General features: G+C 30.2%; 2 protein-coding genes across 3 annotated transcripts; both read right to left on the bottom strand.

Moving 5' to 3' along the window:
• Positions 1-10,978: 10,978 nt before the first annotated feature.
• On the bottom strand, positions 10,979-100,036 carry LOC111029811 (scavenger receptor class B member 1-like). Of its 2 annotated transcripts, none has more exons than XM_022308993.1 (10): positions 99,059-100,036; positions 38,302-38,393; positions 32,895-33,058; positions 21,273-21,414; positions 19,661-19,861; positions 15,469-15,696; positions 14,746-14,911; positions 14,467-14,585; positions 14,174-14,299; positions 10,979-12,789 (listed from the first exon to the last, which is right to left on the bottom strand). In XM_022308993.1, the coding sequence occupies exons 1-10, from the start codon at positions 99,303-99,305 to the stop codon at positions 12,337-12,339; spliced, it is 1,938 nt and encodes a 645-aa protein (XP_022164685.1). In that variant the 5' UTR covers positions 99,306-100,036; the 3' UTR covers positions 10,979-12,336. The 2 variants fall into 2 exon arrangements, with proteins under 2 accessions (XP_022164685.1, XP_022164686.1); XM_022308994.1 differs by lacking the exon at positions 99,059-100,036 and adding an exon at positions 58,092-59,053.
• LOC111029812 lies at positions 78,987-80,066 on the bottom strand. Its single transcript, XM_022308995.1, has 2 exons — positions 79,723-80,066; positions 78,987-79,633 (listed from the first exon to the last, which is right to left on the bottom strand). Exons 1-2 carry the CDS (start codon positions 79,826-79,828, stop codon positions 79,386-79,388), a joined length of 354 nt encoding a protein of 117 aa, XP_022164687.1. The 5' UTR covers positions 79,829-80,066; the 3' UTR covers positions 78,987-79,385.
• Positions 100,037-144,179: the final 44,143 nt, after the last annotated feature.

Consider the following 144,179-nt stretch of genomic DNA (forward strand, 5'->3'; position numbering starts at 1 on the left):
AATTCTGCCCCGGACCCGAGGCGCATTGTTACTACTCTTATGATTCCGTACTTAGTCCTTACCAAGACCCACGTTAACTATACCCAGTCCAGCGAGAGAAGGCACCTCGTTCGCGCATCCAAATGATGGAGCTCCGCCGTCTCAGAACCGAATTTCTCTCACCACGTGGCGACCGGTGAGCACCAACACGCCGTCTCACGGTAGGCGTAGTTGGAGGTGACGACGATACCCGGGCGGGTTAGTGGTGGGAATGAGCGAAACTGGACGAGTTTTGGTCGCCGCTGAGGTGCGTTCTCTCGATGGAAGGATTATACTCTTTCCAATTTCCATTGTGTGGCTGGTGTGTTTTCATCTTTTTTAATGGAAATATCACCAATTTTCAAGGGAGTCTTATTACTGGTTCATTTTCCTCTAATTTATAAGTGAGGTAGATATTAGCTAAACCATCTTCGCTAGAAAAGCTGCATTAAAGACTGCACGTACTTTCATCGTCTAAGACTACTCCATGACGCCAATATCAAGTTGACATGAGTGTACTGTATGTTGATTTTTAAAAAAAGCTTATGACTTTACTCACAGATCAAACTTAATTAATATTCTTAGGGAATAAGTTTCCAAAAAATCAAGTGTTCTTGTATAGAGGAAAATTTAAATGGAACATAGATTCAAGTAAAATTAGACATTTTGGTGTCACAAGCAGTAACGATACGCTTGAGACATAAGGGTTCTCTTTCCCCGATACTATTTAACTTGGTGCAGGAGAAGATAGTGAAAGAAATCAATTTATGTTAATTGATTGAGTTAGGTTGATAGACAGTTAATATTCTGTCATACGTGGATGATATTGTTTATAGGAAAATAATAAAAAATGATAATAAAAATAGGAAAGTCACTTATAAAGGCTTCTGAGAAAGTAATACTTACGACTCAAAAAGAAAAACCGGAGTACATAGTAGTTAGGTGGAAAAATGGGAATCAGGTACAAGAAGAAGCTATTGAAGTACAGAAAAACAGATTTAAAAGAGCGGATCGATTCAAATATCCAGGGAATATTATAACCCTAGATAATGACATAAAAGCAGAAATATCAATGGGATTGCAAACAGCAAATAAAGGTTTCAATGGACTAAGTAACATTTTCTGTTTAAGAGAGGTTAAATCTCAAAGAATTTAAAAGTTAGGGTTTACTTATCTTTGTTAAGACCAATTGATCTTTATTGCAGAATCATGGTCTTTAATAAAAACTGATGAGCAGAGGGTGGCAGTGTTTGAGAGAAAAGTAGTCAAGAAAATGTATTGGGCACACTCTGATGATCAGACAAATTAATGGTGGAAACTAGACGTTATATAGAACATGGAATTGTTTTGATTTAGTTGGAAATAATATGCCCTGAACCAATAACTTAATAGAGGGCTGGCACAATTTATTTACTTAAATTTTAAACCCAGTACATCCCTCCATATCGAATAACACTCATGCCCAAAGTTCCTCGGAGTAAAATATAATTTTTGAAATCAGAATACTAGAACAAGGTGAAATTACCTGTTTTGACTCAACTGCCAGGTCAATGGATCGAATGATCAATTCATTGTATTCATTTCTGCATTTAAATACAATCCAATCAAAACAATTCCTGTCGAATACACAAAAATATAACTTATGCTTTCAGATGACGTCATTTGGAGGCAAAGTTGTTGATCAAACAGGTAACAATCCGAGTAATAATGTAATAAAGGCTAACTATAATAATAAAAATAATAATAATAACAATAACTTTTTTACCATAAAAACATTCAGATCTAAGGACAAATTCACCATCGAGTGTTTGCTATGCTAAGACCACCAAACGAAGATCATAAGTTAATTGAGATCTATTTTGTTGATGATTTGGAGATTGAACTAGAGCAACGTTGTTCAATTTTCCTGTTACTAAAGGTGAAATTATTATACAATTGTAAAATCTTCTGCACGAAGATAAAGAATTGATCATATTGTTTAAAACCGCATTGAAAACAATGCATTCTAATGATCATGACATCATTATTAGAAAAGAATAAAGCCCGCTGGGGGCTATGCTGGATACCAAAATTTGGTTTAGTTTTGACATTTTCTTCTCTTCTAATCTAGAAAAATATTTTACGCCCAATGAAGTCAAACAGGCTATTTAAAATATACCCAAAAAAAGGTTCAGGCGTATGGCCTAACTACTGCTGAAGTATTCAGATGGCTTCCCAAAAAAGTTGTAGTATCTTTAACATATAAATGTCATGTGATTTTTAGGCTCTCTTATTTCAAAATCTTTAAGAAATTCTCAAAAATAGTTATGACAAACCCCTGGACTTCCCATCTTCCTAAATACCTATAAGTTTCTAGCCTTTCCTATCCAAACTGCTTGAAAGAATAATTCTCAAACGAATGATTCCATATATTATAACACTCAATTCGGATTCCGGTTATCACATTCACATAGTATCATACATTAAGCCCATGGAATTGTCGATGTAATCTCGCTGTCTCTGATAAAAACTCTACTTCTACTTTGTCTTTGTCGATATATCTCAAGTGCTTGACAGAGTTTGAAACAACGAGCTATTGTTTGAACTTAAAATGTTTCATCCCCATTCAGTTTTCTTCTTAATTTAGTCTTACTTAACTGGCTGACATTTCCAAGTATACTGCGCATTATACTCAGCAATAGCCGAAATCGTAGAGGGTGTTCTTCAGGGGAACATGATGGTATCCCCGACACTGTTCAATATATAATATGTCACCGATCGAAACACTATGCATCAAAATTCAAAGCACATTTGCTGATTATAAAGGCGATTAAGTCATTATGTCAATTAGTGATAATCCTTTAACCACCTCATCAAACATACAACTCTATCTTAACCTAATATCCAAATTTTACGACTAATAACTCATAAAAATACCCCAAAACAAATCAATTCACACTACGTTTACTCTCAAGAATGGGACTACATTAAAGAACATCCCAATTCAAAGTCAATACGTTTGTTACAGTCAACTGGCATTCAAATCTCAATAAACGACTAATATGGAACAACTATTTACGAATCAAAAGACTGACTATCAACGCCTATATTCATATACTTAGACTTCTAAAATCCAAAAATAATCATACCCATCTAAAAGTAAAACTGCTAACAGATCTTTGTCTCTGCAAAAAAATTCAACACAAATAAAATCCAAATGTTCCAATACTTAGACGACTTTCGACGACTTTCCAATGCACCACCTAAGACTTAAACCTTTTTTTTAATTTTCAATGATTTGCCCCCACTACCTAATGTACTTTACACTGAATTTACTTCGGAGGTAGGAGAAGTGCTGGCATCTTTTATTATTAAAAAATATACACCAAATTTAGACGGTGAAAAGGACAATCCTCTATTCACCCACCCTTATAAACATTAATCGTAAAACAATGCATTGAAAGGACCTACTCTATTGAATTTATCAATGGGTCCACAAAATAAAATTTTCTACTACAATAATAATATTTTCCAACAAACTCCTGTTGCGGACCACCGTATGGCTTGCTTTACCGCCGTTATTGTGAATGTCGTTGACTCTGCCACTCCTTCAACTCCCTCTTGAATTTAATCCTCGTTATTACGCTATGAGTTACAATCGTGTATGGAAAGACGTCATCAGCTGGATATTATTTTCCACCCGAAACTCATTTACTCTTATTTCAACGCAGTTTGGTTTATCTAATGTACCAAATCATCGCATTTAAATGTGGCGTGTTCGGTGGCCTCAGGTGAATGGCTGCACTGCTTGCACTGCATTCATCCGAGTTCTGCAGATGAAGACGATATGGGTACGACGCAAAGCATCCGTGCTCCGACCATTAATGTGATTGGTTTTTCCTTCAAATTACCGTGAAAACCATTTTATCAGTTGCCTGGTATGTCTATATGTCCATTTGTCTTTGTGGCTCTTCTCCCATTGTTCTTGCCATTACTTCATCAAGTCTCTCCTAAAATCCCTCTTTTTGATACCTTGGTAAATGTTGACTCGTTGTGGCCTTCTATTTCACTAATTTTGGGTGCTCAGCGAATCTCAGATTCTGATCCACTTAGAATTCCAGGTATTGAGGTATCTAAGATTCTATTTCAGCTCTATCGCACATCCCGCGCACTGAATTTTTATTTAATTGTTCATTCTTTTCCTGGTTATCACCAATGCCTCTGTTTTGTCCACTGGAGCTACAGATCGTGGTTTGATAACCACTATTCGATGACGTTGTACGCTTCCTCTAGTCTTTTCTCCAAGACAAAAGGAACCGAATAAGCTGACACAACTGCAACATTGTTATTGAAAACTAGAAGATTTACTCTTCCTGGTATCTAAAGCCATCAAAAAACCTAGAGCAGATTCCAAAAGCTAATGCCGAGCACTGACCCCTGATGGACCCCACATGACATAACCCATGTAAAACAAGCGCGGTCCAAAGGGCTGGACACCCGCACTGACCCATCTGATAGATATGACTCGTGGATGCCCAGAAGTCTGTAGGGAACATTCTTTGCACTAGCCGCTTCCAGGATCGCTTTCCAAGGCGCAGAATTGAACTCTTGTGAGCATGTGGACCAGGTTATGGTTTATAGAAGCGTTTCTCAAACCATGGGTCTCGAAATCTTTTTGATGGTTTGCACTCGTGGTTACAATTACTGTTATTTTTAGCCATAAATTGATACCTCTACATTGTATAATAATAATGTGAAGTCCAACTAGTATTATAGAATATATGACATATTTTATTTTTAGTTGTCTTTATATTATTTTATTACGATTATGAAATATTTGTTATCTTAAAGGTGAGAATGATAAAATTGATTATACTAAAAATAGTATTAAATTTGGCATACTCGCATACCTGATTTATTTTTAGTAGTTGGTCGCGTACCCAATAAAGATTAAATTTATGGATTGCAATTGCAAAAAGTTTGGGAAACACTTTGGCTTATAGGATGTCCCTCAGTCACTGTCTGGACATGCCCTTTCAAGCATTCTTGAATATTCATTTTAAATCTGCCGTTTTTGAAGACATACTGGTAGTCGCTGATTGCGTTATCGACAAATAGATGCTTCCTCAGATTCACCACTTTAAGTGAGCAGGCGAGTGGCTCCCCTGGTTTTGGATGATGAGAACAAGGTTGCCAGAATTCCAGCTCGATAAGAATCAGCCTTCAGTGAAACGTATGTGAACGATTGCTCAAAACTCGTTTTGTTTATAGAGACTGCTACCTTGATTACTCGTATCTCGTTGTTATTCCTGTTAATACCATCTGGCCCTGAGGCTTTGCGATTTGCTAAACTTTTGGTATTGGAGGCTTCGCATTAGCATTCCTTCGTGGAGTTCTCTAAGGGAACAGTTTTCTAACGTTTTGTTCCAGTATGCCAAGAAGTTCGATGCCCGTTTATGCCTCAGTTTGTTATATCTCATCATGACTATTTTATAAGGTTCCCCTAGACGTCGTTATCTACCATAGCAATCATGTTACACCAGCACTTCTCTTTGACAGTCTTCATAACTGTAGTAAATTACCTCCTGGGTTCTTTTTCTTCCAGGTACATGCAACTGTTGTTATCGCCGACTCTCTTTCTCTCTCTTTGGTGGAGTCTTCTCGTCTCTTTGTACTTTCTTTGAAGTTGTATGATGTCTCAACTCCATCAAGCCATTGGCCAGACCATCTCTATCTGTGTGGCTGTTGTGCTATGCTGTTCTTGCGATCTATGGTGGTCAACTGCACGACTCACGTATGTCAGGCAAGTACCAGATGAACCAATATGTACTGATATAAACAAATATATCACAAACAGAATAAGTAATAAGACGATTTAATAAAATCGAAAATAATTCATAATATTTTTAAGGGCACTCAACTAGAGTACAACAATTTTAATTAACAGTTCTTTTGCATCTAAAAAAAAACTAACTCACGTCGAGGTGAAAGCTTATGATGATAAAACTATTTCTATGACTACAGTTATAATACACGTTATATGCGTTGGATGATCGCTGTCAGTGGTCAATACCTTGGACCACTGATATACCCAATGAACGTGGATATACAATAAGGAAGCAACGACATGACTGGTTTGAACGTCTCTCGTCCCTGTCATTGTCCTGACTAGGAAGTGGTAGCTCAATTGTCCTTGGCAGTAGGGCGGCTGCCTTTACTATTTGCGCAGCGTTTCTGAAGCAATTACACGTACAGTACCGAAAGAAAGCTCAAATTGGTACACTTGAGGACGACGGGGAACGGAAACAAGGCGGCAAGGTTAGGTAACCTAACCTAACCACCCGCCAGGTTCAACCGTTGCGAAAACACAACGCGGTCGGCGTTAACCTGCGACCGACGGTGGTTCGGATTAGAACAGCTAATCATCTTCCGGAGACCTGGAAGTGGAGAGAAGCTCCTCTGACGCTTCGTCGTCTACTACGTGGTGATGCAGACATAATATAAAAACATCGCATGGCATGAGCTAACTTCGTATTTGAACAATGGCATCACCGCAGACTTGTTTGAGGAGATCTCCGCTGCTTGACTAGTACATGCCCACTACTCTATTTTCGGTGACCTATTGGTTATGCCACTACCGAATCTTTATGGGCAGCACTTGGAAATCTTCCTTGTTGACGTCTATGAGTATCGCTGATGGTCTATTCATGTCGCTGGGCCTTTCGTCATTTCATCTGCTTTGTGCTTCTGTTAGCGCCGGCTGAAGAGTCGCTTTTTTTGGTCTCTTTCTAGCGACTTCTGACCACAATGTGCTGTCTCTTCCATCGTCGGAGTCCACTGCGGACCTGGTTTCCATCCTGGACTTTTGGGGAGTGACTTCCTTGAGGTTGCTGACATCCTGTCGGAGTGGCTTTGTGGTTCGAGTTGTTTGAGCACAGCTGGCATTGTACCTTGCTCGTCCGTGCTATGGTCACGGGCCATTTTCCCGAATTTGACGTCTCTTATTTCACTCTGCCTTGAAGTGTTATAAGACCTAATTACCTCTCGGCTATTTTCAAGGATTTTGCCACATTTTTTGCCACTTTTAAATATTCAAGCATGGTTTTCAGCTTCCTGCTGATGCGTTCGAAGACGTATCAAACCTAACCTCACATAAATATTGTTTTATGAAAACCATCAATGAAGATGCACAATTCTTTTATTCGTACTTTCACAAGCGACTTCTGAACCCCATCTGAACCCTCTGATCAAAAACCTTTTTATTCATACACCACTTTTAGGAAGTCTTAGGAGCAGCCTAAAAAGTAAATGGTGGCGTAACCATCTGCAATTAACAATTATAACTAATATAAATACAACTCGAACCTCTCAAATATGAAAATAAAATAAATTCGAAACATAAAAAAAAATATTAAAAAAGTATAATTTATGAAGCTAAGTGTCGTCAATGGGTGGCTTCTTACTCAATATGTAACGTCTGTATTATTACTCTTCCCTCATAAACTTATTGTTTATTTCTAATGTAAAGTTTAAAAAAATGTATACAAAATTACAACAAAATAACTTTACTCAGTTCACAATAAGTACGCAACTCGTTCGCACATCTAACACCATGCGGATAGAACCTTTAGCGCTGGAATAGTGGTGGGAATGCTCAAGAATTGTTCGCTAGTTTTGATTGCGTTCTAGTCGTGAACAGAGTATAGAATCTTTGTTCTTTATTCTTGTTATCAGTTCATCCAAATTAGAACTAAAATAACAATCAAAATTATGTTTATGTATTTTTAGACATTCTGGATTCATAAATAACTACTTGCTACAACCTTGTTTTAATTTTTCAATTCTTTCCTATACATTTTGAACATTTAATTAATTTTTTAACTATTTAGTGATTTATTATTTTTATATATTATTATTATTATACCCCACAGTCTACGTTGTCGGCATACGTCAACCGACGATCCGTCCCGACCGCTGCGATAACGGAGATCGATTATTTTATTATTATCTTGTTTTTGTTAATTTTTAATTGTTCAATAGTTAGCTGTTGCTGCCCGTCCAGTTTGGCACGTGCACTGTGCAGTATAAAAATGAAGATACCTTACATTTAATTATGGTCATTGTTTTTTTCGTTCTAACCTCCTGACAAAAAGAATGACGAATGTCACCACCCTCAAAATTACAACAAAATAAAGAAATCTCTATTCGAGAAATCTAGTGAATAAAAAAGATATGCTATAAAAAATGTACCGTAGATTCTCACTTAACTTTTTTCTAATTTCCTCTAATAAGTAATAACAACTTACGAAGAACCTTTTATTACTTTTTAAAGTTTTTTTGACAGTGGAAACATTTTTTTATCGAAGTAAATTTAAAAAAAAAAAAAATAATAATCGAAAATATCATATGATTATAACTAACTTCATGTGAGTCAAAATATTGAGAACCTCGTTGTGTATAGGAAATAATAGTATGAACATTCACTTCATGTGTCTACAGTAATTTTTTTTAGAGTTGCATAAACAACCAAAATCAACATTTAGATGCATGTACTTACAATATAAGCAAAGTTTTTTCACAAGATAATGATGAATAGTTTGTGCAATAAAATGTTTAAAATTTGAATTGCCTTTGCAATTCCCTCTTCCAAATAAAGCCTGTTTCAATTAAAAATAGTGTTATAATGAAAAAATACAAATATTTTAAAATTTTTAAAAATTGAGCAAAAATCTTTTTGTTTCAACTATTTTTTGCTTTAAATTAGCTATTTTTTGAGATATTTGAAAAATGTATATCTGAAAGTTTCTGCAAAAAATTGGTGTATCCGAATTTGGTGTTGAAAACACATGTTTCTGTTTAAAAAAATTAAAGTTGTATTGCATATGATTAAACTGAGAGCTAGAAATTTGAAAATTATCAAAAAATGTGTATTTTGGAATTCCCTGTCTCTCCCCAAACCCCATTTCGATCCGAGATCAATGAACAGAAATATTTCATGTTACCATTTGAGCGGAACCCAAAATATAATACAAATATAATATGTACATAAATAATTTATGCAATTATTGCAAACTCTGTTGTATAAAAAAAAAGTTCAAATTGCACTAATTCTGATCATCCGAACCTCTAAATATTAATTTTAGCTTACATAATTCGTTTAACTTTATAATATAATAATATTTTTTTCTTCAAACTATTGCATATCAGTACATTTATGTCAGCTGGTTTTATCCTATCGTGTAATTTAATAATCCCTATATTAATAAATTGTCAATGTAACAGTATTATCTAGTTTAAAAAAAATAACCTAATAATTAAATTTTTTATAAACCATGATTACTGAATAATCTACACATTTTTTTTCAAACAAGTATTATATCAATTTTTTATGAACTGTAATGTACATTAGAACTATTCTTAATATTATTTAACTTATGTATCTTCGATTTGTTTTGAAGCCATAAATTAAGTTTTGAGACTTGTTTAAGGTGCCAGCTGGTGCGTCTTAATTAGGCTACCATATTTAGGTAATATGAGATTTCGTTGCTGTCGCCTATGGCATTAGTGATGGTCGTCAATGATAATATTATTAGTGGAAGTATGGTTCACCACTGCACGCATACCCATGTCAACAGCACCGCAAAATAAGCATTACAGGAAATCTCTTACACATCGTAGAGTGGTCAGATTTGATTAATTTTTTTCGTTAGTTAGAGGATATTTTTCTACAGGCGCCATTGAACTTTGATTTTCAATTTTATTACTTAAATCAAACATAATAAAAATAACAAAAGCTTGTGAAAATCTATTCAAAATCCTATCATATTGTTTAAATATATAATTTCGAAAATCCAAGTCCAATGGGTCTTGTAAGAAGTGTTTCTCTTTCAAAAAAAAAAAATAATAATAATAATAGTCAAAATCGGATAGTCTACGAGGTGTGAGAGCTTTTCCTGTAAATAAACAGGTCCCGCGCAGACCTCTTAACAAAAAATTATGTTAAGGTTTCGACTTTTGGGAATAAATACTATTTTGTCCATCTAGTTACTATTGTCCAGTTTTACTACTGCTCATGGATATCGACTGCCTTATTATTATTTAAAAAAAAAAATACAATAAATTATAGATAATAAAAAAAAAAATTATTCTTTTCAGTATAGGGTTGTGTGTATGTAGGTACTATGTAATATTTCACATGACATTTTAGCTTTGAAATATTTTACAATCGAAATTTTTCAAATTATACTTGTTAATATTAAATTTTGTATTTGTTTATACTTATTATAATATGATAGTTTTTTTATAAACGATAATACCTATAACACTTAAATTAATCCGTTTTATGAACTATAACTTTGACATATCTTATTTCATAGGTACTTAAATGTTTTTATACGGGTATATATATATTATAGTGATAATAACGACAGCATAGGCCGTATCTTAATTGAATGAGTTTCTTAGAAGAAACGTGTAAATATCTATTAAAATATTTTATTACATATCATGATTCGCCCAAATAGGCAAGACAACTTTGTAATTATGACACGTGTCAGCAACGGGTATTCTGCTAACAACGACGGAAAGAAGACTATAGGTAACGTTTATTAATTTATTATTATAATAAAATGGATAAAATAATAGTCGCGTCTTTTGCCTCTATTACTCCATCTGAATTCTGGTTTCTTTCATTTTTGTTTTAACGCATGCTGTCTTGTATAGGCGCAACATCCATCAGATACTCCGACTTTGTTTAATCGGTTAGCTTGGTATATAAGGAAATAGCTTATGGACATAGATAGTGATCGTAAAAACATGTTTGGTTCGCGGGACATGTTAAAATTTAATGCATTTTTACTTACGAGTTTCCAAGTCATTAATCCAAATAAATCAATGATTTAGTGCCAACTGTGCACGTTTATGTACATATTACATATTGGTTAGACATTATAGGCAAATTATAATATTTAAATCGGCAGAATATTCTTTTCTCCATTTAGGTATATTTATTTTAGATAAATACAAGTAAATCTAATATACAACACTTAGGTACTAATGACAGCCTTAAAGATACATTTCAATATGGCTTGGCCAGTATATAGGTATACTATAATATTAAACTAAACGGTAAAATAAAATTAGTACTAGAATATTTTTATTTGACTCTTCAGCCAAAAAAAAAAAAAAATTATAATATAATATAATTGTTCCATATTTGAGTACACAAAACAAATGTCAAATATATAACTATTCATACATTATACAAAAAAAAATTGTGGTTTTTTGGGCAAATGCAATCGATAAGTATATTTTTAGTTTGCTTTGTGGTCGATTAATTAAGTATTACCGGAATATTAAATCAGTAGTGCTACTCGTATTTGAGATTGATTCCAATGATGATAAAATAATTTTCGATCAATGGATACTATTACGGTAAACCCATCACTGTGGTATTGGTACAAGTTTACAACTGTTGTTTGGGTATAATATTATATTAATTTAAGGTAGGCGTTAGTTATTTCCACGTTAATAGGTAAGTCGATGGCCACTACCTATAAAAAAAAAAAAAAAAAATATATCCATATAAAATTAATTTCCTAGGAACGCCAAGGGGTTTGCAGGTTCGACGGAGCGATAATAAAAAAAAACACAAAAAAACAACGGTCGTATAATTTTTTATCCGGGCGATTCTAAGAAATTTACGATCAACCACAAACGCACACGTATTTATCAAAAATTATAATAATATATTGTACCGATTGCATAGGGGCCGACACCGAAGAGTTCGTAAACAGTGTATAATTTAAAGTAAAATATAATATAAAATCACATTTTAATAACTTAAGTCTAGGTTATCACATTTTCGCATCGATATAATATTATATAATAATATATTACCATATTATATTGTATCATACTTTTATATGAGTATAAACATGTACGTATATAATAATATATAATATTATTACGGTTTAAAAACGAGGAATGGCAATCGTCGAAACGTGATGGAACAAAAGTCGAATCGAATTTTCTGATTTGTCTCTCCGAATGGCATTGAGATTAAATGTTATATATACACAAATATGCATGGGTACATAGTATAATATATATAAACATATATATATATATACACACATATACATATATACATATATACATATATATATATATATGTACATATCGTACAGGTCGACGATGACGATAACATATAATATAATAACTGTAAAGCATAATATTATTGTACATAATATTGTGTGCCGAGGCAACGTTTTTTTGATGTCGTCGCGTCACCGGGTCGTATTTTATTTATAGATGACAAAATCGTTGGCGTCCGGTCGGTCAGACGATTCGGTCGTCTTCGTCGGCGCCGTCGTCGTCCTCGTACTCCGATCCGGTGCAGCTGCTCCTCAGCGACCTCACCTCGTGCACCACGTCCAGCCTGTCGCACAGGTCGTCGTTGAGCCGGGCCGCGGCCGCGCCGTCGCCGTCCAACAGCGAGTTGTAGTACGTGTTCATCTCCTTGCCGGCCACGGCGGCCGCGGGTATCGGCACGCGTATCGTGGGCGTCGAGTCCCTGGACGTGAGCGTCTGGCTCTCCCGGCGCCACGCCGACGAGTTCCGGTACCTCAGTTCGTCGTCGACGGGTATGAACAGCGACGCGAACACGGTGAGCGCGACGAACGCCACGCCGCCGACCAGCAGCGCGTACTTGAGCCCGACGAGCACGACCGGGCCGACCCGAAGGTACACGAAGAACTTGTTCAGCATGTGGTCGGGCAGCTTTTCGAATCCCTGAAACAACTGTTGTTTTAGAAATATTCGTATATGCATATAAATATATATATATATGTATATATATTTTTTAGAAAGGTTGTATGTTAGCTGTTTGGACGATTTTTTTTTTAAACGTTTCACTACGATTTCACATCAGGTATATTATCTTTTATCTAATATCATCTTTTTATCATTCGCGTTGTTAAAATAATATTATGTTTATATTTTTGCCATTTATTTTATACCTACATAAATTACTTATTATCTATTGAACGTGTTCTATACAACCAAAACCCAAATTTTTTACAACATTTGTATCATTCACATTGTCAATAAACCTGATTTTAATTTTTATTGTTTCACCAATTTCGAAGGTTTTATTTCTTAACACAAAAGATTATTCCAAAAAATGGTTACTAATTATTAGAGACTATAGTAAATTAATTTAGAATTTTGAGAAAAAGTTTTGTAAAATATAATTCAGCAGGCATGTTCACCACTTTATAAATTGTATCCTTTAATCAACACATCACGCATTTACTACCAATGCATAATATTAATAACTCAAAAACTTCTAGTTTGATGTTTAATACATCAATATTTTCAACAAAAATATCAGCTGTTTAATAATGTAAGGGTGAGTTTTATTTGGGAAAAATTATGTTTATTTCTCAACAGGACACCCTATTATACATAATCTAAATAATTGAAAATATGGTATTAAGTAAACTTTAAAACTTCAAAAATCAGATTTTAAATAAATGCATAATTGAGTTAGAAATATTAATTTGTATGAATACTGCTTGTAAATCACTCATCTATGATTTTTATATTATATTATAGTAGTCTGTACGACTGTACAGCGTACAAGGGATTATTTAACTGAAGTCATAAAGACCGACTTTCCAATTAGATTCCAAACTGAGTAAATTAATTTGAACCTATAACTTGTTCGTACTTATATCGACCTATTTTCAGTGTCATGTTATTCAAACTTTTCCTTTATTAGGACTGAGGGAAAATCATACTAGCTAACCTCATTAGCGTCATCGAGATATCCTTAACCAATCATCTATGCTTGTTATTCTAATAACAATTTAAATATGACTTCGTAGCTGTGTACCAATTAAAAGTAATAGTTTATTTCAATTTTCAACAGATTAAATCAAAATGTAATATATTTTATATCGTTCTTCTTATATATTGTAATATTATTTTTATTGTGAAACGTCCGTATGAATTATTTCTGTTAATTATTTAGTACTTAACGAAAATTATATATTCGTTTTGTTTACTATGTTGTGTATTATTATTACATTTTATGTTGTCTCATTATTATGCGTGGTCATAATAAATAGTGACAGAATGGTATTGTAAGCTAAATAAATTGTCAGGTACTTACAATCTCTGTCCAAACTAATGGAATAACCAAGTTGCTACAATGTTCCGTGTTTGCCATGTCCGATATGTCACCTAGAGCAATGTTAATTTGCATTCTGACGTACAGTTGTGTGGGCATACCCGTTTCCTATATAAACACAAACAATGGATAGTAAATAATACAATCAATTGAAATAACGCTTTTTGATTTTCGATCTCTGGAAAACCCACAATTATGTGAAATGTAATCATCGTTATATTATAATATATTATTATAGGTTGGTACTTGTGTATTGATAATAATTATCGTCTTACCGGGTTGATGAGAAAATAGGTTTCGTGCTGCTCTTGATCAGGAGTCATTCCTTCGATGGCGTCTAATATCGATTGGTCGGACTTGTAAAAGTGAGGGTAAGATAATGCGATAGGAAAACCTAAAAACAAAACCAAAATAGATTTAAACTTTAAAAGGCTGCTCATAACCAACTTATTGCCCGTAAAATACGTTTATACATCACTGCCGTATCATGATAATATTATGCAGTCAAATATATGGACATAATATTAGTATTGTACGATAGTTAATAATCTTACCATAATAACAGTCAGTGACATCGATCAGTCCCGGTTTCAAACATTTATTTTTACGACAAAAACACTTATTAGCCGGGTTGTCGGCACCGTTGTCCAGTGATCCGTTTTCGAAAATATACTTGTTTACTGGCAAGCCGTCGTGCAAAAACAGTTCACTCGTTTTTACCTAAAACGATCATAAAAAATAAACTTGATTACCTATTATTCGTTTTGTATGACAAAACATTTTATCGATTCGTCGAACTAAACGAAAACTCCACAACTTTGAATTCACAATATACCAGTGCAAATGGAATGGTTTTATTTAGACGACGACAAATAGCAGCTTCTTAAGCGGTTGGTAAATTTTATTGGAAATATTTAATAAGAAAAATTTGAATACTTATTCAAAACAACTTAGAAATGGGACCACGCAGGTAACATATATATTTGTTGGTTATTGCGTAATTACAAAGCAAAACAATTTTAAAACCCTAACCACAATTCCGACGAAGAGATGACTGCGTTGTAAAAAAAATAAAACATGGAGAAAATAATATTGTCAAAGTTCTCGTCTTTTTTATGATGGACATTTAGTTTCTCGGCTTGAACTATTCTCGATTTCTTGAAACCCGCGAAACGGGTTTCATCAAACGATTTATATCTTAAAAAAATAATAATGACTTTTGCGGCCCCGGGAGATCAAACGCTTCGTGTGGTTTGTACTTTTGTAGTTACACGTACCATCGGAATTGCCCTGCAGAGAGACTTCCTGAAGAACATCATTTGTGTACCATTTTCCGACGCTGATGGAAACTTCGTACCATCCGAAGCACCCGACACTTTGTTGCAAGGGGCAGCTGGCCATTGCGGCAGATATGGCCTTCTGTTGTAGTTCTCTATGGTCCCGGACTTGGACACGTCGCCTGTGCCTGTGTATATCGTTGCGCTGTCTCCGGTGAAGTCGTACATCTGCAACGACACAAAATAAGAACAACGGTCACTCAAAATAATATGTCCTTGTACAACAGAATGTTATATTATAGACGACAGCGCTAATGCAGTACTTTGGAATATTGACCATGTACTTTTACGTATAAAGTTGAAACCGATTACGGCCGTATGGATATTAAGTCAAGAAAAACACACTCTTCGAGTTTTCAGCAGTTTTTTTAGAGTTCCGAGTTTCTATTCGTAATGCCGTAATGGAAGAAAATATTATGGTATGATCGGGTACCTACATGTGAGTAGTAATTTAAAATCGAAATGCGTATAATATTACAATAATAGTATATATAGTGAATAGTTCTTCGTAATATAATATATTAACGACATTTAAACATTAAAACAATATTATTTAAATTCAATTTTCCCATACATTTAATCACTGTAAGTGTAGGTATTTACTATTTTCAGTCAGTATTTCAATATTCATGAAAAAAGCAACTACTCTTTATCTAACAACTACATGACCATTAAATAATACAGGAAATAATACAATAAATCACAAGAACGTGTATGTCCAATATGCAAAATTGTTCTAACCTGAACGGTTAGGACTGGTAAGTACGTACAGACGGACAAACGCGCGGGGACATAATAATTTAATATACTTCATATAGTTATCTAAAAAGCAATCGAGTGAACAAATCGTATCGCGACGCATTAAAACGAAATATTTCGTATACGTCACATGTTACAAGCAACAGTCGTCCTAATTTCCTGTTAAATACAGCCGTATAAAGAAACAACATTTTATTTTTGTTCAAGTAAAATAAATATTGACGTAATATACTAACAATTTTGCTCTTATTTTATTGTGAAAAAAAAAAAACGAAATTTATTACGAGTCGTATCTACATAAAACCGACGATATATTATAATACACCCATTATTCAATCGCATTTCCCACGACACTACTGATTCGAAATAAAAACGAATATGATGATATCGTTAAGTGTTAACCCTCCACAATGCCGAACAACTTAAATAACTTTAAATCATTGATTTGCTGACCTGAAAACTTGCCAAATACGTACTTAAATACTTTATAAGTATACTGTATGTATTCTTTTACGATTTGTGTTTATAATGTATCGCCACCAACAAAGTACAATAATACACACATAATATTATCATAATGAACTAACTAGTTGAACTGCGTACATTATAATGTAGCTCACCGTGCACATGTGTAATACCGTAGCCTGTGGTTAATTACGGATTTGATTTTTTATCTGTCGAGACGCGCCCCGGGTGCCTACTGTAGTGTGTAGTCGTTATTGTCATTATTTATTTTTGCAACTAGGAAGTATTGAAATTGAAAATTATTCAAAATGCATAAGTAGGTAGGTGCAGCGACTCGCGTATATCAGATGACAGAGTTAGATTAGTTTGAGATTTTATTGGTAACACAGGACAAAGCTGACAACTTCATAAAATATTATTATTTTCCAGCACAATAATAGTTGTATATGAAGTGTTGAAATATTGTTTATAATGTGGGCATGCATTTAATTATGCTCATCTCGTGGGTAGGTATATTGTAATTGTACGAATGCTTGGGGATATTTTTTGTCTTACCAGGGAACTAATAGATTTTCTAAACTGTTAATTAATGATGAAACTCCCGATAATAAAATACTAAAATGTATTAAACATAGGTAATAATTTCAAACTTCTCTAAACTTTTGAATTTCCTACGATGACGACGGAAAGATATATATAGGTAAACTGTACCTACTTTACCATTTAGATCCGTACACGAGAGGACAGAGGTATAATTTATGTAAATAACAGAGCCATATAAAATATTTATTTTTTACTTAAATGTATATATTGTTCTGTATACTTATCTTATTAAAATTCAATTAAGTTTATTTATAGTTGTAGGAAATCTTACGAACTCGTCAAAATATAATTGCCTGTTTTGTTTACGAGCAACACATTAATAAACACTTACCCATTTTGTTTACTGTCTGTCCAATACCGTATTTTTATTCACAAAAAATATCCATTATTTGAATAATTAATTTTCAAGAGTGAAATATTATATTATATATACATCATAGGTAGTTAATTATTATGTATAATATTGAATGCGAAATTCGGTGTGCAAGTAGGTATAATAATAATAATATATACCTACTATTATATTAACGCTATTAACGCTGCGTACACGAGCGTGTGTATTTTTTTCCTTTAACACACAATTAAATTAAAAATAATGCTTTTGGTACGACCAGGAGATTTGTTACGAATTATGATTAATAATCATGTTTTAACAAATCGAGGCCAACTGTGCGGCGAACAATAACCAGGATTCTTTGTGAGATCTAATCACAGTTCATTATATTCTGGGTGTACTAACTCGAGTATTATTACACATGCATTATAATTCATGATTTATATATAAACCACACAGTTTTGCTAATTCGAACTTCGGATAAAATTGTCTGTGTGGTATCTACTACACGGGCATGCCGATTAGACAACACATAGGTACCCTAAAGTGCACGTGCATACGAGTTATAATATACACGTAGGTATGCCGTACGTTTATAATTATTCGGAAGAGGCGAAGAACGTCCGACCACACACTTGAAAAAACATAAAAACAAATAATTATGCAATTTTCATCTACGCGTAACGGGTTTCGTTTTAAGCACTCCTAGAATTTGAACATCGATTATACAGAGTGATCCATTTCAGTGTATCTACTCGTAATTTCGGAAACAAATTTATTGCATATACGGTTACACTATTTTTTATTGTAATAGGTATTATATTATTTTTCAAAAAAATTATATTTATTATCGTAGTCATTGTCAAACATTTCATTTATTTGAAAGAATGCAGCGTTCATTTTTAATTTCATATTCCAAAATAGGACTTTCTTGAGTATTTCGATAATGTGTATAATTTTAATTTCAAAAAAGTATAGGTGGTTAAATGATTAGTCACATCCATAAGTATCTAAAGTTTAAATGTCGATCCATTACTCCTTCGTAAGCGGAGTGTTTGTCTAATACTTAAAAGTTAGAAATAACTCAACACTTATACTTCGAAACAAAATGTGTATACTTACATAACAATTTCTAGACAAATATTCTGCTTTATAATATGAAAAAAAAATTATTTTGCTTTAAAATAAGTAATCTAATAATATTGATTATTGATGCCAAATAGTAAAATATGTTTTTTTTAAAACATTGCTCGGTAAAGAATTCCAATTCAAATTTGAAATTATATGAAAAGAAATATTTTAAAAAGCCTTAATAATCTTCAAGATGTACGTTTTCGGCTAACTACTCACTCTGTATAATAACTATGTTATTATTTTAATCTTAAAGCCAAAATTAAATGTTAATGAATATATTTTATGGTTTTGTATCGTAGAAATGGAAAACTGCCTAAATGCAACAGTTAATTTATGTATTTATGCAGTTTAATAAATAAACTGTCGAAGTATGGTCGTATAGACATAAATTGTGCCAGTATAAGGAATAGATATTTTTAAATAATCATCCAACATTTTACAATATACCTAACCAATAACTAATAAGTAATAACATTAATAAAGACTCGCCTACGATCCCAAAAAGGACGCTTTGGTAAGTACGTCGCAAAGTGTTGACATGTAAGAACAGGTTATGCAGATGCTCACTTAAAATGTTTGATTTATTTATTAATATGATATTATTCATTAAAATATTATGAATTTAACTAATTTCAGGCAAAATGTTAAGCAAGAAAAAAATTATTTTTCTTTATTAATATATATATATACACAATCTGTACCTCTGGCACAACAAGAGTATGAGCTACAATAAATATAAAATTGAAAAATTTGATTGAAGAAGCTACCCATCGATGACACTTTCGTCTTGTAAAGCAAAAATATAAAATATATATGTTACATTATATTAAAACTTACTCTGTCTATAAGGCCCAGCTTGTCAAATGCGATCCAAGACGGCAAGAACTTGTTGCCAATAGTCACTAATGGACTTTCGTAGCCAAACATGAACTCCTTAGCCGTTTGTCTGACAAAAGGTTTGGATTTCGTTTGGCGAATAAGTAGATTGACACCCATCCTGGTGATCAAAGAGGCTTCTGACATGACACTGGCAAAACTCTATAAAAACACAGCGAGAAAAATAATTGTATAAACATTCTTCTGAAATTGGAAACGTGATTTTACGCAAGACAATAATTATTAATTATTATAAAACTATTCGTCTTTCAAAATCCAAATCTCTAAGTTAGGGGTTCACGGTCTTCATAGCAATTTCGAGTGACCCGGCATTAAAAATAATAGTTTGTATAAAAACCACTAACTAAGCTAGTGTGGGATGGAAACGATGAATTAAAAAGTTGTTTGTCTGTAGATAACATATTAAATTAATTTATTTAACAGTTAAAAATTAATTAAACAACATTTTATATGTTTAAAAAAAATATTATAGTTGTATTCGAAGTGTGGACAGTGAAAAATGTATATTTTGTTTTTGGTCCTTTATACAATAATGTACGATTTGATGTAGTCGTAAGATATTTTGGTTGAAACTTTATATATTCAAAAAATAAAAATGTAAATGTAAATGTACCCACCACAAAATTTTAAATTCGATACCAATAGGCAGGTGACATTAAAAAAATATTTAAATATCTAATTGTTATTCATTCTGGAAAACCTGCAATAGTCGATTAAAGGTCAATTGTGTTGACAAGAATATTATTTGGAATACATAATAATATTTTAGTCGAGGTTTGAATATATCGATACGAAAATCTTTGTTTTATTGCTATACACATTACAGGTACTATTACTACTATTAGGTATAATATGTTCACATCGTCCACTGTGTGTCAACTGCGTGTCTGTGAAATAATTAAAACATCGTTGTGAATATTGTAACCGAATATTCTCCAATCGCTTCGATATATTTTTCTCCGTTATACTTATGAGAATGTGACAGAGATAAGTCACTGAAAAAAGAGTGTGGACGCAGTGAGTACCCATACTATATATGCACACACGTCATGACTTCATGGTTGATATGGACGCTTTACAATGCACACCAAGATGGTGCCATCGGCTCTAAATATTCACCAATATTTTTGCGAGTTAATTGCGAGAATTTGCGAGTTCACTTGGTCGTTTATCAAATTTGTATCGACATTAAAGAAGGACATGGGTGCAGAGTTAAGCGAAGTTACGTCCACCCATTATTATTTTGTCTGTATAGCTATTGAAAACGGCTAAATCGCAAATTCTCGTCATTAACTCTTTTTCGACATAGCTCACAAAATATTGGCGAAGATTTCGAATTGCTACGCCCAAGTGGGAGGGCCAACTTTGAGTATAGGTGCGTCACTTAATCATGCTTTAAAATAATTACTCATTAGTGTCGATCACCGAACATATTTTGACCGGTATATATCTATGTCCGCATTTGAGTTTAATTTATTATCTCTACAACAGTTGTACCATAGCTGATGGATCAGTGTCTTTAAACAACGTTTTATTATAATTGATAACTTACCAGGAGGGCAATATTTGGTAGTACCAACACGTCGTCTTCTTTTCCAGCATTCAGTTCCGGCACCCATGTCAACGGAAATACAGGCGTCATTGTCAGCGTATCGTTACTATTAAACGTTACGTTTTTGTGTGCAGAATTTTCCCTGGAAATAATTTAATCTTACTATTAAAATATAAATTAGGCAGGTATATACATGTATTATAAAATTAATTCTTTAAAATAAAATCGAATAAGGCAGATACAGTAGTACAGTAGAGCTGAGTATGTAATATAATTTGTAACTGGTACGCCTAATATGATACCTAATATAGGCACTAAGCAATGTTAGTAAATAAATACCGGCTTAAGATTATGTATTCTATTACTATAGATAATTAGGGGGTTCTAAATCATTTCAATTTTTAATCACACACTCACAAAAAAACAATCCACTTTTAATCATACCTATGGAATTCACAGACAGTCCCAAATTTATCAAAATTAGAGGAAAATGGATTGATAAAATACAACATACCAGGATATTAATAAAGTTGCCCAAGCAGATTATACAATGTTGTAAAATCACTCAGCCAAACGCATCATGCTAAATTTCCCAACCACATTGCAATTTTTAAAAATTCACCAAAACGCCCAGATAATTAGTATACTGTATATTAAGGTATGTTGTTAATTATTTTAACAATTAAATTAAACTGGTACTGCCGTACTGGGAAACAAAATGTAATTCAATTTATTATAATTCACATCATGCTAAAGACATGATTTAATATTTAATATTGTTGTGTAAAATAGTGTTATGTGAGACATTAAAATAATGTCTGAAATTAATTTCTTTAGCTTCTTAAAATCTTAAACATATCATCACAGTATATATCACTAATACCAGTAAAAAAATAAAACACTAAAAGCAGTTATAGGGAATTTTCTTTTTTTAAATTATTGTTTCACGAAATTTTTAACTTAAAATGGGTGTAGATACTTGTGTACATAGTATATTATTAATTGTCATATACTGATAGATATTTAAATTTTAAACGTATAAGATTGCATTCTAGAAGATAATATAGTCATATAGATACCAAATGCAATAATCTCGCCTCATCACAAGCTTTGTTTAAAAATTTTAAATTTTTTTAGCAGTGATGAATATCAATACGTTAAAATTGTGCTAAACGGAAACCCAGTTAACAAGAAAACGTTCAAGTTTTTGTTACGATGCATAGCAAAAATAATCAACAATTCTGTGTTCTATTGTCCCTACATAAGTACCGTCTTAAACAGTGTTTATTTAGACATAAAGAGGACGGTAATCGTTCTTGAGATATAAAAAAAATCTGTTACAACCAAATCACAATTTTTCGTAACAATTTTTTTTTACAGTGGGGATAGGTGCTTATGTGTAAAATGTCTAATAATTTGTAAAAACTCTTCAACAACCACATTTTCGAAAGATCGAATAAATATTTATCTGTGTGGTCGATTTATCAACAATTATTTTTACTCAAATCAAATTATAGTGTACATTAGCTATGCAGATATCTATGTTCTCTCAAGTATATAACTTAAGTTTTATACTGAGCTATATATGCTTAATTACGTTGATGTATGGATATGTTACATTGGAAACTATTTATCTTCGGACAAAGATTGAACACGCCCACAGTGTACCGTACCCATACGTATGTCAGTGCTTTAAATGCCTTATTGCTATGACTAAAAAATAAAATTATTCATGGGCCATGATAAAATCGCGTCTAATGTGTATTGTCGTCCTCGCGCGAACCCGCTCACCTGCCTATACTTAAATATATTATAATATTGTTTAACCCGCCTCTCCCTTGAACCAAAATTACATACCGATTTGATTAATTGATGGAAGTATAAATCTAAAACGCTCAAAAATTATTTACATAAATTACCGTATCGAATTCTCGAGAAACAAAAATAACTACCTGCCATTATAATTTATTGTTTGGGTACCTAAGTCCTAAACCAAAAAATATACTACTTATATTAAATACCAACTATTATAAAATAAGTTAAAATCATGAAAATGTGCAAATTATATAAAGTAAAAAATTCTTGAAATTTTAAAAGACTTAAATTTTGTCTAGAATAGTTTGGACAAAATGAAATTTTTACTACACGCATGTGGCCGGGTAGTACATAATATTTGGCTGTGCATAAAATTTATAAAAATGTCGTGCCATCCTAAATAATAATATATGATTATATGAAGATAAAATTCAAAACGAAATTATTCACAATCTGTTGAAACAAAAAATAATATCTTTCACTTTTTTTAATTTAACACTAACCTAACTGTCATAATATCACTGATTTACTCCAAAAATAAAACTACCAAATTACGTATGTGCACGAGGGTGATGTATAGAATTATTAGGATCACGTTAATCACAAATCAATAATATCGTACGATTTCAGTTAGCTTTATTGGTACTGAGAAAATCGTATAGACGATAACAAGTAACAAATTAACTTATCTAAACAACCACTACAAGTTTGAGTATGAAAAACTCAACGATCCTACACAGTACACCTATAACCAATCGCTGCCGCAGCATGATAAAATCTCACCAAGAACAAAATAAAAATTCAAAGGCCAAATTAGCATATTTGGCTTAATTATTATGGTATAGATACCTTAAGTACCCATCTATTTCTAATAATACATCATATATACTACACATAAATAAAAATATTTTTATTCCGGAAATGTTTTATATTAAACTTTAATATTATATGCCAAGTGCATGATATTAAATCGCTGTTAAGAAATGCAATATCATATTTTGTGTCTAAACTCAGTCTAAACTCATTCTTCTAATCGAATCGAATTCCGAAATGTTTATGGTGAATACTATTTATTTTGAATTATTTATATAGAAAAATACATACATTTAAAATTATTAATTAATTTTAATGTTTGCTTCGAATTTATGTTACGAGAAAAAATGGAACTAATACATATAAAGAGGAATTATACATTAATATTAATAACTAAGGAGAATTTAAAAAATATATCAAAGTTCTTGTGCTCAATACTCAATATATCATATTTCTTATTCTGTAAATTCATGATTTTTCAAACATTCTTGAATATAATTAATAAACTATCTACTTAGCATAACCTAAAAGCACAGTTATAATTTTCTGTAATGGAATTTCACTATATTATTATTCCCAATATGTGGTAATTACCTACCATCCAACCTAGATAAACGAAGTTGTACACAGAAATAAGAGTATAAAGCCTCTCCGTAGAACGAAGGGGGAGGGTCTAAGGGGGCTATAACCCCCCCGGAATTCTGTTAAGCTCCCGTATAAAAATGTAAAATTGTACACGTCCATGCATGAGAAGTAATTGAGAACTGAAACATGTTTACATGATAATATTAATTTTATATTTTGTTTCTACAAATTTTTCTTTAGTTACATTCTTAGAACATATGTTGTGTACTCGAATAATCATATAGACTGTATCCCCTTTGCCGAAGTAATTCGCAAGAAGTCCCGGCAGCGTCGCCGATACCATACAAGGGAAGAAGGCTATTCGCCCCCCCCTACCTCCCCTTCCGTATAAATTCATCACTCGACGCCACTGAACGTTCTCTTAATTGACATTTTATTGCAAAAGGGAAAACGTATAATAATATAATATTGATCAAAATAATAATATCAATAATATAATATAAAGATCAGTTTTTTCTAAAATGCGTTTAATTTATTCCGACCGACTTGCTCGAGTATACATTATAATATTCTTCATACGTAGACAATATGAACTTATTAGTTTCATACACCGTGAAACGTCCCTGAATTCGATTTCTGCCCAAGGTAGTTTCTGCTGCCTCGGGATCGACCCCACCAATCAACGCCGCAGCGTCCGAGTGTTACATAACTACAACTGCGGAGACGGTATTGTAGCTTGTTAATCGTCTCATTACCTACCTAGGTATTAATCTGTAATTAGTGAAGTAGAACTACGTTATTGATTTATTTTTTTTCGTACGTTACCATATACACCTCGTATAAATTATATAGTAATTAAAATTTGCATAATGCCCGCTATACTACAGTGCAAAAATCGATCTTTGTATAATACCGTAGGTATTACGTAACGTATAAATTATAGGTATGAACATTTTATACGGTATAAAATTCAAATTTTTTTTATTTTAAAATATACATAAAAAAAATGGAAGAAACAAATAATAAAAAAAAATACGATTGAATTTTTAACACGTTATATAGTTTCCAAATCACTTCGCACAAAAAAACGTTTAAAATTATTTTTTATACAAATTTTAGTGTATAAGTTCCCCGTGCGACAATAATCAATAATACAATATGGTCAATATGCAGTCGTGCGCTGCCAATATGGGCAATATGAATTATAATGGTTAAAAATAATTAACAAAATACTGATTACGTGTGCACAGTGTGCACTCCCCGCTCGTATTGCTGTTGTTATACACAGTTTTTGTCTATTAGTGTATCTGTATGAAGGCACTTGATTATTTTCCACAATACTTAAAACAAAGTGCAATAATAAAGAAACATCTAATATTCTTATCGATTCATACGAATAATCTCCGACAAAACACAACATAGTTTCATCAAATAAAAGGTTTTCCTTTTTTTTGTCTACAATAATGATTATTAATGTACACAACATTTTGTTTAAAACACTTTTCAACCCTGAATTGTACACTGTTCTATAAAATAATTCTATAAAGCTTGTATGGTATGATGTATAATATACGATATTATCAATAGACATTTACAAATTCATATCACTACCTAGTATCTATAATCTATAATATAGTATAATATGGATATTCGTGATCGGTTGGATGAAATGAACTTCCGTTTTGGCTTTCCATCCATTGTGGTTTGCCTTCGCTTGAAACCTTTAAATACATATCACGTTGTGTTACGTCGAAGTATAGTATAGAAAAATATTATATTACGTTATGTTATACTTATTGTAATGGTTTTTTTTTCTTAACATTTTAGGTACCTAGGTATTCATTTTTAATGTTTACGGGATAAGGTGGTACTCATATTTATTATATTTGCACTGTGATGTGATTTTACGCACCAGTATTCAGATGAGACGAATTCATAAGTTTTTTTTTACTATGTAGCTATATTGAGAAGACATGAAAAATCACCACACAATGCAGCTAAGTAATTATATCAAATTCAAATTTAAAATCTTGAAATGTGAATTATTAATCATTACATAGCACACTTACAAATGGTTACCTACTTATGATAAATACGTTCTATAAATTATCTTACTTACACTGTGTAGGTGTCTTTAAAATAAAATCTTTGATTATTAGACTTGGTCGGTTTGCCTTAGGTATGAACTTTTTCTTAATTACTATCATTGTGAAGACGTCCTACAGACATAATTTCATTCAAACACATTAATTTAATTGGTATTTGAAATATTCAACACTATGGAAAATAAAATGTTTTTATTCAGTTTCGATATTTATAAATTACTAGCTGATCCTGTGCACATTGTTGACCGTTAAAAATGCCAAATCTATATGATACTCTATGGCGATAATGCGAGCAGCATATTATGCCTACCTGCTGTGGATTGAGGACCCCGATTGATGAGTACTTTATATAAATACTCGTAATATGTTTTATTTTTATTTTTATTGCGGACACGCCGATGAGCGGCTATAAATGCAACTCAGCTACCTTGGTAGGCAATGTGTGAGAATTCAATTGCATGCACGCTTATACCTGATCTGCCTGATGTCAACTGCATAAATGATGATCTACCAATTTTTACTAAATTTTTTTTTATTTCTCATATTTCTCCTATTAACAACCTAATAAGAGAAATATGAGAAATAGAAACCTAAAATATTAATATTTTTTCCGTAAATCTTAAAAACCCTGTTTGAGCAACTCCTCGGGTCGGACCTATCGGGTACAATTGTAAATCTAAACCACCCAGGACGTCACCCAACCACATACAAAAAAAATCATTCAAATCGGTTCAGCTGTTTAGGAGAAGTTCAGTGACATACACACTTACAGTAGAATTATATATATAAAGAAGATAACCCAAAAGTATTAATGTTTTATGTATTATGTTAAAAGTATTCTTGCAAAGTATTCAACTTGGACATTTTCTACAATGCTATTATTTTTTTTTTTTTTTTGAAGTAAGTAAACTAATTAAAAATGTAATACATTTTTGAAAATTTCTTGACACAAGAAAATTTCTTAAATTATTTATTGTCTATATAATTTTTACAATTTTTGTCATACGTTTAACTAGCATCTATTTACTATATTTTTTTTTTGTCAGATCCTTCTGTTAAACCCTACATATTGTTATAAGTTATATTATCTGTATAAATCCTCGTGTATAAATATAGTATTAGATTGTTCTTATAATCAGATTTACAAATTGACTATTTTTAAATAAAACCAAAAAAATGTTGAATACATTTTTAAGTGTTTATTTTCACATTTCTTTTATATGTTGTACATATTTTGTACCTTGTACACTTATTTCAAATATTGTGTTTGATGTCGATAGAAATAAAATCCCCAACCTTCGGTAATAACAGATAGATTATTAATAGAGTACATAAACATACGAGCGCCCTGAAACGACATACTCTTGTATCGTAACTTGCAGCTTTTGGATTGGTGAACACAATTTTTAAAATTTACCAACAACCTTTTTACGGATAGGCGATTTGGAAAAAAAAATGATTGTCTTAAATTCTGAACTCAACTCTCAACTATACTTAAATAACATTATAATCTATGTAAAGACGTGATTCTAAACAGTAAATATATATTTTTAGTAACGAAAGTCGATATAATTCATAGGTTATATTATTGTCTTATTTGTTTTCCCTAAGTATATATTTAACACCTTTGTGTCAAAATAGACATAAAGCGAGTATCAGTATTAACATATTATATACGCCGCGTTTCTGATATCCGAATAGATTAAATCACATGCAATAGGTAATGATTCGTTAAACATGCGATCACAGTGCAGTTATAAAATTAGCGATAATTAATTTAATTTAAATTTTAAATTACTTTGTAGGTATTGGACTTAATCAGTTCATTGTTCTTTTTTCATAATATGATAGCGTCGTTCTTTTTTGTATATTTTAATTAAATAGTTATCCTAATACCGTATTATGTAATAAACCATACATTATGAATATTTATTTAATGAAAAAAAGTTAATTCGAAAAACGTTTGAGACTATGAGACTATAATAGTAGACGCAGCAGTGTATTGTGAATAGATAAATGAAACGTTCGATTTGTTAATTTTGAGAAGAGTTTCTACAAATCGAATACCTAACACAAAATAGAGACATTTTTGAAGAAAGTATGAGTTAAATATAAATTATTTGAAAATCGTTTGTACGTATAACTATTAAAGGTAAAGGTGGTTTTTGTAGGTCTATATTATTGACGATCTGTATACATCAAAATTACACATGTTTTGACCACCGTAATGAAAGTTATTCCACAAATTTTGATAAAAATTTTGAAAACCTATTTTATTTATCTACAATTTCACTTTACAATGACTTTTTTGCTTATCTATTTAAGACTTAAGTAAACATAAAATGATGTAATATATTTATTTCTTCATATGTGATTACTGATTTGAGATATGTTTGTAATATGTCTTTAATGAAATATGTGCCCAAATAAAATTATGCTCTATTGATAGACTTCTAGGGCTTCAATTGATCAATAATTTGCTTTTTTCAAACGAACATTAGAAATCTAAAAACGTAAGAAAATTGTGGGACTAAATAATACAACGAATCCTACATAAGAAAAATCATCTGTTTTTCGTAATAGAGCTATTCAGTTTGATTATGAATGATTCTGTTGAGCAATGTATATATTTTCATATGATACTATTTATGTAATATGATGGTATAAATTTAAATTTATAATTATTTACAGTCAAAAATAATAAAATTAGACGTTTAAGTCATGATCGTAATTTAATATAAAAAAAATTGCGGTATAATGCGAGACTAGTTCACATTTATCATATTGCTGAGAATACTACAAAAATCCATCCATAAATATTTCGTTAAAAGTCATATAACATCTAAAATATTTTATTTCTCTGTACTTATTAAATAATAATAAAATTAAAATAAAGTAATGCAAAATGATTATAGAAGACACACAAAATTTGAATTTGACCTCGGTACCGAATACTGAATTAGTTTTACTCGGCCGATTTGCTAAAACTTAAAAGTCGTTTCCGGAAAGCTATTTAAATTACACGCGCATTATTTTTATTTAGATTATTTATGCTTATACATATTATTAATACGTGAGAATAGATTTTGAACGCATACAATCATTTGCGGTGATATTCGATAGCTATTTCAAACAGTTTTACAAATATTGCTTTAATCATTTTGAGAAATCCAAAGTTCAAATGTATAATGTACCTAAATTTTTCTCATCCATATATGAAGTGTAAGAATCTCATTAATATTGTTTTTAAACAGTTTCGATTCTATCGGCCATCTGGACGCAACTAATCGGTCTCAACCGATAAATATTATCGATATATCTACTGCGTATTCTCGTGTATTTTAATTCACCACCATATTTATGAATTTGGATGTCTAACGATTACAATATTATAATTGATTATGTATATTAAGATGTATATTACGATGTTTATGTGCGTATTTTTTTTTAACACCACTTCAGCGATGAATCAATTCTTCTATCACCTGTGTATGGTAATTAGTAATATAGAATACACTCAATGATAAAAATTGTTAAAAAAGTACCGAAACTAAGCACAAATTGTTGAGTTAAATATGTGTGATGGTGGCCCTATTTAATCGCACACTTATCACGTGTAGGTACAAGTTATTAATATTTACTAATATCACCTATTTTAAATACAGAGTGATCCACCAAGAGTGGCCAGCCGTTTTTTCTTCTTCAATAATGCAGTTATTCAAAATCTGATTTTTTCATTTTTAAAAATACTTTAAGACCATATTTTTAAATTCTTGAGATCTTTTGTACTACTTACAACATTTCAATAATCGAGCAACGAGACTCATTCGAATTTTGAATGTGGTACATCAAAATTTTCAAACACAATTATCCACTAATTAATTGACAGCAAAATAGCGGGTTCTCATTTGAAAAACAGAAGTTTGTATCACCACTGGATACTCCAAGTAGTACGAAAAAGTTTAAAAATTTTGAAAATATGGTCTTTGAGTATATTTAAAGATTCCAAAATCAGAATTTGAACAAATTCATTACCATAGAAAAACTTGGGGGTGTGCATGCTCAGTGAATCACCCTGTATATTATCCACATAAAATGTGATATTGTACAGTGTCTATCTGTATAAAAGGTGCATATATTTAAATACGTTCGTTTTAATTACATTTCGAGAAGGTTATGAGGTATGAAGGTATTGAAATATGAATACTATTTTAGCAGCAGATATTGGATAGCTCCGGGTACTCATATATTTCCATTCACCGATCACTAAGTAAATATACACTAGGACGAATGTTATACCTATACTGAAAACTGTTTTGGGACTAAAATAATATATTTTCAACAAATTTAGTGAATAATTAAGACAGGTTTTTACATTATGATAATTAGGTATAGTGTTTAATGCCGGAGCTTGAAATGAGTAAAAAAATATCCGCTATGTGTTTTTTTACATGTTTTCATTTTCTATCTATGTTTTTATTATTTTAATCGTTATTTTTTATTTTGAGTTATATAATTGCGCGATAGTGACGTAGGAATCCATTTGTATGTTAATTAGTAGGATTACTTAATTTTTATTTTTCTTCAAACAATTATGCAATATTGTAAGCTGCGAGAAGAAAATGTAATTATATTTGAGTAACATATTATATTTAATTTTTCTAATTGATTAAATTAATTACCTATACTGTAAAACAAAGTATTTCAAAGTATAAAATAACAATATTATGTAATGTCTATCTTTGAACCATATACAGATATAGGTAATAGATATCGCATAATGTCGATCGTGCTCTCGCAGTTTTTATATTGATCGTGTGTTGCATGTATAATCGATTTCAATCAATTTTTTCTGTTGGAAATAAAATTAGTGATGAAAAGTGTACACATAAAAAGGTGTATTGAATAACATTGTCGTTTTTATGCCCATTCACGCCCAGTCATGAAACACTGCGTCAGTGCGACTTAGGTACAATTAAGCTAATTAATACTGACTAAAACGATTTTTCTATCGAAACCATGTCGGTAATAATAAATATAAAAATAAAGTAAATAAAGCTTACATATACATTTGCGAAAGCAACTAAATTCTCAAATAAAAAAATAAATATGATAGATGAAATTATACAGATATTGTAATGAAGTGTACCCATATCATAAAAAATAAAACACAAATATATTTTTCATTCTTTGTACAATGATCTGATTAGACCCAGCATTTCGAATCAAACACATTTGACAATTTGAAAGACTTAGTTTCGTTCATTTTTCTTAGTAGGATTCCGTCAATTTTTCATTAAAACAATTAGTAATTCGAAATGTATTACAAGTTTAGGTACTATTAGTCCGTAGATTAGTTTTAAGGTTTATACCTATACTTATATTAAAGCTTTGCAATAAAACGTAATAAACCAAACATTGCACAAATTCTACCTACAAGAAATGGGTGTTTGAATAATCTATTAATGTTTCAAATTTTCAATAAGCCATAGGTAATAAAAATATGGTGGGATTGTCGGCGGTAATATATGAATAATATTATATCGGTAATAATTTATTGCGGTTAAACTTAAAACCATTGGCTCGGGGGCTCCTACGTCACTGCGGATGGCTAAGTTTGAATTAGTTCTTCGTATTTTATGTGACAGAAACATTGGTTTCCGTATTTTTGTATTCGTTAATCGTTATCATTTTTAATTCGTATATTTTATTGAAATTATAAAATATTATTAAAATTTATGAAAATCGAATAGGGTGCACAGTCATAATTATTTTTAACTAAATGTGAAAAACAATAGATGAAAAACAACATTTATATAATATTAATAGGTAATACAGATGTTAATCAAAAGTAGAAAAGTCGCTTTGTTGTACAGCTGGTTTCGAGCGCATATATCATGTCAGTATTCTTAGAGATTTGCCACGTGTAATTGATGACTTTATGTTAACTTATTGAATTCAATGATTAATCATCGCATACAAAAAGCGATTCTGTGCGGAAATGGTGTGTTAGTGGTCAGTAGGTACTCAAAACTTAGATTGATATTCTATGATTTATTTGTAATATTATTAGTAATTATTTTTTTCATGCGTAAAATATGGTATGTTGAATTAATTTTAAATTATATTATGTAGCATATATAATTGTTATTCGTTTGTGGGTGTAAGTCAAGCATATTATTATTTTAATTTAATTATTCTGTTTTTGTAAGATCCAGTACATATTTTTATAATATGCTACTCTAGCAATACATACGTCTAAGATTATATTTTTTAAAATATAAATTTAACATTCAATACACACCTGTAAACATATGGCCCGACTTCTTGAAACCGTAGTTTTTCGTCTCTCCCAGACAAGAAATCTTCACGGTTTGTTACGTTGAATATGTATACCTTTAGGTAAACGGCTGCTTCTGGTGTTTTCCACATCTCGAACGTCTCGTCACCTTCGACCATTACGAGTTTCTGAAAATGATAATTTCAAAATAACATACAATTTTCCAAAGTTCTTTACTAAATAATCATTTTATAATGACAGTTAATTAGCAATCGGATTGTAACAAATTGATGAATTTGTCAAAAGTCGATTTTACTCTTGATTCCTACAGAGAAAAAAGGTTAGGTACTATGCGGTCCGGATAGTTAATGGAATGCTCGTCGCCGGAAAGAAAACAATATTCAGATTTCATGGTTAACATTATCGAAGGTCGAAAAATATTACATACGTAACGAAACGATATTATGTACTATCCTAACGAATAATCGAAGAAGTCGATGATTCAGACGAGTAAATACCTATTTATATATGTATATATATTTTGTATTTCCGTTAAGACATTCCAATTTTTCGTAATCGGTAATTAAATTATTATTTATGAAATTAAAATATGTACATTTTAATGGCGCATTATTAAAGGGTGCAATTATCAAATGTTATCTTTTTCCTATTGGCTAAGATGAAATATCGTACCGCAACGAACGTCATGTTACATAATAAATTCAATTCCGGAAAACCTCAACTTCTTTGTCACCATAATAGTATATTTTGAACTAAGAACGGATTCATTATATTTAGCGTTTAATTTACTATGTGATCAAAATACACTATCTAAAATATGTATGTTAATTTAAAGTAATAATTATTCCGTGTATACTTTACACTTTTTTCGTATATTTAATCATACAATCTGTAATTATAGTAGTACAAAGTAGAGCTGGAAATTGATTTTAAATATCGATAAAAATCGTTAAACACCATCAAAGAAATCAAAAGTGGTATAAAAATCAAATATATTTTTTTAATGATATTCAAAATTTATATTGAAATTGAAAAAAAATTAATTCATTAACATATATTAAAATAATAATCGTTATATAATAAAATGAAAATCGATATAAAATTAAAAATTATTTAAATATAAAATTCAACCATATCTAATAGGGTTATAATGTTGTTCATATGTAGGTATAATGATAAATAACTAATATTTCGTTTTCTCGGGCATGTTACACAGTCTCGAGAACAATGAAAAAACCATAAATAACTATATCAAACTCATGCAAATATTGTAAAATATAAAAATCATAAAATTATAGTATTCATATGTTATTTTAAATTTCAATCAGAAAAAAAACAAATATCGATATATGAAATTGAAATTGAAGTCAAAAATATTAATTTTGATTTCAGGCCCTGACAATAAATACTAATAATAATAAAAGGACATGGTCATTTGTTGACAAAACCATCCAGTGACAGCACATTGGTCGATATTCTACTGTAAAAATTAAAAGGCAAACGTTTGGTTGTTTATAAATGTAATAACTCTTTTCAGGTCATCAGAGTAGGCACTCTACACTAGGAAATGTAATATTTTAGGTTTATAACAACACAAAATGTTCAGTATACAATAGTGTAAAGTTATAAATGTGTAATAGACAATTATGAATATTTTAATCACGCGGAAACAAGACAATCATTATTATTTTTATTATTTTTATTACTGTACTGATAGAAAAAAAATCAATTATATGCACATCTAGGTGCGATGGTGAAATGATCAATCTATTCTCTCTCGACGTAAATTATGTAAATATAAGACGTTTCAGGTTTACGGTCTGCAGTAGATTTACCTACGTCATAGGCTCATAGTAATTAAATTGTATAACTGAAAACGGGTTACTACTTACTAATGGTATGTAGGTTTACTTCAAACCACTATACAGTGGCGGAATAGTGTTATTATATTTTATTATTATAGGACGGCACATTTATACTGCTGGGTTTATGATATTTTTACTATATGACCCGAATCGTTTCCTGTAGTCATCAGAACAAATTGCCGAATAATAAGTACCTATCTCCTCATGTAATTTGCAAAATCTCAACAACAACTACCTTAAAAAAAATAAAAAGGTTATCATTATTTTATTTTTATTCACTTCGTACCACTTGAGATAAATTGCTTTATATACCTATATTATGATGCGATTCACCGGACAACGCATCGGGATAACCCCGGCGAATAAGTGACTGGAGAACTGGTATTGCCTACACAATTCGCGGTCGCGGTCATCGCGGTTATCCTCGCGGGTACCGCAAGAAATATTTTAAGAAAAAAAAAACACGTTTGACTCAACGCGACCGCAGAGGTATCTATTTATTATTTAACTATTTCAACGGCGGCTGAGGTAATAAGTGGTTTTTTTTTAACTATTCATACGGCTAGCTGCATATAGATGGATTTCAGATTGGCCGAATGAAATGCATTCTTTGAACCTGAATATTACCTATAATCTATACGCCTCTATATATAAATATATGCCTCACGTGCACCCACGGGGATCATTAAACTATGTATAATTTAATATATTGGATTTGGAGAATTAGTAATGACCTTAGCAAATCGCCAAGACGCGTTTGACTCCAGCTGGCGATTGTGTCTGAAATTCTGAACAAGTTTGCTGCAGTTTGGGTACGTCTGATTATTTGATACAACGTCGAAAATGTTTGGAATGTTCGGATATCAATGTAACAATATATTAGATCACATACCACAAGTGTATAACACAAGTGGGCACCATAAAGACGATAGTCACAAAAAAATATATTAATCCACAGTGTTCAAGAATGATCCATTCTAGTTTGTCCTTTAATGCCTGATACAATTCATTAAGAAATACAAATTTTTGGACTATTGTTTGTATACATAAGCACCATGTTAAATCATTTATATTTTGTACACCATTTAAAGAGTAGGTATCCAATTTTGATATAAACTTTTTTTTTTTTATAGGAGAACCAACCTTTTTTACTGTAAATAGGTAGTAAACAGATAATTTTTAAAGAGTATTTACCTAGTTTTTGAGTTATTATAATCTGCAGTATATCTACTAAAGATAATGTCCTTAAAAATGGGTTTACAAAAATATATTAAATCGGTGTATGTAATATTGGGTACTGGGATCGTACCAATAATACTAAAACAATTTTTATGGACTATAAATTAATGTTGATTGGTAAATTATTATTGCTCACTAAAATTCTCAAATCGTCATTGCCCTCGTATCTTTCATCGTGAATATTATCCTTGGTACACAAAGTTAAGTAACTCAAAATCTACTTGTTCAAATTTTGATTTAAATATATTAAATATTTACATAAAAAAAATAAAAAATCTATCTGATTAACAATTTATTGAGGGGAAAGGATAACTCTCATTTGAATAGAAGAAAACGATAACTCTACTCCTTAAACAGACGATATTTGAAATCAGAATTTAAATAAATTCATTAGGTATTAATAGATGAAATTAGACACAGTATGTTAAAGTTTTGGTCATCAGGGCTCGCGGAGTGATGTAACACTAAAAAACCGTTAAAATGTTTAAATGGCCCCAAAAATATGAATAGGTAAAATATTTAATATTACTCAAATCAATACACTTTTTTTAGAAAAAATGTTCTAATCCTCCACAAATTCAAAATAAAGTACTCAAATGTATAGTAAATAATTTATTAAAAATTAATATGGAAGAAAATATTCCAAAGAAAAAATTTTTTTTTTAAATTTTAATATTTTTATTTGTACCTTGTACACTGACAGTGAAAATATTACTACTACCAAAGTTCGAAACATAATATCCACTCACTGAAGTCGCATACATACACAGATTTAAACACATTTTATGTAATTAATCATTGGTAGGTCATTGTGCATCGGGCAAATTAAATAACATTTTTTTTTTCATACTGGGATGAATGATTTAGTATGTTTGATAGATGTAAATGAGTATTAAAATGTGTGACAATACTGTAATCGTTTTTCTTAAAATTGTACAATCCTAAAATACATAAAACAATAATATCATATTATACTAGCTGATCCCGTGCACTTCGTTGCCCGTTAAAAATGTCATCTCTGCATAAGAGACTTGATTGTGATAATGCGAGCAGTATATTATCAGGTAGGCAATCGTTGTTTAGCCATATAAATTATTTTGAATGAATATTTTTTGTAAAACAACTTAAAAATCCAAAATTATTGTGAGTGTTTGGGGATGTTGTATACTGGCACATAATTGAAAGAGATATATGGAGCACTGAGAACGACTACGGCCTATAAAAATAACAAAATAACCAAATATTCATTTTTTTCCTATTCCTCGCCACCTATAAAGTATATATGTAAAAATGTTTGTGTTTCATTTGGCATCGATTAGGCTGCCCTCAAATCCACTTTGTGTTAAACTTGGACTTTAATTTTGACTGTTGAATTAAATTGTTGATCATTTGTTTAAATGATGACACCTTAACTAATTCGGCCACCGCTGGTGTTAGAATTATGGGAGCGTAATAACATTGTTAAGCACATGTAGTAAATCCACGTTGAAATTTTAATTATAATAATATTATTTTTAATTTTTATGTCAGTATTATTATACATAGATGGATAATTTTTAATTTGTTTTTTTACTATGGCAACAAAAAATTTAAACAATATTGGCATTTACTTTTTCTAATAATAATTAGATTAATTAAACATTCATGTTATAAGAAATGCAGGTATTAAATAAATGATTGCTAATTAGTAAAATAAAATAAAATTGTACACACGCAGTTTTTCTGGTAACGCCAACAACGGAAAATTTCATATAGTAAAAACCTAAATTTTATCTCTACTATTCACTATTGCGTTCTATGTAAAGAGAGTATTTAGAGAGGATATTTACGACTATAAATAAAATCGAACTGAATAAAAACGATACGAAAATTATCAATTTACAAAATTAAAACTTTACTTTATATAGTGAAACATAATATTATTATTACCTAATATTCAATACATGACATACTTCTCCATGTTAATTAATTTTTTTGGTGTTGGCTGGGCCGCTGGGGGCCTCATTTTAACGATTAATTATGTCGTATGGACAATTTTATAAGCTAAAGCTTGCTGTAGCTTTTTCAATTCGAAAAAACATTCCGGAATACAAAAAATAAATCATCAAAAAAATTTTTGAAAAAAAGAAATTTTTCCAAATTCTTTTTTTCGTAAAAACCTTCTGACAATTACGAAAAATTAAAAAAAATTTGAGCCAAATCGGCCCAGTCGTTCTCAATTGATGAATTGTTATACATTTTTGGCTCTATTTATATATATATATATAGATTATAACGACTGTCACCAAATGATTTCCTTTACTTACCCATTTGAGTATTAATTGAAATGGATCAAACACGGCGATTAGTGTACCCAGAACGAGCGCGGAAAAGCCAATTAGCATCAACGATATCAAACCTGGAAACAAATTAAACGAATTTATTATTAATGTAATTCTGTGACATAATATTATAATAATATAAGTGGTATTACCTATAATATTATGTATATTTCATACTAGGTACTTGTAACACATGCAAATTTTAAATAGCTATAAGTTAAAACTATGACGACAACACAATATTCAAATCAACGTTGAAAGCAATACTACCGATATTATTATGGCTGTTGAAAATAAAAATATTAATATTGAAAATTACTGATCAGGTAACAGGTGTTATTCGTCCCTAAAATTGATGCATAAGCCGACTTTGTAGTCTGACTTAAATATTAAACATTTATTTACAAGCGACCATAGATTGAGTACGTTTACTAAATCAACTTACAACTTATTTTGCCACATTTGTAAAACTAGTTACAGATTATGAAAATACATTTTTCGTTCTTAAAATGTCTATGGAAAACTACAACTCCGTTCGTTGTCCCTAGTTGTTTATCATTTGGTTTTCCAGCCCACAGGGATGGGTTGAAATTTTAGTTATATCAAAATATATATTATGCAAAAACATAATCAGAGAAGTCATGTGGAGCAATGGCTATTCAATTTTTAAAATAACATGTTATTCCTATTTCTTCTGGTCGCAAATAAGGCAAACCATATATTATAAATCGTATTATTAAGTCCACCTTGAGTAAAATGGGATTGACCGTTTAATACATAGGTGTGTATAGTAATTATATGGAATTATTATGATATTGATTAGATTTATTTAAACATAACTAGGACTGTCACAATAGTAGTTATAAAAATACGGTGTATCGGTGTACCTTATATACTTTATAGGTAAAACAAGAAAAAGCCTTTTCAACCGCATTATTTTTTAATAATAACGAATAATGGTAAAATATAATATATACATAGGAATAGCCAAATAGGTAACACGGGGTCCGCTCATCTCTCTGAAATGGCATTTTCCTGTACCTACTACAGAGCGGCCAACCATGTGAGAGACCAATGAGATGTCAATTTTATATCATTATTAAAACCAACGATCTGCAGTTGGCTGGGTGGAAGCAATGCGAAAGCAATACCCAAGAGGTCTCACGGTTGAATAGAAGAAAAAAAAGTAAGTCGTAAGCAGTAATTACTATGAATTCGATAACATTTACTAAGATATAACTATATAGAACCGTTATGGTAGGTAGTAGTTATAACGGTTATACTGTGTATCGGTGTATACTGTGCAGGTACAACAAGAAAAAGCCAGCTTTTTCAACAGCATTATTTTTTAACAACAACAAATTATTGTGAAACGATTATAGGTACTTGTGCCTGTAGTTATCTAGGCTAGGTACACACCTATAATATTAGTACCTAATAGTGAACATAGCTATAATCAAAAATTGATTTATTTAAGTCTTTGGAATATATAATAACTATATTAAAACATCTATACACATAAAATATTTTAGTACCTACGTATACCTATTACCTAGTACCTAAAACTATAGTATTTCGGATCATAATCGTCATAATATTATACTGTTATATGACGCTGACAGTCGTTATTGTAGGACTTGTTGGATACCGTATACAATAATAATATTTTATTTGCCTCGGTATCTATAATAGTATAAGTCGACACTCGACTGTAAAATTGTGTAAATTTTTTCCCCAAATGGACATCGGAGAATTTAACGAGCGTAAAAAATAATTCCCACTTACAACAAAATCGCATTCGAATGACCAACGGATCGGTAGATACCTGCATCCATCAGCGCGTGTCATTACATAGGTAGGTTAAACGTTGTGGCGCAAGTGGCGAACACACAATATAAAAATACAGTCGTCATCGTACATCAAAATTTATACAAAACGGCAGAGAAACAATGTTAAATATTGTGTTTATAGGTACTTGCACAGTCTTACATCCATAATGACAAAGCCGGACACAGACGCGCCTGCGGACTTGCAGCTGATCAGATTTGAGAAAATGTTCCACATGATAATATATTGTAAATTTATAAAAAGTTTTAAATTTCCGAACGGCTTTTAATTTTAAGAACAATTATTCAGGTGATATAGATGACAACATTATTAACAGAGAAAATAAAAACCATAAGTTTATCCTAACCTACTGATGAAACTGCATTGCTGTCTGACATAGCTTTTTGTAAAAGCAACATTTTTCAAACATTTGATTTACCCAAGAGCCCAGAGATGAATAAAAAGTACCCGGATGCTGAGTCATAATATTCTAAAAGACGAGGGGCACCTATAAGGCTATCTCAACAGTCCGAATATTGAGAAAAAGTCAATAAAGTTCTAACTACCTCATTGCTTTAAAGAAACTCGCAGTGTACCGGGTTCGTGGTCATGATGATGGCAGGCGATATTTAGGATAATCCCACGGTAAACCCGCAAAGCCGGCGAGGAATCTTTTCTGGACGACTGAATTACAATATAATATTATCACCCAAATATGGCGGTCACTGTGCGTAGGGAGACCAAATGGTCGTCCCATATCCTCATATAGAACGAACTTGCGCGTTGATACGGTCGGTGAGGTATGAATCAGCATGGACATTTTCCGCATAAAATAGTGATGTATGTGATGCGAGTTGTGTCGCAGAAAAATTACGCAATCAGAAATAAAATAATATAGACGTATGTGTAGTTACTGTACAGGTACATAATATACTGTTAGCCTGTGGAGTATACCTACCTTTGTGGGGTTCGTTGTTCCGTTGACTTTACAAGCCGACTGAACCTATCATTAACGGTATCTATACGATTTTATACACGCGTATATAATGCTATTATAATGTCCCAGACATGAGCATCGAAATTTAGTGTTTTCGAGTCGCACGAGAATTATGTGGGAGGGCGTTGGACTTTTTATCTCTTCGTACGTCGTTGGTGTATAATGATAATAATATGGCAGGAGGTTCGTGAATATTCGTAAAAGCGCGATTTATGTCGACTGACTGATCCATATATGACCTCATATTGTACACACGACCCATCGGCGGCTATCCTGTACATACGAGTATATATATATAATTTATCGTTGTACGCGGCTGTCGTCTGTACTCATTTATATTTTGTCTATAGATTACTGTGGTATATTCAGAAAATAATTAAAACTACTCATTCGATAAATCTTAAATTTGACGTGATTTTGAAAATAAACCGACTGTGGTGGACCTCGTTTACCTAATGCGGAGGCAACTGAACTATAGACTACTAGAGCCCACATATTGTATGCTCATTTTTAATAGGCTCATCATATTTTATGTCCAGTTCCTCTATTTTAATCATAGAACAAACCTAGTTGGCATTAGGCAAGTGCCATTGGATTTTTATATACTTTCAAACTATTTTAAAGTACCTAGGTATACTATCAACAGTCCACACACATGGACTTTTAGTTACTTTTACCAGTGTCCCGCAGTTGTTGTAAAATAATTTTATTTGCGTAGGTACGCTTACGTAGGTATGATTTAGCGATTCTAATATTTAAATACCACAACGACCGAAATTGTTATTAATACTATTGTCCATTACGTATTATGACGATATCGCTTGACAGATCACGCAGTGTCTCAGGTCATGGAGATCGAATAACGTACGTAATTTAAAAAATACTCGAATATTTTGTTTATTTATTCATATATTTTGAATTAATGTGATCGAATATATAGCAGACCAGCTGACATCATTCTTATTATTTCATCCGGTTACCTGTACTAACCGATTGACTGGGTACCTACATACTTAGAAAAGTAGATTCTACCTAATCATAATGAGACTTTAAAAACCATTATCATAAAAAAATCGTAAATATACCACTTTTATGCTTGTACACATAGTTAAATTATATTGTATACATAATATTATTTTTAATATTCCGAATTCTTCATTATTATTTTTATTATTATCATGGGTCTTTTGTGTGTATACAACAAGGTCGTATAAAACTCGTATGCACAGGACAAGCGATGAGAAGAGATATTGAAAACTCGCGTCGCAATACCGCGGGGTCCTATAATAATAATAACCAATAAATTGGAATCAGCTATCTTCGAAAAGAAAAAAAATTATTGATTAGTTATAATACTGTACATAGCCTGCAAATTGCAATCACGACTGTCAGTAGTCACTGTATAATATACAATATTTTGTGTCCAAATGTAATTAATCTCCACTGGTCCGCAGCAGCGCACTCGATTTTGATATTTATTATTCTATAGGGTGATAAGTGATTGTGTTTGCTGATTCCCGAGATTGGGCGATATTGTGCAATTTTTAGTGTTTTTGGACAATTTTTTTTATTCGTTTTCAATTACAATCCTACTAAACACACTTACAGTTTAATTTTTAGATTGTGCCGTGTCGTATCTTGTATGTGTTGATATGTAAATAATTGTGAGCCCGCAATCGTTACCTATCAATTACCTATCAAGTTATCGTAACGTGAGTTATCTGTATTCTCAGTCATCAGTCATTGGAGGCCTCTGGCTATACAGTCCGAAGTTAGAATCTAACTTGCACGTGATTCGAAACATCAGTTTCGTACGTATTTATTATTGATAATTTATGCACTGTGTTGTTCACTGTTTTATTTTGCTTGGTATGGATCAGTATAAAGTATTAGCATCAATGGCTCGTGGTAAAAAAAAAGGAGAAATATGAATTAATGATAAATTGCTCAAGACACACAACAACACGCCAAACAGTATAAGTAGTAAATATTTAATAACTACAAACACAAATGTGAATATTTCATTTGAAAAATCAGCGCAAACTTCAATCATCATAAGTCGAAGTCGATGTAAAAATGTAGAAAAAATGTTGTATAAATCAGCGTCACTGGGCGGTATTCAATATATTAGGTAGGTAAAAATATTTTATAAATAAAACAATATTGAATTTCATATAAAAAATAGTTAAGTATATTATAGTTATTAATAATTATAAATGTACCTATCGTTGAATCGACAAACAATCAATTAAATACGTATATAAACTAACCACAAGTATAGTCTCAAATAAATAATTATTCTTGTAGTAATTAAAGATAGATAAAAATAAGAAAAAAAATAACCAGGCAATGAAAATGTCGATATAAAAACATAGTTTAGTTAAGGGCGTTAATAAACTACAAATATGTTTTTATGAATAAATAATAGTTAATAATTATGATAAATTACGAAAATTATACGGTTAAGCTACTAAATAATTACTTATAGTCGGAGTAATTATTAGATGATAGCCTAATGTTTATTATAGGCGATGTTGTTTAGTTGTAGGTACTGCATGTTTTGTGTTTATTATGTTTAGATACGTAGACACGCAATTATACTTATTGTAATGATCTGTGGTGCATGCATATTTCCTATTTTTTTTTACCAAAGTAATTATTATGAAAACGGATATTACACTATTTGAACCATATTTTAAATTGTCTTAGATTCAAATAAGAACATTTTTTTTTTCAAAATGACCCTTTGATTTTTAGGCCAAAGTGAAATAATAATATGACTCTTAATTTTTATATATTTATATTATTATATTTTTTAGACCTCTTGAATTAAGGATGTATATAACATTATTTATGAAGGTCCTACAGTGTCTACAGTCCGTCTAATTGTATATTATTATTAATGTCGTAACAATTCACCGCAACAGCGGCTGGAGACCTGTTGCAAGTGTTTGATAAGTACGCAATTATTGACGCATTCGAAAAACGGTTTTTAAGCCCTGCATATTATTATGACTAGGATTTACACGGTTTCAAAATATTGTCGACTGTGAAAAATAGCTTTGGAAAATTATAACAGCATCCAATAATTGGTAAGAATTTGCTACTCCCCGTACAGTAATAATTTGGAAATCATTATGAATATTCCAGAAGCGTTTTAAAAAATATTTTTAATGACGATTATATTTTGAAATCTTTATCATCATTGCTCGAATTCTAAAGGGATGAAATTCCCGAAATTATTGCGAATTGGATCTCACCGTTCCGACAACAATGTTTTGGCGTTCGGAGTGCCGCAGAGCCGACGGATCCGATTTTCAAAGTCATTGACGGAGGAGTATAATTCAAAATGGACATAATACCGATACACTCCGATAAATCACTATAGCGAGCTTTGTTCATTTCAACCACGCCTAGGTTTGGATCACGGCCATTAAAGCACAGCGACTGCGGCCACTGCGGCATTATGGGTATATAATAGTAGGTGCATTAAAATGTATATAATTGGAATGTCTGCGGTTGTGGTGCGCCGATAATCATACGACGTAGTATTTTTGTACATACATAATAATATATTATAATACGCGTATAGGTGAATTGTGTGTATCGTGTGTTATTGGTCAAACCATTCGCGTCCCGGAAGGCCGCCGCCGGTTTTTTTTTTTACGGTGACTAATAAATAATAGTAATATATATATATATATATATATATATATATATATAAATCAAATAATTAAACCTCCGACGAGTGGACAAGTATAATATGAGTGTTTCTAAATACGCGGAAAAAAATAGTCGTTGGGGCTCGTTTTATTTATTATAAATTTATAACATCACATTATTACCTTTATGTTATTTGAATGTGTACACGAGCTGTTTCCGTATAGACGAGTTATTATGTTACTTACGACGCTCGACCGGTGCTATACATTTGAGATGCAATGGCTTTGCAATTTTTTGTAATTATGGCGAGTTGGGGGAAAGGGATGAGTGGTCAGTTATTTAATATTATTATTGCTGAAACCTGTTAGACAAAAACCATGTACACCGTGTTCACATATGTTGATTACTATCATTATTAGTTATTGTTAAGACTTTTAGACTGTGGCTGCCCAACGTGTTATGGTTTTAGGGATCTCAAGTGCTCAACGGTTGTGCTGTACCTAACCATATTGTGTCGCTAGATATTTATAGGAATTCTAAAAGATATTTATAGTTAAATAAATATGGTTCTGATTTGGATGGGTACTCAAAAATATTTTGTTAAATGAAAGTTCGTTGTGTAGAAGTATTTTATACATAACTAATACATTTTAACGACTAGCGATTTATGTGTAGGCACTAGGCACCTACAAGACTATAATTTATTTCATTGGTGTGATGGGGAGAGGGGCACGATCTAACATGACATACCTCTCTGTGGGCACCCTAGGAGTTTCGAAAATGTAATGAGGAATCGCCGAAAGTTTCATAAAATTAACGATTTTTCACGTGGGTAAATAAATAAATTAAATAAAATAATATTTTGGAGGGTGAAGGGCCTGTGTTGAGATGCAATGATCTCTATCCAGCCATTACTTCTTATATAGTCTATCTATCCCATACAATTCCCGTGGACTGACTTAAAATTTTTCAAAATAATTAAACTCCTTCGTGCACAACAATAATATTTTATTCCACTGTGTCCTCTCCGTCGTTTGAAAAAACCTTTTACGTCACCTGAACAATATGATTTTAAGTGTTTATAAGTAGACGCGAGCTGGGTACAAGTGGCCGACTAAATATTAGTGAATCTCGAGAACAAGCTGATGGATCGCTCACGCGCATATTATTTTTGTGTCGATCGGCTGTTCAATAATATTTTTTCATTACGGATCCGTGTGCGCGATTACGACGCGTGCGTGAACTTGAACTCGAAACCGGTGGCCGCGGCAAAATTAAGAATAAGCAACTCGAAAAACTGCTTTTGCATATATATATATATATATATATACATCTCGTCTGTTATAATTATATACAGAGGTACCTGGTACATCCAACCATGTCACTACGCCGTCTCAACCTAACAGGCGTACGAAACAACCAGGATGTCAGGGGATAAGAAAAAAAACTTGCTATAGCGTCCTAGTAGCAGTCCCGGAGACGTATACCTACGTATTGTATCTTGACCATTAGATGATTTTAATACAATTTGATGCAAGTCTCGTTGTTGGTTTATTGCTTCATACGACGGAACGAGACACGACATGTAAGTGCATAATAATTGCGGTACAGAGTGGTGCACATGGCACGCTGGAAATCAGCTATATACTTGATTAAGAGAAAAATCAGTGGAGGTTTTACCCGTAAAGGGTGGCCTCTCTCTTGGCATGCGGTGTTAATCTGTATATTCGAATAAGTATAACTCTAATACAGTCGACGAAACGAAACGATGTTTATTATTTATAAAAATGATTCAATATACGGGTACGTATAATGTGTATATTATATAATGTATAAATAATGAACGTAAAATAAATATCCCCCTCCTCTTGAGACTGGACGAGAACTCTGATGGGAAATTTGGTGTTTTAGAAATGATTGAATATGTTTATTATTAAACTATAAATACCTAGATATTATATTGTAGTAGGGACTGGCCAATTTTTTTAGGATTTTTACGATAGTAGGGTGTACCTATATAGTTGCTTAGTCGTAATTATTTTTCTTTTATGAGTAGAAATCGACGAAAATTGACAGCGAAAACGAATTCACTCTGTATACGACGTAGTTGGCAAACTGCTACAACAGCATACAATTAGACACTGCCAAACTAGTTTTTCCTCTTATATATACACGTGTCATGTAGTTATATATATATATATACACACACGCATACTACAGGTTACGTAATATGCTTTATCCATACCATGTTACCTTAAGTCCGCTGCACGATTTTTTTTAAACGGCTAGTGTTCCTAGACCAGGGGTTCTGAAAATTTTCTGCATTATGGATAACTTTTACGTTATTATCCAGCTCCAAAGAAAAAAAACATTTTTGATTTTGGTTATTATATAATATTTTAATTTTAATTATAAAAATTCAAATATACTCAATGGAACCCCTGAAGTAACCATCTATGCGCCCCAGTTCTGGATTTTCGCCATACAGATATTCTAAAACACGTGCTATGACAAACTTCACTAAGTCGGTGCACGAAATCACGATAATATTATCATAATGTATGGGTGCATCGCACAGCATGTGCGCGCGATGGATAATAGTTTGCCGTGTGGGCGTGAGCCAGTATTTGACATTTTTTCCAGCTATTGGACATTTTGGGCGTCATAAGTGTTTTAAAACTTACATTAGACATCAGTGTATTATTAGAATGAAAAGGTCTTTCAATATAAAAAGTTGTTAAGACTTTATATAAAAAGATTTAGGGATGCTAGTTGTTGACGGTCGATTACTTTTCATGACAAAAAAAGTATTCACCGCCAACCAGAAAATTATTAAGCAGTCGCAAAAAATATGATATTTGTGTACTTTTATTAGAGTATAATCATTCTACAATGTACACTATTCGCACACAGACGTACTCACGTCGATTATCGCTACACACGAGTGCACTACGTCGCCGTCGTCATATGTATTTGTTATTATTATAATTTATAAACCATGACATAATATTATTATTTATTCTTATAGACCGATCAAGATCAAACGGCGTTTCAATGTCACCACGTGTCAGAATGCCATGTGTACAGTGTACACATTGTAATATAATATACCGTCGACTATAGGTACTGCGGTCGCGGTTACAGCTACCGAGCGCCGCACCATAATAAACTGTTTGCCCTTCGGACCGCGAGTAAATATCTCTTATAAAGTTATGACTAGAGACCGGATTTGTATGCGCTTAAAAAAACCTTAAAAATTAGATGTTTCTATGCTCTATAATTTCATCGAAATAATTTTTAATATGCAAAAATATTGCAAAGACAAATAAAAATAGCAGTTTTTAAAAATCATAAGACAATTTATTGAACTAACCTAATTTTTAAAAAATATTCGAATAGTCATATATTTTAATCTATATTTTGGCGATAATCAATTTTCTTATCAATGTTATGCTCTTAATTTCTTATACATATTGCTTTGAGTCATTTCGTCATGATAAATATGACATTGTAATGAACATTTATATGCGTTTTTTATAAACTATTAGATTTTTTATAAAATATTCAAAATTAAATACTAACATGGCAATATAGAAGACATGTTTTTTACACAAAATGTTCTTTTGTGCTTTTAACAATTTTGAATATCAGTTCATAGGTAAATGAATCGTCAAGAAATCTTATCCAATTTGAGCTGCATACTCTCAGTAAAAAGATGTAAAAACATTAAAATCCGGTCTCTTGTTATAACTTATAACTACCATCTATTTTGGACGCTTTTCGCCTCAATAATGGTAATTTTAAACTATTGAAATTAGCTATTATTGTCATACGAATAAAGGGTGTTTAGTTTAGGTACCTATCTTCGAGGATACGAGTACTACAATTTACAAAATAAATAAAAAAAAAAAACAGTGGCCAAAATTTCAGGTTAAACCACATATCCAGTAACTGGTTACATTTACAAATATTCATTCGTTAGTGGGGCTTATCAAGTTTTCGTTTACTTTTCCGTGTTTCTTACTCAGGAGTGTATATACCGTGCAGCGACTATTTCCGCAAGTAGGTACCAAAAGTGTTTTCGAAACATTGAGTTGTATAATATAATCATTTCAAAACAAAGAGCTGAAAACTCAGCTGCACTAAAGCAAAGTTGCAAAAATCTATGTTATGACTAAGCGTGGATTTTTATGGAATTGCATATTTTTCTTTTTCACCTTTTTAGGATTCTTGTCAGTAATCTTTAAGAATTATAATAGTATGAAGCTAATTGCTATTTTTTTTTTTGTACATTGCTGAATAATTAATGATTATTGCATATTTCTGTTTATTTTGAAAAAATTCAAAATGTATTGCATATTGAAAAGAAAATTTTAAAAAAATGTATAAAACAATATTTTGGCAAGCATACAATTTAATAAAATATTTTGTTAGCACTAAGCGATCTCTAATTATAATAATATTAAATTATAAGTTTTTTTTATTATATATTAGTATATTACACAATTTAAAGTTTTTTTCTTGCATATTTGTTTCGTATTTTCACGAATTTAACTGTATATTAGGTATGTGGCATATTTTAACACTTCAAGCCCCTCTAGTTATGAATTAGGTATGTAGAAATTGTATGTATGTAAAAAAATATTATCCATTGGAATTCCTGTACAAGAAGCGTAAACCGAAAGTCAACAGAAACAAACGTTATTGAACTATTTGGAATTGAAATTATTGATATATAATCAAGTAATATTATCGATTGAAAAAGGTAAAATATTAACGTCAGTTTTGGTCATTCAAACCACGCAATAATATAGTCCTTATAGTCTTGATTAAACGGTATGTGCCTACTCTACAAGTATTATTCATTTTGGCCAACGATACTAAAAAAATTCCATTTATATTATCCGAGACGATATGATGCACCATAAACAAACAATAATTTAAATATGACGATTCTACACCCATTATTATTAACTATAAATACATTGCAGCTAAAATGTTAACCATTTTTGAAAATATTATTTTTATAAGTATAGGTTCTTATACTAAAAATGCAACATCAAATTTTCATTTGCCAAATTTCGTAAGCTATAATAACAGGATAAAGTTTTTTTAAATAATTGTTTAAAGAATCTATGAGGTCGTTCGCCTATTGGATATAAATATCGCACCTAACCCTTCACTACCACTAAAAAATAAGTATAGAATATCTAAAAAAATATCTGAAAAAGTCGGGGTACTCTGTCCAAGTCAAGCACTTGTAAAAAAACCTCTCATTGGTAAGTTTTTCCCGATCAAATACGTTCGATCTTGTTATTGTTTGACTAAATTTTGCGGGTGTTTGTGAAACGTGCTTATTATATGAAGTGGGTAACACGAATGCGCACACGTATGAACGACGTTCGGGATTTTTCTGACTGTCGTAGGTACTATAGTACTTCGTTTCCAAAAATGGTTTTGAGGAGGACGTGATTAACCTACACACTACACGATACTATATCAAATTCTTCGGCGCTGGACAGCATGGACAATAATAAGAATATAAATCACTGCAGTGGCGGCAGCGGTGCGTTTTCGGAGCGGCGGTGCGGGGGACCCGGGGAGAGGGTAGTGGGAGACGGCGTGTACACGAGAGCATCATGCGAAGCATATTGTGGTGCAAACAAAAAAAATTTACGAAATAATAACAATAAACAATTTTTAATTTTTGTATTTATAAGCAGCGCAACAACCGCTGGACGCCGTGCGATAAAATAACGATAAGGTCGTGGGCGAGACGGCTTAGAATCCATATTATATCGTTTCTGCAATCGCCTGCGCTCAGATCACGAACATAACATATAATACATTTACATACTCTGTGAGGACTCCGGAAGGCTCGAGGGCACTCGACAACGGGTTATTTTGTAGTGGTGAAGCCTGCTATTTGCGTACACCAGTACAATGTAACATGGAGACTCCTCTCTCATATAAATTTTAATTTTCGGCCAACGTCCGAAACCGTTAATTAAATGTTTGTTATTTTTTGTGTACAACAAAGTCAAAACAGTCATTAATGTATAAACACGTCTACTTCGATTTTTCTATCGTATCGACGTATCGTGGTCAAGTAAGAGTTATAATATTATATTATATGTATTTATATTATGCAGATATACAACGACAATATTATTAATTATTATTATTGTTATTATTATACTATTCGGGAATCATTATCGACAATATTTTTTTAACGATCTAAAACTCTTTCATCTTCAATGTGATAAACATAACTCACCGCGATAAAATTAAATCGATCATGTGAATCAATGAAGTATTTGGAGAAATGAACGCTCGTCAATTACCCCGGACTTCTGTAGTTCTTTCGTTTCTCATATCATTATGGCTTACAAGAACATTAAAAACCATATTATAGTGTTAGGGCAGATTTAGGAAATCGTGAGGAAATACTTAAACTCTTAGGTCATTACATATTGTATATTGTACTAAATAGTTGACATTTTACTGAAAAGCTTTGAGTAATAATGCATGAAACTGTTCGTGCCTACTTTTTAATAATAATATTATTAAATTTGTATATACTATTATACATATTATTATCAACGCATTGCAATTTCGTACATCGAAATTAAAGTGACCGACCGAAATTAAATATAATATAATATTGTCTTGTCGGGATTGAAAACGACGATAAGGTAAATAGGCCGCGTACAAAGTTCACAGACATATTATATAGGTATGTAATATACCAAATGTCGTAATTGTATATTATAACATTATTAGTATATACCTAACGATGATAACCGATAAGCAACAGCTTTTGTCGAACAGTTCAACGACAGCCAGCGGGTACTAGTGCGCATACAAACCTATGTATAGGTATATAATATTAGATATATAATACGCATACCAACGAGACTAATATTATAATGATTACAGTACACGGAAACATGCCTTGCGCGTGTGAGGTTTTCGCGTGCGATCGTTGTACTGCAATACCAATACACACATGTATGATATAGAGATCGAGCTTTGATCCCGGGCGCATCGTTATTACAACTATTACACACGTCTGATCTCAATCGTTTTTATGTAGCGCCGGTCATCGGTAGTACGAGCGAGACAATATACGTACCTGCTTACATGTCGACGGCCCACAGAGGTCTTAGGTGCCCCCTTATTACCCTCGAGTTTTTGACTGCCCACATTCATTATTCCACGCCTTGTTCGCAGTATAACGTTTTGTCGACAACATACTACCGTAAAGTTTTTTTTTTTTTAGAAAAAATAGCATTTACGACACCGCTTTATTTTTGTAATAACAATTTAAAACGTAATTATAACGTCGATGTAATGATATAGGCGATGTTACACACGGAGGTTTTACAAAATATTTTAAGATCAAATGATTTGATATTTTCAATTTTCATATATTATTAAATTATACCGGGTATTATAGTGGGTGCGCCGTGTTATGGAAAATTATATCGTACTTCTCATTCTACCCTCCCATCAACAATAAGACGTATTCTTGTTTACGATTCATGAGTATACGTGTTCTCGTTATTTGACCTATTAATTATATTCATGAGTTACGTCTCAATCAAAAAATCGCACATAGTATACGGAATACCGATAAACAGGAGCGTGTATATAATTTTAGCATTTCGATAAGATCGCAGACTGGTATCACTATAATATGGCGAAAATGTACGTTGACCCATTCGACCTTCGGCACTTATAATATATTGTACATTACAAAGAAGAAAACAAAACTATAAGAACGTATATCGCATACTATGTATCATTTTAAAATTTAAATGTATCACGTACAAATTAGCGTTAAATCGAACCCAAAGATTTTCAATGAAAACTATTCGTTACAGCCGTATAATCATACTAATCATCATCACAGGCGTTCACGCGGATATATGGTTGGTGCAAAATAATATTACACATGCACAACCTCTTGCTTTTATCTTGGTAAATATAATTTTACAGTTGGGTGAGTCGGAGTACACGTTTTACCTCAGTCCAAACACTAAACAATAAATAATTGTTTATTAAAATTATTTTTTACCCGCCAATCATGATTTTTCAGAAACCTAACTAGACATCCACCTAATACCAACAATATTATCACGTTTTAATGAAAAAAGAATGCAAGTTTGTTAAATATCTATACTTGTAGTATAAGTACTTTATTCAGTTATTGTTTTGTTGGAGAAGACCATACGTTTTTAAAGGATTGTTGACGCGCGGTTTGGTAAAAGGTTGGGAAGAAAAACTGCCCTTGTAGCGCACGCTTACCGGTCGTAATAATCTAGTATAATATTTTATGCTATTTGAATCAGTCTAGTGCCAATAAGTGCTGATAATTAAACGATAAAAAAAAATGTCTTTAGTGTCAATTCATTGTCTATACGGATACGCATCAAACGCACAAGGATTCCTTCGGTTTTCCTACACTATTATATATAATATTACGTCTTATTAGGTATGCTTAATAGCCACTCACTTCGATAATATCAATAACGATATTAAATAACGATTAAATGTGTTTCACGCATATTTTCACCTCCAACAACACGCGTCCTTAAAACAAAATAATAATAGGTCTGCTGCTTTCGGCACATCTTTCGGTATCGTTTTAGTTATAACTATACCTAAATGGCTAAATATGTATATTATATACACAGAATCGAAGTACCTATTTTCTTCCTTCACACAGATATAAAATGTATACATAATTGTACATTATTATTTATCTACATAATATTATATTTGCCTGTAATTATTATGAATTATGATCGTATATATTTTCGTTTCGTATAATATGAGCAATCACTATTTTATTTAAATACTCCAACAAAAATATGGGAAGTAGTTTTTTTTTTTTTAACAATTATAATTATACTCTTTGAAGGACAATGATATCATGGCTAATCCGTAGTTGCGAAGAAAACATGAAAGGTTTATAAAATTGTGTATGCATATACCTAGCGTATATCTATGTTGCTCTCGAGTGATAAATTAAAACATTAGTATACAGTTTTATTTTTCATTTTCCATGCCAATCCGTGTTAAAAATGAATATTGTTAGTATGCTGTAATTATTTTCGAATTTAGCATAGTCTACTATGATATTCATAGTGAGCGTAAACCTGTTTGTTGTAGTGTTAATATATTTAGAGGGACTCCTGGGACAGTGACAAAATTACGTTTACCGGTTAGGTTATTTTACAGTTAGGCTCATAGCATACAAATTACAACACCATAGTTCAAATATTGAAATATATAACGAAAAAAAAAACGTGCCTTTGAAAAGAAAAAAACAATTAATTCAAAGGTACACATACAACACGGGGGTTTATATTCTATGGGTGTATTAAACATATATTTATATTAGTTATACTAATAGTAAACCAATATCGATGATCACTGTATAGTGTAGCAGTATAACAGTAGCTGTATAATCACTAGATTTTATAATATCCAAAGTAGTATAGGTCATGAAATACGCATAAAATGTATAGATAACAAAAATTAAACACTGTAGTTATTATTATTTGCCTATTTTTAACTCGTCTCAATTCGCTCGCCTCATCGATGAATTTTATGTAGTATGTTTATGTTTTTTTTTTTTTTTAAATATTACACAGCGTGTACTACAGAATGGTTCATCTTAATGTTGGTACCTAAAATGTTTGAAAAATGATTCCGGACGGATCTCATGGCCGGTTTGCCGATAAAAGGTCAACCGATTAGTTAGATTAGATTCTAATTTCACGATCCGGAAGGATGCAATTTTTAAGATTTTTTATTCTTTATAATGTAACTAGTGTAATTTTCGGTTCAAAAAAATACATCACTATGAAACTAATAATATATGGTTCAGTGACCGATATAAAATTGTTACGTTTAACGAATAAGCTGATAAACATATTGCCTTCTATAGTATATACCTATACTACATCATTATCATTATAATAGTGTACATATAATCATTTTTTATTTAAACAATTCTTTAGAGTTTCTCGAGACATGTTTTCTCGGCTCCAGTTACTTAGGTCATTTACTTGTACATATAGCCATATAGGTTTGAATATTAGAATTCAATATTATTAAATTCTCATATTTACCTTTTTAGGTATAATGTATATTCTACAGGTACACGATGGTTTAAAATAAACAAATATATTACCTATAATATTATTATTATTATTGATGTACAAATTAATATTTAATATTTGTAAAATATTAGCTACCTATTGAATTTTAAATAACTATAACATTAATTATTGTTTGCACAAATTTATTGTAATTTTGAAAATTTTAATAAATAATAACCAATTTTTACATCTAACATGGGATGCTTAAACATCAAAATAATTTTTAATTTTTTCAACAATATTCAAATTTAAAATTGATTATTTATTTTTATTTTATCAAAATTTGACTCCATAAAATATCGTGGTTAAAAAACTTAAAATCGTACATTTATTCATTTATTATGAAGACGCTGTGAATTTGTATGCTCGTAGTCACACCTTCTGCTACCAGAATGTACTTTAAAATGATAATTTATTTTAAAAATTGAATCAGCTTTAAGTTATAAAATAATGTTTTTATTTGTCACTATATATTAAAACAATGATTGTTACTTATTTTTTAGATTTTAATGTTAGGTATTTATGTAACAATTTCATAATGTCAACTTCACATTTTATAGATAGGTGCCATTGTACATTTAAAATGCCATAAAAGAAACTCATTAAAACATCGCAATTTTTTTTCCTATTTAAATATTTTGATAACAGGTCAAGTAATAAATTATATGGGTCAAGAGCAAAGTAGACCCCCGGAAGTTTGTTCCAAGCATCTACATTTTGTGATTCTTATAGTATATATAATGTATATTATAATATCATTTTGCTATACTATATTATATTATGTAATAGAATAATTCAATAATAATATATAATATTTGGTTTCCGTCGCATAAAACATGATATTTTTGGTGAATTATTTTTATATCTATACACGCGATCGTATCCGCGAGCGTACGGCGTATGCGCAAGAAGAAATAGTTGAAAAAAATAACAAGTATTTATTGAAAACGAACCCTGTAACCTTTAATATTACTGTATTGTTGTACATAAAATATTAATTTAATTAATTCACGGGGGAAATTATTTATGTTAAATTGAATCAGACTTGCCGATTATTAAATAATAACTAAAAGTAGATATAAGTGTATAACATAATATTATATGCGTTTGAATAGATACACTTTTACATATCGTTAAATATGGTTACAATGTCATTCATTTAAAACAAATAATATTAAACTAGTTGAAAATAACAAAAAAATAAATATGTCTATACGTTTTAAGTTAAATTATGATTATATTTATATTTTCTTTCATTCAGATTGTTCTAAATTAACTTTGGTTTTTTTGTGTTTTGTAAGGATAATTTTATAAGAAATAGGAAACTCCAGGTAATTTAAAGTTTTTTGTTGATTATTTTTTTAATAATTAAAGTAAACAATACCATGTTTTTCAATTGTTTTATTAGTTGATATTAGGTACTCGTCTAACTTGAAAATGCATTCAAGTTCAATAGTATTATGACGTGGCGGTCAATAACAAGACTCCGTGTTCGTTACCGCTCTAACTGCAAGGTTGAAGAAGTATACCTACCTACCTACCTTTATAATGGTTTAATATGACGTTACTACGAAGTTACCACTGTGAGTGTCAAACTCAAGTTTATTTCACATAAATATATATATATATTATGTATAAGTATATAGACCAGGTTATATGTAGTTGAGAATTATTTCCTTATAGCAAAATAATTTTAAAAAACATGTATCAAACTACTAAAAAAGGATTTTATGTGTAGCTGTTCGAATAACATAATACTAGTGAATATATAAGTATAATATAATATCATAAGTGGATTGGTAGGTTTTGGGTTAGGTACCTAATACGTTTGTTTTTGGTATGGATAGTATAAATATAATATGTTTGATATCAATTTATTTGCTGTTTGTACTATACCAGTGAACACGGTATAGTTTCGTGGCAATATTATTATGCTCAGCTCTGACATTCAATTTTTAAAACAATAGAAAAAGCTCCCGAACAATGTCCATTGTCGCCTGATCTGAAACCTAGTTTTGTTGTGAACTTAATGATCGCAAGTTGCGTCTTTCATTGTCCGTCTAATTGTTTTTTTTAGAATTTTTTTCCACACAAAAAATTAAAACTATAAATGAAAATGCTATGGTCACAAAGAAAACAACATAATATACCTAGTGTTTATTTTAAGAAAATTGTGGAATATTAACATTACATTACTATATTTAATATAGGAAATTGATAAGTATATCAGATATTTTTTACTCAAAATAATTGTAAATATGTCGATAACTATAGATAGTACATTAGATATTAATACATTATTAATTATTATACAATATTTTACACACTAAATTATGTAAATACAAAAGAACAATGGCTAAGATAAAACACAATATGGTTTAAACATAAATATTTTCATTGTTCATACAGAAATTGATACAGTAATTCATTATTTTCTTAAAATATAAAATGTATTATCAAACATTTTAAGCATCAAAATTACATAATATGTATATTAAATTAGTAAGATTGGTAAATAATTTAGGCACTTATAAATTAACTTTTATTTTTTGAATTGATTTGAATGTTTGGTACATTTCAACAATCGCAAATATTTGTGATGTAATGTTTACTGTATAGTGATATTGTAGACATAGTTATTTGGAATATATCTATGTCTAATGATTATCATGTTATTGTACACGTTTAAATAAAATGCGATGAATGGAAAAAATAATCGCAAAATATTTCGTGTCTCACGTCGTCTATGTTGATAAATTTTTTGTTCAAATATCTGAACATGTACGAGTTTGTTCGTACGGATTAAATTTGAATAGGTAAACAGATTGGCCCGTATAGCATCTACATTTACTCTTTCGTCGTAAACCGTCAAAAGCACCGGTTCGTCTTTGATAAAATGTATATACTGTTTTAAATTTGCAGATTCAGAATAGCGACAGTACAAATAATACACCTACACGTTAATCATTGAGTATAGAAATCTTTAAACGTGTACAACGATACACACGCGAATTATAATACGCACAGATAGGTCACGTATAGTCATAATGTATGTACATATTATTTTGATTGCTATTGTTGTAAAATGATTGAATATTGTGTCGTCGGGCACTTACCGTGTCGGAATTGTTTCAAAAGAATCGTTACGATTTTCATGATGACCATCGTGCGTTGTACAATACGATCAGTATTGGGTCGATCGTCTATAATATGCGCGCGATGCCGAGGTGTATCTTTGCGAACGCTCGACTCGCAGTTATTCGGCGGCTTCGGCGGCGGCGTCGTCGTTGTCTTTATGATATAATAGAGCGACAATTAATTCAATAATTAATATTCGAGTGTATCGCGGTATACCCCTGCGGTAAGTCACGCGGACGGCAAAAAAATTCTATTCCGTTTGGCGAAAAAAAATATCCTCCGTCTCGGCGTGCGTTACACGTGCCCGGGCCACGCTCCGATATATTATAATAATTGTTATAGCGGTGCAGCCTATACGTAGGTCAGGCGCCCAGTAGAAAACCGTGCTAAAACAGTAATATTATATCGAACTCGCGGCGAATGAATGAAAAAAAAAAAAAAATTAAACGAAAAAATTTTCTTTCAAAAAACAATCGTCCGGGCGGTCGGGGGGGTGCGCGAAGCTTAGAAAAAATTTCGGAGACGAAAAAAGTTGTCAATAGACCCGCGCGCGTCTATCGGCTAGTTAACTGGTCCCGGGATCATCTAAACGTCGACTGACGCGTGCGCGTGCACACACTGCAGCAGCTGCCGGACGCCGTGTATCGCGTGCGTCGTGTTCGCGGTGGTGCGCGGCGCGATGACGACGAGACGTCGGTCCGTCGGTGCGTCTCTCGAATCGGTCGGGGCCGACGCGAATCGGACCGACTGCCGATACTGCCTATGGCCCGATAACGTTCAAATCTGTTCGGTACGATTATTTTCGGTACGCGCGCGGGTATAGGCTCAGGTCGGATCGGCCGATCATTCCCCGCCAACGCGGTATTTCCGCTCCGTCATTTTCGGCGGTGGGTATATTATGATGACGATGATGACGATGATGACGATGATGCCGCCGCCGACCAACGGCCGTCCGTCGCGAATTGTCGAGTGTATAATAATATAGTACATATAGGCAGTGCGGCATTCGTCACCACCACCACCACCACCACCACCACTACCACCACCAACATCACCGGCACAATCACCACCGCTCGGACAATGCGGCGATCATGTGTGTGTGTGTGTGTGTGTGTGTGTGTAGAATACCACCACCACACGGTCACCGCAACCTCGGTATACGCGCCGTTCGGCCAATCTCTCGGTCGGTTCCACCTCCTTTGCAATCGGCCAAACCGACGTATTTATGCACATATAATAATATATGCCTGCCTATAGAGACGCATATATATAATATATAAGACGATCGAAACGGCTGTGGAGTTTTATAATATATTAGGAATAGGTAGGCTATTGCATACATACACGCATACCGTGTAGCGTGTGCCCATACATATTATTATTATTATTATTACTAATAGGTAGGTTATATTCTATGCAGAACAACAAAGTTGAATTATTATGCATTTGTCGTAGTTTGCGCCGTGTAATATGTACACCGTGCGAGATATTTTTTGTCTATGCGACATCCACGCCGCCCGAGTATTTATTACCGACAGCAAGATTTTTACGGCGATGGTACCCGTATCCTTACATAATGTAAAAAATACGCTATACCTACTGATTATTATAGTAGGAACTAACCAGTTCAAACCGGAGTGAAAAAAAATGCACTGGGAAGTTCACTGAGATCGCATCGAGATAATAATGTAACATGGAGATCGTTTTACAACGGTTCCTGCAGACCGCAGTATATACCCTTATAAGGGCGGAGCAACTGGTCCAAAGTATGGCCGCTGGTCGGTTCCGGACATTCGTCATGAGCTTTTTGAACCGGTCGGTCTGCAATAGTGACCAATTTTTTAATCTCAACTTCAAGATCAATAGCTATATATTATATACTATGTTATACCAGAGTTGTCATTAAGGGGAAAAATCAGCAGAGTCCCGAAAATGATAAAATTATTTTATTCCTTTATTTGTACAATATTAGGGTAAATTGTTTTCTCTTTTGAATACCAATAATACTCTTTGAAAAAAAAAAATCGTAAGTAGCATATCATTTATTTAGGCGCAAACATTTAAGAACTTACCGAATTCATCACGGGATACTAGAGTATCTCATAATATATTTTCCTAAAGTATAAACTGTGATTTTTAGGTTTTCATATTAAATCAATCCAAAAACAGAGATAGAGCTTTTTGAGAGTACCTATATACCTCAGTTAGGGTAGAGCGTTCAAGAAACTCGGCCAAGAATTTGATTTTTAAGTAAAATTCACTCAAATATAATAATCATTGTTAACGTTAATATATTACTAAATTATTAGAAATAAAGAATTACTAAGCCTTCGAAAACCACGGTAGACACAATACAAAATAATAAACTTAGACACGTTTTCTCTAACTTGTTGTGCTATAACAAATATATAGGTAATTTAAGTCATCTAAAAAAAAATTAATTAAATCCACTAAAACTCTGTACTTCAGCCGTTAAACACGTATAATATAAATGAGGTCCTAGATGGATCGACAACCATCATGATCACAATTTTTATTATTATTTAATTTTTCAAGAAAAACTGGCTAAATCGGATTGATTGTAACTCGTAGCTATTATTCCTTAGGTATTTAAAATTCTAAAACGCTGGAGAGTAGTAGATGAACCGAAAGCTAAGATTATGTGGTTCCCCTGTCGTCGTTTGGCGATTAAATTACTGTCAAAGTGTCAACCCAACCACTGCCCCTCCCCCCAAACGCATGATACTCTGTAACCATACCATTATTTAAATGGACACTTGACATTTTTTATATGCATATGCAGTGCGTTCCAATTGGCAACGACAAATATTCGTAGGCCGTATTGCGTTCGTATCATAGGTGACCCCCCCGTAGAGTGGCGCCGTAGACACAGCACCAGCCGGGCAACTGATAGGTATTCGTACGATTAAGACTAGTCACTATTCTGGTATATAATAAAACGTTTTCATGCATAGTTCGTAGGTACCATAGACACGATGTGACACACACACACGTGGACAACAGGCAGACACGTATTTTCGTTTTAGTTGTATAGAGAATTTGTTTTACAGTTTTGCTCGTTAAGCATTCGGAAAGGATGTTTGAATTTATTTAGCGTACATCTCTTGTATACGAGTAGGTGCCTATACAGGTATAATATACTACGTTTTGGCATCTGCACACGCCTCGCTGTCAACGTATGATTTCGTGTTCAACCTACAACTATAATACCTAATAAGTAATAACTATTACGATACTGTATATGTGTGCAAGTGTGTTTATAGGAACGAGTATAATTATTATTATTATTATTAATATTATTATTGTTGTTGTTGTTGTTGTTGTTGTTGTTGTTGCTGCTTACATCATAAAATAACAATTTCTTAATACCTACATGTAAGGTGTTTACGGGTAAACGACGCTACGGATTATATTATACCTACACAGCAGTACACACGGAAGTCAAAACTAGTCGTAGATAAATAGCGTTAAGATATATTGATAAGAGGTGCAACAGGTGATGTGATGCCTCTCTCTCGAGCGGCGAACTCGAACGCCCACGCTTAGCAAAACCGTCAAGTTCATTGTGACGGCGAGTACTATTGAATTTTTCGAGATGACGACCAACGAGTTTTTCCTTTCGTGTAGTCGTGATATACTACATTACTACATGCTATTCTACTATAGTACTATACCATACATTTTTTTGTTTATCTTCAGCAAATCTTTCAAATGACACCCAAAGCAGTTTTTGTTTATGCCTACCCATTTTATCGGATACAAGAAGTGCTGAAGTGCTTTAAAAGTTGCATGTAAAGCTGGTACCTAGCCCTATAAATAAATGTATCGTAAGGGATAAAATAAATGTAAAATACTACACTTATAAAGCTGTGGGTGAGTTGCGGCCCTACTTGTCGTTTCCGGTGTTGGAGGCCGGTGCATTCCGGCCCCAGTAATTATCATTATCTACGTACCTTACCTATATAATATATATATATATACATATTACCAAGGGTGGTCAAGCTAACAATTTTTTTTAACTCGATAAGTTAAATTATTTTAAAATAATAAAGTTAAGTTAAGTTAAAAGCTACTCATATTTTTTTTTCGTTAACTCGTTAAGATAAACGTTAATTTAAAAAAAATAAGTTTTAAGTTTTTGCCAAAACAATAGTCAAATTTTTATTTATATAACACAGCATTTTTTTTATTAATACAGTGGATTCCGCTTAATGTGTGCACTTTAGGATCAGTCCTGTTTGCCCACATTAAGTGGTTGCCCATAAAAACCGAAATTAGTTTTAAAAAAAAATGATAGTAAAAAAAGTTTTTATTTGTATTATCATATACCTATGTAATTGAAAAAAATGTTAAACAATTACTAGGTATAAGTACAAATAAAACTAAATACATATAATATACAAAATTAAATTAATCTTTGAATGTCATAGGCGGACATTTGGTTAAATTTTTAGGGGGGCTTTAACAATCAAATGTAAAGTGACTCGCGTGACATCCTCACGGAATGTTTTGACTACCTCGATGCAAGGAAACGCAACATTTATCCGGTGACTTATATGACATACTTGGACCAGTCCTGCCATCATCCTAACATATTCGTGTTCCTCCGGGTGACAGGATTGAACAAACTCATTTAACCTTCTGAACAACACAACTTTAAAATTGAAACTTTAATAATAAGTTTTTATATTATTATGTCACACTTATTTGTAAAAAAAATCTCATAGATACGACGAAACCCGATTCAACTAGTTCTTTTAAAATACATATGTGTATATTCTAACGCTATGATAAAATAAAACTGCCCACATACACCGAATCGAGTGTCCATATTACTCGGTTTTATTTAACATTGTTAATATACATTTGTATTGGGACCAGACATGTTTGTCCACAATAAGCGGATGCCCATATTAACCGGTGGCCACATTGAGCGGAATCCACTGTATATGAATACTTTTATTTTTTATTATTTATTTTTTTTAAGACAAATATTAATATAAGTACGACAATTTATACTAGAAAATACGTAATATTGTGATGTTTATATACTATATATGGACATATAGTATATTATATATACTTTATTGAATGGTCGCAATTCGTACGTACCTCTCTTAAAACCCGGGCCGCAACTCGTATGCTATTTAGGGATTGGGCCGCAACTCACCAACACTGACTTATAAATACAACTATTTAAAATACAGTAAATAATAAATATATAAAATACTCAATAGAGAGATCAATTTAGATTTTTTAATCATTTTTGAAGAAATCATAAAAATATAAAACACAATTTACAAACTAACAGCGCCAACACGATGGTTACACCCCCTTTTTAACTATAGGTAAGTTCAAATAATAATACATAACTGAAGTTTATGGTTTATGTTGGCGATGCACGTTTATCTTTATTTTAGATTTATGATATGGTCTCACATAAAAATTAATACCTAATGGGTTTTCAGGCTTTAATTTTCTATCATGTTTTAACTTATCAAAAAATAACTAACACTCACTAAATTAGGGATTATTCGTGCAATATTATTTTTATAGCTAGGTGCCTAAGTACCTATACATGACATAATAAATAACGCCGCACGATTCATAAATGCGTGGTTATGTATAATTCTACAAGCGAGATTTACAGTATAAGAAAACGACTATCATACCAAAATAAAATATTTTATTAATTTTTTATTGTTTATTGAACTAAAAAACATCAACGACCAAGGTTTTTTTAGTTTTTGATTATCATACAATCAGACAATCATTATAGTGGGTACATAATAAAATAGTTGTTGGGTATATAAAGTTAACAATCGTAATAATATAATAATCACGAATTCGTACTAACGATAGTTGAATACAAAAAATATATCTAGTAATATTATAGTACAGCTAAGTTTGCTAAATTTTGTTATATAAGTCAGTTTTTCTTATGAAGGTTATCATATTTGTGATGTTTTCTGTGTTTAGTCATTTTTAAAAATACAAAGTTTTTCAATTAATGGAAAAAAAATATAAAATCGTGTAATTAGGTAGTAATTACCAGAATTGTTTTCAACTAAGGCTATACTATCATCATCTTTTGGTTTGGTATTTTATTAATATATGTAATTAATCAATGTTTATGTGCAATACCTATAATATTTATACAACTGATACGTCTTGTCTAATTTATCTATCATCGTTATAGCAGTGATGCATTCATGATGGGACATTATTCGCAATGGAAAACAAAGAAACGAGAAAGAAAATTAATGGTATAATATGTTTACTACGGGTAGGTACGTCATCACTGGTGAAAAAGTAAAATAATTAAATCGTTTACCAAAATTAAGCACAGCCGTACGGATACCACCTTCCTGCGTAATTACCGCTAACAACAATTCATATTTGTAAATCACAGCAAAATTACCAAAACAGTATTTTGTTGCGGCCATAATTACCGCGGAAAACACGTTTTGGAATTACACGGTTAAGTATAATATGTATATAATAGTTCTCGGTGAAAATAAATTATAATAGGCACATAGATAATAGTACGTACTTACTATACTTATGTACAATTGAGACGATAATAATATGTATGACAAATAAGTAGAAACCTGTTTATCAAACATCTAACCTAATTATCAATTATTGGTCGGCGAGAAGGGCAAGCTTAACAATTTTTTAAAAAAAGAAACGGTATGTCACTGTGGAGCACCTACGTACACAGATAACAGCGATAAAAATCAAAATCATGTTACGCAAAAAAATGCAATATTTAACAATGGTGGTGAACAAAAAACTCACACACAGTTCGGTATGGTTGCCTCATATTGAAGTAAGATTATAATTTATAATTAATTTAGACTTTGATTGGTGGCGACAAAAAAAAATCGCTTCTTCAGAATCAATCGTCGTCGGAATGATAGGACTATGTTATTAAGTATTAGAACAATTTATTACGCGTGGACTAATTCTGGACTTTACTATAATAAAGACTCGTCGACAAGATACAGGGTTGTTAACCTGGGCATAGGAACCTCCCATATCGTATTATACGTCATGTTTAATAGGCAAAAGCCTAAGTACACAAGGTGATTCATCGCCATTTTTTTACTTTAAAAATAAATGTATTACTTCAGTAATTTTTGGAATTTTTAAGCAATTTTACCTATACTTAAATGTTGAAGACTACATTATTATTATCAAATATTGGGATTTTGATGAATTGTATGGAGTTTCTTGTGGCTATAAAAACTATCATTTTTTTATTATATTTTTAATAAAATAAATATATACATGCCTATACTATAAAATTTAAAATATTTAATATTTATAAATTGGATTTTATTTAAAATTATTTTAGGAGAAATATAAAATTTGGCCCAATTGGTCTTATCTTGGAACTAAAAGTTTTTTGTCCTAAGTTAAATACATTACCGGTTTTTTGATGTACATAATAGAAATATTATTTTTGATTATTTTTAACTGTAATTTATTTCAGGTATGTTCAATATTTTTTATTTTTTTGTTACACATTTGACATTTGCACAATTTGTAATATATATATAATTAAGTGTAGGAACATTCGAACATCTGTTTAAGGTCCTCTTTATCTGGTTAGAGAAACTTTAATAGAATAACAAATATATTATCACCGTATTCAGATGATGATGCCTCTTAGATGAGAACTCAGGTCTATAAACAAATAAAATGCTAAATGCACCAAACTATTGCATGGATTTTTTGCAGCTCAAAATCATTTCGTGGAAAAAAATTTTAGCTTTTTTTTGAATATCTAAAAAAAATTGTCATTACGGTTTCGTATATAAATTAAAAATAATAATAAATTAAATTATAATATTGAAATGCGATACACTATGCAAAACACGACCATAAAAAGAATTTTTTTTCTACTAGGTGGTCGTGCTGATTTTATACACTTACACACTATACACACTTATCAGCAATCATTCCACTCAGTTTCCATATTATAATAAGCGCCACCGCCGCCGGTCGTATAATATCGTTATTACACTGTATATAAACTGTGTGCATATGATAATATATTATTATTCGCGTTTATGACTCATGAACTCATAATGTAGTAATAAGTAAATTTTCCAAAACATGAATGGGATACTTAGATACTTACGTCACGAATAAAAAATCTATAATATTTTATTTACGTGTTAATAGTAATTCCTATACTTAAATGTGACAACCGACAACGAATAAAATCAAAACGATTCAAGATTTCATCATTTATAAAACACCTCAGTCCTAATTAGTGCTACGTATATAATTACGTTATTTATTTCTGTTAATTTTTGAAGTAATAAAAACAACCATAAATATGTAAAAAAAAGTAAATTTACACATAAAACCACGGATGTAGATAATAATATAACCACAGTTTCTATAGTATTATAGATACTCGAGATTCAGAGATAACTTATTGGTCGTTCAAAGTAAAGTTAATTCCTTTATAATAAATAACAAAATGTTTGACTTGATAATATGATTTTTGAGGTTTTATATACTATATATTTTATATTATTTACAACTATCATCCCAGAATTCCTCCATCAATCACTATTCACTAGGGCAAGACCTACAAGCAAATACTAAAACTCGGGTATGTAAGTAAAAAATTGATGGCCAATGGCTCAGACGCTCGGATGTCAAAGGCCCAAAGCTCATCCTAACTTACCTATAATAGCTATATTGCTTTATATGCGGTAAATCCCAACGAGGGTTTCCCTACGATTACTGATCCTTAGGGTCCACTTATTACTTTAACAACAAATTCATTAAGCGACCATTAACACGTTATCAATAAGATGAGTACGAATAATATTTACCTAAGACGTAAATTACTACATTTTTGAAAAATTTAATTTACCCCAAATAGTGGCCACAGTTAATGCATAAAACTATTAGAATAACAAAAAAAATTACCAAACGTGTTTTGTTTGCTCTGAATCTAGACAAATAAAATGAATAGGTATTTTAAAATACAAAAAAAATTCGATTATCACGATAATTCTGTGAGTATAGACTCTAGTGTAGTTTACATACATCAACTTGTACCCACAATTAATTTATTTTTCAATTTGAATAAATACTTAAATATACTTGATTTTCAATCTTTAAACAAAACATAAGCATTACAATGTGATACATATAGTTTGATGGCAGAGGGAGTGGGTGGGGAAACTGTTCAACAACAGCACCTCATGCCTATAGCAACTCCATTGGCTCAAGTGGGGAAATCGTAATTTTTTTTTTAAAGTCAAGAACGTCTCTTGGCCATTTTCTTTTCAGTCTTCCCGGTGAATTATTAGGACTGGTGGTTAATGACGAGACGGATTCATCACCCGATAATTAGAAAATGTTGGTATGAATGGATTTTTCCGTAATGCTCAAGTAAGTATAATAGTTCGATTAAAAATATAAAAAAAAAACAATAAGGACATGTAATTTTGTAAATTACCGTACATCTTCAGGCCACGATATTTTTTAATTCTCAAAATCGTCGTGTAGGTAAATATTTTATTTCATTTTATCATAGATGAATATTATTAAATATATAGGTACTAAATATATGACAGGGTGGGAAACCTTGTTTTTTGTTTTCCTGTTTCACAACGTTAACTAGCTATTTGGAAAACACGGTGGCCCACTCTGTACACAGCCACAAACGACGCTAATGTAGACATCGATCACTAATATTATTAGCAATAGTATTTTGTTGGTTGGTCTGACGTCGTCTATATTTGGATCCAATATAATTTAAGTGGTATTACGAAACCCGGATTACAGATATTGCCTACCAGCTATAAAGTATGCCTAAAAAGTATTTTATATAGTTTAGTATAAACGTTAGCGCACTGGAAATTGTAATTCCTACAATATTATAATAGTTTTCGTGTCAATGTCGATTTTAAATTCAATTTTTACAAGATTGCAAAGGGCGAGTTCCAAACTACAACTGGTTACAAGAATATGTGGACAAACGACTCATTATAATATTATGCCTAGCGAAGTCTTGATAAAAACACACGAACACACAGTTTAATCGACTGAAAACCTGCAACAAAACTCATTATGTGCCGTCTGGTATGGCAGTTAAAAACAGTATAATATACCTAGCTAGGATAATAATTGAACGAATTCTAGCTAGACTGCCGGAGCATAGTTCTTAGTGACGTATACGTTATTTTTGGAAGTGAGTTATCAGTCGAAAAATTTAAATCTAAACTATATATATAAATATAACCGTTTTAAGAAATATTCATATGTTCTAAAGATAAAAAATAAACTGTCAACAGTATATGAAATAATAATTTTTAATGAAAATCCCAAACCTCACAAATTCAAAATCCTACCTTAATGCAGTGTTATTGAATACAAATTATTACCTAAATATGGGTCTTTCGACAATGGATTGTAATAAAACCACATATTTAATACACTTTGTATCAACATTTTATACTTAACTTTATTTTATTTTTGGTCAATTTATTCGTCTGTTACTCCTTTAGTCCTTTAGCCATGATAATATTATTTTGTACTATCATCGCCGTGGCTTAGCAAGTGGTGGTTAGTAAGTTGGACAATGGTCATGTGAAATCGGTGGTTAAATCTGTTGTTTACCGTACTATGGGTATGTGGAGTAAGTATAGTAAGTTGTGCTACATCCAATTCTTATATTGCAGCCTCAATAAGCCATATATACTATAATGTGCCAAGCATCTACTAAGTATTATATCCAATGAAACTATTACTTTCATTATTAAATTTAAATCTTTTTCTAAAAAATAAAATTTTATACATTTCTTTTTTAATAAAAAGTAAAAAAGGTAAGTGATTATCTAACCTTCGCTTCACACCATCAAACACACCCCTGACCATTCTCAAAAATAATCATGATGATTTATTATGTAAATACTTCAGGTACTTCTTCATCTTCGTTTTGATAACAAATATGATAAATATGATATTATATTGTTGTCTTGCATAGAAAACATAATCATAATCATCACTCAGTTTACACTTATCAGTTACCGTTCAGATTAATCAGTTGTCAGTTGTCACTATAACAGATATTTCGTGGGTAGGTATGTTACACTCCAACACGTTATTATATCTAACATTAAGATATCCCGACGATTTATCTAGTCAAAATGCCCGATAAAAATCGGATTAAGTGTTAGATTGCCTGGGTACTTGGAAACAACCGGTATTTGTTTCAATAAATTTGTCAAACTATTTTCATCTCCGGCATACATTTTATCGTTTAATTTCGTGTAATTTATGCGTCATAAATCACAATCGTTTGTATACCCTAATAAATAACCAAATAGTCTGTCGTGGGTTTTTGCTTTTCGCCCAAACGATACTTCTGATTTTTGGTTTTTGCTATCCAGCTGACGATTAACGGGACAATGTAATCAAAGCATATTCTTGTTATTAACGTGCAGTTATATCAGTTGTCATGGCGAAATAGTCTCTGATGTACGTCGAAAATTTGGAATAATAGTTTTCAGCACTTAACGAAACATCGTTCGTTTTTAATATTTTACCCGTCCTACAAGTTTATTTTCCGTGGCATTGACCTTCATGTAGAACATATTATAATATAATTATTATTATTGTCTTTTATGTAATTATTTTTATGATAATAAAATATTATGATGCAGTGTGCAGATTTATGTTGAAATATGTAATAAACATGTACAGAGTGATCAAATTTGAATATTTTGCCTATACTCAAAGGCTATAGTCTTTATTTTTGGTGTACTTTGGTGATCAATATAATGACTAGGCAATGAGGCATTAACAACTTTTGACTTTTTTTATTTTTAATGACAATTTATGTTTTTAATTTCACTATCTTTTTATTGAATATTCAATAATATATAAGCATTTTAAGTATATAAGAGGAGTGAAGTATCAAGATTATTTAAATTTTTGATTACCTACTTATAATTAATTAATCCAAAAATCTAATTTCGACATTAGTAAAAAAGAATTTTGCTTCATATTATACTAAACTCGACAACGACGGTTGCAGTTTAAATATTTAAATTAAATTTATCGATTGAACCTCAACAACAGCCATATTATGTAGGTATTAAAGGTGAACAAAAAAGACTTCTGTCATACGATCGCGAGCAACTAAAATCGTTTTAAGAAATAAAAATCTCGTACAAGTTACTATAAGACGTGTTGTAGATAAGTAGGTATGTCTATGAACTACGAAATATTGAGTATCGCCGCAATATACCAGTATCGTTAATCACCCTGTACAATTTATAATACTTCGCTGGAACTGTAATCGTACACAACATAATATTATATTATACGACTCTCGAAGGATTAAATATTTTTATATCTGCGAAATAATGAGGCATAGCGTTTATTATTATAGCATATAATATGACTATACATTATTATATTGTACCTACATATTATTATGATACCTTATAACTTATACCTATAGTCTTTCCAAGTCATGCCTCGTACAAAAAAGAAACGAGTTTCGGTCGGTATTTTGCATATTATATTTTATTAGTAGTACCTATTTATATACACACTTATAGCTGCAAGTCGTTTATTGGGAAAAACGCTTTATTATAAAAATCCTAGCGGTCCAGGCCCTGTGCCTGGGCAGCTAGCATCGTGCGACAATAACAAATGGTCGATGCGCCTAATAATGTTCAACGCATACAAGTAATATTATTATTTATTTTCCTAAGCCGACTCGAAGTATAATGCACTCACGACTTTTTTTCATTATAACGGTGAAGGCGTGGACTTGCAAATGGGATGGGCCGTCGTACAACAGACATCGTGCCCAATATATATATATATATATATATAATATATATATGACACATGTATATGCTATAGAATAGTAATTTATAATACGCATTCGACTCGTCCGCCTCTAAGCATAATATATCTCCACTACAGTGATATTTTAATAATGCAGTTGTACCTATTTAGTTTCGTACAGGACGTCAATCGATAGAAGACTGTCCGAAATGAGACAAGCATGATAGTTGTATAAATAATTTATTCATAGTTCTCTGCAGCAACACCGGCGACGATCGAATTTGTATACACATTTGTATTTAAACATATATGCATATTGGTCCCGCGGGCCAGTGGAGCACTTCGAATTTCCCAGAGGTGCAATAAGTGCAGCTGTTAATGGAAAAAAAGATGTAATTATCGGTCCATAAAGAGAACCTTTAACAATAATCTAATAATGTTAACAATTGTTTGGCGTATACTAGAAATTAGAATAGCATAATAATAGTACACCGAAAGTCGTATGATTGCGCGCAATATACACTAAGGAACTACGGTACAGATTGAAAATATTTCAATAGTAGATACTTTCAAGTATGATAATGGTATATACGTACCTACTGCAAATTGTTGACTTATATTGTGTCCGACAAACATATTGGGCACAGGATAAATAAGTAATAATATGTAAGGGACCGATAAGAAAAGAGTTGAACAATACAGTGACGAGAAGAATAGGTAGTAAGCTAATAATACTATATGCAGTGTGTTCAACTACAAAGGAATATATAGGATATATTTCAAACGATTTTCAAATTTGGGTTAAATTTTTTTTACTAACTTAAAATATTATACATACATATTTTCGAAAAAAAAAATTTTGCACACGCGAACCAAGACAAATTCCTCCTGCCCCCACTTTTTGAATTCAAATTTTAAGTACTTAAATTTTTTTCAAGCAAATTTGGTTTATAAATTTAGTGAGTGGAATTTAGGTGAAAGAATTTTTTGGTAATTTAGCACCTTTACTGTAAAATTTGTAAATTTTTATTTAAGTTCAATTTATGGTGTGCCCGTTGAATTTGTTCACAATATAATGTAAAGAAGGCAAGATAAATATAAAATAAAGTGTTAGTATTTAATCGCTTTATTAAAAATAACAATTAATAATATTTCTTAATTTGTTGAGGCTTAATGGCTTATTATTTATTAATAAGTAATTATAAAATAAAATAAAATTGAACATACAAGAATTGTACCTAAGTCCAATTATAACATTTATAATCACAAATATATTAAAAATTATTATTATTTATTATGGTCATGCTATTTATAACTTATAATAATATTGTATTCAAAATAAATGTGATGAGATAAAGATAAGAGATAACGTATCGTATTAAACAAACAGTTGTACCAGTAACCACATCCATCATATCACAATAATTCGTATCACGTAACTATTATTATCATTTGAAAAAAATCCTGATTTGTATTATAATCCTAATATCTTGACAAAAAATACAAAAACATATAAACAAAGTGGTCACTCAACTGTTTGAGTGGTAAATTATTTTTTTTTTTTGTAAATTTACTTTATCGATAAAATTTACAAGACTCACGCATCACTATATAAATTCTTCTTCTATCTTATCTATCTTAAAAGTTGACTTATTAAAGGTGTGATGGAGTTTCGATTTATGCTCGTGGTATTTATGGTATTTTTTAACAGTTCACTTACAATATTCCACAATAGTACAACGTTCAACATTACTAAGTATATATATATTTTTTTTAAAGACTCAGGTGTAAGTTGTTAAGCACATTTACATTGTTTTTGCATACAAAATCACGAGGCGCATTAAAGAATTGTAGATAAATGATTAAAAATACGAAAAAATATAACATGTTTAAATTGAAAGTTTAACTCGCTCTCGATGAATAAATTTTTAAGATAAAAAAAAGAACTTTACAAGTCAAAGTGCAGACAAACAGCGCGATAGCCTAGCCATTCACACGTGACCTGTATATAAATTGTTTGTAAAATATGTTATACGCTTGTGGCATTCACTTAGACTATAATTAACTATGATCGTAATGAAGAAACTAAATTTTCACTACCAAAAGTGACGGTACAATACAGTTTTTATTTTTTGGACATCCCTCATAAGAGTAAATAGATATTGTTGTTTTAAAATCCATGATTTTTTTGTTTTCCAAGTTGAATAATTATTACTTTTCAGTTTTAAAGTGACAAGACAAACTAAACAATATTTCACATATTTCGTACGGTTAAGATTCTCTTCTATTTGTGATAATTTTTTGGTGGCTTAACCGTTCTGAGTAAATTTCATTATTGGCTGATATCTGCATATTCAGCTTAATCAAGAAGTTAAATATTTATTTTATCTTGTACATGTAGAAAGGTATTAGATATTTAATGATGCATACTATTAACATTATTTTTAAGTTAGTATTAGATACAAAACCCGATATACCTACCTACATGGTAGTTGCCTTGCGCCAATCAAACTCGGGGACCACGGATCAGATAAAGAATGACAAAAATGTTTTTTTATATTACATAATTTTTATATAACTTATATTTTTAATACTTTTCTATATGTGTAACATCAAGTAAACATCAAGCGTTTTGTTTTGGATGTATGAATTTTGTTTAAAAAAGGCCTAACCTGATTTTATTACCTTTTTGATTATTTTCTGAAAGATAACATTTTCCTATGATACTTTTATTTTTTCTTATAAATTATAACTATTAAAACTTCGTATTAAATTGCGCATTAACAATCAAGGATACGGATATAGATAATTTCTGAACACGTCATTAAAATTGCCTATACAAAACCCCTTAAAAACCATGTTTTTAGTATCACATGAATTGTAATTGTGTATAATAATATAGTGTTTTGAAATTATTTCGTTTTGATTTTAATGGTAATACGATTATTCAACAACTTCTGTGGATGTTCATAATTTTTTATTTCATTTGTATGACAATCGTATAATATAGGTTACCTAACAAAGTGTTATTTTAATCGGAAAAATCAAAAATTTTGATAATACCTAGCACGGTTCAGGACATCTAGATTCAAGGTCTAAAAAATTTGATTATGTGAGGAATTAGTAAAATCATTTCAATCAATAACATGAGTAGATCTAGTAAAAAATTAAATGATTTATTAGATTTATATCTAACAGATAGAAAATTATAAATAATATTAAAATCAATCAATATTACACGCTGTTGTTACCTTGTACCTCATCTGAATTCAGTTAAATATAATAAGTTAATTAATTCGTTTTAAGTCTATTGCACTATGCTTACAGCTTAGCCACTAATAACATATTTTGATTTTTTTTTAAATCCAAGGTTTATAGAGCTTGTTACAATAAAAATGCGGGTAAAAATATATTATTATAATACTATAATATTATGCTATAAATGATCTACTATGTATGTTTATTGGTACAATAGTACATAAATAAATAAATCATGAATCTGATATATCACCTTTAAATACATAATACATAATACTTATTAAATCTTTGTGAACAAAATCCGTATATTTTTTTTTAATGACAAAATCACACATTTATTTACTAAACTCCACACTATATTATATCCACTCCTATATTTAATAAACACAATTTATCCATATTTTATCAGCTATGCATTTGATTTACCATGGCCTTAAAAAAATATCATACATTTATCTGTATATTACCTATATGTGTATCGATAACCATCGATTAAAAGCTGATCTTATAATAAAGTGACATGACATGAAGGTATGAAGTACGATTTCGTTTCATTTCAGTACCTAATTCGGTTATCGGTGTGTTGACTTTCATGTTATATCTCGCTTGAGTTATTTCTCACGAATTAAGTGTTTTGGTATTCATATAATATTATTAGATAGATTATAACTTCAATTTGAACTTTTTCATCTAAAATTGATGTTCAAATTATAGCTAATGATAAAAGCGTTAAATGTGAAGTCGTTGGCTATTTTAAATAAGAGTAGGTATAATATTAAAATCATTAGTGGGCCCACTAGACACTTAACCAGTGATTATGAATATTGTTATTTTTTGTAGGTTGAACATGACCATGTAAAAAATGATAATATTGTTTTCCCGGATTTTTTGTTTTATCTATACATTTATATTCAATTAATTCTTCTTGAAAGTCAAAATACATTTTAATAAAAGGTATCTAATTTGAAAAACTGAGTACTTGACTGTTTTTTATATCAAAAATCTATACAATTTTGAAAATTGATTAAAAAGCATGATTTTAGCAACATTATAAACTATCGACGTATACACTATACAGGGTGACTCATCATTCAAGCCATCATGCCTTGCTATTATGTTTATATAGATATTACTCGTAGTATTTGATTATATAGATTTTCAATGCTAGTTTATCTTTTAAAAAAAATACTCCGAAAAATAGTCTCATATTTGCATGTAAATGAATATGCATATTTTATTGTGCACTATAATATTATTTATGAAAAACTATAAAAAAAACTATTGTAAATTAATTATTTTATAGAATATTTTCTTATGAATAGAAAATATTTTTTAAAAACAATGACGATTATATTATGGTATGATCACAAAATACATTCTAGGTAATATAATACTCTATTCTACTTTGATAAATCTTAATTCGGTTAGGTCAACTAAATTATTTTAAATATATGGTTGATGTCGTCTGCTAAAGATACAGTTAGTTACGTTTAAAGTAGTTCTAGAAAACGTCAGTAAAAACTATTAAAAATTAAGGAAAAATCGAGAATCTTGGAAATTTGGAAATTATTTGGTTGTTAGAAATTAATAACAATTTTTCTTTTCATATAAAAGCTTCAAGAATTTGATACAAGGTTCCTTATAAGTTTTTAACCCAAAAATAAAAATAATTTTACCAGAAAGTAGGATTAATTTGTTATGATCTTTTGAAGTTCAAATTTTACTACATTGGATTCACTAGTAAAAAAACTATTTCTATTCAAATTATGTATGATAGTTTTATGTAATTCAAAAACAAAACACCATACTATATGTGATACCGGCAAAGTATTGAATCCGGCATTATATAGAAATCTTAGAATGGCAAAGATGAGCAGGAAAAGTTAAAAATATATACAATAACTAGGTATTCAATAGATTACCTAATATCAAACAGGAAAAGTATTTAATAATTTATATAAAACTTCACATTAGTACCTTAGTGCACCTTTGAAGTCAACGATTAATGATTATCTTGACGATTATCTTATCACATAATATACAACACGTGTGCGATGCATTATCGTCATTATTGAGTAATGATGTTATTATTTAGTCCGTGTAAACTTGAAAATTCAAAATACGCCTTTAAAAGTATTTTTTTTTTCATTCTTAGAATGTTTGTCGTGTTGAGATATATAACATTTTCTGAACGTTTCTATACAGAATTAAGTAAATGTCAGAAATATTCCAAAAATACAGTTTATTTATCCAATGAAAAATATCAACAAATATTACATGAATAAATTACTGCTGCTTAAAGATGTTAATAATAAAAAAAAAAGATCTTTAAGCTTCAAAAGTATTTAATTTTTTTTAAAGTTGTATAAGGTACATATACAAAAAAATATTATGTTATGTCTATAGGTTTTTTTACAAAAGATTAATAATTTATTTTATATTTTTATAATATAAATATTAATTACAAAATATGAGAAGTAAATTGTTGTAAAAATTTGGCTTGTGGAAATAAACGGGTATTTGATAACGGACATGCATTCTCATATAGCAAAGTTCCTAACTTAAAAGATATATGACCTGAACTTAAAATTATTCACTGTAAGCCAAGGCACAGCCAAAGTCAGGGCAGTGTTGAAAGAGCAAATCAAGACGTCGAGAATATGCTCAAAACGTGGACGCAAACAGAAAAAAATTCTCACTGAAGTCAAGGATTGAGATTCGTCCAATCAATGAAAAAGATGACAAGGTTATAAAATGCACACGCAAGACAAAATGTCAATCTAAAAAATGTTTGTAGGTAAAAAATAATATTTTATGCAGTTCAAAATGCTATACATCAACTATATGCTGAAATGAATAAATAATAATAAACATATTTTGATTTAACCTAACATAATTTTGGCATTCTATAAAAATTTTGGGAATTCTATAGATATTAGATTGCCTAGGCATAGTATAAAATAACATTAAAATTTAATACACTACCAAATAGTTCAAGGAATTCTATAGAATGCCTAGGACATTTATAGAATGTCTATATTCAACACTTTTCCGGTAACATAAACTTGAAATTATATATCAACAATTCTTAAAATTATATTCACACAATATCTTATAATAGATATTTTAAGTTTAAATTTTGAAAAAATTAGATACTTTAACAAAAAACTATAATTTTAGTTATTTTTTGTGGTTTAAAAATAATGAGTTCAATTTTTTTCAAAATTCATCATAACCACGAAAATATATGCAAGTTAAAAATGTATACAGTGATTAAAAATTGTTTGCAGGGTTTCTAATAAGTGGTTTATTCAGAAACCAAAAATTTTCAAAAATATACATGCACAGTTTTTCTTATTAGACAATTAAAGTTAACATTTTGCCCAAATTTAATAGTTTTAAACAAAGAATAACAATTATAGTTATTTTGTTGTAATTCAAAAATAATGTTTGTTGGGACTTGAACGTTTAAACTTTATATTATATAACTGTATAATATTATATTTTGTAGGGTGAGGTTGGCAATACCGCCAATAAAAATAATGTACACATTTATACATGTCGGTATATAGGTGACGAGTGTCCCCAAAAACTTTGTACACTCTATAAATAAGTTACCTACATTACTCAGTAAATTACACATAGACATAGTCTAGTTTCATGTCTCACAAATAAAAAAATAATTAAAAAATATTTATAGGATACTGAGTATTGAGTAATATGAGTAATTTAATTATACAGTGTACCTTGTTTTCGTTGACACAATATGGTATAATATGATATTTTCAAAACATATTTTAGTTTAATTAAAAGGTACTGGCAGTCTATACCATCAACCTGTTTACACACACGATAAGGCAGTATAGTCGTCTAAGCTCAAATAGCAATACAAAAGAACAATAATATAACAGGATACAGTCAATGATATAAGCTAATATTATAATAATTAAAATTGAATATTAAATTTATAATAAATGCAATGTTTTTGGAAAAAATGAAATCAACCTACGGCGACATAATATGCCTACCTACTAATAGTAAACAAAATGAATGCTTCTATACTGTAATAGTAATATCTAAAAACTTTTCATGATATGTATTTGATAAAGGCCCACGGACCGCTCAGAATCGTTTTCGGATGTATCATATTGAATCAAATTTAACACATCCATTACAGTGACTAATTCGACACCTACTAAACATCAGAGAGATTCCCCACTTACCACCATTTTCACCTTTTTATAAAATAAGAATAATAGAAAAATAATCTATGAAACCAATAAAATATATTTATGACTAGGTATCGTAGACGTGTCATATTATAGTATTAATATTTTACATATTGGGTTTAGTGAATGTATTTACCTATTATAGCTGTATACAATTTGTTATACCTGTTTAATTTCTTTCACATATGTAGTTATGCATGATATTGTAAACAATAACATTTGAGAAAATGCCTAAATATTATAGTTACCCAATTTTTTAATTTGTAAAATAGGTATTCCTAGAGTTGATAAAAACATAGATACTCCCTAAAATTCGTCGTCTATAGGCAATTCTTGCTAAGTAGTACGCACTCTTGTGGCAGAAAGTAGTACTTCTCAAAGAAGTACTCTGTACTCTTTAGTAGTGTAGTCAGACAGTGATAATGTGTTTTGATTACTCAGCAAATCATTATAATTAATATTTAAACAATAATTTAAACTTTTCTTATTAAATTACTTAATATACTAATTTAAGTAATATAATTAATAGTTATGTCTGACCAAACCACGAATAGAACTAATTGTTGTGTATATGGCTGTTATATCTATTTCAGATACTGTTGATGGCATATTTAAGTCATGTGCTTTAATGCAATTTGTATCTATTAAAGGCCTAGGTTTGTAATTTTGTACTGACGTTTCTTTTCTAGCAGACCAAACACATTTTATATCTGTAGATGATATTTTCTCAAATTCCGATATATTTTCCCTAATAAAGTAAATATTTAGGTGAGTATTGTAAATAAGTTGAATATAAACTATATTTTAACATGTGTATAACAAAGATACATACTAGTTAATAATAAAATATGTTTATAATAAAAATAATATAATACCTATTTTAATCAACATTTCTAAATTAAATATCATTAGTTGTAATGTGTTTAATTAATACCTTGTGCATTGAATAAGTATTGCTGATACATGCTTACAACGGCCGCTTGCTCCAGCCTTACACGAGCAAAGAAATTCAACCAACTTTATTTTGTAATTATTATCATTTTTTAGTTTTTCCATTTCAATTGAACCATTTATTTCATGAGGATGACTAGATAATGCACTAGTTTGTAAACACAATGCATATAAACATATCTTACTTTCTATTATACTTTTTATTCCACACAATATTATATGACCTACATGACAAAATATTGTATAATTAACAATAATTGTTAAATTATGAATATATTATTATTTAAGTTGGAAGTTTAAGCAATACACAAACCTGCATTTAAAACTTCCTCCCCTTCTGAAACACATCTTGCTCCTGGAGTACACTGAAGATAATTAAACATTTCATTAATGCTTAAAAATGCCTTTTGCTTATCCATTTTATTATTAAAAACAATGAGAGAAATATTTAAAAATTATAAATTGTTATCTCAACAAGAACTTTATTAATTTAAATTATACAATAAGTGTTTACTATTTAGTCATTCATAAAAATTCATGATTCTATTAATAAAAATTAAGATTATAAAGCCTAATACGTATATTAGTAATGTATAGAGTACTTCTTTGAACCACCATTTTGTAAATTATTTTGGCGGGAACTCTTAATTTGAATCACCAATACATTTTGGCGATAAAAATGATGTTTTTGAAGAAAATATAAAAAAAAACCCCTTAAAAAATGTTCGGGTTTTTGTAACCCGAGTTGTCATAATATGAGAGTCAGAACCCTTATTTTATGTACCTAATATTTACTTAGCAAAACTCTAACATTGCGCGTACCTAATAATGAGCAAGGTATAGAGCGTGGAAAGACTTTTTTGGGAGCTCATAGATCACTTCAATTACGCCGTACGTGAGTTAACCCCACCACGTCTAAATTATGAAAACAATTTGAAGTTGATATGGCTATGTGGTACGTAAGGCACCTGAATACTGGTCCCACCAATTTTGGAATATAGATTGAAGCAAAATTGAGGAAAAAATTAAACCTTTAAGGTGTGCTATAATTTTGTTATAGTTGCAAGAAGTTGCAAAATATTGCTACACGTTTGGTATAGCTATCAATTTATCATGACATGGTCGGACCAACTTCACTCACGTTCAAACATGGACATCCGTATTGATCGGTGGCACACTTGTTATCTCTTTCGAAGAAAATAAAAATTATGTTTGGTACTTGGGTGTATTTACTTCTGAAATGTATAAGTATTCGTCATTACCGGAAAAAAAATACCATCTAACCCTGTACCACAAGCGTGACCTTGCAAGTCGATATTATAATTATATAGGTACCTAATGCCAAAGTAGCACGAATATTATATAACATAAATAATTAGGTACGCATATTTTATCGTAGGTATACGATGATTTGATCGTCAAGTGACGATCAAATATAACGAACAGCATCATAATATAATGCTGGTGCGCTGCAAAACACTCTAACACTTGTGTGGTTACGTTTAATTACGAATGACGTCAATTCGGGAAACACCCACATCTGGCGCGTCGTGCCCCCGATAACATGTCATACCAAATTTAGGGGAAGGCAGTCTATATTATATTTTGATGTTATAGGAACTTTAGATACATAATTTAAATATCCTGACCCCTGCTTATTAATATTGCACATTTTATAACCAATTTAAATTTCATTTTACAATACATTACCGTTGTATAATATATTATCCTAGTACAAAGAAAAACATAATATATGTGAAAACAAAATTTTTTAAGTAAAAAATTAGAAAACATGAATTCAAATAAATGTGAAATAAATATTTAACAATACTACGTTTGTTATTCGTGTTATTTGTATTGTTGTATATATTGTTCTGTGCTTAAAAATGGCGGTAAGAATCTGCAGTATTTTATATCAGTAGGTATAAATGAGGGGCTATAAAAAATAATAATAATAATTCACAGTTCCGGACTCACATCTGTCTTACAAGTAGAATTTAGTTCAACAAAAACCAGTTCTTGAAGATCTAAAATAATAATATTATAATATTTGTTGATGCGACGGTGAGGTGTGAATCTGTTAAAAAAAATCCTGTGTATAATACTAACTATCGAGAAAAATGATTTTTTCCTAAACAATTGTGATTAAAAAAAGTTTTTAGTACTTGGATTTAATAAAGCTATTATTTGCTATTACGCTTATAACAATATATAATGAATTATACAATTACGTTACATTGTGTGAAATTCTTTAATAATATGCTTGGTTTTATCATAAAATCAACTTATATTAAAATACATTATAGGATGGCACAATAATTAAACACAATTTCAGATTATTAAATCAACCGCTCTTAACGGGAAACAAACAAGAGTTGACTTTGATAATTAATATCAAAATATCATGTTTTAAATTTTAAAAAAAGGGGCAGAGAATAGGCAGCCTATCTGCTGCAATTCAGTAGATATTTAAAGTGGACAGCTGGTCATTGAGTGAATCGCTATAATGATGTGTTCACTTTGAAATCCATGATAAAACATAGCATAGAAAAATGATTCCAAAGGCGGTTTCAACTCTTATATTTATATTGATGCACTATTATAGTACTTTATTAATTATTTTGCTATTAATAAGAAAGCAAAATACAATTTTTTTCCAAAAACATTCCATTCATTATTTTATAATACCTACTTACCTATAATATTTATACTATACTAATATTAATAACAGTTCAGTCAATACCTGCTTATCGTAGAATGGTAAGAATAAAGTGCGTGTTACCTATAAATGGACAATAGCATAAAACTATTCTAAATATTCTGAAAAAGTGATTGTTTACTCTATAAAAAAAATGTGGTCTATATACTTTTTAAATATTTTGTTGGTTCCGATATTAAATGCCTATGAGGAATTTTGTATTAAAACATAGCTATAAATATTTAATAATGAATACGTTTTTAGTAAAAAAATTATTTAAAAAATTTTCAATCTTTTCTGAGGATAGACAGTTTTAGATTCTGAGTAAAGCGATAAATGTTATTGATTTTACAATAAGATATGTGTTTTTTTTTGTTCTGTGTCCGTTATCTGTATGCACAATATTATAAGTTGTCAAAATAATCTTTCGATTTTCAACTTCTGTATCTATTTTGGTGGGAAGGTGAAACTAATTGTTGTAGGTTCTTATGAAAGTTCAAAATTGAAAACTCACAGTAGCTTTCGAAAGCATTGGGAAAAACAAAAAAAACTAATTATTGAAAAACTAAACTTTTACGTAAAAACAGTTTTTAATAAAATCAATTTTTTTTTTTTGGCGTTATTCAAAAATGAATAACCGTAGGTGCATGACATTTTTACCAAGTGTTTGAATTAGCATATTTTTCTAAACTTGATTTAATTAGTTTTTGAGACATTTGTAGGTACACAAAATATTGCCAATTATTATTATTTTTTTAAAATTATTGTTAATAAAATATTTTGCTTTCGGTAACAAACTCAAAAACAGCAGAACTTCAAACACTAGAAATGTTTTTGACATTGGTTTTTGTTTTATTTTGTTATATTGTTGTAATTCAAAAACGACTAACCATAGATAATAGTTGCATTAAATATTCCCGGAATGTTTAAATTTGTATTTTCGTACCCAATACACAATTTTTATCAATACATTTTGTCACTTTTTATGCTATTTATAGGAGATTGCATTGGCATAAGAAATTTTAGATTATTTTTTTACAAATATCAATACAAAATTGTGAGAAGTACAGCTTGAAAAATGTTCAAAATTGTTAAACGTTTTCTGTATATTTTGCTACGAAATAGTTTGTAAAGTTTTAGTTATGTTGAAATTCCAACCCTCATAAAAGTTATTATGATATTACGCTTATCGTTTTTTTAAATTTTCAACAACAATAGGTATTAATGAGAAATTTAATTTAAGGATTAATTTTCAATTATTTGGACAGAGTGAAACCTTTTTTCATTATATTATAATGAAATAACAAAAAAAAAAATCATAACATTTTGAAAATTATGTATGATGTATATAACATATATCTATAGAAAATGATAATGTAATCATTAAGTGAAAGTTTCAAAGTATTTATAGCTATACGTATTTGAATTACAACAAAATAACAAAAACGATTTTGTCAAAATCTAGTTTTACGTAAAATTTTTTGTTTTTCTCTAATTTTATTATTTTTTTTTTAGTTATTTTTTTCATAATTTTAAAAATAATTGAATTTTTACAATTTTTCAATTTTTCTACTATAAATTGTATACAAATACATAACAAATTAAATAAACACAAACCTAATGGTAAAGTCAATACATTTATCACCTCACTTTCTAAAATAAACTGAATTTAATAAGAAACTAATTTTTTTTTCACAAATAAAATAAATAAAACCAAATAATCCTAGGTTAAAAAATATTAAAAATACTGTTTTTCTTAAAAACTAAAAAACAAAACTAAAATTGTTAGATTATGCCTACTTAAGTAGGTATAGCCGTATAGGAACTAAATAAAATGTTTAAAACAATTTTAAATATTTATATTTTTTTAACATTAATTGTTTCTATCTCTTTTATAAAATAAAGAATCGTATTACATGTTTATCAGGATATTTCTTCAGATAAATGGTGAGATAATTAATGTAAATATTTTTATTAGCGTATTGTTGCGTTTCTAGTAACTATTTAGTGATTTTAAACTACTGTCTATATTTTATAACACCAGTCACCTCCACGACAATCTGCCACAGCGTATGCCATATATATTGTTTGCATTGTATTATGGGCTTCCAGTTAAAACGTAGATTGAAATTCAAAATGAATTGAAATATTATTTAAAATGTGTTTAAAAATCATAAGTAAATCGTTGTGCATTGTATAAAATTTTACACCGATTTTTATTAAACACTTTTTTTATTAGAAATAATTATTGTTTACTTACTAGTTTTGAATCCAAAGTATGTAACCGTCATGTAAGTATTATTATGTCTTTAAAATTAATTAATCTATTAAAATATTTTAAAATAATATTATTAATAAAAATACTCTGTAAAGGTTAGGTCAACCTAATATAGGTTAACATATATGGTACTTATATGGCTATAATATTATTAGCATTATTAGTGGTTAGTGCACATGGCAATTATTATGGAATTAGTTATCTTTTGGCCCTTACTAATAGTTTCGCATAAAATTGTAGTACAACACCTATTTTAATACGCATTTAAAAACGTTCTTACACTTCAGGAAACGGCTTGTTACATGATACAATAATTTATTGTTGTAATCGTCCAAGCGTTAAAATGTGTAGCAAAGACAATCTTCCATTACTATTAACCATTTCGAGTTAACGTAATGTAATAATGATTAATAACATTTGGTTTTTCGACAAAGAACGAGACAATACGACATGTCGACATACTTTGGTAAATACCTTTGACGAAACTTTGACCTTGTTGGTAAATACCGCTGAAGTCGGTGAGCAATATACGTCGGTGCAGATATAGGTAGTTTTAGATCGACTTGACGATTTATTGTTGACATTAATACATTATCAAAGAAACCGGATTCGAATAGAATCATTTTTCGAAAAATTAAATGAAACGCATAATAATTATAATTGCAATATTTACGCCATTATTTGATTGGACAAATATATTATAAAAAATTGTGTTTTTGTTGTGTTACCTATTAAAACACGACGGTTCACTATGACGACATAATAGGTAAATTATCTAAATTCATAAAAAAACACATTTTCTTATCAATAACACACCAAGATGTTTGGTTTCTTTCGCGTTCAGTTAAGGTTACGAACCTACCTACGACTGTAAACCTACGATTGATTTCATGTTATATAAAACGATTCGGGCCCAGAATTAGTTGTCATCGTTTGACAATTTCACGAGACAAACTCCTGTGACCAGCCTGTGACCCCTGTGACAAGATAGGTCAAGGATTGCTCTCGCAATCGTACATGTTTATCGCTTATTTATTCAATAATCTTCAAATAAAATTTATTTTTCCGGGAAGACGGCGCGTTTTACTTTTATATCTTTCGCAATTCGTGTTCTGATTGATATTTTTGCTTAATTTCATTTCGTTAATATCTTTTACTTACATAAACTGATATCAGAATTTCTGAGCTGTTGTATCGATTTGTCTCTAAGTCATACGAATAAATAAATAATTGTACCACCGCGGGATCGTCCGACTAAAATTACCACACAGTGTCGCATGTATTAACAGCAGGGACAAAATACTATACATTTGTATGCAAATCGGTAATAATATAATGTTCCCGTGACCTTTGAACATTTTTTTTCTTGGTCAGACGTACGAATGAACCTCATCACAGATCTGCGTTTAGTGACTATAGTAAAACAAAACCTGTAGGTACCTATACGCCTACTGTCGGTACAAACAAACCTTGATAAACACCTCGTTTTCAGTAAACATCTGAATCACATGAATTGCATCATACAACGCTCGCAAAAAATTTGATTTATCACATTTGGAAATTAGTAATTATTATATTGGTAGGTACCTCATTTAATTCAATATGACGTAAATCGCGTAGTTTTTCCAATATGGTAAAAATTATTTCCGAGGGCAAGTACACATGTGAAAACATTGTTAAAAAAAACAACTATAATGGCGCTTATAGGTAGGTATAATATTCTTTCATTGTGACATTTTATTTTGATTACCTTAATATTTATGTTCTCAGGAAATTAACACTTGTTTAACCGTCCAAAAAGCATTGTTAGACATTACCTTAATAATACTATTATCAAGATTCAAGATAGGAATCGGGTTTCTTTCAAATGACGTTGTTGTCACCGGTTTGTCCATCAAAACTTGTTTCGTTTGATGACATCAATGTAATATAATAACAATATAATTGTCTACGGTTTGTAATGTTTGTACAGGCACAATTTATTTAATTACAAATGTTTGTGGCGCTGTGCGGTTTCTTCTCATTTGTATCTCCGACAGTGCATACTATAATAACATATTTCTTAAATCCATTCAAAAAAATAATATGGATGTGAACAAGACGATATAACTCCATAACCTATTCATAATATTATATACCTATATGGTGGCATTATCTGTAATCCTATAAGGAGGCTTTAACATCCCGAATTTGGGTGTAATTACTAGATGTACACAAGACTTTTTTAGAACAGATACTTTAAAACCCTGTAAGTATAGATCCTGAATGGCTTTATGCCTATGTATATGATATATATATATTATGAAAAAGATGTTAACGGCTTTTTTTGTTTTTTACTTTTAAAATATCAATAATCAATCGCATATTAATGTCACTTGCCAAGGTTGTGGTTTTTTTTAAATAAATAAGCATTATTACTAACGTATATTATATCGACTTTCCGGTTCCTACACACTTTATAATGCCCTGTTAAAATAATTTTAAACTGTAGTTATGCGTTGGAATGATAAAATGTTCAAATATAATAGTTGACATGTCGCACTAACTAACAGTGTATAATGCTGTGAGATTTAAAATTTAGAAAATAATTGGTGACACCTGCAATAACTGTTGATTGATCAATAGATGATTTAACAATAAGATACCGACAACTGATATAGTAAGGTGGTATACGTGTTTTTGATTATCTAATGTTTGAGTTAGATTTAAGTCAACGGTGGGGGATAGATAACCTCAAGATTGAGATTGCCTTTCGAGTGCAGTCACACCACTATCCGTTCATCATTGGCTGTGTATACGATAGACTTATATGCGATCATAATAATATATGTAAAGATTGAGAATTTGACATTGGCCCTCGGCACTTTGAAGAGGTTCATTTCGGGGAACACAGATAATCAAGGAGAAAACGGTTGAATTGGAGTAAGCCAAGTCACCAAATAGTCTGTGCAAAATAACAATAATCTTGGGTGCTCGGAACATGTCCGGATTTCATAAAACAAAAACGAGCAAAGAACTACGTAACAAGAAAGGTAGGATTTTTTTCGTGTTCAATTCTCCCGACCTATGCACACGTGCACATACTTAATATTTGTGCCAATTAGGTATAATAATATTAGCGGAAACTATGTCCTCGTCGAGTACCAAATAAACCTATGTATGACTAGTACATCACGTCACGTCTTGTCGCTTTCGTGTACTTTTGCAAAAACTAAAAACCAAGACGTGTGTTATTTACTGCGATATAAGTAATAATGAATCACCCCGTATAATGGGTGCATATAATATGAAATATACACTGGCTAACTCGTTGACTCCGACGGGAAAAAAAATGATTATCTATTGTTAAATAAGGCACCATTCGCTCGGCGTATTTTGGTTTAAGTGTATATATACTTAATGACTTCAAGTGATATACATTTTATCGAAAATAGTGCATCAGTTTGGGTGCCTACAGAGAGCATACATATTGATTATAGAAGACTCATTTGAATTAATGAAACAATCATACTTTGTCATTAAATATAGGTAGACCATGACACTCTATTACAGATCTAGCTCCGAATTTCGTAGAAGCGATTTACGCATATTTTGTGAACATCGGTCGAGTAGTTTTTGAGATTACCTCGATCATCTGTCGAGTATATATTATGACATTATTACGTTACAACAAAATAATATAATAAAATACCTATAGGATATAGATAATAATATTACATATTTTGTATTATATTTTATTATATTATATAAATATTAAGAGAATGGCCCACAACGGTTGTGCCCATATTGGTATATTATGCTCTATTATATAGCTACTACGCGTTATCACAGTGCTAGAGACGATAGCGATTTATATTCAGCAAGTGTGTTATTGTTATTATTTATTATTATATTTTTATATTTTGTCGTGCGGTCTACCAGTGCACAGAGCGACTGCTAAATCGATTCTGGACAACGGGCCCCGCGAGGTCGCGTTTTACATAATATGGTAATATAATATATATGACAAATGTGTATATATTATATATACTATATAGGTAGATATTCGTCTGCTGCGCCAACTATTTATACAATATTATATGATGTACGTTATGATAAGATATTGCCGTCGCGTCGAAAATACCATTTTGAGAGGAACCTATATTATGAGTAAATTATCATGGGTACCATAATTGTATATGTACAGAGTAAAGAAACAAAGAAACGAGACCCAATTTTTTTCATCAATTTATTCATTACACGATAAGAAATAAAAAGCGCGAGCAAGAAGCCATACATTTGATTTTTAAAATTTATAGTTTCTTGGAAAACATAGTCGTCTGTCCGGCGACAGCTCTCGAGCAGGGGGACAAAGAACTTCAGTTAACGATGACGATTACTCGGTGCGTTCACGATGATGATGATGATATTCAATGGATCGACCCTGATGGGTCTAAGTTCAAACGCTTTACGGACCCACACGGAAAAGAATCTCAAGCTCTTAGGTCTGGGGAGACCTGGGTGGTCCACGATACATCAAGCAGCTTCCTGGAAATCGCTCGGTATCTATGCGTGGTTTGAGATTTTTTTACAACGGGGGTTTTGCACAAGTGGAAACCTACGCGTTTCAGCTTTACTACGATTACAGGTCGTGGTCGTGTAAGATCTTTTTTGAAATGGTTTGCATTTTTACTGCCCACCCACCCTACATACAAATTTTGCCGTACCTACACTTAATGACCTACGGGCTACGTCAGAACACTGACGAAAATAATGTAGGTAATTCGCGAAGTTAAATAGCGGAACCGATTTGTTTACTAGCTTATCGTCAACAACAGTGCGCATACAATAATTATCATTATTATAACTATTTTCATCCTCAGTACGGATGTCGGACTGTATTATATAATTTTAATTTTAAATCGACCGCAAGTTCGTCATGGGTAATCCCGGCGATAGTGGGTATCTATCGTTCTGAGACGCGTGAAAATGTGTAATTGGTACTTGGTAGGCACATAATAACCTTAACGTCGCGCGATCATCGTAGGTCGTAAAACAATATTATAGGTGTAATAAAGCGTGTTATAAATTTATAAATTATAATCCTATACTTTGGTATAAAATAATTATTATTTGTGTCTGTGGTTGTACTCATATAATATAACGAGTTCGGAAAATGTGAGGATTCGACGGGCCACGAAGCGCAATCCCTACATCCGTGGATACGAAAAAAACGCTATAAATTTATAACTAAATGCACATTTAAAGTACTATTATCCAAGGTGATTCACCAACCATGCTCAAAATTATTTTTCCCTTTAATAATGAATTCATTCAAATTCGGATTTGTTAAATATTTGCTTATAGACAACATTTTAAAATTGTATTGAATAAAATATATAGTTTCTTACCTATAGTATATAAATAAAGTATAATAATATACTGTTATTAATTTATTGACTATTGAATTGCATGAAAAACAAAATCGATTTTTTCAAAAACTAATCTTATATAGTAATTCCCATTTTTCGTAAATTTTTTTTCTTTTTTTCCCGACGCGTTTGAAAACTACTGGGAATATCTTACCTTTAACTCAACAAAGTACTAACTACCGTCACTTTCCTTTCAAAAAAGATGCTGAAGTATAAAAATTGAAGCATTTTTATTTTTTACTGCCCCCAAAAAGCGAAGGCACACACAAGAAAAAATAATGAAAATAAAAACACACATCATCGTAAAATCAATACATTCATAGGTTTGCTCGGAATCTAAAATTCAAACTAAGGCAACAATATAGTATCCGATTAATAAAGATTGATAAAAATGAAAATAAAAGTTGTATTTTAATGACTATTATTCTGATGCTTAAAAATGTATTTTTTTTTCATCAAATATTTTTAAAAGAACACTATAAGTGTATAACAATGTAGGAGAGCTGCACCTACTTTATTATTTTTAAACCCGATCTTGTGTCTAGAACTAAAAACTGATTTATTTTCAAATTACATTAATTACAAAATAATATGTCACTGTAATATTATGTACCTATGTAGCTAGTTTACGTTTGTTAATCATTTATTATTATTTCATCACAATTAGTATTATAATATTATTCGTTTATAAATATAACTGCGGACAGGCACTCAATCATCATCGCACATCCACAAACATCTTTAAGTTCTTATAATCAATATAGATGTGTACAAATGTACAACAACCATTACCCTATAACGATGATATCAAGAAATAAAAAAATAATTTATAATATTTTATTTTTCAATAATTTATGAATTATAATAACGTAGGTAGGTACGCTATAGGTAAGTTTTATATTTACAACACCAATTAAAATATGTGTTTCACGCATTAACCGCAAAATGAGGTATTATAATTACCATAATAATAATGTAGTTGGTACTTGGTATGCGTTAATACAAAATAAAAAAACATTTTTTTTTTCATATAATATAATAAATTGCGCAACACAATAATAAAACACACATATCAAGTAACTGTATCTCATGAAATTTATACTTCCATTACATTAAATTATAAATATTATCCTTTTACCAATGTTGATAATAATTATAATACCACGCGTATCGCTTTTTATTCGTTTAATAAACCTATACAAACTATTGTGCCCCCACGTATTCACACTTACGTGTGTGTGTGAATACACACATAATATTATTACATTCATAATAATTATTCGTATTACACATAATTATTCAGCTGTCATGATGGATTTGTTAGGTACCTACTCACGGTTAATTAACATTTTACGTATCTCAGATACGACGTAGTATCTTAATCTATAGTATTACTTCTAAAGTCGTATTAAAGCGCGCACGGTGTACATCCTATAAAACACTATTGGCACATTAAACTACATAGGTATATTACCTAAACAGGTAATACTGTAATAAATATACATGATTAAAATTAAAATATGATGAGATTTTAAATTTTAAATTAACGTAACAATGCAGTACAATATACATTGTCGATAAAATATTTATTTATTGGGGGAACGCGAGAGTAAGCGTAAGAGTACCTAATCTATCTGGTCTACGTGCCGTTTTATTTGTCCTAATTTGATTAAGTATATTTTAATACATATTAATTAAGCCATTGCCTTTCATATTGCTATTAAAAGCTAAAACTTTAAGATATGGCTTATCTATAAAAATTAATTTAATTAATTAATACTCATATTTATTTAATTATATAATTTATTTATATTGATTTTGAAGTTGTAAACTCTAGTGGAGTGTGGACAATTGTTTCATAATATTATTTTCTTCCGTAAAAAAAAGTAACACAACTTACTGTAGGCAATAACTTTGCATGATAATATTGATAATTCTTCGATGTATATTGTATATTATTACTTTTAGAAGTTTGTAGAACAACTGTCTGGTAACTATTGAGGTAGGAGTCTACAATCTGAGGACTGTCTTGTCTTGATTAAAAAAACATGCCTTACAGAACCCTCACGCCTCGTCGAACAATCCGATTTCGATAATTTTTTTTTTTTTGAAAGAAAAAGATTCCTTACAGAAGAAAAGGAATATTTCTAAACAATATGATAGGCTTTTAAATACGATCAATTTTCACAAGCTTTTGTTATTTTTAATACAATTAATTTAAGCATCAAAATTGAAAATCAAAGTTCAATGCGGCCTGTAGAAAATTATCCTCTAGTTAACAAAAAAAAAAAAATAGTAATTAAATCTGATACTACTCTACTAGAGAGTTTTTCATGTAAAGCGTGTTTTGAGGAAAAATCAAACTTTTTGTTTTTGGTCAGCGGTGCCATCGACATGTGTGGGTGTAGATAGCCCGGTACCCGCCTACAATCACACGCACACTGAAAATTAGTTAATAACGTTTATTATCATTGATGACTAACACTAATGCCGTGCAGAAACGAAGTTGCATGTTTGCCTAAATGTTGCCGCCCTCTAATAAAGACGCATGAGCAGACCGGTGAGCACATTCTAATATAAGCATAGCAAATTTTTAATTATTTACTACAATATGATTACTAATGCCGGAATACGGCCTGAGATTCAAAAAATAATAATAAATAACAGGTGCCCCCCATCCCGAAAAGGTATTGCAACGCGTGTTGAAAGATCCGAGTTCTTTTTGGATGAGAATGATGTAAGAACACTTAAGACTAATCGCAATGAACTTGAAATGCAGATGATACCTACTTATAAACACATAATATAATACATCATTAATATGACATATTATGGTGTCCATTTAAAACAGATTAGTTATAATATTGTTTTTTTCTGGATAGAGAGTGTACAAGTTGGTATTTTTATTTCACTTTAGTTGGAAATATATACCAACGTCATAATGTACATCATATTATATCTGCCTTATATTGTTTTCCAATATCGTCTACAATGGTCAATATTATAATATTGGTCGTTATTAAGTGGTTTTAGTCGAATAGACATTTTGTCTGTTACACTAAGTAACAAACGAATTATAAACGGAATACAGTATATTAAATTAATTGTGCGTATGTAGCGCTCGGAAGAACTTTCGGTTTCTCGTAAACAACGGGAATTCAACCAAAACGAGTTATTAAAAAGTAAAATTAATCGAGAGTGAACATCACACGATTATCAATACAGATTGATCACATGCACAGGTAGGCATTTTGGGTGGTGTTTTCGTATATTATAATGAATAATTGCATATTAATATTATAGGACGTCTTACGTCGTCCATGTATAAAATCATTGAGTATAATATATCACATACTCAATGATAATACTATGTACCTACCTAAAACATCGGTCGATTGGAAACAGTATAATGTACACTATACCTATATATAATATTATTCTGATAATCGCTAAAAAAAATTAGGTCACACTGATTATGCGACGCGAACGTATCTGCAGTATAATAATTACCATTCACGTGAATACGAATTAATTATATCCACCGAGGAAATATTGTTGTAGACCAATTATAATAATATGGTACCTATACCAGCTATAATATATTATATACCTATAGGTAGTTGAATATTTTAACAGATTTAATATTCTGTGACGTATAATGTATTAACTAGCTACTGTATTTATAATGAGCAATAACATTTCGGACGGCAAGGACTGCGGAGTAGTATTGGTGTATTGGTTATTACTTATTATATAATATGCATAGTATAGAAATAATACACTTAAAAGTATCGACAATTCTGCATACTGGGAGTCTGGGACATACATTATTTATTTTTTCATACTATTTTAACAATATGAATATTCATAATATCAACGTTTTCAAAAATATAGGTATTCTTTTACCCCGATTTGAATATTCATTACACGGAAAAATTTTTGGAAAAAAAAATGTTTTCATGAGAGTTATTATTTTAGTATAACATAAAAATGGAATTTTTGAACTAGTATAATTTATAGTCATAATAATGGTGTTTAAAATTTAGATGATGAGTGGTTTATGCGTATTCCCCGTAAGATGTTGGTCTCTACCCCTCTACTCCAATCATCAAAACTTTAATGATATTTTAGTTTTTCCTGATTGTTTTGAAAAATACTGGAAATTTTCAACTACCAGAAATTAGCCCCAAAGTTAAAAATTGAATTTTTTTTCCACTACTTTCGGTGTATATATTATATATACGTATACATAACATGTCCATATTATACAGACGCACAAAAAAAATTATAAAAACCTCATCATTGTAAAATCAATACACTCATCGCTCCACTCAAAATCTAAAATTATGACGATGAACAAATGGTAAAAAAATCTGTTTGGGAATGTATTTATATTCATATATTTGTTTCTAAGTATTGGAAAAAAATATATTTTTAAAAACGGTAATTTAATTTCGAGAAAATTAGTACTGTAAAAAAAAAACAAATCACCTTGTGTATATTTTAAACATAATTACTACGTTATCGACGGGTCCAGTATATATTATATATATCGGAGGAAAGAGGTTATTCATTTTTCTAAGACGAAAAAATTAAAATATTAACGTATGTTATCGGTACCTACCTAATATAATATAACGTTCTAAGACATAATATTATGTTGCATATTATTATATACAGTTGGAGTGATACTAATCACAGTGTCCCCCGTTGTTCGGCCGGCGCACATAATATAGGTAATATACAAATACGGTCGCCTGCCTTGAATGTGTCTACGGGACAAGCTATCCTTGCCGATGTTCCGGTCTTGGCTATACATCGTTTGATAACTACTTCCCGGCAGAAATTGTTTATACACATATCTCTCGGAATAAATAATTATACCATATCGATATTTTACAATTTTTCTGTGCGTTATAATTGAACCGCGTGCATATGTACACACGGCACGGTAACAATGTTATACCTATCTCATGGTATCGCGGTTTCCGGTAATGTGGCTGTGTACCTCATGATATATACTAATATAACGAGCGCAGGACGTCCGTGCGCCGCGACCCTATAATGTGGACGCGAATGCGGTCCGGAATGCAGGTGACCTAAGAGTATAAATATAAGATCCAAGTGCTTGACGACGATAGGTTCTAATACGACATAATCGTCGAGTAGCATAATAATAGTACGAGTAGGCCTATAATATTATTTTATTATTATATATTGTTATGCCTATGAGGCCGATCTACTATTCCATCAGCATTTCCGCCAGAGAGATAATGATAATATTAATATATTATTATACTTCAACGTAAATAAAGTAGGAAAAATGCTGGTGAATGGTTCCCCAGCGCGCCTTGCGTGGGACACAAGGTACAGGATTAATTTGTAATAATTTGAGTTTAACACAACTAAACCACAATTTACAATTTTAAAATACTCATAACTTGCTTCAGAATTAAAATATTAAACAAAACCCAACTAGATTCACTAGATAATATTCTTACTTCAAAATTTGACGGTAAGTCAATTCGCTAAAATATTAACTTTAACAGAGTTCTATAACATGGATTATTCAGAACGCAGAATTTGACACGTTTCGCGTTTGTAAGACGGAGACAGAACATGCGGGAGGTGTAGCGTCCTCTTAAACAATTTTTGATATTTTTTTTTAATTACAATTTTAAATAATATCACAGAAGTGTATCACATTAAATTATAACTTAATAAATCATTTTTTGTCGTTCTATGATGTTATAATGTAGTCATATAGGGATCAATGAACAAAACGCACGCAAGTGTGTGTGTGTGTGTGTGTATAGTGTTATCGCTGGTTGTTTTTTTCACTCCGATAACAACAACAACAACAGAAGAAATACGATCGTGAAGCGATATACCGTTTTAGACATTTTGATTACCTATTTTTCTCAACTATATATCAAAAGGGCATCGACCTACTTTAGTTTTCACTTTTATCGATTCAAATGTAATAGTATGTTATAATATAAGACTGCGTAGTGTGGTTATTTTTAATTTAAAGATTATAAACACATCGACATATTTAACGTAAATATTTAATGATATTATTTTAAATAATATTGTTTAGCTAGTTGAGTATTAGGTATATTGTATACGAATTTAGATTACTGATAAAAAAGAAAAGTTAAAAATTAAAAATTTGGCAAGCTAACTTTTGTGGTAAAAACTACTTTGGATTTCCCTACCAGACTACCTATAACCTTGATGACCCATTTTGAGTTTCCGACCAACAATCAAAGTTTGACGTCAGTCTACTTCATAGGTATGCCTCATTATAATATTGTGCAAATTAGTATGGTTTTTGTTTAATTATCGTATACTTTTGAGAATTTCTATAGAATTTCAAGATTCTGACATTGCTGTATACTACATTACTATTATAGGTATGTAATGTGCATTGAATTAAATTTAAAACCATCACCCATTGACCATTGTTATATAATATTTGCTCTTTACATTTAATTACATAATAGTTTTCATTGACCATTGCGTAACAATATTATATTTACATATTATTCCGAAAAAACTATAATGTCCACTGAATACTATTGTAATTGTCAACATAATCGTTTTTAAAAACGCGACCAATCACTAATATGCTTTAGAACTATAAAAAAAATATTTCACCATGTCATTGGACTTTTTGATTTTATTTCATTGGGCATATTTTGGGCTCTTGATTACATGAAGTCTATAAATGTAAGTACCCATTTTTCTATTAAAAAGTTATGTTGTTATCCGTTTGTATACGTGATGTAAATATTAGTCTATACAATTATCAATTTAGAAAATAGCTCAAATTTTAAGATGTATTTAATATGGTTTTCGCTCAAATGTTCTTTTTTGTCCAAACTCAAAAAAGGGGTTTTGGTTTTCACCCATAGAAATATTATTCATTATAAACCAAACAAATCATTTTGGTCACCACTGAGTTTTGTTTTTACTGAAAATGTTGTTTATATTTTTAGTTCATGAAACTCTAAAAGTAATTAATGCCAATATGTATGAGTGTACCTACAACATATAATTATTATTATCTACTAATAAATACGATGAAATTAAATTTAAATTAATTTTATTCATAAAAGTCAAACATAATATTACGTACTTATAATAATTTATACAATATTTTTAATACCTGCATATTATTGATCAAAGCTATGCAGGTATGTTATGGTTTTTATCAACTGCATTTCGCAGACAGTGGTAACAAAAATGTTTTTTTTTCGTTTATAAAGTATAACGTCTCTATTTGTGAGAATACCAGATCCATATTTTTTGATTTCGGGGTTTTGTGTGAAAACTAGTACAACTCCCGTGTTCAGATGAGATGCTCTTCAACTACTGGTAATGATTCACCATCATAAAGTGAATCAAAAAGTAATGTAAATGTTTGTTTTGAATTTGCAAGAATGAAATCGACGTATTGTTATTATATTATGATTATTATTATTATTATTATTATTTATGACAAAATTGATATTACTACATAGTACATTCTACCTACACTAATTGGAATTAATTTGTGTGAGTTAACGGCGAAGAAGTTTAGCATTTAAGCATTATGATTCCCCCTCCGCCTCCTCATTAAGAAATTGGTATTAGTAAGTTGCCTCGCCAAAATTATACTCATCATAACTAACACTGATATGATTTGATCACTGGTTGGGTATATATAGGTTGTATTGATTTTCAAGAAAACATTTTTTCTGCTCTTAATCTTATAAATAGTATTTCATTGCTGATTTCGTGCCTATACGAGTAGAATATATATACAAGTGTGTGGTTATAGTACCATAATAGAACGGTTTATGTACATCACAAGGCATATAGTGTTATTATGCAGAACATCGTTTGGAGTCATACAAATTAATTAGAACATCGAAATTATGGGTAGGTATACTTGTTCATATTTGTGTTTTTTTTAAGTTGACGAAAACAGTTCAGTCGTTATATTATAAGGCCACGCCACGTATGTACGCACACAGAAAACATAAACCTCCAACAAGGACTAAAAAAAATGTTATACGTGTTTGGTGTTTATGTTAATTCATATTGTACCTACATATACCTACCATATTTATACACTTAATAATACAGTTGAGCTTAATGCCATATTAGATGTTTTTTGTAAAAAACCTGCTCTGTCGCATATTAAGCTTCCGGTAAACCAGCTCCGTTCTGCAAACCGTTTTATCATGAATAATATACACTTTGCTCGGTGACACACATTTATAAAATACTGATAATAATATGCATATATGGTTATTAGTTATTACTTATTTTATGGTTTTATCAGAAATCCAACCAGCGCGATCGAATTTGGATATACGGTCGTTCTTGCGACATCATAGTATTATAATATTTAATTATATAGTATCAATTGTACGATCTATTGTATATTAGATATCATAATCACAGCATTCGCGATGAATCGAAGAGCGATTTATTTTTATCACGACGTGATATGAAATGGAATTCGAATCTGGATTCGAAACATATACTAATAATCATATGAAAACACGAATAACACAATGTGATGGCGATCTAGACGCGAAGTTTTCCCACCATCGTAAACATAGATCTAATCACCAGGATCGAGACTGTTATAAACCTTGGTAAACTTTTTAAAAAAATAAGCGAAAAAAAAGCAAGCCGGGCGTATCGCAAAGATGAAGGCACGTGCTCACGTCAAAATACTAATAAAATATTATATGTTTTAATCATTTTTGCATAATATACAAATGAGCGGTGTTTTTGAAGACTGGATAGAATCATACAGTGAAAACATTTCAAAGACCGCAGCCATCGTTATGAAACACGTGCTCAAGATCAATATGGCATATGACGTAGGAAGTAGTTGCAGATCATATGCTTAGCTCCCCCCCCCAAAAAAAAAAAAATTAAAAATAAATCTATGCTTTCGACGAGTATTTTTTTGAATTTAATATCCATCCAATTCGTTTTTGCCTACTTAAGCCCCCCTCAATAAGAAAATCGATATAATCTCCGTCCATCGATTTAGAGTCGTCTGCAGATACCTGAAATATTGTAATACACTGTGCTTTGACGGCTTATATATTTTATACTATATGCTTTACTATGACGCGATTGCACGACGTGCGTCCCCACGATACGCCCAACGGTATATGTTATAAATTTTAATATATGTGCGCAATGTGCATTCACAACAACTACAGTAACAACAAGTCAAATGCTTTGTACTTACACGTATGTCTTGTCCGAGGATCTGCCAGGCGACCGTCGAACAGGTGCCGGCCAAGCACAGCAGCCGGGTCCAAGCTCTTTCGTCTGTTCGCCCCATAACTCTGACGACGGGCCGCCGAAGAACGCCTCCTGTGGTCCACGGGCACGGCGCTGTAGCTGGCCCGTCGGCCGTCACTGTAGCTGGTTCGTCGGCCGTCGCCTTTGGAAGACGCGTACGACAAACCCATCATGCTGAAGAAGTTCTTCATGGTTACGACTCGCGTGCGTTCAAGTCTCCGCTAATCTGTGTGTCCGTCTGTTTTTTCGTCGGTCGTTCGACGTAATCTGCACCCCGTCTTTACCTCGTCTTCGCAGAGACAGGATTTGCAGGGTACTAAAACGATATACGTCAAGGCGGCGACGGTGATGGCGATCGATACCGATCGATATTATATAACTCGGGAAGATAGATCATGGGCGCACAAGAGATCTTTATTATACAATAATAATAATAATAATAATTACAATAATGTATGATACGGGTACCGTTTTCGATATGGCCCGACGCTGATACGGGCACTCCAGCAGCGAAACGGTCCTCGAAATGATCTCGATTTAAGACCGGACGGTTATACTATCGATAATAATATTACACTATCCGTTGTTATAGTCCGTTGACTGATACTATATTATAATTTATATTGCATCAATAACCGTCGGCGGATGGCGCGTGGAGAACATATCATATCATAAACGCGAGTATGATTAATAACAATGTTAACGGCAGTAGGCCAGAGGGAATTGACGACTCGCCGGACCGAGCAAACTCCCACTATTATCCAGTCGTCTGGGAACCCCTACTCGAAAAAATACGATAACAAAAATTTAAAAACCACGCACAGAAGAGATGTAACTAGCGTGCGCGCGCGTGTGTATGTTTTTTTTTCTGTTCAATTTCACGAAGGTCTTGGACATCGGAGGTCGCGACCACGATCGTGGCAGAAAACCAGACCGCCGCCGCCGCCGCCGCCAGCTCGCGCGTTTCACAATCAAACCGCGTGCAACCGGATACGACCTAGGGGAGGTTACTCGGACGTGAGTCCGATGAGAACCGACGGATATTTTTCTAAACGTCCTTGGTTGGCCGCTGTTTGGCTCGGGACTTATTCTTCTTGAAAATCGCTTTGCAGGTGAGTGTATACAAATATATATATCATATATTTAATATGTATATATTTATTCATACGGCACGCGTGCAATATGATATTTTCGAAACTTTTGTTACAAACGAAAAATCGATCCAATTCGAGCGTGACGATTAGCTGGTGTACGGTACGTGAGACATACCTAATGTATAATGCGCTGGTTGTGAGATTTTACAAGAATAAAGAAAAAACGAATGCGGCGAGTATTTATATTTTATATGAATATTATTATAGAATTAGATACCTACCTGTACCTGCCTTTATCGTTGTTGTGCACGCACATCACGTCATGTCTGTTTGGTGTTTACAATGTTGTTGATGTAGGTAGGTTAAACTTGTTTTGACGTAGTTTCGTAAATACTCGACTATTAATATAATAAACAGTATCTTTTTCCGTGTGATAATTTTACTGGATGATATAGGCACGGGTCCAGAACTCTGCAGATCTGCTGTATTACAACACAAATGCAACTTAATTACATAATAAACACTGTACACTTTATAGACGATCGCAGTATATTGTAGCATAGGCATTCGCATTTCTTGGGCGTGGAAGCGGGTGCTAGGCAACCCCTATGAGGGGGGCCTGCAAGGAGGAATTTCGATAACGTTATATAGTTGTCGTACAAATCGTTTTTATGCGGTAATGATCGAATCAATATTATATCTACTTATACAACTACTGACCACATATTATTATAAATGACCTAGCTGTGGTCTGACACCGACTATTTTACACCCACCGGACTCGAGCTGAAACCATCTTTTAGCCAACGGAAAACAATATAGTATTGTGTCCTGGTCGAGTTGAAAAAGCGATCAAAGCAACGCGCTTTTGTGTCAGTGTGCTATAATGTTATTAATGTTGATTGCATTGAATTACGTTAAATCTGGTTTTACACAGTAACGGAATAATCCTACGTGTACCTCTATATAATACGATTTGACATTATTCAATTATATTATTCGCTCGAATCGTGTCGAAGGTCTCTTTTTACTGAATATAATATACATCCAACCGACCTACGTCGTGCCGCCGACAGGTTTCGTCCAGCGCTGCTGACTGTTGAGCTTGTGTCGGATTCGGAATGTATAATTATTATTGTAGCATAATATTCAAAGAAGCGCTTGGTTCGTTATTAATTTATCCAATACTTTATTTGGTAGTGTCTCGAAAATGAGATGGACAAATTTAAAAGTAAACCATTCAAAATATATAATATTGCTCATATTAAAATATATAATTACTATATAAATCTCACTTATTTTGAATCGAAAAATCTTCACCGCACCGATCCAGCCGACGACTGCAAGGTTATTATTATACATCGGTACGTTTCGTAATTCAAGTGTATAATTTTTTTTTTTGTTGTCGCTGGTATATAATATTATAATATGTATATTAATATATTATATAAAATAATGTATAATGTGTTGTAAACAATCTGATTATGAAATAGCTGCAGGTAAAGGTCGGTACCACTTGCAGTCGGTATATACACACTCGCAGTCATAGAGGTGTACGTACTATACACAGGTATGATATTATTGTGATTCCTTGTAATAATAATTATTGTCCGCACGTACACTTGCGCTTTCAATCAGCCAAGGAAATATTCAAATATCTCTGCGGATTGCTGGTAGATATATATTATTGTTACATACTCGTTGAACGTAATATTATAGTCACTGCACACGGATAAAATGTGTAGGCAGGTATAATCTTTACACAATATCGTAACAATATTTACTCTAACAAATAATAATATTGTTTTATGTTGTATACGTAATATGGCTATACGCGAAGAGCCGCGAGTACTGTCTATAAAAATGCTACTGTTATCCTTCTCAATGCGTAAGGACTATATTATAGGTAGGTATTATTATCCCATACCGTATGCATTATGCTTCTTGTATACGGCGTGGACGTCGTGGTGCACCTAACAATTAATAATGTACGCACGGCTACTTGTTGATGCTAATTAACGCTATTTATAATCGACGCTTGTATTCTATATTCTAATGACGGGCGTACACAACTGTGTTGCTAATGATGTTCAGGAATTTATTTTATTTCATATTTTGACAGCAGTGTGACTTTGTAATTATTATCATTGTTTATATATGATAATGCGGACGCGCGGTAGGTACGGACATCTATCATAATAACTTTATTATATCTTGACGATTCGATATATTATTATTATTATGTCAGCGGTCACGTATAATTGAGTATACCATCGCCGTTCATGACATAATATTTGAATATATCATAATATGATTTTATCACCGTAGTACGATCATAATAGTATGATATTGATGAGGGACGGTCGGGTATAGAAAAAATATACCTAACAGTGGCTAACACATTGATTAAAACTGCAATGAAATAATCTACCAACACGTAACATCACCAACTCGTCGACGTCTATCGAATGATTTTGAAAGAGTTAAGACATAAGGTAGGTAGGTAGCGGAAGAAAACGTATTGGTACGATTTTATCCATAACACGTGCAGTTTATTGATATCGTACGTTTTGGACTATTTAGCATAATTTGGTACTCATTGTGCGGCTGACTATGACGGACACGCATAAATATGTCTATAATATTAGCACACAAATATACAATGTCAATTATGTAGCCATGTATGTGCCTACCTCGTGTATTAGGCCCCTTCACTGTATAATTGTCTATTACGTTATATATAATTACGTAGATATGATAGGTAATATATCAAAAGGTAATAATTAATAAATAATAAGTAGGTATAACGTATCTACAGCCAGGGCCGGATTAAGACTTAGGGAGCCCGCGGCAAACGAATAAACGATATAATATTTTGGAACCTGACAAATTGATATTGTAAGAACAATCGGTTTGAGCGTAGGTACCGATATAAAGTGATAAATGTATAAAGTATAATATGATATTTTGTACAATATAATACTTTAATACATGTTTCTAATTTTATAATATATACATTTTATAAATAGGTAGGTATACACACACCTGTTATATAAAAATATAGGTAGATCAGATAAATTGATTGAGAACGATAGGTATAGCTCACAAACTTCGTTTAGAATAAAAAGAATATGATGTAAAATTATTCTATGTTAAACATTTTGTTGATGGTTTTTTCTCTCTATTAAAAATATATAAAATGTAATTACTTAGTGTGGGTACCTACTTTATATTGTAAATTATTGAACACGGTAAATACATTATAATAAAACAGGCGTACATGGTGTAATATATTATACATAATAAAGTAGTAATAACCGTTAAAATAAAGATAAATTTACGAAAGTCATCTATGCATCAAAATATTAAATTTATTTTGCTCTTAAAGGGCACATGGTAAATTATAATAAAATATTAAACTTATCGACGAAATAATTATTTTTGTAATTTCCTTTCTGTAAAGTCACTATTATTAGTAGGTACCTAGTTATTATTTTACATGGTCAAAAGATACATCGTCTTAAATATATCAAATTCAATGACCAATATCAATAATTGATAAGTAGGTAATGATACACCTAGATACAGTTGTAAACTATTTGTAGTCTACAATCATATACATATATTTTTTTATTCGGGAATTAAAGCTTCAACAACTAGGTCATTATCCTATGTTTACTTTACAGAATTGCATTATGGTATATTTTATCTTAGTGTTAGAATTATGTTCACTCAAAATTAGCTTAGCAAAAATAGGTTGTACAATGATATTGAATATTTGAAAAGTTTTTTGATGGGACCTTTCATTTTAGATTTTGGAAATATATTCGATGGCTTTGAAGAAGAGATGAATCTGAAGTGTGTTGTGATCACCGAGTGCTGTTTCCATTGTGATTGGATGGTTTAGAATGGATCTTGAAGGTGAGAATTTTGGTCAGCGTAACTTGATGTGCTTCATTATTAGGTATTCGTTGCATTGAATACACATGGATATTTCGTGCTTGATTAGATAGATGTGGGTGAGGTTGGTGTGTTCAATTCTTGCCCCTGTAATTATGATACCTGCGCCGGGGGTGGATCAAGAAGAATCAATAGAGGGGTAATAAAAATATATCAATCAGATACTATTCATACCTACTTAATAACATACTTATTAATATAAACATTAATTACTTATTATTTCCTTATTAATATTCACCATTTAGAATTTATTCTTACAAATTGGTATCAATGACAATATTTTTATACTTACAAAAAAACACTAATTTAAGAGATCTGGTTTAGGTACAGCGACAAAAAAAATACAAAAAAAAAATTAAAAATATAATAAGATTACATATAAATGTACATTTTACACAATAGTATATAATATGTCAATAAAATAATTATAAAAATAAAATGTTAAATTCAAATTTAAAGAATTAAGTCTAGCTTTCTATTTGTACTTTTGGCAAACAGGTCAATGACTTCATCAGGCGTGATTTCAATATCATTATGTACAGAGCTAATCCAACTAATCTCTCTTCACTCATTCTATTTCTCAACCAGACTTTTAACCTTTTGAGGGTAGAGAAACTTCTCTCTGCCGATGACACTGTCACAGTTAATACAACCAAAATCTTAATTGAAAAATTACAATTTGGATAGATGTCTCCGTCACACAATTTCAAAAGTTCTACATTACCAATACATTGTACATTGTATTATTACTGTTGCATTTGGCTTTCCATAGTTCAACTTCAGACTTGAATATATCTTCGTTATTATAAGTACTTATGTTCATATTTAGTAATTCTGAATATTTTCCGCATAAATGTGATGACAACCCGTATCATGTTTATCACCATTTCCTACAATTTTTTTTATCAAAACGAAAATTTTTTTTTTTTTTAAATAAATTTTTAAAATTTAAATATAATAAGCTCAAGGAGGGGGGGGGTATTTATCCTTTTACCCCTCCCTTGGATTCACCACTGGCCTTCACGTAGATCAGTGGGTGTATGCCACTTACATTGTTTGCTTCATTTGCTATTTTACGTCAACTTTTTCATTCCATATAGTGCCATTGTGTGACAATACCCACATAAATTTGATGGTTTTGTTTGATTTAGCTATAATTTGACGAAAGTTCAATATCAAAAGTGAAATTTTCAATCAGTTTTCTATATGAGTCAATGATTTTGATATGACGGCTTGATTCTTTGGATCTTACAATTATATTATTTTTGTCTTGAAAATGTGCGTTCCCCGTAGAAATGAGTAAAAATCGTATATTACAATAATAATAAAAACAAATTATAGTAGGTAATTTACTTTTTATCTAGACAAGATATCGATACCTAACTTTTAAAGTCATAGTTATTTTAATAATATTATATAGGTAATATTAATACAACTGTATAACTATATCCTAAAATGTATAATCTATACAGGTAATCAATTACACCAGAATTTAAGGAAAATGATTGATTACCTAAAAAAATTAAACTGTACCTATTTATAAATCGACGAAAATGTAAATTATTATTGTTTTTCTAATACGACAGCACAGAATTGTTTTGATTTAGTAATCATATTAATCATTATTCATTGTATTATATAACTGATTTTAAAATCATCTGAACTCATATATTTTGGGCCAGATGATTTCCTAAAGTATCAACTAAGTACTGACTACTGAGTAGATAATTATGACATACTATGGTAAACATTTTTTAGTAAACCTTGATCTAGGACAATATCAATATAATTATTATACTTGAATTTGGTGTCCATTATTAAATCAACACATCATGTTACATACAACTGCAGTACTACCCATATAATATTAGCATACAGGCACACAATAACCACACGAGTTTAATCTTTTAATATTTCAATAACCTATTACGCTATGATTATTATACTATGTGTCGGTATCCGTGTAGTGTGCAACGCAGAAAAGGTTAAACTCTTTCGACATAATAGGTACAGTGACAGATTTGTGGGGCCTAATATTGTGTGCAGCACCTGCATAACATAATTTTTTCACTGCAAATGAAAAAAAAAAATTAACAGCCAAATTGTATTTTAAATTCTGAGCTGAAAGATGAATGTGTTGATTTTACAATGATGTGTGTCTATCATCACCTTTCGGGACTGCACTATGCTTCGATTTTCTTCAACGGCATAATATGGTAGGAATGTGAATCTTGTTGGAACATTAGGGGAAAAAAGGCAAAAATTAATTTAACTTGTCGTAGTACCTACTAATGCCTAATTGTAAAATAAATTACTTTAATCACAATAATATCATCAAAATATATACTAAGCAATTGTTGTTGGCTGACAGACCGTCTCCGCTCAAAATCGTTTTGCGTGTGCAATGATTTGATATCATTGAATTCAAATTTAACATCATCCATAACAGTGATCCACTTGTAACTTATAACCTATTAAACAACAGAGCTACACCCACTTACTCTTTTTTTTATGATATGTAATTGTAATATTTTAATTACTATCTAAACATTTTTATTGTATTTTTATATCGCGATATGGCGTTTAAAATAATTCCTAACCATCGAAGCATATAAACTTCCTATACGTTTAGTTCACATACAGTTTGATGTTCGATGTACCAAACATAATGTAACTACATAATAATTAAACTATGGTGTTAGATTGTTGAATAATTTATTTTAGGTATCTAACTGTTTACAGTAGTACCCATACGTCGAAGCAATGCCAACAGCTATTCCTCATCCGGTCCACGATGCCAAATTAAAAAAAAAGTACTCATACACGTATATGTGTATATAATGATATAGTATTTTATTATATATGTATACTTGAACCGTTGCTCAGGAGCTTATCCAAACACACTTAGGGCTATACGTACGTAATGTATAGGGTCAATGAAATCACGAACACGTCCTTATCGTTTGATTTGTCGTTTGTCCGTGACTCAATAACGTTGCTTAGGTTTCCGACGAAATCTTTATTGTAGTTTCAATTTCCAGTTATTATAAATGTAGTACCTATATCATAAATCATTGTTTTGATGTAATCGCTTGACAGCGTTACTTACGTTTGTTGAGAAATATATTTTACTAAAATAATTAATAATAATGTCACAGTTAAGTGCAGCGCTTTGTTTTAAATTCCAAAAGTTTTCAGATATTTGTGGTAACGTTTGTTTTTAAAAATATAACGAAAAAAAACATTCCAATATGGAACAATCACCGTTCTACTATTATATTAGTAAACACTGTTTCGCCGAATTCAATAAAAAATAGTAAAAAAAACTAATTTTTAAGTTTATTTGTTAATTATTTTGACATTTTAATATTTTTAAAGTTAAAGATTTACAAACTACTAACCTTACTTTCATTACTAACGACTTACGAGATTTCAGATTTGAAGGTATGAAGCAGTAGTCATCGTCTCATCGACCATCAGTCATTGCCAATTATTGTTATTACGTCTACTATTTATGTATTGATTTTGTCTTTATAAAAGATAATTAAAAATAGAAATTCGAGCTCTAGCTATTGGTAGGGTCCTATATGAAAATAATTTTATCGTGGTATAAAAAACCAAAAAAAAATTACTCAACAGGTAATTATAAAGGTAGTTTGGTACCTACTTGGCTACTTCCAACCGTGCGTATCATATCTTATACTTAACTGTCATAAATTATATAACTACAAACGATGATTAATCCACACATTTGACATTCTCCTCATTTTAAAAACGATCTGAAGCGTTGCTTAGTAGTCTGTACCTATAAGACCTTTTTTTTTTCACAAAAACCGAAAACGGGTGACAACTGCTTTACCTATATGACCTATGTAAGCATCTAAGTCCTAAGACACTTTGTTTTGTCAAATGCCCTTAAAAATCTTTTAATACGAATAATTAGTTTATATTTTAAATAATTGTTATTATTTAATACGTTGAGTATTTTGTGTTAAAATATTATGTCTCGCGATTATATTAATTTTAGAGTCGATGAAATTATATACTCACCTACCTATTAAAATTTTAAATAGATAGGTAGTCTAAAATTATACTTAATTATGAGCATTAAACTAAAACCTAACGAATTTTAAATCATAAAACTGATCGATTTTACTGCAGTTAAAATTTTAAACGATTGTAAAAACAAAAATTTGTAGTCAAGGTGTTCAAGATATACGGACGTACAGTGGCCGTATAAATATCACCGTGGAGAAACTCAGTGTCCCTACTTCCTAGATCCTGTATGTATAAATGTGTGAGCTTGTGTGTGTGTGTGTGTGTGTATGTGCAGTATGGCAGAGGGGCAGAGGCCCAAAAACATGAACGCTCACAGTCAATGCGTTAGTTTTGTGTTAATTAACATTTAAAATGATTTAAATAGAAGAAACTGGAAACTACGACAGTCGTAAACTGAGGAACTTAAGTAGAAGTACCTATATGCTAATGGGGTCTGAGAGAACAACCAATTGCACCACAGTCCAAACGCTGTGTACAAATAAACGCAGTTGTTTACCGCCTCCATATTATACCCATTTATCTTTCTGAGTGTAATTATTATTATTTATTTGCTTGATTTAATCTGTTTTGTATCTGTATGTACTATGTACACTATAGTACAGTCTTCAACATTTGTAGATCAGTATGTAATGCTGTTTTGGAGTCTGCAACCTTCAATATTATATGAACAGATATTGATGAAAAAGTTTCTCTATAATCTGGGAGTGAGTCTATTTGAGCTCAATGTCGTCGATTTTCCGATTTTACTAAGCCCCATACAGAGTGATTCTCCAACTGTTGTCACTTCCCTTTTATTGATTAGTATGCGCATTTATACAAATTTTGATTTCTGGAAGTTTTTAGGGTATTGGTAAGTATTTAAAGACCATATTTTTAGATGCTTAGATTTTCGTGCCGATTAAAAAGTGTCTTGTGGTGATATCAACTTATATTTACCAAATTTTAAATTCTAATATATCTATTAATGTCAATAGGTACTAGGTAGCAGTATGTATATATATATTTAAGCCTACTATCATGAACTGTTATTTTTAGTACATAATGTTTAGTAACTAATGCTTTAAATTTTGACGTACAAACATCAATATTAAAAAAAAAATCGTTTGCTTAACAATACAGCGAATAAGGTGTTTCTCATTAGGTTAAAAAAAAATACATATCGGCACAAGAATGGCATGAACAATTAAAGTCCTCCCTATTTCAAAATATATTCACTAAATACACTTAAAAATTCATTATTGAATAAAAACGAGAATGAGCATGTCTGCTGGATCACACATTCTTCGTGGCCCCGTATAATATATAGATATAAGCATAAAATACTAGCAGAAAAGTTCCTAAGATAATTAACACCCGATTTCGATCCACAATTTATTAACAGTTTACATTGAGGGGCCCTTAATGGCTTAATGGATTCCGAAAAAGTATATTTACATAAAACTAAAGCCTTATTATTTGATAATTCTGAATATCTGATGCCTACGACCTACAGTCTTTGTCGTGGGCATCTTCTTTTGGGCAAGATGCGCAACAAAACGGTTTTCTAATTCACTGCAGCAAAGCTATATTTTTTTATTTATTTAAAAGCTAAAATTGTATAATGTCTTTAAAAAATTGCAAGGTGTTTGCTAAAATAATTAATAGGTAATTAGTTTAGCTAATTAGTGGTTTACTTTTTTTAAACTTAATGGATATAATGTGGATTATGGGTAGGTAACCTTGAATTAAATTTTAAAATCTTAAAAAAAATTTGTATTATCTACTACCAAAACTCGAAATTATACTAACAACTAAAATCATTACAAATTATAAAAACCAGTGTAATTACATTTTGAAAGTTTAAATTTCGTAAAAAAAATTTGATTTGTGATTTACGATAACATCATATTTTAACCAAAGGAAATCTCAGTACGTACCTACTAACCTAATCTGGAAAAGAAAAATCGGAAGTATTGCTGAAAATCAATTCCCATTTGACTAAATCGATTTTGTTTTTTTGGTTTCCCAAACTCTAAAATGAAAAACATTAGATATTTAAAATGTTTACTAAACGTTAATATTAGCGCTTTCTATAGATGAAAAATTGTTCAAAATATGTTGAATATTTTTTAGCTTTAAAATTTACTTATTTAAAATTTTTTCTTTATTTTTTTTTATTACATTTGTCAATAAAAAATATTATAGGCGAAACAGATTGATGTATGTGTAAGGTAAGTAATTTATTATATTAATACATGTATTGTTGAATCTATAAATGTAATTTCAAGTTTCTCATAAGTTCTTTTTTACCTATTTAAAAACATTATATGTTATATTGGTAATACTGATACGATTTTTCAATAAGCATTTGTTAATATTTGTCAAAATCACGAACATTTTCAAATTATTTTTTAATAAAGATGTATTAAATGTTCAATTTTTTTATAGGTATGGTTATGAAGTTTTATTATATAACTTAGGAGGACGCTATACACAGAAATCTGTTATCTCCATCTTACGAGTTTGTATAGTACCAAATAAAGGCTCAGCAAATCATTTTTAGCTTATTTAGTTTAAAAACTAGAGTGAATCGACCAATATGAAACTATGAAAATTTGATGGTGGGAACATTATCTGTATATTTTGTGTGTAGTTTTTTTTATTTTTACAACAATTCAGTTTTTAATTGAGTGCATTTTTAATTTACGCTATATTATATACTAAAAACTTGCTAAAAAAACTGAACCATCGTAAAAACCTACTTACAAACGCATATAATGTTCTTACAATCAAGTTTCATAATAGGTCTGTTCACTCCACTTTTTAATCGAACGAAACTAAACGTGATCTGCTGAGAGTAAACTTGGTACGTCGCGCACATACTCCAAATAAGCCATAAGGGTTTATACAGTTTTGCGGCTCATTTAAGGACCTTTTCAGAAGCGGAGTTTAGGCTTCGTGAATACTTTAAGAAGTCCGCGTATCAAAATCGCACCGGCGGCGCACTCTTCTCCAGTTTCGGCGGCGACAGTATCGGTATCAGTGGTTACGACGGAGGCAGTAATATAGCTTGCAACGGTCATCACGTCAATGTCACATCATACGTTTCTGGTTTGTGTATTCTGTCGGTCACCTTCCCAACATTTCTACAACGTTTCCACAACGTTATGACGACACATAATATGAGCCAACTGAGTAAAAACTAAACCGTTGCACGACGTTTTAGTAACTTTTATTACCAAAATACGCAAAGCAGTGATGAATTCAATTTGCCCATATTAAAAAAACACCTAAGTCACTGTGGTCCAATCTAACACATAGGTAAATCAAATTCAAAGGGTAGTATATAATTGTAAGTTACTGTGTGCGTATAATATTGATTTGACAAATGACTGCTGGATGATGGAAAAATTGGGCCTACCTAATACATTTCTACAGTTATGTATTTTCTAGACATAGAGTATAATTCTAGGTATTCATAATTCATAATAATTAGTATTTACAACTAATTACTGTATTAGATGTATTCAATTTGAGCTAAATTGTGTATGATGAAAACCTATTAGGCATCATTAGGCCATAGCTCATACTTAAAGCGGAGTGTATAATATGTCTACAAAATAACTTATGATTTTTTCGATTTATTCCACTTTGCTGTCATTATGTACATTATTAAAAATAATTAGAAGGAAATACCTAGTCTCTAGTAAATAGCGAAATAAGAACTTTATGGTTCCTGCGATGCGTCACAAGAAATATTCAGCGTTTATTTAATATCCATCACTTCAACAGGTATAGTGTCGATGACAATATTTGTAAACCTCTTGATCCAAAGAAGCATCTATTGAACCTTTAACAATTACGAGGCATAAACTTTTAGCCAAAGCAGTAATTTGAAATCCATATACTTTGATATGTACCTATATATTTATATTACCAGTAATTGGATTCATCAGGTACCTAATCATCACTGCAGTATCAGTTCAATTAGGGGGCTTGGGAGGCTTAGCCCTTAGTTTTATCAATAGCCCACCACCAATTTTTTTAATCATATTTTAGTTTAAACTTTAAAGTATCAATTATCAGAGTCTGCCAATACAATTGAAAAAATGAAGAAACATCTCCCTAGTTGCGCCTATGCACTAGCATTCTCTGATACATTATGTAGACCTAATATGGACTGACTCCACTATTATTATTTCGAGCAAGAGTCTTTTTCAAGTTCATGTATAACCGATTGGCTCGTCTTCGTCCTAGGGTACGTATTTATTGGTCTCCCGGCAGTCAGCTGTAGAGTCACTGTGTCAGCGGCTTTTTTTGTGTCTACTTTATATATGGCCAGTAGCAAACCACGATGTTCGTGAATTTGTATTGTCTGGTAACTTTTGTTCACCCTTTCATTACTTTTTAACCATCATTGCTTCTACATTAAGAGTGGTCAAATCTTATCAACGAGTTCATGTCTTGAGTACATTGTGGCGGCGAGTTTAGTGTCAACACATGAGGTTCCTGCCACTGGCTGCTTATCCATGATCCGATTTCGTGGCTGTTGATGCTTATTCGTACGAACGTCAGAAGAAATCGCATTTCATTTTTACTATATTTTAGTATTGTATTATTATTATTATTAGGGTCCCAGCATGCAGGAAATATTGTTGTAACCAAGTTAGATCAATTGTTCAAAAAAGTACCATCAATTGCATATAGTAGATTCTTAATATTAATTAGTATTACTATCCAACGGTCTATATAGGCTTAACAGCTGAATATTACGAAATTATTTTGTTTTTTTAGCTTACTGTTACACGGCTATTTAGCATAATATATCTTAATATTATTGAATATTTAAGCAAAACCATCGCTAGTTGTAACTCATATTATATTATTAACAGAAAAATAATTTCAACTATATTATTATTACTATTATTATTATATAGCCATATTTATTACAATATTTATGTTGTATTGTAAACATTAGTCTTCAAATCTTCAATATATTAAGCGTTGGACTCTATAAGCCATAAACTATTATGAAAATATTACTTTACATAATATTACTAACTGTTATGAACTAAATTGAATGGTTTTTTTTTTACTTACATACATATATTTTATCATACAATAACTTAAAAATAACTAATGTAAGTCAAAAATATTATTTCTTAATTCATCAAAGTCCTTACATATACTCTTACATATGAATATTTGGTTTAAAATACAAGTGTTTAAAATTATTTATTTTTGAGTCACAACAAAATGTATTTAGTCGTGATCACAATAAAACAAAACACACACACTATTGAAAACCAATAGGTAGGTACCTACATTCATTTCTCTATTCAGAATCTAAATTTCTAAAATACCTACTTATTTTATTACTTACTATACCTACTCACTAAATTATTAAAATGATACAATGTACAGGAAAATATAATTTAACAATATCCATTATCCTCGACTTCAGTATAGATATCGCCTCTGTAAGCGCAAAGAAAAACTACAGACAGTACTCGAAATATTTTGAAGAATTCTCAGTTCGCTCTGGCATTCCTTCTGAACTATGTATTATGAAATATAAAACACAGGTAATAATATTATCCTGGGCCGAGGTGAGTGAAGTGACTGAGTATCCAGTTTGCTTTTGTTGTTATACAATTCTATCATCTTCATAATCTCCACTCTAATAATTTGTAATTTATCAAAATGTAATGAGGGAATACAACTCATGTACCTACCGCTAATGATTTAATCTCTTTGTCCTCATCTTCTGCATGTAATTCAATTTGTAAACCGGTTATTATTTATTAAATAAATTTCCTCGGTGTACATTATATTACTGTACTAACAGATTATAAAAAAAAAACCCACACGACTGTTTTTTTAAAGCTTGACGTTCTAATATACTTATAATTAATAGATAAATGGAACGGAACAATAAAAGGTACCTTAGAGATATTGTGAATTATCTTGTAGTTAATTAATTTGTCTATACACGACAACCTGTAAACATGATAATTACCTATACATATATTTGTTTTTGATTATAATACATTATCCTACTTGAGTTAAAAAACACAAATTATATGTTTTATTCAATCAATTAAAATCAGTATTTTAAATCTATACAGACAACTTACTCTAGAAATGTAGGTACCTCGAACGTATGTTAGTTATTGTTATGAAAAATAGTCCTGTTTCTTTAAAGGTAACGTTTTATAATATACTCCTTGTTAGACAATTTATCTGTAAAATGCAGTAAGTACGTCATTTGAAAGTTTTTTACTTAGTAATAATTACTTTCTGGTAAGACTCACTAAATTATATTGGCATCTTCTATATTTTAAGGTACCTACAGTTTATAATCTGGCTTAGTATGAGTTTTTTTTTATAAAGGTGTTTAAATGATATAAATGTGGCATCTATACATAAAATTATACTATACCTATCGTAAATCTTCAATCATGCAACCAATTTTATTGCAAGCATAATTAGCATTAATTCATAGAAAAAAATTATTGCAAGGTTCATAAGTGCTTGCAAAATAATAAATTATTTATTATAATATCAAACTTAATTTGTGATGATTCGTTGTGAATAATGATGAAATGTCGAATGTAGTTTTATTAAATCTAACTACTAATTTGTATTAAAACTCACTACTATCAATTTTGTATATTTAAGGTACCTAGTACCTCCCTGTAATACCTATTTAAGTACCTTCACTATAAATCAGTTTATAAAATATGTATTGCGATGAAAACTCGAAATCAGTAACAAATTAGTTTTCATAATTAATACTTAATAATTTTACCTACTTATCATCAGTGGTTGAATAAGTTTAAATTACCAGTAGCATTCTCAGGAATTCAGAATGTACGAACGAAGGTGGTGTTTATTTATCATTTGAAAATTAAGCTACAGGCACCTACTACCCCTGCATCCCCTACAATATAACTGTAATGTTTATGTTGAGCATGAATTTATAATCATTATATTAAAAAAATATAGCTAATTATGATAATTTATTATCAGTATATTTATTATACTTCAATCCAAACTTCAATTCAAGTTTTATTAATATGTTTCAGTATCTCTAGATTTGAAAACATCATTTTGGGTGTTATCGTTTTGATGTGGATAAAACTATTAAAGTATATACCTACTATTTAAAATACCTAGATAATTGATGAATATTTGAAAATATTGTGGAATCATATTATTTCAGGGCATCTAGGGCTGTAGTAGTGTCATAGGTTGTACATTGTTCATTAATTATATTTAGTTTTGATTGCCAGACTTTAAACTCTGCAATCATCCTATGGACATGAATCAAAAACGTCTGAACATCATTCATGTACAGATATAAATAAGCAAGTTCTTCAAACTGTTTTAACTCAATGCTTATAGAAAATAGACATTGAAACATTAATATAAAGTACACCCGTAACTAATGATTTTTTTTTAATGGGTAATTTTAAAAATAAAAAATTATAAACAACTATACAGCCTAGTTATAGAAATAACCTTTAAAGACATTTGTATGAATCAGAAATCGTTCTTTTAAATGTATTACTTATAATACATTAATACCTGTATGAACCAATAAAAAGAATCGCTATGATAGTTCCCATAATAATATTGTCTAGATGAATCCCCGTGTCATTCAAAAAACCCGTATTATAATATGTATATTTATAGAGTATATTAATATATAAATACAATAAACTATAGAGCAACATACTGGTATAATAACTGGTAATAACTGGTACCCCTGTCCAAAAATAATAAATAATAATAATATGCCTCGGGTAGACTATAACCGTTACCGTTGATAAATTGTTTGATAAATTATTATTTTGTTTTAATATACCTACGAAGGAAGGGTAATAGTTTCCAATATTATCTAGAACTATAATGATTTATAACAACGAGATTTAAGTAGAAAATGAAACACATAGGGTCCTACGCCCGAAAAGAATATATTTAAACGTTCCGTCAAAAACACTGTTTCATTCGCACCTAGTTTGTTTCATTATTTATAGTTATTTCTAATTAAAATTTCAAATTGCTTAAGATAAAGTAAGTCAATAATAAAAAAAAAAAACATATTTCTATAATATGATATTTATTTAAATGTATATTATAGCCAAGGTTAACTGTTTCTAAACATAATAAATGTACGATAGGTATAAACATACCTTTTGAAAATAATAATAGTTTTACTAATGAAATGCGCATTATTTTTTAGTTCTAAAATCTACTTATTCATTATTCATTAGACAGTGATGAAGTCATTAACAAAATTTACTCAAAAAGAATTGATCATATGATTATCACCGCATTATATTTACTTCGGCGTGGCTTATAAGTTATATTAAACACATATTATGAAAAAAAATAAAAAATAACACCACAATAATGTGGTTAATAAAAAAACGCGGATATTACGTAATAAAAATCGATTGATTATAATTACAATAGTACGATTTGTGAAACTTATAACTAATATTGTGTAATGAAAATATTTTTATATTTACAAAGGCAAATTGACAGATGTATTGATTTTTCAAACGGATTTTCTATTTTCAATGAATCTTTGAAAAACATTTTAGTTGATAATTGTTGTGAATGAATACTCTACTATACAAAAATAAATAGGTAACATGCAACTAATACAATTAGAATACTATACATTAAATTGTTATTTTTTGGACACTTTATGATGATTAAGACCACGGATAAGACTACAGCCAATGGCCATGTACTATGAAAAATACAGGAGAAGTCGTTCTGCTGTAAAGCAAGTGTCGAATTCACCTATCTATTGAGTGGATCACCACAATAGATTTGTTCAATTTGAATAAAATGATAAATAATTCCATGTTAAACACGACTCTGAGAGGAGATTTTCTGTCTATATCTATATATTTCTGATCATATTTTATTATTTATATTTAATATTACTCTATTGTACATTTTATTTTTATGTTAGTAATACGAAAGGTTGAAGTTTTGAACTGAATATGGTCAACAAAAATTGGTTTGTCTAGGTAAAAATGATAAATGAGAAACCTGAGATTACGTGTAATTCAAAGAATGCATTTTTGAGCTTTTTAACTTTTCAAGCACTCTAAAATATTGTATTTTGATAACTATCTAAAACTCCAAAATAATATTATATCTCCAAATTTACTCTATGTATGATTTAAATTTGAAAATAATAATAATTACTATTAATACACGCTTCTTATTTTACTCGTTGTTATAAGCCGCATCAAACTCATCATCAAGATATTCTCTTATAAGGGATATTTCCACACTACTATTATATTATATTTCTATTACACTACCAAGGTTATAAAATAAAATATTTAATCCTATAGTAAAATAAATTAAAAATTAAAAAAAACAACTAAAAATTTAAAACTCATAATAAAATTATATAATTAATCAGGCGAAGAACCCCTAATGGGTTGCTTTTTATTGTGCACATGTAATGTATAGATTGTTTATTACAAATGAAAATTTTAAAAAAGAACCTTTTTTACTCACTATAAACAAAAAGCTTATTCATACATAAATTGGAAATTGCGAATGTTTTGTATAAAAAAAAAAATCAAAATATTTTTTCTAGAAGACGTTAGTATAAAAAATTCAAGTTTCTACAGTTATTAATTTTTGAATTACAACGAAGTAACGAAGTTGATTTTATAAAAAGCTGACGTTGAGCTAACATTCCCGTTCTTCAGTAGTACCTTTTAAGTTCTGCTAAAATATTTTAAGAAATTAAGGTGAATTTTTTACTTTTGATCACTTTATTGCCCATAGTATCAACTATATCCAATTTCCTACTAAAAATCATGATCAATGATGAAGATTGAAAGACTCAAAAAGTGAAAATGGACACTAAAAAACCACACATCACCGTAATTTAAATTGGTAAAATATTATTTATCACTATAAATCGCATTTATTGCTCCTTATTAAGTTATGAGTACCTAAACAATAGTCATAGTTTTAAAGTTATAATTTATTAAATTTATTATAGGTAGGTACCTAATAATTGATAGAAGGAAAACTATTTAATTCGGTAACTATTACTAGATAGAATTATTGCTTTTGACGTCCTGACATAAATTCATATGTTAATGGGAAATTAATTTGATCTTGGCCTCGAGAAATATGACATGTGAAAAAGGTAAACATATAATATGTAATAAAAATCTGTTGAAATATATCTGGGATATGAATTAATATCAATCTGCTGGTATATTAACAGTTTTAAACAGTTGTTACCACTTTAAATGACGTCGTTAGGTTACATACGACATTACTCAATAATTTAAAAAAACTGTTTATCAAACAATATACCTAATTATTGTAATAAATTATTTTATTATTGAAATCGAATGCAGTTCAAAAGTAATTTTTTTTTTTGTATTAACAAATATTTTATTAAGTAAACTCTCATCATTAATTATTATTGTTTCTGGCCATTTATTAGTTATTGATCTTATATATATTTTTAAATTACTTGAAACTTTTGCCCTAAATTATATTTTTCCTAATTTGACTTCCATAAAATGTATTATAGCTGAACGCCTGTACACAGAATACTTAAAGTAGCTATGACTAACTACTATTTCACAAAAAAACACAAACGTAGTAAAATCATTTATTGCATTAACTTCATGGTTAAGTACCTTATTAATTAACATTTTAATTAATTTTCAAGAATACATTTAACTATTTAAGTAATAAAAACATGACGATATAACTAGATTTTAAACTTATAAAGGAACTAATAATGAGCATTAAATATATTAACTGGCGATTACATTAGATATTTACATTATATTGCATTTTTGAATTTACATTTAAATATATGTATTAGATCGGTTTTTATATTAATTTAATATTTTACTGTATATTTATCAGGAAATATTCTACTTTACTATTTATTATTTTAGATTCTAGGCGAAACGACTGATTTGTGTTTATTTTTATTATTTACCTTTTGTTGTGTTTGTCTTAAGTTAAGAATCATATACTTTTGGATCAGTAATAGTTCAACAAATTTTCCTGGTAACTAAATGGATTTAGCTGATATTTTGTTTGTGGGGGGGAGGGGGTGTCAAAAATAAAAACTCCTTAATAATTGAAAAACAAAAAAATTAAGAAATAACGGATAATTTTATGAAAAATCAGTTTTTGACAAAATCAATCTTGTTATTTTATTGTAATTTAAAATATGAATAACAGTGGATACTAGAAATGTACAACAAATATTTAGATTATAATTTTCTATACATGAAATTATTTTACAAATATTTTGACTGTTTTTGTGCTTGTAATAGACATTAGAAATGTTATATTTTTCTTTTTAATAATGCCGATAAGAAAATGTATGCCATGCTAAAAAAATTAAACATTTAATATAAGGTTCATCATAGGTTTTTATTACTGGAATTAAAAAAAAATAATTCTATAATATTTTTTAAGAGCGTTTGAAGTGAAAAAGTTCAATACATAGGATTTAAACAATGAATAACAATTTTCATTAATATGTTGAAATTCAAGAACATAAATTACGCTGACATGAAATTTTCTCCAAATTATGATCTGTTTTATTATATTGTATCCACCTTGACGCAGTGACATTTTCAAAATATTTTTATTTTATTTAAGGTAGGTATTGCCTATTTAAACTGTATTACTAATAGTAAAATAATTAATAAGCTACTATAATAGCACTACAAATAGATGATAAAATATATGCTGATAGACAGTCTACACCAAGAATTGTTTTCAAATTTAACACAATATCTACTTTACTCAAAGACGATTTTAACTCAACACTTACTGAACAACAGAGTGGTTTCCTGTACTTGCCACTTTTTTTTATAGTTAATTTCATAAAAATTTCGATTGAAAATAATTAAGCTCATTTCAAAAGCCTGAAAATGTAATACGAGGTTCACCAAAAGTGTATTGTTGGAATTTAAAAAAAAATTTAGTAGAAGTCTATAGATTTTTTATCGTCGTATTTTGAAGCAATAATTTTGTTAGTTCAAAATCTGAAAATTTTCAAATTATTACGTATGCTTAAAATGCATTCTATTTTTAAAAATTTTAATCATACTTAATGTTTGAACATCTTAGAAAAAGATCATCGTAAGTTTGTTTTAGCGAAATTAAAAAAAAAATGTTTTGTGAAAAGCCTCATACATTTTTATACAAGTTTAATTACTTGAATTTTTTATTTTTAATTCAGAATATCCATACATCACACATACAATATGGGTTTCTCCACGAACGATTTTTGATATTTTATTCGTATTCGAAATATAATTGACATAGAAACTTAGAAAAATATTATATTCATATTTAAATTATAATTTTACATACACGATAAAACTTTAAAAATATTTCGACTCATTTTTAGCTATTTGTAAGTGTTTAATAATTTATTTAAAAATTCATCCGATTTTTTAGAACAAAGTTTTGCAAATTTAATTTAAGATTTCTCATAAGTACTTTTTACATCAATCTAAAAGTACAAATAGTACATATATCATTACTCAAAAAATGTGAAATTGTCTATAAAATGAGAATTTTATATTAAAATATAAATAAATTTTAATTTTAATAATAGATTAACCATGATACATAATATCATCATGAATAAATATATGATAAGTACCTATACTTTGTACTCGAATTACAATATTCAAGAAATATTTCCTTTTAAAAACCATGTGGTTTAAAAGTATTCATATCACGAAGAAGATGAATGATGTATTTTATTATTTTCAGATTTTAATACAATTTACAATTTTAGTTTCAAAAACTTGATACATTAATACAAGGTTAGCCATACCATATTCTAGAATCATAAAATCTTGTTTCTCATTATTATTATTTTTTTCAACATTTGTACATGGATATTGAATAGAAAATTTACTATATTTGTTTTTTCATTTAAATTAAATTAAATTTCATATTTTTGTTTTTATAAAAAATTATTATGCTTTTATTCGAACGCAGAATATATTAAAATTCAGTAGTGGATTAGTAATATAAGTACTTAAATTATAATAATGTTCAGATGAGCAGAGTAGTTTATCAATATTTTGCATATACCTGACACTCCACACCGCTGATCAATACTTTAAATTACGCAGTAGTTTTTAGAAATAAACTTAAAATAATAACTTATGAATTATGACTAATTAGGGCCCGGGCTTAAATACATTTGCATGTTTATTTAACAGCATAAAAAAATAGTCAGATAAGCTACAAGTTTGAAGTACAAAGTTTTTATATTTGCATAGGTATATTTCTTGATTTTTTGATGTGTCAGCAATTTCTATATTTTTTAAATGCCCATTTGCTTTATTATTGTTCTTTGGTTTTTCTCACATTGTCATTTTTACGTATTTTTCGTTTGAATTTGTTTTTTATAGTATCTAATTGTTTCTAGATAAAAATAATTGTATGGGGACTAGTTGACAGTTGTGTTGTAATCTGTATATTGAGTACGCTTTTGTAAAAAAAAATATTTTTTTTTAAATCTAATTTTTTTGCACATTTGTTATTAAAAGGGTATATTTTCACAAAAGAAGAGCTCAAATTCATATTTCTAAGGTTTGTAATGCATATAAATCCTGGCCCTGCTAATTATTGATGGGTAATTGATGAGTAAGAAGGTAATATTATTAACTACGAATTCGAAATTTGATTTTGGTATATTGATATTCTCAGAAAAATATTCTACATCAGAATATGAGATACAAAATTTCTTAAAAAATGGTAATGATAAAAAATATTAACATCCAAAACGTAGTTAATCAAAATTAATTACCTCATTAGTATGTATATTTAGCATTATTAAAGGGAAGGAGTCTTATGATATTTTTTGTTTTGGTAACTCCTACTACTATCCCAGAACTTTTCAAATAATTTGAAATGTGCTTTCACTTTGGTTAAAAAAAATATTTCTCTTTATTAGGATTTTTGTAGATAGTTGGATTTATAGTTATTATTTAGGATCTTATTTTCATTATTTTTTTCTGATTTTTATATTTTTATATTCTCTAGAACTTTAGCTGTCTATTTTTGTATTTTGTTTTCTATTATCTCTCAAGATTGGGCAAGCTAATGAAAATAATTAACTGTGCTAAGTTAAGTTAATTCAATGAATGGCCCTTCAGTAAAAAGGTAAAGTCAACAACGAAAAAATTTAACTCTATAAGTTCAAAGTTAAGATGAAAAATAAAATAAAATAAACTAAATTTAAAAAAAGTTAATTTTGTTTCAAGCTACAATAGTTTTAAGTTTTAAAGTGCTCTAGTATTTCTATTTACACAAACATTTAACATTGAGAGAACATCAGATTATTGTGATATATATTATAAGAAAATAAATGGCAAAAATAATAAAAAATAGTCAATCAACGAATCTGTAATGTCTGATGAAAGTTCCACATGATACGAAAAGAAAATGAACTCTACTGCATGACAATGATAATGAACTATATAAAGTTAAGTTTTTACAATACAAATTTTAACTGAGTAAGTTAATAAGTTAAAAACAAAAATTGTTAAACTAGTTAAAATTAAAATGTTTAAATAATCAACATTTTGACAAGTTAATGCTATCCTTTGTTGATTCATGGAAGTATATTTGTAGTGGTACCTATTTCTTCTTATATACAATTATTTGGATTGACTTTGACAATTAACTTAAGTGTGAAGATTTAAGGTATTATAATTTTATTTGTAACACTGTAGGTATTTAAGTTATATTATTGTACTTGCGGTAAATATGCTGTGATATTGAACTGTGCCACTGTGACAAAGTCATATTAAAAAAGAAGTAACCCCTCAATTTTCACTAAATACCTAAAAACCTCATTAAGTTATACAGATTTTGTTGAAGCAGTTTGCATTATTACATCGTAAGTACCGAAACTAAAATTGAAAAAGTAGGTAATGTCAATTTTGTCAATATTTATTATAATTATGAAATGATTTATTTATATGTTTATTATCTATAAAAAATACTTTTACTAAATTGGTCTGCATATATTTATAGGTATTTAAAAATATTTATTGCTTTTGACATAATATTTACTATTTACGATCAATTAATTATATCAATATTGGCATATTGCACATCTGCTAAAAATAGCAGTCTTATATAACTTTTTGAATTAATATCCATACTCTAGTATAATGTGAGTATTAAGTACCTATAAAACGAATACAAATTACGCGTAATTGTTTAAAAATGAAATATAGGAATTATTAGGAACACAATTTTTCTTGATCGTTATTATATTATATAATATCATATTAATGGTTGTCTACTTGTATGCATATTATCTTCTATAAAGTACTATTATTGTAATTTATAATAATTTTAATTAGTAGGTTATTTGTTCAGGTCGATGACCAGTATATTACAAATTAGGTCATAATTGATATACTTGCTAGTTATTAGCCAGTACTTACGATTCTTATCGAAGAAATTTCAGAAAGCAACGTTCTAATCTATAAAAAAAACATAACAATTCCATAAAAAAAAAAAAATGATGACTTCGTGAAACCTGCGTGTTGAATAATAATATTATGTAAATTAAAGCCGTCTATGATACATGTCATGAACTATGATAATACAATAATGGTATGTGATAATTAAATATTATACATAGACTATATCATAGGTACGTTCATATTAAACATGTTTTTGTTTTTTCATTAATTTATCAAATAAAATATTAAACCACAACGAAACAAATTAAATGTATACCTAATATACGAATCTCTAATGGTGAGATGTGTTGAGGTCATAAATATTAAGGTACCATGTTCTATCGTTTATAAGACGTATACATGAAAACTCAAACTTAAAATTATATGAACGATCCGAAGGTGTTTATTATGAAAATCAAATGAAGTAGCTACAGAATGATGAACGTGTGACTCTGACACAGATTCCACACCAGACTTCCTGAGGGAATAATATAATATTATCTAACTACCTAGGTAGTAGGTACTATAAATATTTTTTTATAATTATACGACATTTCTTCAACGAACTAATACCTGTTAAAAAAAGAAATATTAGACAAATTAATGATTATTTTACTTTTTATATTGCCTAGAAATTTCTTCGTTTTGCAATTTACTAATTGTATGTCTATTGCCACTACACGTCGTTTATTTGCTTGCTATAATCATTGAATTTGTTGTTTGTGTCTTAATAAATTAGGTTTAATCAAAAAAGTTACGATGTTATTGACGCTCACATTATAATACGGTACAGAGCACTTCAATACTGGTGCTGGCTAAAATGTATATAATACTTGGAGACTGGAGTAAAATGTACATAATTTTTTTCCAAAAAAAATGTTGGAGGGAAGCGGCATCTCATTTTTGGAGAGAAAAAAAGGACCCACCCGACCATATTGTGGCAATTTTTGATCTTAATGTCTATGTATCCAATATCGTTTTGTATTTTATCATGTTTAAAAATTAACATTTTTATTTCAATAATCCCTCACTAATAACCAACCATCCTCTTTTTAGATTAATGTTTTTTTTTCTAAAGCTAAGCACTGTAACTAGTTGAAAGTTAGAACACAGAGTTTCTTTTAAAATAACATTCTATCTTAGGTAACTAGTTTTTAGCTTGACTGCAACGTTTTTAAATAAATTCAACAAATTTAACAGAGTATCAAATGTATTTATTATAACTATATAAGGATTTATATTGTAACCACTTTGTAAAATCCATCTTTCCATGAAATGATCACTAAAAATTGATATCATGTAAGTTTATTTTCACAATTTGTTCATGCACTTTGTGTAATTAAACAATAATTACCATTTACCATACAAAATTAATCTAACTCCATGTCATATTTGCTACCAAACAACATTTTTACAAAATATATAAATTAAAGTTATATTTATAGAAAAATACTCACTTAGTTATACAAAGCAACTGTTATAGATTTTCAAGTCATATTTAATATTTGATATACCTATAATTAAGTGTAGAGGATTATTGTTTAAAAAAATATTAATTTATGTATATAAATATGTATCTTGTCATACTCTCTAATATACGACGCCGTGCGTCAGGCTAAGATACAAAATAACATTCACCGCAATATATTATGAGACGTACAGATTTTTGTCACATAATATTTCAGAATCTAGATATTTTTAATATTTGATAAATTTATCTTTGATTTCATTAATACAGTCAGTACCGCTTAATGTGGTCACATTGGTGAAGGTCACAGTGATTTTATTAACCGGTATTGATTCCGTAAAACACTTTTTATGGTTCAATATTTTATGTAAACTTCAAAGTTCAAATATAATTTAAACAACATAAAAAATACATTTAAAATAAGTAAGTAAATAAAAGATCAATTTAGTTTTAGATTTTACTCGAGTGACTCGTTCTTTGAATTTCATAGTAAATAATAAATAAAAAATAAAACAATTGTTTACAATAAGCTGGGCAGTTTTCAAAATGAACGAGGTTTCTCTTTGCAAGCATTTTTCAAAATTATCAAATAGTAAACCTTTTCTTTATAGATAAATCTTTCCGTTTGCTCTACATAAGGTAAGCAACATGTTTGAACAGGAACTACAACAAATAACAATATTATACCGAATGTTGGTATATCGGTACACAGATAAGTGAATAATACAATACTTTATACCTATACCAAAGTAGCAAACCATTTTCAGGTCCACTGCCAAAATTTAAAAACAAAATTCTTAAAGTATAGTTGTGTGTCCTCTCCCCTGCGAAAGGAATTTTTACTGACAATATAAAAGAAGTTAAGCAATAATTACTATGTACATTTTATTACGCGTTTTTTGTGAACTTTCATTTTATGAAATACGGACAAAATAATAAATATTATAAAATATGTCAAGAAAAATATTTTAATTAGTTTTGACTTGCCATTGAAATTTGCCAATTCTGGCACTCGTACCTTAGGTTCGCCACTACTGACCTATACCAGTATTACATAATCAGTTTGAAAAGTCATAAAATTCGATAAAAATCTTTCAATTAGCCGGTAGGTACATAATGATTCTAATAAAATAAAGTCGATTTTATATTCGTAATATACGATTTGGTTTCGCTGTATCTTTTTTGATTCCAATAAACGGTTGATTCTATAAACCCGTGATCGCATCAAGCGGAACTCACTGTAAGCTGTAGCATATCTATTACAGTAAGTACTATCATTGATTTTAAATACCAATCAATAATGCTAGGTATATAATATTACTATATAAGAAATGTAAATTATAATGCCTATATTTAACTCCTTAAAAACAGTTTGTATCATAACCGTAATAGAATCAATTATTGAAGTCACTACTGTGACTGTCACCCAAGATTTGAATTTTGGATTTTCACGGTCCGTTACATTACGATGTGAATATTTTTTAATTTCCGGATTCTACAACAGTCCACGACTATACAGTACAGTAGATAAATAATTTTTTCCCTGACATATACGGTTTTAGAAAATACTTTGCCCGTTTATCGGTTGCATACGGTCCAGGAAGTTTTACACTCAAACATTTTATAGTAATTTTGAAAAAATGTCAAGGTATGAGGTAGAGGGGGGAGGTGTAATTTTATTTATATTGAAAATTTTAAATTTAAACAAATTTTTAAAATCTATTATGTACATACATATACTCTATATTATAAAAGCCAAATACAACTCACTGGTCAAAGCTTTGAATATTTAATACAAGATTAACCTTAAGTTTTCCTACCTTCAACTAAAAAAATTCTACCTTAAAGTCAAATTAAATTTTTATGGGCGTTTGAAGATGAAATTTTCACAACATCGGATATTCAGTCGATTTCTTATGTAGGTAGCGTTTTCCTTATTTTGTTGTAACTCAAAAACGAATTACTTGAAATTTACACCATATGTTTATTTAATCAATTCATATGCTTGATACAATTTTCAAAATATTTTAACTCATTTTAAACTGTTGACGGACATTTTCAATTTCAATTTTTATAAATGTCAATAAAATTGTATTTGTTGTTTCAAAAAACGTGAAAATGTAATATTAATAAGGCTTTTGATTTATTGTTTCAATATCAGTTAAAAAATATTAAAAATACGTCATAGGCACGATTTTTTTTATAAGCATTTAAAATTCAAATTTTGACAATATTTATCAAATTGAAAATCAAAAATGATTTTGTAGTTAAAAATGTAAAAATGTTTCAATTTTTACATCTAAGAATTGGAAATTAAAAATAAATGCTAGAAACCAATAGGCAATAATAACTAATTTTTGGTAACTTTTTGTGTATTTTTGTTCAATCACGCTGTTACATAAGCCGTAGATGTACAATGCTTTTTAATACGAGTAAATCAAAATATTTCTTGATATAATAATTTATTATAGACTATAGGTAGGTTAGTACACAAATATGTTATTGTTTTGCGAATTCAGTGTGAATTAATAGTTGAAAGAATGTTTAAATAATGATTCATAATTTTTAAAGTAATATTAATAATAGTTCAATAGTTGCACAATTCATATGCCTATATATATGTGGCCCACGTGTGGTTACTTAAAAAAATAAATTTACTATTTTTGAGCTGAGTTTAATTAGAACAAAATATGTACAATTCTCTATATTGACTTTAAACTTTTAGGGCTATTTTAAGCAAAATCATCCGCAGGGGGGGGGAGGTGTTTACACTCCTTTGAATTTTTTGTTTGGTCAATTATCATCAACATTATGTAATACAATATCACACATTTTTTTCCAATTTTTTTATTTAAAATATTATCATTTTATGATAAAGCTGCCCTTGGTGCAGCTGTTAACAGATATCTATAATAATTAATTTTAAATAAGTTCTAATTGTAACCGACTGATATTAACAAATTAATAAAAATAAACTAACTATTTTACTTTAAATTATTTTGGTTGTTTCTAGTTTTTTCATAACTAATGATTAGATTTTAGAAGTATGTTTTGAACTCTATCGATTGATAATTGTATTTAATGTTTTTAGATTTAAGTTTTCAAAATATTAACATAATCAGGTGGTTTTTGTTTGAACAACCTAGTTATTATATTTATTTTATAGAAGCTTGAAACATTAAATTTTATAAATAACAAAAGTTATCAAATCAATAGACATTTTATTTTAAAAAAATACACTGTTTAATTTAAAGTTGTTGGTTTGTTAAAACGATTGTAGTTATGTATGTTACTTGTATATTATGTGACGTTGTCAGTATATAAATTACGAAAATTGCAATTTGAAACTAAGTATCGTAAAGTTGTCAAAAAGTACGGTTTTGACAATTTTTGATTTTAAATTGTTGTACATTTTAGTGGATTGATTTTTTGGAGATGAAACATATTTAATGTATAGTAGTATAGCAGTATACTACAGTAAAAAAAAAAAAACATAAATCGTATATTTTTTCAAAATGAACTATATTTAAAATAGATATATATTTTATATTTACGCTTCGAGAGTAGCACCGTAGTAGGTTAAGACATATAAGGTACCACGTGCCCCTGAACATTTCAAGCAAACTTGTGGAGGGGGCTGGGATAATCCTGTATGTATGATTATTAAAAAAAGGTTAACGATAATACTCAATAACACTTATATCTTTAAATTAAGTAAGTTAAATTTGACTGAATTCATTTGGCTGTTATATCATATTTATTCTTACAAACTAGTACAAAGTGTAGAATATGGAAAACTAAAATTATCATAAGCCATTTAAAAATTATTATAATTGTAATTTATAATATCGTAAAAACTTGTAAAAAACCTTTAAATGTTGAAGATTAGAGGATTTTTTATAAAAACAAAAAATAAATAAATAAAATAGCATTATACAATAAATTCCCACATTATAAACACATTGTTTATAATCTAAAAAAAACATGTTGTCCATATTTTAAGTAGAAATAAAAATGTCAGATGTCTAAAAATAGGTCGAAAAGTGTCAAAACGTTATCACGTTTAAAGTTCTGTTTTCGACGACCTTCTTTAACAGTTGGTATTTTTCTCATGTACATATTAAACTAATGAAAGTGTCCATTTAGTTAATGTCTACTCTATGTAGTAACGAGATAGGGACCTATATTATATTTTAATCTCTGTCTTTACATAGTATAATTTTAAAACTATTTTGAAACGTTTTGAACTGTTTACAGACATTTTTACATTTTTTTTCTATTAATGTCAATACCTAAGAAATCGGAGAAGTGGATGTCGCTATCCTGTAAACTAGCAGTCTAGGAGGTCACTGTAATAGATGGTATTAAATTTGAATTCAATAATATCAAATCATTTAATCATTATATACTATAAAAACGATTCTGAGTGGAGACCGTGGGTATGTCAGTTTAGGATATTCTATATTGTCATTACTCATTAATTATTATTAATATGGTGGCCATTATAACAAACATCACTATTATTAGATCATAAGTATTATTATCTATTTAGAATACAAATATTGAAATAGGTATTCAACAACTTAAACTACATTTCATTAGTAAATACATAATATAAAAATTATATATATGTACAATTTGTACGAATGTAAGAAATGGTCAAGTCCCAAATAACGAAACCATGTAATTGTTGTTTTTCTCATATCAATATTGACAAAATTCGTAAAAATCACGAAAATTAGCAAATTATATTTAGTTAGAAATGTATAAACATTTTTCTATTTATATCTGAGATTTAAAAATTTAACACAAGATTCCTTACAAAGTTGACACAATAATATTGTTGGTCTTCGATCGAATTGCGTTGATCGCGGTAGAAACCTTATACGAAAAATGTGGGGTCGGAGAACCAGGGTCTCATGCACTAGTCGGCGCTTTTTTTCGGTTTCGATGACAGCAGGAACTGCTCGGCAGAGGCTGACTGGGGCAACTATTCCCCATAAATTATAAATTATAATATATGATATTAGTATCTTATATATACATTTATAATTGAACAATATTTCATTATCACAAAATGTAAAAACTTGAATATAGGTAGGTCCTTTATCTATATTATGTAATATTAAGTATTATTGTATTATGATTTTTGGAATTATAACATACGAAATATTTTAAAAATATAAATTAGTGTAATAGTAAGACACTCACGTAGTCTTTTATTTCCGTTACCATTTTTTCAGAATACCAAATTATTAAAACAGATACGACACAATACAAAGTTGGTCATTTAACGTCCATTAAATGTAAAAATATCCAAAATGTTTTGATTCTAAAAAAAAATTTATTTTATTAACCGTTTTATAAAAAGGTTTTTTTTTAATGCCTAGGCCTGCTTTTAACCCAATCAGCATTGTTCTGGGCATTCAAGTCTCCCGCTGACAACAATCAAGGTTGTTTGTGATGCCACATTCCCTACAATAATTGTATTGTATGTACTTATTTGCCCTATGCTCGTAATATTATGGTGTATATTATTATCCTGAGACAATATTTATTGAAAATGAGAGAAATTCAATCATACTTTTAGGCCTTAGAATCTTAATGGAGTCTACAAATGTATTGAATTAAGTGTGTATGTAAAACTTTATGGATGTTGAAAATAAAAACATTTTAATATTTGACTATATAGAAGGCTCCATGCTTGAAATACAGTACCTTTTTTTAAAAAATAACGTTTTACTGACTGCCTACAGAGCCCATATTCGTGTTTTGATTAGGTAATCATATATCGTTCAAATGATAACTAGAAAAACGAACTAAACTTAGGCATTGGGTAGTTGTAGTTAATTTTACACAGTGAAGATTTACGATTTAAGACGTGTGGTGTTCTCTAAACTTAGGAATATTATTACTTTAGTTATATTATTAACTTAGTGATTTATTGCAACACTTTTGGATTTTTTTCGACCATGACTAAGTTGCCCCTACTGTTTTTTTAGGGGTTTTATCGATTCAGCTGTTTTAATATCAATTCCTCCGGCTATCGATTCCGCCTTATTTGTTTATAATATTTATAGCGTGGCGAAAAAAGCAATTAAATACAATGTACAATTTATGAAAATAGTAAAATAATATAATTCAAAACCCTAGTGAATGGTTTATTTTTTTACAAAATTGATAATAAAAATTGTTAAGTTAATTGTAGTGTTCAGTTGATATATTTTTTTAAATAGAGGTTTGATGGTAGCTTTATACAAGAGAATTTATCAATTTTTTAATTCGAATTAAAAATTTCAGTTAAATATTTTTTTTTTAAATTCCTTAGTTTTTATTTTTGCTTAGCAATCTTATTAATTATTATTATATACGAATCAGTTTTTTTGTACATGAGAAAATAAAAATGTTCTACTTTAACAATGCAATTTTGTTATGAGTGCAAGTCTGCAAATTACTTTTATTTGCTTTAGTACCAAAGTACCTACACGTCTACATGAAATAAAATATTAAAATAATTCTGCAAATATTAAGCCGAAACAATTTGTATCAAAATTCAATGGACGCAATGGATAAATTGTGACAGGTAAAAAGAGGTCATTACGGCAATAGACATACGCCCTTTTTTTTATAGTTTACATGCGCCCGGGCCATGCCTTTAATTACTGATACAAAAAAAGGGCGTATGTCTATTGCGCCGTAAGGGCGCATGTAAACTCCGCCACAAGTACCTTTTTTTAATGTAAACTCCACCAGAAAAAAAAACAGGTAAAATTGGGTTCATGTAAACTCCGCCACTGAAAAAAAATCAGCTAAAATTGAGTTCATGCAAACTCCGCCAGTGAAGAAAATCAAATATACATAAATCATAGTCAAAAAATAATAAATAAATAATCGTCCACATAATATAATAAAATATAATAAATAATCGTTATAAATATTGTCATGTATGAAAACTATAATGATGTGATACAATTTGTAAATAATTTAAGACTTGCATTTCTTTATTAGTATACCTATTCATAGCATCCTGTAATACTGTCATTTTTTTTTTTTTGATTTCAAATTTTTTAGCTGATTTACTTGAGATATGACATTTAGTTTAATATATATAAGTTTGGGTTTGAAATTTGATAAGAACTTTACCAAAAATGTGAATATTCAGATGACTTTTATAAAATGAATCCAATAGTTTCAATAAATGCATTGCAATTTTTGTTATTGCACCTCCATTTTATTTCACCAGACGCGTATTTTATATTTTTATTATACTTATAATTTTTAAATACAACCAATAAATTGCCTCGTTTGCCAGTAATTAATTTTAAGTTATTACTTTCTTATTGCGACAAATTTCGTTCGGACACATATCAGAAGTATCGGAAATATCGGAAATATCGGAAATATACACGGAGACACGCAGACTACGAATGATTATGTTCCTCAAAGTATACGTCTTTACGTATACATTGCCTACTGCCGATATCATCATTGGAAATCCTGATTTCAGATAATATGAATATACAATTATTAATAATTTGAATCGATCTAACCTTGACAATATTTTATCAATTTTGACATGTGTCATCACAATAGATGTAAACGTATTAAATGTGAGAAGGCACTTTTAAATGTGAGCACTGTCGCACTGACCTGGTAAAAAAAAAAACTGGTGGATTTTACCATAGACCTATTATTACCTTTTTATCTTGACCGATATTCTGGCGGAGTTTACAATCGCCCCATGGCCCGTTCTGCCAAAAAACTAGTTCCTTATTTACGCATAGAAAAACAAAAAAGGTATGATTCCCGTTTCCCCCAATTATTATTTGGAAACCACATAAAAATAGAACATATTCGTATCATATGAAAATATCCTTATTATAATACAACTACAAATCACGTATGACGTATGTCTTATACTGGCTGCATATTACTTCCGTAACCAAAAATGTAGGTTAAACAAGTAGTAAATTTAGCAGGTAACTTGCGTCCTATATTGGGGACACATATCAACCATATTTTTATTTTTACCTGCCATTTAAGTCATGACGACTTGCGTACATATAATATATGTAATGCGTTACAATAAAATTGTTCATATTATGTAGTTTGTGTGAATTGTCTATGTTATGTCTGCGACTAACAATAAGATATTATCAGCATTTACACACTAATACAAATATTATAAAATAATAAGTTTCATTCAAATTTCAACCAACATTACTTTAATTCCGTAATTAATATTTTATGCGCATATATTTTTAAGCCTTATTTTAGTACATTTTTTAGTTTACTCCATTTAAGCTGTAGTTAAAAATGCACATGATTAATTTGATTATAGTTTTGATTGACAATACAATTATAATAAAATACTTTTTTTTAACTATGCACAATTATTTTAATTATTTTAACATGTTTTTTTACATAATCAATAAATAATTTGTGTAATTTTTTTTTTAATGTGCAAATGTTATGTAATATAATCAAATATAGTGGAATCATATGCAATTAATCTAGTAGGTATGTTACTAATAGTTTCTAATACTTAATGTATGCTGTGCTTATGCTTCATTTATGTTTTGACGCAACTAGGCTGCTTTGAAAGATATGCTGGGAAACAAAATAGAGTATGAACCTTTTTTTGAACTTTTTTGCTGCATGCAACTTACATATTAATAATTATTTCGGACGAAAGTAGTATGCACCAGTTATACAACCTAAAAATATTAATTATAGTACTAGTAGATAATAATAATACGTTAATAAAATGTAGGCATAATTAAATTAGATTTAAAAAATCACTTATTCGTTTTTTTTAATATTTTAAAATGTCAGCAAAAACATAATCTTAAATACAAGTATATAGGTAAGAACGGTATTATCTGTTTTACAACAAAAAAAACAGAATAACAGATACAGATTCGAAATATAAGAATTTAAAATTTGTCAGATCTATTATTGTGTGCTGGTTATTATAAATAAATAATGCTACAACTTGCTATGCTCCCGTTATTTACGATTATAGACAATTTTACTATCGAAAATTATCACTGTATACACTATACATAATATAATGCACCTATGGTCTCCTCAACGATTTACAAATTTAATTGTTATTCCATGTTACTATATTTTATACATACCACAGCAAAATATGACTTAGAAATCATTGGTTTCCAAACGTTTTTGAACTGAAGCATTTCGGCGGAAACGGGTAACTCCCGGGTATTAAATGTGCAATCAGGTTAAGTAGTAAAAATATTTTTCTCCCTGTATTCGACGCACAAAACATACCATTAGTGTTACAGATATCTATAACGCACGTCCATATCTTTAATATTATCTGTCTACCTACATGGCAACGCAGGCGTCTTGCTATGGGACTTGGCGGCACCGATCCATCACTGATCCCTTACTCGATAACAGTTAAAAATAAGATCTAAATAGAAAATATGTAATCGGAAAAAAAAGTGAAGTAAAAAATGCACCGAAATACTTTTTCTTGTACAGTTCTACAGTTGTACTTTGTATTTTAATGTGTAATGCATAAACTGATGTCTGATTGTATGTGTATATATATATATATATATATGTGTGTTATCTACCGTAAATCTATCAAAACATTCAAAACTCGTATCTTTTGATCCTATATTTTCTAAACTCTAAGATTCCCTCATTAGAAACATCTGACATAGCCGTGATATAGGGATATAGGTAACGATTTTGTTCCCAGTTTGTTTGATTACATCGTATGAGTGCCCGTTTTTTTGAATTTGATATTTTTTCGCTGTTCAAAACCAAGTTTGCATTTAAAAATGGAATTAGTTAATTCTAACAAAACCCTTAGGTTTAACTGTTTGTTAAATTTCCACAAAGGATGCTATAATTTTTATTCGTTAGAGTTTTTCAAAAAACAGCCCATGAAGTATTGAAGTGTCCATATTTTTTAAAAATTGATTTAGATATAACTCACCCAAATTGTATTTCTGTGCATAATGATATCATATGTCTATCCAGGGTGTTCGCGCCGTCGTCTCCGCCACTCGCGTATAGGTACGTACTAGTACATCCCACCGACCACAACACACACAAACACACACACACACACACACACACACACAGAGCTCATTAGTGAATTATTTATATTATTTTATTTTTGTTATAATTATGTCGTGTGTGAATTATATAATATGTAGATTACGCGCGCCGACGAATTCCCGTATATGTCCAGTACGGCCGCCGTAATCCGTCACCAGTTCGTTAGTCCGTTAAACGCAGTCAACGCGAAAAATAATTATATTCACGGGCGCAAATCGTCAAAGTTTACTATAACGTTTTCAACGGCTCAAATAGCCTCGATTTTGTAATATTTCTAGGCGCTAATCGCCGAGTGCATTATTTTGATTTATTATATATTTCATTATTTGCGTGCGCAAATCGCCGCGGTGTTTTATTATAATTCTTGTCTCTATATTATTGTAAGGCACCAATCGCCACTTATATATAATTATTATTGCCGGGCGCATATCGTCAGTGGTTTATATTATTAAATCGTCACTATTATTATACCAGTGTGTGCGCTAATCTGTAACCTAACTTTCATTATTATACTCGAGTAGGCGCTAATCGCCGGAGTTTTTTAAATATTTTTTGTTAAATTATCATATTATATTGTTTGTTGTCGTATGTGTAAATTTGTATTATTTAGGCATAGGTAGGAGCTGGCCAGCCGTGCTCCACAAATTGTGAGTTTTTGTATTATTATTTACTATTATATTATAATTATAATCTATATTATTATCATTGTTGGGCCAGAAGGGCCACATACCACGTTTATATTTATTATTTGTATACGAGAGCCAGCTCTAATAGCTGCGTCAATATTATCATTTATTCCGTTTGACCATAAGGACCGAGCATTTATACAATATACATATCATAATTATTATTGTTGGACCAGAAGGGCCATTTGTTATATTTTGGTGAATTATTTATTACCTAAATTATCATTATCAGTATTACATTTTTTATATTATAATAATCTCTTTCTGCTGGGCCAGAAGGGCCGTAATACAATTTATATTTATTCGGTTTCAGTCCTAAGGGTTTGATTTATTATTATTATATATTATTTTTATATTATTATTGTGTTGCTGTGATTTATTGTATTATTTATTATTTATTGTATATTATACAGCAACCTATACTTACCAGCAACCATGTTACCCTTTTATGAAATTGCCTTACCATTAGTTTTTAAGCACACACCCACAAATATACACATTTACACACACCACCACGCACTAGCACTCTCTAGTCTTGCTCGGCGACCCCGTCCACTTCTTTAGAGTTGCTTAACATAATATACTCACAAATACACAGGTCGGTCGGTGTGTAGCACTACGAAGTATTTTGGTGACCGGGCGCCGCGGACTATTATTGTCCGTTCCCGGCCCGTACAAAGGGAATAAAATCTTATTTCGGTGACAAAAATACAAACTTAACCTTACCTGCAAACCATAACATAAAAAAGATTGTGATTAAAATATTATATTTTAAATTGCATTATTATAATAGTTATAGAGGTGCTTTTGTATTTATTATTTTAGACTTTTTAAATTTATTTTATTTTTCCTAGTGTGGCACTTTTTTGGTCAGGAATTTTTTTCCTGGTATGTGATTTATTTACAGGTACTTTTTCCCCGGATTTTTTTCAGTTACTTTTTTTACTGGCACTTTTTTACACGATTCAGCAGACGATATTGATCCCATTTTATACGGGCTCACACACTTTATAGTCGGTTTCTGACTGAGGAGTTATTTCTAATTTTCTAAACATAATCGTAGTGGTACAGTGTACATCTTTACCAACCTGACTTGCTGTCGACTACACCCGCTACTCGGCAAACGTTTGTCAAGATTAAAATTTACGTTTTAAAATACGTATATTATATTACCATGGTGGGAATCATGTACGAGAACCATTATGAGGGTATATAATAAATAATAATAATAACAACGTCACGGTCCACGGGCGGCCCCACAACATCGTTTATATTAAGAGGACGCTACACCTGCATGTGTTGTCTCTGTCTCACAAATGTACAACATAGAAGAAACTGTTTTGTGATGAATAGAACCACTGCATTTATCATACGACTTTGTGCCTATTTCATATTTGTGAGCATTAGGAGTAGTGTTTGAATGTTTTTCTTCTATCAGTAGTTCTTTCTGTATAATACTATGTTAAATTTAATATAGTATTATACACACAGCACATAAAGTATTCAATGATATGAATGCTTAAATTTCTGTCTTGACTTTTCAAAGTAAAAGGATATAACACACCAGTTAATAATGCAAAATCCATGTGGCATTTTAACAAAAAAATATAGCAACAGTATTCGATTTCATCTAGAGCGAATTTGCTTTTACCGCAGCGCAGCGTTCGGTTTTCCTTGAAAACATTGAAATCGTATTAATATTATATTATAACGACTTCGAACCAATTCACATTTGTATGTATATGTACTGCAGTGGTGGTTTTGGGTGTGAGGCAAATATTTATTTACTTTATATTGACGTTTTTTTGAATTTTATTCGTTTACATTAATTTAAAATATTCTATTTATTAGATGCATACAATCAACAATAAATTAGAATATTTAATTTGTTTTGTACAGATCATCATAACTTGCACGAAACGCGAGAATGGCTGGGCGTCTCTGTAACGTTATAATATGCGGATGATAGATACTACACCCGCATATTTTGTTGCTCTGTCTTACAAATGTACAACATTGCAAAAACTGTCTTGTGCCTGATAGAAGCGCTCAGTCTGTAGTCCTGGAAGAAAGTATAAGTTTACATAATGAGCTAATTTTTAATATTTTCTGTGTCGTTGAGTTTTAATTTGTTTTGATATCATTAATAAAAAAGTTATAATTCTTTTAAAAATGTAATAATGTTATGTTTTTTCAAACTTAAATAACTTTCAATATATTGGTCTTATCAAAAAAATTTTAATTTTCCTCTCTTCGTGGTGACAACTGACAATGCAGTGTCTCAGTAATAACTGTATTCTTCTCGGTTCTCTCCTGGTCGAAATAGTTTTTGGTATGCGTTACATTTATAAGACCGAGACAATACGTGCGCCGTGCTGGTTACGCGTCCCCTTGACGAAAAATGAAAAAATATCTGGCGATAAAAATAACACAGGGCGTTGGCTACGAGCATGAAATGAGAAAAGGACCTGTCAACCGCGTTAGGCCTATATAGATATTATGTTTTTAGGGTTCAATATTACCGACGATTTCTCTTTGGGTATTCTATAGAATAATGTGTTCACTCGTGTGTTTCGGATAATTTTTTTCTGCCTTTTGTGATCACGACAATAATCTGCAGTGGCCGGTAAAATGCAAAAGACAATTTTTATAGTAGAAAGTAGAAAATATTTAGATACTTCTTGGCTATATTATATGTGAATTTATTATTTCACTAAGCTGACTGCACACCTTAACAAGGAAACGGACACTTCGCCGGCACTGATTCGTCACCGCCCATTATCCAATAGTAATACAATTTGTCCCCCGTTATAATGACAGCATCCCCAACCTCGAGAAATGGAATCCGAAAAACCCGGACTGGAGACTTTTCTCTGAAACACTAAAAGACAGAGTATCTAACATAGACGAATCCGAATTTCAAAACACAGAAAACTTGGTTGATGAATTTACTGAAAAAATAATCTCAGTAGCCAACCTAACTATAGGAAAAACCAAATCAAAAAACCCAAAACCTTAAGTTCATTGGTGGAACAACGACAACAAAAAAGCAATCAATGGCACAAAACCAACAAACAAGAAGATTTCATACAACTTAAACAATTAAGATCTAGATCCAAATACCTGATAAAAACTAGTAAAAAGACACCTTTGGAAGAATTCACCATTAGTATAAACGAAAAAAACCGACACCAAATCAGTTTGGAACAAAATTCAATCTTTAAAAGGACGAGGTTGCAATCAAAAAATCAACATATTGGACATAAATTCAACCCAAATAGTAAACAGCATTGGCCAGATAGCTTACGACCCAGGCCAATATTTTTATAACAACAGTAGCGACCACAATTACAACCCTAATTTCTTAGTCCACAAACAAAAATGTGCGGAAGTAAATATAATTAATATACTGTTGACTTAAAAAAATGGCAAATCCTATGGAAAAGCCAAACCACTATAAATTAAACCCAATCAAGAGCACAATTTTCAGATGATAAAACCCTAACCTAAATCAAAAAGACGAAACAACTATAAATCACCTAAGAATCGGACACTCTAGGATAACGCACGGGTTCCTTATGTCAAACGATGCCCACATGGGGGATCTGCTAAACTTATAATACACAGTTCACAGTCAAACACATCATTTCAGAATGTCATCTGTACCAACATGAGAGTACAAATCTCAACTTAACGGAAACACTCTATGAAATTCTCGGATCAAACCCCTATCAAAATATGAAAATTATAACCTTTTTAGAACTAACCAACCTTATTGATAAAATATAATTGTAACTGTAACTGTTAAGATAATATAAACATAATGTCAACTTCACAAAAATTGTAAAAACTATAATTACTAATTAGCATTTAACTTAACTCAACACTTAACTCAGGCAAAAATTATCATTAACTTGCCCGCGCTTGAAAAAACCCAAAATGTTTTAGTTCTAAAACACATAAAAATACAATTTATTCCATACTAAGTCTTAGAAAACGAAATTGTTCTAATTCAAGCACTTGTTCAACCAAAACCAGCAGTGTTCTGGGCATTCAAGTCTCCAGTTTGTCCGTGATGCCACATTCCCTACAATATTTGTATTGTCTGTACTTATTTGCTCAAATATGATCGTAATATGGTGTATATTATTATCCTGATACAATATTTATCGAAAATGAGAGAAATTCAATCATACTTAGGTATAGGTCTCAGAATCTTAATGGAGTCTATAAATAATGCATTGAATCAGGGCTCGAAAACGTTTACATAACGTTATACTAGTAAAAAAACCATTGAAATAGATAACAGAAAACAAAACGGTAAACAGTAAACGGTGATATTAAATTATCATAAAACAAAACGTAGCAATAAACAACAATTTTAGTAAAACAAAAAACAAAACAAAACGATAAACCCATAATTCAAAAAATCATCAGACAGAAAACACAAAAAATCGTAAATTGATAAACGATCATTAAACGTTATAGCTTATTTTCATAATTTTTACGTATTACGTTTATAATTTTAATTAATTAATATTTAATAATATTATATTATTAAATGAACATTGACGTTATGGGCGATTTAAATAAAATTGAATTCCTTGGAATAGCTTATATCATTCTATGGTTTTAATTTATTTTTAAATTTATGCCCCCTTATTGTGGATATGCAGGTATAATGTGACATATTTATTTGTACTCGGAAATAATTGAATCGAAAGTCGCCAATTTAAAATTATAATGGAAAATAAATGTTAAAAATAACAGAAAATGTTACTTCACATTTCAGGAACCAATCGGAATAATAGTTAAAATCATAATTCATAGCTATAAAAGTATCAACTGTAAACAACTAAGATTATGAGTAGGATATACCCATGCTATTCCACGTGAACCAACATTATTTTATTTATTGATTATATTTATAGGTTATGATATCTAGCTTTTTTTGTACATAGTTATTGATTAACTTACAGTTTACAGGATTTTAAGCTTTCCTTTTTTTTTTTAAACGGTACTTAGACTATAACTACTTAGATACACAGTATTTTAACAAAACTGTATCAATTACATGTATCAATTTTATCAAAGTTACACAGCTTAAGTTTTGTGTCATTTTTCCTGTTAGATATCAAGGTAACTTTTAAGCCTAAAGACAAAGTGATTTCTTATGTTATAATTTAAAATATAAAAATATTTGCATTTATATGTCTGAATGGAAAATTGAATAATTTTTGTCTTCCTTTTTTAGTTAAGAGTGCCCTACATCCGTACATGGCTATATCGTACATATATTATTTCTGAAAATCTACGTAGATAACAAAATTACATGCAGTACTTAAAAATTTGAATTTAATGGATCAAACAGTTGTAGTGTGAAAAATTTGGTACATACTTCTGGTTTTATGTTTAAATTAAATTAATATTAAACGTCGGCAATACACGTAATATTGAAAATTTATATTTACAATTATAAATAATTTATAATATTATTTTAAAAAATTAAATGTAAAAATGAAAACGTTTTTTTTTATTTTCAATAACGACAAACAGAATATTTAAATAACGTTTAAATGTCCAATAACAATAAACGTAAAAAATATAATAACGTTTATACTGCCAATAACAATAAGCATAAAAAATTTATAACTCTTTAATTTCAAGTAACGTTTAACACAAAATTTGTTTAACGGTTTGATACTAAATAACTTAAAACGAATTTTTTTTCTAAATTCGAGCCCTGTATTAAATAAAGTATGTAGGTAAAACTTCATGGATGTCGAAAATAAAAACATTTTAATATTCAACTATATAGAAGACTCCACACTTGAAATAAAGTACCTTTTTTTTAAATAACGTTTTACTGACTTCCTACGATACTCATATTCGTGTTTTAATTAATCGTATATTGTTCAAATGATGAACAGAAAAACCGTCCAAACTTAGGTATTGGGTAATTGTTTGTGTGAGATTAAGATTTAAGATTTAAGACGTTAAGTGTTCTCTAAGTGTAGGTATATTAATATTAATCACAAAATAAAATAAAATTGATAAATGCGTTCAAATAATTGTATTATACCACAGAATGCATATTATATTAATTACTAGTTAATGTTAAATGTTTGTCCAAAGGCGAAGAAATGAATTATAGGTACCAATAACTTTCATTCGAAATTCATGTACAACAAGAATGTTTTTTTATAATAATATTATTCAACTGTATCATATAATCATATCAAATCATATCATATGTACCGATAATGCAAATGAACGTCAGTAATTTATTACAATGCTTTGGGATTTTTTTCGACGAATATACAATCAAATTTAGTGATAACCTGTTGGATACCTACAACTATATCTAAACATACCATATCTATAATATTATCTGTCTACCTACATGGCCAAGCAAGTGACGTTAATGGGAAGCGACTTCAGGGCGCCGATCCAGCACTAATCCTTTACTCGATAACAATCGTTTTATAAACTGTCAAAAATAAAATATAGCTTGTTGAATTGACCCTTTCTATATAGGCACACATAATTTATATTCAGACTCCTACTGAGAGGTTATTTCTAAACATAATTGTATGTAGGGTACAGTGTACATCTTTGCCGACCCGGCATGCAGTCAGCTACGTTTGGTGGATCCTTTTATCTTTTCATAGTCGTAGCCGACGCGCGATGCCATGTGTGGCTTTATCGGCAGATGTTTTTTTCCTTCGTCTTTAAAAGGACGCTACACACACATGTGTTGTCCCCGTCCCATAAATATATAACACAAAAAAAACTATTTCACACGGGAAAGAACCGAGAAGGCTACAGTTATAACTAAGACCCGACCTGCAGTCGCCTACACCCGCTGCTTGGCTAACATTCATCAAGATTAAAATTGAAAAATACATAAGTATATTATCATGGGTGTACGAGAACCATTATAAGGGTATATAATAATAATAATAATAATAATAATAAAAATAACAACAATAATACCGACACGGACGACACAAGAATATCGTTAATCTTAAGAGGACTCTACAACGGCAGGTGTTGTCTCTGTCTTTGAAAAGGAAGAACATAGAAAAAACTTTTTGTGTGAGATGGAAGCACTCAGGCTGAGCTAAGTAACTATTAATTTATTCAAATTATTCATCTTTAATGGATTTCCTTTAAAATAGCCTTCAGTTTTTTTTTTGGAAACGTAATTGTATTAACGGGTTCTAACGACTTCGTGCCTATTTCACTTTTGTAAGCATTAAAAGTGGTGTTTAAATACTAATGTTTCTTCTACCAATCATATATATGATATCATGTATAACACTATGTTAAAAGTATTCAGTAATATAAATGCTTGAATGTCATCTTAACTTTTCGAAATAAAAGTAAATAACACACCAGTTAATAATTAACCCATATTAATAACCCCTTGTCGCATTTTAACAAAAAAAAACATAATTAGTATAATTATATTCGATTTTATCGAGAATGAATTTACTTTTACCACTGCACGGCGTTTTTTCTAAGAAACATTATAATCGTATAAATAATATATTATAACGACTTCGTGCTAATTCAAATTTGTAGGTAGATGTGTATAAGAAGTGAGATCGCAGTTTTGAGCGCTAGGAAAATATTTGTTTACTTTATATCGGCATAATTTTGAATTTTTTTCGTTTATATTAATTAAAAATATTATTATACAAAATATATTAGATCTTAGTTTATTGAATGCCTAAGATCAATAATGAGTGTTTAATTTATTTTGTACAGAACGTCAGAACGTGCAAGAAATGCGAGGATGACTGCGTGTCGCTGTAACTTTATGTTAAAATAGAACGCTACCCCCACATGACGTGTTGTCTCTGTCTTACAAATGTACAACATAGCAAAAAGTGTTTCGAGCTTTATAGAAAACCCAGACCTGTATTCCTAGAAGACACTTCAAAAGTGGAGATAATATTTTCTGTGTCATAGCTTTTTAATTTGTTTGATATTATTAATAAGAAAAAAGATATAGCACTTTAAAAAATGTGCTATTTTTACGTTTTCCAAACTCGAATAACTCTTGATGATAATTATTATATTAGTCTTCTCGAAAAAAAAAAACTCTAGGACACAGTAAAAATTCTCCTCTATTTATGGTGAACATTTGGTTTCTTTGTTATAACTGTGGCCTGCTCGG

Source organism: Myzus persicae, unplaced genomic scaffold, assembly GCF_001856785.1.
Source record: "Myzus persicae strain clone G006 unplaced genomic scaffold, MPER_G0061.0, whole genome shotgun sequence".
Classification (NCBI taxonomy): domain Eukaryota; kingdom Metazoa; phylum Arthropoda; class Insecta; order Hemiptera; family Aphididae; genus Myzus; species Myzus persicae.

Bases quoted from the DNA above. Each gene is read 5' to 3' on its own strand.
- LOC111029812 (XM_022308995.1), bottom strand. From the start codon at position 79,828: ATGGATAAGCAAAAGGCATTTTTAAGCATTAATGAAATGTTTAATTAT. The intron at 79,634-79,722 runs GTTTGTGTATTG...TTTGTCATGTAG, and splicing joins GGAGGAAGTTTTAAATGCAG to GTCATATAATATTGTGTGGA.
- LOC111029811 (XM_022308993.1), bottom strand. From the start codon at position 99,305: ATGAAGAACTTCTTCAGCATGATGGGTTTGTCGTACGCGTCTTCCAAA. The intron at 14,586-14,745 runs GTAAGATTATTA...TTTTGTTTTTAG, and splicing joins TGTCACTGACTGTTATTATG to GTTTTCCTATCGCATTATCT. The intron at 14,300-14,466 runs GTAAGACGATAA...GTGTTTATATAG, and splicing joins CCTATTTTCTCATCAACCCG to GAAACGGGTATGCCCACACA.